The sequence below is a fragment of the Crotalus tigris genome, unplaced genomic scaffold (genome assembly GCF_016545835.1).
Source record: "Crotalus tigris isolate CLP2741 ecotype Arizona unplaced genomic scaffold, ASM1654583v1 scf7180000017833.3397121, whole genome shotgun sequence".
Lineage (NCBI taxonomy): Eukaryota > Metazoa > Chordata > Lepidosauria > Squamata > Viperidae > Crotalus > Crotalus tigris.
Window position 1 is genome coordinate 280920 of NW_024096661.1, and position 144179 is coordinate 425098.

Here is a 144179-nt window from a genome sequence, read left to right on the forward strand (position 1 = left end):
GCCCCATCTGTGAAATGCAGGCTGCACGTGAAACCATGCCCCCTCCGGTCTGCGGAAAACCCTCTCTCATTGGAACCAGTCCCTGGTGCTCCCAAAAGGTTGGCAGACCCTGATATAAGGGATGGTAGCAGGTTTTAATTTTTTATGTTCTTGACATACACCACAGGTTGGCAACATGCGGCTCCGGAGCCGCATGCGGCTCTTTGAGCCTTCCCCTGTGGCTCCCAGCCTCCTCTGCCATTTGCAGAGAGAGACAGAGACAGAGAGAGGCAATTGCGCTTCCCTGCTTCTCTCTCTTTCTCTCTCTCTCTCTCTCTCTGTGTGTGTGTGTGTGTGTGTGTAAAAGAGAGTGCACTCACAGTGTTCTCCGAGGAGCTGAAAAGCTTACTGGGCGGAGCTCCTCCCTTTGCTGCGTCTCTGCAGGAAGCAGGAAGCAGGCAGGGCAGGAGAGAGCTAGCTAGCCCAGCTAGGCTGACTCAGGAATTCTGGGAGTTGAAGTCCATGAGTCATAAAAGAGACGAGGTTGCTTATCCCTGAGCTTGTTGGACAACAGCTTGAAGCTTGCCAGGTGAGCAGCAGATAGGAGGGGGGGAGAAAGAGAGAGAGAGAGAGGGAAGGAGAGAGAGAGGGAGAGAGAAGAAAGAGAGAGAGAAAGAAAGAGAGTGGGGGGAAGAGGAGTGGCAGACCAAGGGCAGATAGAGAGGGAGGGAGGGAGAGAGACAGAGAGAGAGAGATCCTTTTGACATCTAAAATGAGATAACACTGCCTATATCCTTTTTTACCTGTAGTGTGTATGTAAATTGTTATTCTCTTAAAGCATTCTCTTGGTGTCATTGTTTTAATAGTATGGATTTCCCAAGAGTGATATTTTTACTTTTTATTTTTAATGTGTGTTGTGTTGTGTATGTATATATAGATATATATATACATGATTATAATATATTATATATATATATATATATATATCAGGTCTTTGGTTGTTCGGGTTTTCTCTCCCACGTAAAATTGTGAAGTGTCTTGCGCCGTTTTCGACGAAGTTCGCCATTCGGCAACAAAATTTATCATTTATATTATATAATATCCAATTCTTTTTCAGCAGGAGGAAGGGAGCTGTGCTTTCAGCTTCGTGCCCTCGAGCAGCATTGCTGAAAGCACCAGCACTGAAGATGACTAAGGGGACTCGTCGAAACGTCGCCAATACACTTCAATTTACGTGAGAGAAAACCCGAACAACCAAAGACCTACATACAAATACCCGCGAAAAACCTCAAAAACAACTATAGATATATATATATATATATATATATATCTAATATATATATATCTATATATTTGTTTCTGAGTTTTCCGCGGGTATTTGTATGATAAGGTCTTTTGGTATATATATATATATATATTATATAATATATAGAGTATAATATATATATATATATACACCAGCCTGAAGATACGAATGTGACTCCGTCGAAACATGCAGACACTTCCAATTTTTACGCGGGAGAAAACCCGAACAACACAAGACCTTATATATAATATATATATATATTTGTTTTTCTGAGGTTTGTCGCGGGTATTTGTATGGTAGGTCTTTGGTATATATATATATTATAATATATATAATATAAGTATATATTATAATATCACATACACACACACACACTCATAACACACACACACCACACACCTATAAGTAAAGGTAAAAAAGGATATATGCAGTGTTATCTTCATTTTAGATATCAAAAGGGTTTTGCGGCTCCCGGTGTTTTGTTTTTGGTGGGAAACGGGTCCAAGTGGCTCTTTGAGTGTTTTGGGTTGCCTACCCCTGACCTACACCAAAAATGACATACTGCTAATGATATACTGATGGTTAATAGGTAGTGGAGTCAACGAATACACGGGATGTCCAGTTATATAGGGCATAATGTAATGCACAGGAAACATCTGTTTCGGACATATGGTACAGATGAGGATATTTTGCCAGAAACATGACTAGAATAAATTGTTCTTGTTTCCAATTAACTGTTGGAATATCGCAATTAGCACCAGCTGAAGATGAGTCAAGCTATGCTCTAGGACAGGGGTAGGCAACCTTGGCTCTTTTATGACTCGTGGACTTCAACTCCCAGAATAAACCTAAATTGGGAAACCTTTCAGTGAAGTATGTAAGATCACTGAAACCACAGAGTTGCTATCAGTGGCATGATACGCTCTGACTAAAAGGGGACACGTAAATTTAGTTTAGCATTTTGATGCAGTCAGAGATTTCAGCAGTTCTGGATTCATCGATTTCAATAAGAATGATCCAGCTGACATAATTTATGAAGATACAACAATGTAAGTTATGAATCAGCCACTGTCACCAGAACACTTCTGTAAAGAAAGTGCCACTAACCCCTTCATACTATATAAGTTGCATCTCTGTCTACTTGCTGTGTTTTGATTAGTAGAAAAAAGCGCATATTTTTATTTATTTATTAAATGTATATTTTGATTGTAGAATTACCCAAGTGGGGAACTAGCTGTCCTGACAGATTTTTCTTTTCAGTTCACATACAGATTTTTTACCACCAGGTGAAGATTTTTCTGTTTCAGAAGCTGTTGATTTGCTTTCCCTTTGTCCCATGTCATCTTGGTGCAGGAGAAATATTGGGTAAAAATGAAAATTTCAATTAAACCCAAATAAGATCTTTTTGGGAAGATTTTACCCTTCAATCATCTTCTGGATGCCTCAGCTTTCTTGGAGTAGAAGGTCTTCCTTATAGCCACATTCAGATCAGTGCTGTTATTGAACAGTTATCTAAATACTTAGTGGAGTTTTGAAGTTGAACTATAATAAAATACAACAACAACAACAACAACAACAACAACAATGAAGTTGGAAGGGATCTTGGAGGTCATCTAGTCCACCCCCCTGCTCAGGCAGGAAACCCTATACCATTTTGGACGAATGGCTGTCCATAGTGTTCCAAAGTGTCAGTTCAGCAGTGGAAGCTTTTAATCCACATGTGTTGATGTGGAAAACACTGTACTTTGCTTCTGTCCCTGTATAAATCTGGAATTTATTTATAATGGTCAGGTATCATACCTTTCCCAGTCCAAAGGAATGTCAGAACTTTTTTTTAACATTATCCATTTCATAAAGGATGGGAGGTTCAGATGGTTTAGATCTAAAAATACCCTGAATCAATTCTGCATGTGTGAAATGTTTCAATTATTTCTAAAACATTTCTAACAGATTCCAGACTGAACAATCAAAGTGTTTACAGAGTAATTGGGGCATACTGTGCCTTTTAAATATTAGTATACCACATTACTACTGACACATGTTAGAATATACTTTTGAAGTAGTACCAAATTCTGTGGCAAAGGTGAGAATCATAGGACCGACAGCACAGTAGCAGCTATGCATTTCACCCATCAAATGACAGGACAGACTAGCTCCTTGCTAAGATGGGAATGCACCTCTACAACGTCCACAAATGTATTGTGTTGCAGGATGTCTATCTGTGAATGATTAATAGGTGGCACTCAGATGCCTGTTATGCATGGCTACAATCTGCATCAAAGAGGTTGTCCGTAACTACTAGTCCTCATTAATTTCCTATTATAAACTAAATATTTCTGTCCACTTCAAAGGAATTCTTGAATTTCATTTGTTCAGGGGAAAAGCTAGAACAATGCAAGTCACTGTTTGGTATGAATTCTCTTCCAAATGCTCACACAATGTTATGGTCAATGGGGAACACCATCTGGTCCTTCCACCCCCTGCCCACTCAGAGGCATTTCATACACTACTAGACCAAATAAAATTTAGATCTGTCCTCCAGTGTATATATAAGGTCCCAGAGGCAAATTACATTTTGTGGAATTGTTTATATGATACACATTTATATGATACACACATACACAAGGAAGGAAGGAAGGGAGGGAGGGAGGGAGGGAGGAAGGAAGGAAGGAAGGAAGGAAGGAAGGAAGGAAGGAAGGAAGGAAGGAAGGAGACAGAAGGAAGGAGAACAGAAGACAGAAAACAACCTAATTTATTTATCCATCAATATTTCTTAGGGAATGTACACTGACCTTATATTCTGTAGCCTTCACCTTCTTTAGATCTTTCCCCAACATAGGGACAATACTGGGAGTAGGGGCTGTTTAAGTGTCCAGCAATGAAAGTAGGCCAAGTAGCATGACCCCATCATCCCCAGCCATCCACTTGACAATGCCCTGAGGGAAAAAAACATTTGATTATATCTTATACGCTTGGGGAGGGGGGATTAAACCTTATGCATTTTGGGGGAGGGAGTCATTGCAATATTAAAGGGACAGATGCCAGAGGAAACAAATGCAATAGGAAATTTTGAGACTTCCTGCAGTAATAACAATTAACCTGCCTCTCCAGGTATAGTTGCCCCCCCACCCTGTTGCTCTTCAGGAAGTTGCTGAAAACATTGTTTTCACAGGGGAGCATGAATAGAGATGGAGCCTATCAAGTGACTGATTTGATTGTGTTATTACTGTCATGTGGGGTAGGGTAGGATTTTTTAAATCGTTTTTTATTATGTGGTGGATTTTTTAAATGTAAGCTGCCTTGAGTCACCTATGCATGAGTCAGGCAGCTATATAAATGCGTTTACTAAATAAATAAAATTATGTTAACCAAAAATATATTGTGGCAAATCAAAAAAATGAACTCCAACAGCTCTAGATGGAGAAAACCTTTTGATCTCCACTCCTTGCTTCCTCCTCTGTCCAATACAGGTAATCTTTATTTAGTGGCCATCTCATACAGTGACCAACTGCAGTTACAAAGGTCATAAAGAAGTAACTTTAAGACCAATTTTTGGGTATTGTTTTTTTTTTTTTTACTTTTGCAAGTCTGTAAAGCAAAGAAAAGCTGAAGTAGGACCATAAGCACAGTCACAGTTTTACTTAGCGACTATTTCACTGTACAACTCAGTTGCCAGCCCTAACTATGGTTGTTAAATGAGGACTGCATATATTTTGAACACAAGACTGAGTCCCTGTACTAGACCCTATTCTTGGAGCCACAGGGGCAGCTGCAACCCTGTGGGCTGACAACCCCTCCCCAGTTCCCCCTACACTGAGCATACAGCCTGTTCTCACACAAAGCTTTGCTTCCCTGGGGCTCCAGAAGAGAGAGATCAGACCAGGCTGTCAGTTATCCTCTACAATGGCTTAAATTGTTGACAGCTGCCATGCAACATCTAGTGTTTTTGTTTCTGACTTGTAAAATCTAAAACATAAAAGCAAGCTAAACTAAAATAAAAATGTCAGTAAGACATTTCTCCCTCTCCTTAGCAAAAGGCAGGCCATATTTTCATGGAGCTTTCAGACCTATTTGGAAACATGAGGAAAACATATTTTTTCTCTTATCCCTTTTATCTGTCTGGGGAATATTACGTTTTACAATTCCCCAGATGATGGAAATGAACTCATTTTCGGTCTTAGCTCATATAACTTTATCCCATTTGGAGAAACAGAGTGAAAATTCCCTGCGAAACAAAGGTTTTTCTTAATTTTTTTTTATTTTTCACAACTCCAGTCTGGCCTATCTAAACATCTGTGGGTTTTTCCTCTTATTGAAAGTCCATCCATATCAACTTTGCTTCTCATTAACACTCAATAGCTACATTTAGCTAACATTATCACATTGAGATGAGACAGCACTGTTCTTAAATGCTTTTTAAGATTCTTTTCTCCTTCTAAGATTAATTTAGAGCACACTGTTGTATGTGTAACTACATGGTGCAATGTCTTGCTCCTGGACAGGTGTCAATCTCATACTAAAAAATTACTTTTGTATCCTAACAACTGATGATAATTATGATGATAATAGTAATAGCACTTAGACTTATATACTGCTTCATAGTGCTTTACAGTCCTCTTTAGGCAGTTTTACAGAGTCAGCACATTGTGCCCAACAATCTGGGTCCTCATTTTACTGACCTTGGAAGGATGAAATGCTGAGACAACCTTGAGCCAGTAAAGGTCAAACTGCTGGCAGTTGGCAGAATTAGCCTGCAATACTGCATTCTAACCACTGTCGCACCACGGCTCTAAATAATATCTGTTTAGGCTTTTGGAAAGCCATAAAGACTTGGCTCTTCCCCTAACTCTTGGGCTAGGATGGGATATGAGTCTGGAGGCTAAATGTCTGGTTCTTCTGGCATCTAGTGAATATCTCAAGATAATCTGCTAGGGATCTGTGTTTATTTAATAGAGAGGGTATAACAAGAATGCTATGGGTTTAAACACTGTTGCTTTGGCAAATAATGATATCTAAAAGGAAATGTGAGATATGTTGTTATCAGCTCTACTATTTTCACAACAGATCCATGCCTTTCTTGTCATACTCCACAAATGAGCATTTGCAAAATGGTAAGATTTATTTCCCACTCAAGATTAAAACTATGCTGAAAGAGAAGTATATCCAATATTTGCAAATGCTTTGGGCAAACTATCTAATACATGCATACATACATACATAAATACATACATACGTGAGCCATGTTGGCACAATGGTTAGAAATGCAGTATTACAGGCTAACTCTGCCCACAGTCTGCAGGTTGATCCTAACTGGCTCAAGGTTGATTCAGCCTTCCATCCTTCCAAGTGTTATGTCCTGGGCCTGCAGAAAGGCCCGGGCAGACCACGTAGATGCCCGGGACCAGACAGGCTGTCCCCAGCCTATTGCGCATGCGCAAGGCGGGAGAAATACATTGCATTGATTGGTTGACAATGTCCCTGCAAAGGGATATAAAAGGAATCCGCGCCATTTTGTTTTGGTTCTGTTGGTGAATTGAATAAAGACAAGACTGTTTGTTACTCTGCCTCATTTCAATGCCTTTGCGATCGAAACAGAATACCAAGGTTGGTAAAATGAGGACCCACATTGTTGGGGGCAATATGCTGACATTTATAAACCACCCAGAGAGTGGTTTATAAGGCCTTGTAGAGCAATATATAAGTCTAAGTGTTATTGCTATTGCTACATACACACAGAATCAAGTGACTTTTATTCTGAAGAAAATAATGATTAGTATTTTTAAAAAGCCTGAACTCAGGACACACAAGCCATTAAATTCTCATTCATACCAAAAGCATTTTGATTAAGAAGTTTGTACAATGTGTTATTTCTTTATTTCTTGTGTGGATGTAATAGCAAACAGCTTCAAAAGTACAGGCAAAATCTAATTCCTACTTTTTATAGAGATGCTAACTGCTCGTAATATGACACATGGAGAGCTGCTGAAGGCTTTTCTGGCGACATCCAAAACCACAGAAAACAAAGAAACGTGACCCTGGGGGTTCTGATAGTGATTATAAAATAGGCAAAGCATTTGACTTTCATTGCAATAGATTCTTTAAAGAAGCAATAGCTGCTCCATTTAGAGCCGGGAGTTGGAAGGGCTGATGATGTCAAGGCAGTGGTGGGATTCGGTCAGTTTGCACCAGTTCAGCAGAACCGGTAGCTAATTTTTTGTTGCCCAGGCCCAAAATGGACTTCTGGAAGCGGCATCCACACAGAAAACCGGTTGTTCACATATTTGAATCCCACCACTGTGTCAAGGGATAAGGCTTTGAGGAGGAAACCCCATTCTAACTCCCTAATTTCCTTCCTGCTTTGTAAGCCCTTCTTTCCTACTGCATAAAGGAAGCCTGGACCAAGAACCACATCTATGGTTCTTCAACTTTCCCTATTTAAATTGCTCAGTGACTTATCTTATGTGAAAAAATGCATGTGACTAGACCTGATCTATGAACCCTGATATTTTAGTAGTTTAATGGAAACTCCTTCTATCTTTAGCTATGCCATATTTCCAAAGAGGCGACGCATGGCATGGCATGGCCACAGTCTTCCAGCTGGAGCATTACTTGGATGGCCCTCATAAATCTCTGTGCTTCATCTTTTGCTTTTGCAGAAGACATGGGAAGTTAAGACATCACCAAGTTTCCAAGCAGCTGAAAAATGGCACCGAAAAAAGCACTGGAGGAATTTCAAACGTTGGAGGAGTTTCATTAAAAATGCATTTGGGTACAAAAATTCTTATAAGTAATCTTCCAGAGAAGGCAAAAAAATAAAAAAAATAAATCACACTTTCTTTGGAAACTCTGCTTAGGAGAGACATAAGCAGAAAAAATAGTGTGCAAAAATTTTAAAAAGTTGCATACAAAATGAATGTAATAGAGGAAACCATATATAATGTTTTGGAAAATATGTGGAACTTCTATGTTTAGTATTCACCAGAACATTTGGAAGACTTTGCGTTTGGTAATGAAAGGGATGTACCCATTTACCTGCTTGTCTATGGAGACGCTTCAAAAATGAAGAAGCTTCTTGGATGAGAAGTGAAGCATTTTCAAGGGGAAAAAAACCCCAAGAAAGTCAGTTGCCTTTTGAAAAAGGACTTTTGGGACATTTCCCACTTCTTTTTCTTCCCGACCTCTCTCCAATTAATCAGAAATTTGTTTGAAATTCTCTTAATGTGATCTGGGACCCAGTTCTATAAGAATTCTAGATGATGTTCAAGCCAATATCTTGTGTTTAGACCTCCCAGCTGAACATTTGAAAACTGGGAGCAATATTGAGTAGGCTGAATGTGCAAGCCAGTTTTTTCTCCAGTTTGAAGCACAACACTCTTCAATGAACGTCTGTAACTACTCTAAAGGCAATCAATTAATGAGTGAAGGTATGACATGGCCAACCCACAAAATAACTAACTCCAGTAAGATAAAAACTGCATGGTGAGAAATTATTTTAACTGCTACACCTCAGTTGCTTGAAATCTCTTTTTAATACTAGGCATCTAACCAGGCATTACAGTCTTTGGCTAGAGTTTTTTATGTTTTTAATCTTCATGCTCAAGGTTTATAGTGTTGGATGCTGTTTGATCTCTTTACCTTAAGTGTACATGAACACCCATCTATTGATGATTGTAGCAACCATTGTGTTGCGCAATGTTTGTAATGATTCCTGAGAAAGGCTGCATGGATGTTCTTTTGCTTGCTTGCTTACAAATGTGTTTATGCCTCTTCAGTCAATGAGACACTAAGCAAATCATTCTGATTGGCTCGGTTACATTCTGTGTACTAGCAGACAATCTGTCTGAAACAAAGTATTGATGGAGGGTGGGCAAGCAGGCAGAGAAAACATTCTGCTTAGATCTGATCCAAATCACCCACAAGGAGAAACTCCTGAAGTATGAGCCAATGGGGACACAGTTGCTGTAGTTTGGAATGGAAGCTGTAAGATTCAATTGCAAAGCTACAGATGAAGCTTAGACCTGGCCTTCATTTATGAGTCCACACAGTATAGATAAGTTCTGCTTGCCAGCTGCCTTTCTCCCTAATCATTTTGTTTATTATAATGAGAGTTGGAAATGAACACTTTTTCTTTAGAATATGCATAAATATAAACCTGGATTTTTTTTTTTTTTAAAAAAAAAGATAATTGGGTGTGTGTGTGATCAGGACTGAAGGTACTATTAAAATAAAAGAACTATTTAAAACATTCTATAATAGGGACTTCCAGTTTGAGGAATACAGAATTGGTCTTCAAGGTCAAGAGGGTCCTCTTTCTGTACTTTTCAGTTAGTGATTTTATTGGGCAGACAGTAGTATTGACATTAGAAATGGTCTAAGTCAGTGTTTCCCAAACTTGACAATTTTAAGGCATGTGGACTTCAACTCCTAGAATTCCACAGCCAGCAACGCTGGCTGTGGAATTCTGGGAGTTGAAGTCCACATGCCTTAAAATTGTCAAGTTTGGGAAACACTGGTCTAAGTGAGAGCAACTACTGCTCTTTCTATTTCCCTTAGTATCTTGGACCACTGTAACATCTGTCTTCTCCAATCTGGTGGTTGGATGATAACTTCTAGGATCTACAGTACTGTACAGTCTATACAGAAATGGCTGGTTGTTGAAGATGGGGATTACAGGAGCCACAGTTCAAACTGGGGGACTGTTTCAGAGCACTGAGAAATCAAAAAGGCAACAGAATAGCAGCAGAATACCACATATTACTGCTGGCCTTGAAACTTCCTGGACTGTTCCCCCCCCTCACACTATCAAAAACATTTGCAGAAAGTTAAATAAATAATGGTGAAGTCAACATATATATTCTAGACAAATATAGAACAGCTCCTGGGGGTGGGCACAAATTGCTTGACATAAATATTTTCTCCCTTTTCAGGACAACCTACACACAGTTAATTGTTTTGCATTGGAATTCAACTTTGCAGGCATAGGTTTTTGCACCTATGAACCATTAGGGCCAACAGGTAGTTAGCAAAAGAATTTCTGCACTTAAATATTTTTCCCTGTCTAAAAGATTAACTTTGCATACCTCAAGGTAACAATCATTTCTATTATTTAGACTGATATTCTCAGAGTTTTTATCATTTCCCTATCTGTTTAGTTCTTTTTCTCCTGACTCTGACCTGTGCAGCTCTTGCTTTCTCTCTACAATGGAAGAGGCCATCAGCTTTAGACAAACTTATGTAAATAGCAGTAATCCAGTATTTGAGGGGCTGCCACAAAGAAGAGGGCATCAAACTATTCTCCAAAGCACCAGACGGCAGGACAAGAAACAATGGTTGTAAACTGCCCAAAGAGAAAAGCAACCTAGAATTAAGAAGAAACTTCCTAACAGTGAGGACAATTAACCAGTAGAACAGTTTGCCTTCAGAAATCGTGGACACGCCATTGCTGGAGGTTTTTAAGAAGAGACTGGACAGTCACTTGTCTGAAATGGTATAGGTTCTTCTGCTTGAGCAGGGGACTGGACTAGAAGACCTCCAAGGTCCCTTCCAGCTCTATTCTATTCTATTCTATTCTATTCTATTTTATTCTATTCTATTCTATTCTATTCTATTCCATTCCATTCCATTCCATTCCATTCCATTCCATTCTATTCTATTCTATTCCAAATAAGATTTCCTATCATTCTATTATTTCCTGATCTCTCATTTATTTCACACAAGCACAAGCCTCAAGAATACTTTGCTATTAAAGTTATACTCTGGATGTTTTTCTTTCTCCATGCATTGTTTCCACTGTTATAAAGCAACCCATGATCTAAGATTTTGATCTACAGCGCAGCAACCAATAGTGCTTTTCTAGTGACATAGTCACCATCATCTCTATCATGTTCAAGAAGAGATAGTGGGAATAGTGCTTCCTATGAATAAGTTAAAGGTACTCTGAACCCTATTATTCTATGTTCTATGAATGTAGAAATTAAAAGTGGATTAAAAGAAGAATATGAACACATAAATTGAATTATTTGCATATGTGTCCAATAGCTTCACAGCAGGATTTCTCTTGCTTCAAGCAGGCTGTTTCCTAAAGGAGAATGGTCATTTCCCAATCATTTAAATTTCCTATCAGGTTGCCTTTATTTACTGCCAAGAAACTGTTTGGGTAACACTTAATAATCATCTGTCTGGACTACCTCACTGTAAACATTTCAGTGCTTCATCACTTCTATTTTATTTAATCCCCCTTGTCATCAAAATTTTATGATTGGAGACTTGTCTTTTTAATTACAGTTAAAAGCTGCTTTGCTTATATTTTATACGTCATTCTCTAGAGCCACATTTAGGAATTCCCAAGCTGAGAGAAAAGCTAATTTGAAGGCAGGTCAGGATTTACTGGCAGATCTCTGGATGATATGCAGAAAGATCAGCAGGCTTTGAGACAACACAGTTGTTAAACAAAACACAAGAATAGGGCTCTCCTCCTGTCAATTGTATTGATGAAACGAGGAAAAAAAAAATGTGGAGAAATCCAAAGTGGATTTTTGTAGTTGAAGATTGTAAATCCCCTTCAATATTCAAAACAATTCCAAATTCTAATTTTAGAATACCGGTATATGTTCTATTATGTGTGTCCTAGGTTCTGGTTTTGCAGATTAGACCCATTTCACACTTTCAGGTACAGGCATACAATAATTATCCAATTGGTCATGTTAACTGCATAGGCAACAAAGCACAGGCAACCTCGTGCTGAGGTGTGGAAATATGTGTGTCCCATAAAATCCTGCTCTTTGAGGGATTGTGAAATTTATTAACAATCAAAATATGAGAGAGCTTTAAACAGAAAGAGCCCATTTCTTTCCTAATTAAAAAAACAAAACCTGCAGTGACGAAGAGACAGAGCTTAAAATGTAAAAAGCAGAAGTAAGACAGAGTGTTTCAACAGATGGGGATGTTTATACATAATTGCAGAACCAAATATGTAATTCATTTGGAAATCTTACTCTTATAAATTTTCTCAGTCCTTATGACTAGAATCAAGGTTTATTCTCATTTTGCCAGATCTGAGGACTGTCAATGTCACTTTCTGGCCTCTTGATTAAGATTAAGGATAGGGTGTGAGAGGACTGTTGATATATAAAAATAATACATGATTCTGAGCATGGAACAATCTACTATATTTCACAGGAAGCCGAGTTCTGGAGGCTGTTGCAGGGCTGCCCAGTGAACAAAATAGAAGTCAGATTCATTTTTCTGGGAAAGACTGAAATATGGAGCTCCCACAAGAGAAGGGTGTAAATCATTCGCCTTAACTTATCTAACGGAAGAGTGATGAAGTTGGCAGACTAAAATAAATTTAACTGCATTCAAGAATGCATGTCCAATTGCCTGCAAATGTATCCAACACTAACAGAGGGAGAAATACTCTACAGTCTTTTTGAGCTGGCAACTCAGAGGGCTGGCTTTAAAACTGCATGTTTTGAATAACATTCCTGCATTCCATCATCTTTCCCCCCCCCCCCCAATATATCTAGTTTCTAGAATAAACTTGCCAGCATTTGCTTTTTAAAATTATCATGAGGACTAGTAACAGAGGTACTTGCAGTTAATGGAGACTTATGAAATCTCCTGTTCTGCTACAAAATGCCTCCCCATTTTCCCATTTAATTAGAGAAAATTTTCAGAAGAAGCTCCATCATGTATACTGAGGAGTCCATATTTCGACTCTGCCTTTTAGAATCTGCATAGTTTTCTTACAATTAATATTTATACAATTATGCAAACCTGAATTCTGAATGATCTAAATTTAAATTCTTAGAGATGTGAAGGATCAACGGAAAATCTCAATCTCCAACCCCCACCAATTATGCCTCTACAGACCCTGGAAGAATGGTGGGTGAAAGTGACAGAACTTGCTGAGTTGGCCAAACTGACTTCTTTCATTACAGAAATGTCATCATTGGCATTCCTCAATGACTGGAAACCCCTTATGGACTTTTTGTGTACAAAAGAAAATGATTTTGTGACTTATGGTTCTGATTATTAAAAAGAATAGGTTATAGAAGCAAAGGAGAGAGATTTGATTGGAATTGTATGTAGAACTGGCAAAAGGAAGATTGGAAGCCCCTCCCCCCCACATTTTTCTTTTATTTTTTTCTATCTCCTCTTTTCTTTGTATTTTTTCCTTTTTCTTTCTTTTTTGCTTTTTAATATTTACTCTATTTTTTCTTTCAATGTAACCCGAATAACCAAAGACCTACATACAAACACCCGCGAAAACCTCAGAAAACACACACACACACACACACACACACACACACACACACACACACACACACATATATATATATATATATATATATATATATATATATATATATATATATATATATATATGTAAGTATGTACGTAAGTACGTATATATGTATGTATGTATATGTCTTTAAAAAAAACATTTCCTCTCAGGCAGCCCCTTCCATTACTATAATATCAAGAGATATTTCTTTAAACATTGCACAGCTTTGGTTAGGCTGCCTGAAAAGAAAGAGGGGGTGGTGGAAGTAGGGACAATTAACTACTTGAATAATACTATTTAAAGAACAAAACAATATCAGCCAGGCACAAGGTTAAAAACCTCAACAAAACAATCAAACCAACGTTAAGACTAAGCTCCACATCCATAAAGGCTAAATTTCAACCAACCAATTAAAACCAGTGTACAGAGATGTCTCTTTGAGAAATACTACTTTTGCTTTTTCAGCTTTATGTGTGTATATGTTGTGCATGTTTTAGAGATGTTTTGATGCATAGCTTTCAAAATACCTTTGAAATGGGGACTTGTGCAGGTTACCATGTCACTTGCCTTGAAAAACACATTTCTCAGAATGCTGGTTGGTGCATAAGAGACTCTGGCTTTGGCTGCGCAAAAGGAAGAATGTGTCCGCCATCTCACTTTCCTCTCAGAGTCCTTTGCATGATTGGGATACCATGAAGAATTCCATATCAGAATGGGAGCCCTGGCTGCTACTGCTCTAGGGAAGAAGCCTCTACTGCAGGGGTACCCCACCCCAGGTCCATGGACCGGCACCGGGCCGCGGCATGCCAGCAACCAGTCCGCACAAACAAGCAAAGCCCCATCCATGGAATTCCGGCAGCACACAAAACCATGCACTCTCTGGTCCGTGGAAAAACCTTTCTCCATGAAATCGGTCCCTGGTGCCCAAAAGGTTGGGGACCTCTGATCTACTGAGTACATCATCCCCTCCTTAATGCAGTCTAAATCTCCTTACCTCAACACAGGCCACTTCCACAAGCAAGAACTGACAGGCATGCATGTTGCCCCAAAGCTTTATCCAGGGCATAATGTTGGTCTGCCAAGGTTTTGTTCTCTTCAGAGTTCCATATTCTCTTGGAGTTCAAAGAAGATACTGTAAGTTCAATTAGCTCAGTATGGCTGTATCCATGCTTAAGAAGTTTGTCATGAAACCATAAGACTCTGCTCCTGAGTCAAGAAGTCACACAGTTGTGTTGCTTCACGTGTCTATATGACCACCTCTTCTTGAAGCAGCTGTTTGAGCAGCAAGTTGGTGGAAGGCAAGGACGACATATAAAAGACAAACGTGTTGAAAGCAAAAAGGACTCTATTTAACCAATGTTTGCAAGGAACTAGTAGGCAGCACAACAGCAGCATCAGATGAAGTGATACTGATTTGAGGAGAATGTTAGTTTGCTTTTCATGAATTGAGGAATATTGACCTAAAAATGAATGTAATGAGCGTGTCACAGAGCGAATGACTGCAAGTTTTAAACATTGAAAGCATGAGAGCACGTAAACGAATTTGTATACTTTGGGCAAATGTTAAAGATGTAAAAATGAGAAATGTTAAGACATGCATAGTTTAAAATGATTTTTATTGAAAGAAGTAAAAATGGCTGAGTACAGACATTACTCATAATTTAAAGGAGTTTGACACAGATATTGAGGGAGTGATAGTTTTTTTCTCTTTCTCTTTTCTTTTTTGAATTAATATTTTTACTATTAGGAATGATCACTATTTTGTAATGGAAGAAGAATAAGAAAGAAAAAAAAGAAGATATGATATTAACAAATGTTTATTGATTATGTTATGGAAAAAGGGAATGGGGAGACACCTGAAGTGTTAATTATGTATTTAGAGTAACAATATGGAAGATAGTAACTGAAATAGTAAAGCTTTATACAGGATTTGGACTTATTTAGATGAAATGTTACTGATTAAGAAAAAAAGAAGGAATGTTATTAATAAATGAACATTGATTGTGTTAATGGGGAAAAAAAGGTATGGAGAGACATTTGAAGTGTTAATTATGTATTTATATTACCAATATGGAATATAGCAATTGAAATAGTAAAGCTTAATATAGGATTTGGATTTATTTAGATGAAATCTTATTGATGACTGTTTTGACTGACTTAGTTGTACTGAAATATATTAACTTAATATAATATACTACTAGAGGGAATAGAGGGGTGCATTTTTTTAAAATGATTTAATTTGATCTTTACGAGTATGATTTTGTATTTGGACAATTGACTACCCTGCCACCACAGTGATTCTTAAGCACTGGTTTGTAAAATGAAAAAATTAATAAAACTTGTTTTTTTAAAAAAGATAGTCCTTAACTTACAACAGTTCATTTAGTTACTGTTTGAAGTTACAATGGCACTGAAAAAAGTGACTTATGACCATTTTCACACTTATAGCTGTTGCAGCATCCCCAGGGTCATGTGAACAAAGTTCAGATGCTTGGCAACTGACTCATATTTATGATGGTTGCAATGTCCCAAGGTCATGTGATCACCTTTTGTGAACTTCTGACAAGCAAAGTCAGTGGGGAAGCCAGATTCACTTAACAACCTTGTTACTAACTTAACAACTGCAGTGATTCACTAAACAACTGTGGCAAGAAAAGGCATAAAAATGGGGCAGAATTGACTTAACAAATGTCCCACTTAGCAACAGAAATTTTGAACTGAATTGTGGTTGTAAGTCAAGGACTGTCTGTATAAGAATATTTGTCTGTCTCCTGTTTTCTTATATGAAACAGATTTGATCATGCAGGAAAAACAGAAAAATAAACTGAATACATTGAGAATGGATAATTTAAGAAGTGTATGTAGGAAGGTAAGAAAAGATTCATTCAATGGTTGAAGAACAAATGTGGTTTGAATCCAAATGAGAGAGGCCAAAATAAAGAAGTATACAGGAGATTTGATACTATACAGAAAATAAATGAAGATTAAATACAAAAAATAAATATGTGAGAGATGAGTGAATGGGCTAAAAGAAAGGAGAAGACTAAGTTGAGAAAATCATAGTTGTATGGGGCTGAAGAGAAGTTTGATTAAAAAAAGGAAATGGTATATAAATGAGATGGAAGCAGGGATGTTTACAAGGATGGAAACCTATAGTGAGGTGTTATGAATGGTATTGGGGTAAATTACATTTCATCTCCTGCTTTTGATTTATTTTGTCCTCCTCTATTCGTTCCTTTTTTCTTGCATTTTGTATAATATTGCTTAATGGGGAAGAAGTTTGTTTAGCTCAGGGGTAGGCAACCATGCTGGCTCAGACAATTCTGGGAGTTGAAGTCCACGAGTCATAAAAGAGCCAAGGTTGCCTACCCCTGGTTTAGCTCATCGTACTGTTAGCCAATGATATACACTTCATGCTATATGTACAGGCAGTGCTTTTTTTGTAAAAAAAAAAAAAAAAAAAAAGGTGCCGGAACTCACAGACGTCATGCAACCCGCCTTGCCTACCCTACAAGGTTCCATCCAAAAAAGATGCCAAAAAGCCCTGTGTAAGGGATGACTAAGAGCAGGGGTCGGCAACCTGTGATCTACAGACTGGATGGAGCTCACGACCCAAAAGAAACATATTCATCCAGCTTGCAAGAGAGTAGGAAAGAGCTCAGTGCCCCTCAGCAATCTTTTTGCCAATAAATTAGTCACCTTGGCACAGACAGAACAACATTAGCTGACTGTGTTCAGCAGGTCAGCGGTTCAAATCTCACCGGCTCAAGGTTGACTCAGCCTTCCATCCTTCCGGGGTAGGTAAAATGAGGACCCAGATTGTTGGGGGCAATGTAAATATATATATATATATATATATATATATATATATATATATATATACATACATTGCTTACTGGTGTACACCACTTAGAGAGTGCTTGCACTTAAAGCGGTATATAAGTCTCATAAATAAATAAATAAATATTCCTCAGTTGCTGGTATCAGATAAAGGAAGCTTTATCTGATTTTAAATAAGTTATATCCCATCTACCACTTTTAATAGATAAAAGTCCTAAGACACTAATGGAGTACAAGGAAAGTCTTTTTATTGCAAATTTTAAAAATCAAACAATTTTTTTTTTTTTTTGCTGTTTCAGTTAAAGCAAAACAAACTCTAGTCTTGAATGGAGCTAACTCCAGGAATTACAGGCCTGTTTTGTCATTCAGAATTGAGCTACAAGACAAGAAGATACAAAACTATTGTCTCGGAAAAATATGTGTGGGCCTCTTTTCTGAAATATTAATTCTACGTATTCTATAACTCATAACAGATTACAGTTAACTTTCATCATTTTTTTCTTTACTGGATCCAAATTCAAAAGAATGGTACTTAGTCTGAGTGACTTTTTAAGATGTACTCTATGTACATTTCAGATTCATTTTTATACCAACATACTGTACATAAATCTATATAGATCTATGTTTTTGTTTGTAACCCTAACCTGCATATACACATCTACACATGCTCACACATGCCATGTCTCTGTGTGAATGGATATAAACATCCCACCACACAAATTCATTTAGACTGTCTCAGAGTCAGTATTGCTGAAGAATGGAACAGCGTTAGCTCTGGAAGGAGAAATCTAATCTGGGAAAACTCCATTTTGCCTTTGTGCCTCTGAGACCAATCTATTTTGAAACTGGAATTCCAGCATCAGAAGGAGACAATAAGAGGCATAACATAGCTGCACCTGGGAGTATAACGAGGAAAGCTTGGACCTCCCAGATTAAATTTCTTTCTGGGTCTCAAAACAGTTTGCTAATCTATGATATCTCAGGAAATTCTTTGCAGTGGGAGAATCCTTTTTTTTAAAAAAAAAAACATAGCCAGAGAAGGCAAAACCCAGTTCCATGGTGGCTGTTTGTTTCTTTTATTCTTCCACTGAATTTTTTTCAAACTGTTTCATAGTCCTCCTAAACCAGTGGTTCTCAACCTGTGGGTCGGGACCCCATTTGGGGTCGAACGACCATTTCACGAGGGTCGCCAAACAACGCAGTCCGCCATTTTTTCCCCCTTTTCCTTAGCTGTGCTACTCCCTTTTATTCTATTGGCTTTTGAAAGCCAATAGAATAGACTCTCTTGAATAGAGTCTAATTCTATTGGCTTTCAAAAGCCAATAGGAATTGTCCAGGCTGTCTCTGCCCTGCTGAGCCCGCCAAAAGTCCCATTCTGCAAACTGTGCTGCACCAGTTAGGTAGTCCTCGACTTACGACCGGTTGAGTAGTCCTCGACTTACGACCGAGGGGGTTGTGGCATTAAAAAGGTTGAGAACCACTGTCCTAAACAGATGCAGTTCTATTATTCAACAGAACTACACAACTATGGAGCATCCCACTGCAATGTTATAAGCTGACAGGCCTGTATTATTAAGAATACAGTATATATAGAGTGTATTCTTTACTGTGAGGAATATTCTGTATTGTGCGTAAAATATACCATTTGTGGTACATTTGATATCAAAATGGCTTCCCAGGTCAAAATGCTGACAGGACTTTGACACTATATAAAATCCCTAGTATTATCTCTCTGCCTTGATGAATTCATTCACAAGTACAGTAAAGGCAATAAAATTCCCCAGCTGGAAGTAAGCTCAAGTTTCTTTCAAAAAATGCTTATGGCATCATTCACGGAAAACAATACATTATTTTCTGTGGAATGATACTGTTTCAAGTAATGCCCTAGGAATATTAACGACAGCCTATCAATATATGCACATCAGGGAAAATAACGGCTTGCTTAAATACACATGAAAATTAATAGCTTTCCTGATCTGAACTCATTTTCTCATGCTCTTTGGATTACAGAAAGGTTATTCTTCTGGGGTTTGCACTCCAGGGATTAACATCTGTGTAAATGTGGTCATTTAAAAAAAAAGCTTCTAGGATGAATCCATGAATTGTTCTCATTGACATGAGCAGACACTTTCTGTTGGACAAGCCTCCTTTGCAGGTGCACCAATGACCACACACTTCTTGCAAGGGTTATTTTCTTAAGAGTGTGCAGTTTATCAGGCTTTTACTGGGGGCGGGGGGGGGGAGGCTTGCTGTTCTAAGCAGCTGCTGGGAACAGTTGCTTTTTAGCATTATTTTTTTTTTTAAAAAAATCCAACTTCTCTGTGTAGGACATTACGGAATACAAGCCCTCTTTTCCCAAGGCAAACCAGAAATACAAAGCATACATATTCTTTATTTATTTGCTTGTTCATTAGATTTTTTAAAATCTCACCTTAATTATTTTATAAATAACTCAAGGTGGTGAACATACCTAATACTCCTTCATCTCCCATTTTCCCCACAACAACAACTCGGTGAAGTGAATTGGGCTGAGAGAGAGTGACTGGCGCAAAGTGACCCAGCAGGCTTTCATGCCAAAGGTATCACCAGAACTCAAAGTCTCCTGGTTTCTACCTTTACCGCTATAACAAACGAACACATTTGTAGATGAACAACACTTTGTAATATATATATATATAAAGTGTAATATATATATATATTAAGTGTGCACCCTGTCAGCCCAAATATGGGCGAAAGAAATCTTCTTTCTTTTCTTTTCTTTTGCCTGTATCAGCTCAATCCAGAGCCATCCACAAGCAGCAGTCGCCAACTGCGACATCATTTTGCATTTTTAGGTTGCTAAAAATTATTCTTTGTTAGCAACCTATATATATATATATATATATATATATATATATATATATATATATATATGTGTGTGTGTGTGTGTGTGTGTGTGTGTGTGTGTGTGTGTGTTCTGAGGTTTTCGCGGGTGTTTGTATGTAGGTCTTTGGTTGTTCGGGTTTTCTCCCACGTAAAATTGGAAGTGTCTTGGCGACATTTCGACGAAGTCCCATTCGTCATCTTCAGACTGGTGTTTTCAGCTTCGTGCTTTCCAATATATATATATTGGAAAATTTGCACAAAAATATGACTCCTGGGCATGTCTGTGGTACAAATAAAATACGAACACCAGGAGAGTATAAATATAAAAATATACTTTACTAAAAGCTGCCAAGCTTTCGTTTGGAAACTCCAAACATCATCAGGGCTAAGGAGCCAGTAGACAATGATGACTTAAATGGGTTTTGCCGGCATCTGCAGCCGGCTCATGAGCCCAGGGAAGCTTGTAACACTGATAGAGGAGAAACAGATGCCCCCAGGGTGGAAAATGAAAACAAAAAGGGGAGGAGGGTCAGTACTATGGAAGGAAATAAGGATAAAGGGGTGGTGGAGGAGATGAATGCCAGTAATGAGATAGTGGAAGGAACGATCCGGAAGAACCATAGAAGGAAGCATAAGGAGAGTAATAAAGAAACATCTGGAACACTAATTAACCGGCCGGGACCGGTGACGCGGTCCATGAGCCGGCTGCAGATGCCGGCAAAACCCATTTAAGTCATCATTGTTTACTGGCTCCTTAGCCCTGATGATGTTTGGAGTTTCCAAACGAAAGCTTGGCAGCTTTTAGTAAAGTATATTTTTATATTTATACTCTCCTGGTGTTCGTATTTTATTTGTACCACAGACATGCCCAGGAGTCGTATTTTTATGCAAATTTTCCAGCATTATGACAGAGCAGCTTTGCTTCTAGCCAGAAAATGGGAGAAATTGACATGCGGTATTTCAGCAAGCTATCGTAAAATAGCGTTCCTACACTCCTGCATCCGAGAAAACCTGCCACTTAAATCATTGAGGAAGAAACCCATAATTGACTCCATCGAATGCCAACAAACCATCCACCAATTTCAACGCAAGACTACACGGGCCCTCATTAACGACCAACATAGGCGAGTCGGAGCATTGAAACAATGGGTCCAAGACTGCCAAAGGCAATGTGAGGCCATGTTATCGAGACATCACCTCCAAGAATTGACTCACCATATTGAGACGATGGAGAAGAAAACGAGACAAGAAACAGCAACACGTCTCAGTCACAAGATAAACGCATTACGTAAGTTAAAATATAGTAACAGCTATATGGGTGGACTGGTCTATAACCTCTCTTCTAAAATACTTACCCATTCACAACTCACCTTGCTGCAGCGTGATATAGGCCATAATCTGATGGACGCTAGTGCTTTAGATTTCATAGCGGCCCTAGAGCCAGCTATGTATAACATAGGGGGGGATGAAGATACTAAGAGTTTGATAAGACAACAGGTCACTGGGCTGCTTACAAGCCATAGATACCATCACATGCTATCTAGGGATGAAACCCAAGCCCTTCGGCAACTTAAAAGAGATGATAGCATTGTTATACTCCCAGCAGATAAAGGGAGGATGACCGTTGTCGTGGATAAGACGCTGTATACCACCAAGGCGCTCGAATTCCTCAATGATAGAACAGCCTATAGGATAGTTGAGAAGGATCCCTCAGTTACCCTTAGGAATAAAATCAACAAACTGCTTAATAATCTCAAACGCAGTAAGAAAATCGGAGATGATACCCTAAAGAAGATACACCCCCGTGACATGGCGCTCGCTAGATTTTACAGGCTCCCAAAAATCCACAAGGAAGGCACCCCACTTCGCCCTATCGTGTCATTTATAGGTACCCCTACATCGGGATTAGCGAAGTGGCTTAGCACTCGTCTGGGCCACCTTGTGGAAGGCAGCCCCACAACGGTCAATTCTGCAGAAGAATTCCTCAACAGAATTAAGACCCTTAGGGTGGAGGATGATGAGAGGATGGTATCATTCAACTTTACCTCCCTCTTCACCTCCATCCCCCAGGACTTAGCTATTTCAGCCCTGGGAGAGCGCTTGAGGAATACAGAAGGGAGCCACCACCAGGACTCCCTCCAGACAGATGACCTCCTGCGATTAGTGGAAATATGTCTTACCACCTATTTCACCTTCCAGGGTACCATCTTCGAACAAGTTAAAGGGACACCTATGGGCTCCCCCATTTCTAGCACTATAGCGGAAATAGTACTCCAACAGCTAGAACACAGGGCTATGGCCTTATATCAACCCAAATTTTGGGTTCGGTACGTGGATGACACGTTTGCGGTTGTTAAAAAACAACATAGTAATAGTAATAGTAGTAAAGTTGGAAGGGACCTTGGAGGTCATCTAGTCCAACCCCCTGCTCGGGCAGGAAACCCTACACCATTTCGGACAAGTGGCTGTCCAGTCTCTTCTTAAAAACTTCCAGTGTTGGAGCATTTACTGCTTCTGGAGGCAGGCTGTTCCACTGATTAATTGTTCTCACTGTCAGGAAGTTTCTCCTTAGTTCTAGGTTGCTTCTCTCCTTGATTAGTTTCCACCCGTTGCTTCTTGTCCTGCCTTCAGGTGCTTTGGAAAATAGCTTAATTCCCTCTTCTTTATGGCAGCCCCTGAGATATTGGAATACTGCTATCATGTCCCCCCTTGTCCTTCTCTTAAAGCTACCTTTATGAGAGTACTTAACTCGATCTGCTCCGACATCCAGTTTACAGTGGAGGAAGAAAAACAAGGTCACCTAGCCTTCCTGGACGTGTCAATATACCGTCAGTTGGATGGGACGTTACTTACAGGGGTGTTTCGTAAACCCACCCACACGGACAGAATACTCCACTATAGGAGCAACCACCCCGTATCTCATAAAGCTAGCTGCATTAAAGCATTGTTTAAGCGCGTGGACCCCCACTGCAGCACTGAGGAGTTTAAAAAGAAAGAAAGGCAATACCTTTTCCGGATTTGTCAACGTAATGGGTATCCTTTGAGGTTTATCAGACAGTACGGTCTTACACCCCAGTCCCGGAACAACCAAAAGAGAGAGGAACCATTATTACAAAGAATGCGTGTCTCTTTGCCATATATTAATAACGTCTCGGAAGCAACAGCCAGACTGCTGGCCCCCCATGGAATAGAAGTGGCCCACAGACCCAATCAGACATTACGGTCCAAAGTCGTTCGCCCCAAGGACCCACTCCCTGCCATGGATAGATCAGCAGTAATCTATAAAATCAATTGCAAGAACTGCGATGGCAATTATGTGGGTGAAACAGCTAAGCGTTTAAGATCTCGCTTGCATGAACATCAGTTAGCTATAAGAAGGGGCGAGCAGCATTCTTAATTGTGGATGCATATGGCACAACATGGCCACCAGTTTGACTTTGTGAACGTTCACGTTATGTCTGAGGATGCCACTAAGGGAGGCCGGCTATTGAAAGAGGCATGGTATTCCAACAAAGATGTGGTTAATCGTCACATTGACTTACATCCAGCGCAACAAGCATTGAGGAAATGGGATTTTAAACACCATGCCAATCGTTATAAGCGGTCTGAGCAATGCTTGTACAGCTGTAAACGTGACGAGATACCTGGCCCCCATCCTGAACAGATAGATGGAGCTTTGGCCAATCCTCCACACTCCAGGGGCACCCCCGTTTCACCCGATCAACACCAATACCGCTCTAATGAACATCTGAGGAGGCTACCTCTGTCAAACACACGTAATCATCCACCGATGGAAGACCTCCCCCTTCCCCAATATCACCACGATAGACCCCCACCCCCAGAACTTAACAACAACTGTGGAAAGTGTGGAAGATCTAGCATGAGGAGTCTGCAGCCTGATGCTGTGGGTAGGGGGGAGAAGAAGAACGAAAGCACGGCTCGATTGCCTAGGCATATGGTGAAAGGGAGAGACATGGAGTTCTGCCTGGACTCCCTGCAGACAAGGAATACCCCCAGCAACAATATAGCCCCCCCCGGGACGAATACTTTGAAGTTCCTCCAAAGACGAGCACAGGAGAGGAGAGTGAGAACGCGGGGAATCAGAATGCAGAGACCTGGAGACCTGGTGTCCGCCTGAATACCGTTCCTATCAGCAATGGGGAAGAGCATGTGATAGGGAGGAGGGGGGATGATGAATTGAGAGACGGGGTAAGCACCCGATCACGCAGCAAACAAATGGAACGGTGGAGAACTGTCGACACGAAGATTGCCAGGACGGAGGAGGAGGGCACAGACCCCCAAATATGCAACACCCGTATGAAAGTTACTCATGACAGTGGAAGAGTGAAAAGAAAGGGTGTGGAGCAGGGACTGAGAAAAGCGTGTGTGTGGGGGAGCATCGGTGAGCCCAGGGAAGCTTGTAACACTGATAGAGGAGAAACAGATGCCCCCAGGGTGGAAAATGAAAACAAAAAGGGGAGGAGGGTCAGTACTATGGAAGGAAATAAGGATAAAGGGGTGGTGGAGGAGATGAATGCCAGTAATGAGATAGTGGAAGGAACGATCCGGAAGAACCATAGAAGGAAGCATAAGGAGAGTAATAAAGAAACATCTGGAACACTAATTAACCGGCCGGGACCGGTGACGCGGTCCATGAGCCGGCTGCAGATGCCGGCAAAACCCATTTAAGTCATCATTGTTTACTGGCTCCTTAGCCCTGATGATGTTTGGAGTTTCCAAATGAAAGCTTGGCAGCTTTTAGTAAAGTATATTTTTATATTTATACTCTCCTGGTGTTCGTATTTTATTTGTACCATATATATATATATATATACCCTTTCAAATATGTTTCTTGCAATATCTTCCCCCCCTCTAATTTAACATCACCCTTAATGTGTATCTTTAAGGCAAAGCATGTTTATTCAACACATTTTAAGATAAAGGGGTCAAGTTTAAATCCATTGCCTCTGTGAGTTTTCTATTAGCACTGCATAACCTACAGAATCCTATTATATTATATATTTCTGTTTATGCTGGCAAGATTCTTCCAGTTTCATTAAGTGTATTCCTTTAGTGACAAATTTATCTGAAAAAGTTTACTAAGCACAGTCCCTAAATCATGCATAGTCATCACCTTGCATTATCAAATGGTGGGCAATGCTGGATATTCCTTGAATTATTTGAATCATGCATGTACCAATTCCAGAAGTGTGTGTTTCTTTCTACTTAGCACTGTGAGAAGAGGACATGGAAAAGTATTAGAATGTTAGTCTTTCCATATTTTGTAAAACCGTAATGGCAATCAATAAGTGCTTTATTGATTTTTGTTGTTCCACAGTGATAGAATTGCAGTTCTACGCCTTCATTTTTGGTCTAGTTCAGTATTTCTCAACCTCAGCAACTTTAAGGAATATGGACTTCAACTCCTAGAATTCCTCAGCCAGCTGACTGGGGAATTCTGGGAATTGAAGTTCAAGCCTCTTAAAAGTTACTGGTCTAGCTCCTGGTCAAATCCATGTATCTACATCTTTTCTCCTCCTTCCTGAGCTATTTCCTCAGCTTAGTGGAGTTTTCTTCCTTTGTGGGAAAATGAGAAAAGGTGAGTCTATTTCCCTTGTTCTTTATGCTATTGTTGAGACAGAGTTGGGGGTTGCTTTAACCCCAGGTCACAATGAACAGACATCACAGTATGTCTGAAACTCTCCTGCCTTTATGTTCTTTTGTTCTGATAGCCAACTCACCTCTCACTGAGGGTTCATTTTTTTGGGCCACCAACTGCAATGTTTCCTTAGCAGTCTTTGTTTCTTCTCTAGGCCTCTGCTGTGAAGTTCAAGAATCTTTGCAATGAATGGTTGACAGAGGAGTCCAGCTTTTCCTTAATTATAATACAACCCAAAATTTTGTTTGGCACAAAACACAAACAGATTGCAATGTAGCCTAGGGCGGCTCCATATGGCCCAGCTGAAAACTGCCTGTTTTTCCTGATAGATTTGTAAATATTATTCCATTTGCTATATATTTAACTTGCCTATAAAAGTTGCATTTGATTCCTGCTAACTTTGTGGACACATCCAAGCAGGTTTCTTGGCAACAGTGTGGAAGTGGTAATTGTTTTCATCCAGAGAATTTGTTTTCTCTTCGGATCCCCAGGTTTACCTTTAGTTCTGTCGTTCCCTGGTACTCGCTTAACGAAATGCTAACTAGGCCTGAGTTAGGCTTCCTAGCCTAGACTTGGCGGGCCAAATGCTGCCACTTTTTGAGGCAAATTGCCTAAATCCATCCATATATTTCTCCAAATCTTAGATACGTAACGTATTACCAACATTGTCTGCTTTGTATGATTGCAGCTCATGGATGCTGCCTCTGAATTGGAAAGAAAAGATCAATAACAATAAAGGAGAATATTTTTTAACTCAGAGTTGAAATGAGAGGTTCTTGGTGCTTTCTGAGCTTGGTTGTTTTCTTGCCAACTTTTCATTAGCCAAACTAGGCTACATCATCAGTGTTAGTATTATTATTAACATTGATAATTTTAGCTAGCTTGGGTAAGGAAATGTCTGCAAGAAAACAACCAAGCTCAGAAATCACCAAGGACCCCCTCAGAAAAAGTCAGTCTTTTGATTATTAATTGGCCATGCCAGGTTTATATATTTACAAGGAATAAGTATAATTACATTAATGAACAAGTGAAAGAAAGCAGGGAGTGGCCTCGGCTATTCTTTCTTCCATTTTCTCATATAATGAAGTGCCTGAGCAGCTATTCTAGGTTGGCCACTTCCGTTTGATGCTTATCAATGGAGGTATCCTCTGTTGAGTTAGAATGGACAGTGAGTACCATGTGGCTCCATTCCCTAAGATTTGCATCATTTGTGACCCACAAATTCCCCTGTGTCACAAATACAACTATACCACTTCATTTTCTTGGCTATAATCGCTGCCTTTCATTTCTCCCTGCTGAAGAAGTGGCATCTGTTCTTCTCTCCTGCTCTTTTTCAAGGATTATGAACTTCTCTCTGGGATACTAACTCTGGAAGGAGAAAGATGCTTTTTGAAGCCATTCAGAAGACCATGAAATCTCCGTATAATGATCGGCTAAGTGTCTGGATGGAACCAAATATTATGAGGCTGGGAGGACTGTGTTTCCTGCTTGACTGAGCGGCTTGTGGGATTTGGACTGCTTGGAGTAGAGATTCATAAAGCCTCATCTGATCTTGTCTCTGTCCCCAATTTTCACATGTACAAAACAGATTTTTCTGAAATGTTGTGAAGGCTGAGATTGCCAATCAACACGGCAATGCTTGGGATTAGGTTTTTCTGGAAACTAGACTGCACTTTGAATGTCTAACCTGGATAGTGAAGTGGATAAGAGAAAATAACTGAAACTAAAGTTTGAGGGTCTGTTAGTAAGTAAATAACTTTTATTTTCAGAATGAAGTGATGCTTTCTCTAGATGAGGTTGTATGCCCTCAAGTAAATGCAGATTTGTAGTTTGGGAGTGCTTGTTGCTTAAATGTTCCTGGATTTTGAATTGGTGGCCATGATAAGAAACTGGACATTGCTTAGGATGGAGGCTTGTGTTGTATCTTTTATCAGCTTCTCTTAGGGAAATCATTTTAAATTCAGTATTGTCTTTCTTTCAGGTAAATACAATAAACGCTGGGAGGGGAATGAAGAATATACGTAATTAATGGAAGCTGTTATACTTTAATATAAAATCATTTTGCACAGAGCTGTGACAGACCCCAAACTCTAATCTGTTAAAGCATTATCTTTTGCATTTTTGTTGGCAATGTTTTAGAACAGAATATAATATTTTTATGGATTTTACATGGATTTATGCTTCATTTCCTTTTTAAGAAATTCAAATGGAAAGAAGTACAATTTGTCAATGTCATTAATTGCTTCATAATATTTCTATTAACAGGGTTTTTTTTTCAGCAGGTTTTAGTTGAACCATTCCTGAAATATAATATTAGCCTGGGACAAAAGTTAATAAGAAAATATAATGCTGTGGAATTACAGACAGCATAGTTATAGAATTTGCCGTAAATGAAAAATGAATTAATCAAATATGGAACATTCCCAGATCTAGGATTCCCTGAAAATCATAGTCATTTATTCCTACTAGAATTAAGTTGGAATCTGTCCGTGCTATCCAGGCCCTATAGCCTCTAGATATTGGAAAAAGGACTTTGATTGCATCATTTGGACAATTAGAAGCAGAGATATACAACTGAGAAGCATTATGATATTTAATTGGGTGCCAACAAATAACTTCACCCAGTACTTCATGCAAATGTTATATACAAGTGGAGAGAGAACTAAGCCCTGAGCTCCCTGCAGTGCAGAGGTCTATAGTTCGACCTCTCTTCTTCCCCCCAACCAACACCAACTGGAACTGGTTTGGAAGAAGGTCAAACTGCTGAGCAGTGGCACTGCTACAACTGCCCCAGTGCTGCCAAAATAGAAAAAAAAAAAAAAAAACACCTGTAGGCCACGCATGCAAGCAAGTTTCATTCATCTCTTAAGAGGAATGAAAATGCAAGTTGGTTTTCCATGGGCGAGTGAGAAAAATTGAGAATTTGCAGGACCCCAGTCCTTGTTTGCATATAATATTGTGTGATTAACGAGCCAGTTTGATGTAGTGGTTAAGGCACTAGGTTAGAAACTGGGAGATGGTGAATGTCTATGAAGATTCTCAGTGATCCAGGTAAAAGGTGCTTTTTCAAAAGGCAACTGGAATGTTTTTCCTGGGAAACAGTGAATTATAGTCCTATGTTAGGCATAAAAGCTGTCTGGGTGACTTTGGGTCAGTGTCTCTCTCTCTCTCTCTCAGCCCAACTCAACTCCTAGGGTTGTTGCTGTGGGGAAAATAGGAGGAGGAAGGAATATCAGTATGCTCACTGCCTTGAGTGATTTATGAAAACAATAAAGATGGAAAAATAAGTAAGTAAGTAAATACATACATACATACATACATACATGAATACATAAACAAACAAACAAACAAATAAATACTGTGTGTGTAGTTTAAGTGGCAGGGAAAACTACTCATGGAAGAGAGTCATTAAAGTGCCAAGATTTTATCTGTTCACCTTCTACTGAACATAGTTCATACACAATGGCATTTATGACCCTCCTCTATACCCCAGCTGTGAACTCTCTCATTGCAATTACACATGAGTATTTAAATTTCTCACATCTAATTGCCACTGAGGAAGAGCTGAAGGTTAAGTTAACTCTTCCACCCCTAGCTGCAGTTCCTTCCATTTGAGGCAGGTTTGGCTATATATTCCTGTGAAGCCAGGAATTGCTCAACCCAACTGATAGGAAGAAAAAGTCTCGGTAAGAGAGGCTGTGTGTTAGATGACTGGTGGCTTCACAGTCTGCATATATTCTGTACATTTGTGATTCCTTACCAAGGGCAGCGTGTAGAATTGTGCTGTAGTGTGCATACAAAAGGATAAAACCTAGCCATTTGTTTGATGAGACCTCTGTTGCAAATAGAAGCAGCACATGTGGCCAGACCCTTCTAAATTACTTTTCTTTAGTAAGAGATTATTTTCTGTATAATGAACTTCTCGGGATGATGGATGAACTACTTTATTTAACTTGAGGTCTGTTTCACTGTAAATCAAGATCTTTCCTCTTAGCCCAGTCCGTTCTTTCACCTGCTCACTGTTTGGACTCTATACTCGACTGACAGCCTAATGTTATTGGACATTTACTAATGTTAGGGTAAAAAAAATGTGTTATAGTGTGTTCTTTATTGCTGCAAGGCATGGTTGAATTATTCACAGGCAGCAAATGAAAGAATGAGCTTGGTATTTAATGTATTTAAAATGAAGTTTTTTTTATCTAGAGTTCATAAATCTAAATGTAATAATATTGCTTATCTCCAAACACTCTTTTCAACATGTTGGTTTTAACAGACAAGTACAACACTTCAAATGGGGAAACACAGTGGGTAATATTTATGTGAAACTTCCAGCCACCATGGTATTTTCCTCATGTAGAATATCATGGCATTTTGCCTGGATCAAGTAACCAGCAGATTAACACATTAACACTTTTAAAAACATGTATGTGCAATCTACTCTGAATGTAGTTTTAGACTTCTATTAAGAATATCTATTCCCCTCAACACTGAAGTACTACTTCATAGAATTGTTCAAATGAACACATTGCTATAAATTTCAGCACATAAAACTGAGGGTACCTAAGTATCCTTTATAATAATTTGCCTTTTTTTCTTTTCTGAAAAGACTTTCGAAATAGCCAGTAGCGCAATCACTTTCAGTTCACTGATGTTTTTAATTACATTTATAACTTGCCTTTAGGTTTATGCAACACTCAGACTGACTTCTAGCAATTAAATTATAATATATAGTTTAAAATTAAAATAATTAAATGAAAATAAAGGCAAGTAAAACAAAACAAATTAGAATAGCTGAAATAAGCATTCTTTCAGCTAAGAGAAGCTTTGTGATAGGTGGCTTGCCATTTTCATGGATAGTGGGAGAATGAAAGCTGAATGCATATACTTGGAAATGCATTTTGTAGTTTGAAGGCCATGTACAATCTCCTGAATATTAGATAGATGAGCTTCTGCAGTGGGGGAATCTTTAAAAACTCTATATTGCTAGAATATAAGAACATAGTTTAACAGAATCATAAATATGGAAAGAAATGTTTTGTGGCATGAAATTCCATGAGCAAGAATTAACTTTCTCAGATGCATAAAGCTGTACAGAATGTATGTACAGTAATGGTAAATATACAGAGGCTGCAAATGTTTTCTGTGTAAGCCAAACCTAGCAAATTGTCTTGATGATGGTTTCTCGGAAAGCAGTTTCAATCCATGGTTTGTAAAGCTAGCCTTTTTTTCAACAAATAATAGTAAACTGCAACCCACAAAGGCTTCTGCTTTCATATATTTGTTAGCTTTTAAAGTGAAACAAATATTAATTCTAAAGACTTAACTGAAAATATAGAAAATATAGTTTTGATCCTAGACACAGATTATGCATGACTTTGTTGAATGAAAAGTCTTCATCAAGGTCCAGTCCAAGCTGGGAATAAACAAAATGGAGACTGCTTTAGAAAGAAGATTGTGATTTATTGAAGAGCAGAGCCATACAGAAATGTGGCTCTGAGAAAGCTGACCACATGTTGCTGGGAGTGGTGGGTTTTTATACCTACTGGGGCTCTTGAGTTTGTTTCCTGTTCCTGTTTGAGGTTTTGTATTTCCTGTGTCATGTATTTTGATCTGAGTCTGAATGTGCCCTTTTGGTATTGGTAGATTAATCCTATTATGTCCCAAAGGTCATGTCTTTTAGAGTTTGGGTGGGGTATGTAGATTTTAGAAGTATTTGTCTTCCTAATCTCATAGCTTCTAGTTCCTCGCCCCAACCTTCCTGAATGGATTGTTACATCTGCATTTCTAAAAACTGGTTTCTGCTGAGTTTTCAGGCTTGGGGGAGGGAGAGGTTTCTGCCTTTCAAAGATTTTCTCCATTATTCCTTTGGAGAAATATATTCTGCCTTTTTAATATTTCCCAAAATATTTCTTTCTCTGGATTCTTTCCACAACTTATTACAATGAAATACCATAATCCTTTATCAAAACTTGCATAAATCTCTCTCTCTCTGTGTGTGTGTGTGTGTGTTTGTGAGAGAGAATATCATTTTGTGGTCTTTCCTTTCCTTCCCTTCCCTTCTTTCCTTTCTTTATCCACCACTTCTTTTTCTTTTCGTCTTTGTTTCATTTAATGAAATAAATCCCCCCCCAAAAAATTATAGTGATCCCTTGAGGAAAAGTTTATCTTCTAAGATAATTGGAAGTTAAACTAAATTCAAGCAGGTTCAGAATTCTACAGTTCAGGATTTTTTCTTATAGTAACCATGTAGCCAGAGCGAAACCTACAGTAAAGCAGGTGAGGGTTTGGACAGAGGGAGCTATAGAAGCATTACAAGACTGCTTTGAGTTCATGGATTGGAGCATGTTTAAGGAACATACAAATGTTGAGGGATATATACCATGTAGGTCTTTGGTTATTCGGATTTTCTCCCGCGTCAAATTGGAAGTGTCTTGGCGACGTTTCGATGAAGTCTCATTCATCATCTTCAGGCTGGTGAATGTCATAAATCACATTCCCCAATTAGCTTGAAGCTTGGGCTTTCTCTCCAGCTCTCCAGCCTGCCAAATCTTTATCAACTCTGAGCACAATAACCTTGGATTCCCACGGCTGAGTTATTATTATTATCTCACCTCACTTCACTTCACTTCACTTCACCTCACCTCACCTCATCCTATCCTATCCTATCTCACCTCACCTCACCTCACCTTATCTAAAGTGGATTTTGTTAAGTAGATGAGCTTATTCGTTAAGTGGCAATCTTAAACTTTACAAACTCAGGTCTAATATGCTATTGGTTGCATCATATAAACTCCATACTGATTTCACATGAACACATACAACTCCATAGAAACAAATGCATGTACTTGTGGATCAATGCTAATACATTTTCTCCACTGGACAAAATATGTTAAGTAATATTGATCATAATGTTTTATTTTATAGATCCTATTAAATTGGCAGTAAATATGACCTGATAAGGAGTAAATAGTATATTTCATAAACAAGTAACTTAATCTACCCATTTATTGGTATGCATAATTTGCAGTCCATGTAACAAAAGATACAAGTACACGAGAGCAGCTGAAAGGTCTGTAGATAAGATTACTTGTTTATGCTAGCAGCTAAAAGCACAACATTCAGAGTCAAATTGGGATTAAAAATTCTTTTCACTTCCTATCAGAGCTAGGGTTTTTTCAAAAGGTTTACCATTATTTTTTAGGCCTATTTATTGATTAGTCTTAGGTTTATTTATTTATTTATGAGACTTATATACCGCTTTTAAGTGCAAGCACTCTCTAAGCGGTGTACACCAGTAAGCAATGTATATATATATATATATATTTACATTGCCCCCAACAATCTGGGTCCTCATTTTACCTACCCCGGAAGGATGGAAGGCTGAGTCAACCTTGAGCCCGTGAGATTTGAACCGCTGACCTGCTGAACAGTCAGCTAAAGTGGCCTGCAGTACTGCACTCTAACTGCTGCGCCACCTCGGCTCGGTTACCTCCAAAATAAAAGATTATATCACAAACGGTGTTGTGACACCAGGAAATTCATGGTAAACCCTACTTGGCCCACAATCAATCCACATTCATGCATTGGAAAATTTATTGGATTTGAGAGCCACTGATTGTAATGAGATTCCCCCCCCCCTCCATTCAATCATGTCTGATTCTCAGAAACTGCCTGAACAAGTTCCTGCAGTTTTCTTGGCCAGGTTTTTCAGAAGTGGTTCGCCATTGCCTTGTTCCTTGGGCTGAGAGAAAATGACTGGCTCGAGGTCACCCAACTGGCGTTGTGTCTATGGTGGGACTAGAATTGCCAGTCTCCATGATAGTCTCCATGATAAGAATCCCTGATAAATCTCCTTAATAAACCCGATGCTTTAACTACTGCACCAAACTGCCTCTCTTGTACAGGTAGTCATCAACTTAGAACCACAACTGAGCCCAAATTTTCTGTTGTTAAGTGCATTTTGCCCCATTTTACGACCTTTCTTGCCACAGTTATTAATCACTGCAGTTGATAAGTTAGTAATCTGGTTGTTAAGTGAATCTGGCTTCCCCATTGACGTTGCTTGACCAAAGGTTGCAAAAGGGGACCACGGGACCTTGGGACACAGCAAAGGTTATAAATATGGACCAGTTGCCAAGCATCTGAATTTTGATCACATGATCATGGGGATGTTATAAAGGTTGAAACTGTGAAAAACGGTCATAAGTCACTTCCTTCAGTGCCGTTGTAACTTTGAATGGTCACTAAATGAATGGTTGTAAGTCGAGGGCTGCAATTATTATGTCCTTCCAGATTGGGTGCAGACTGCTGGCATCCCACCTTCATCAGAGCAAGGAGCCTTTTGTACTGCTGAGGATCCCATTGGTAATGGAATGATATAAATTGGATGGAGCCACATCATGGCTACTAGATCTGGAAAGTAAGAATTTGTCTGACCTCTAGATGAGAGCAAATATTGCTATCTTAGCTATTACCTGGAAGTCATTCAGATTTGGATAATCCAAATCTGTTTGCCCCATCCATGGATTTTTTAAGAGTTTTTTTAATTTGTTTTGTGTGTGTGCCTGTGTGATAACAGAAGTTATCTCTGTGTTTGTTTCTATTAATTATGCTAATCCTATTTTAAGGCTTATACTACAATTTGCCTCAAAATGGCAAAACAGTACAGTCAGTTTTTAGCAATAGATGCTAGAGATGTGTCCCGATGTTTCTCTAAAAGATTTTGGGAGCTAATGCAACCTTGGAGTCATATTTATTTACTCCATCTCATCAATTTATGTTACTGCAGACATGTATTTTGTAGATCTTTTAAATTGTTAAAGTAAACCTTAAATAGGACTTATTTTTAAATAGCCTTTCAGTATTTTATATTAATGTTTAATAGACAAATGGATAGTCTCAGGCTATCTCCAAACAACAAAGTCCTTTCTAATGAAGTATTTCAGCTAATGAGCATATAATGTAACAATTGTTGTCTTTTCTTCTTGCTATCTAAATAGCATTTAAACCTGGCTTACTATTCTCTTATTTCGTAAGGACTGGGTTTTTTTTTCCATAATGAAGCAATCTTCCCCCTTTCTAACATCTGTAAATGCAGAGGAAGAAAAATTATCTCTCCTTAACTGATGACCCATCATTCACAGAAAAAATCTTGAGGTTGTAATGTAGCCAAGTCATAAGAACAAAACTGTATGATCATCTGTTTTTGCACAGAAGAAAATTATACAGAGATTTTAAATTTACAAAGTATAAAAATATACTACCATCTCATATACAAAGCACCATCAGTATGTATTTATACTACATATAATTACATAAGGGCAAAGATATAAGGGAATCACATACTGAGCATTAGTCTGGTTTTCAGTTCCAAAGCTTTACAAATAATTGGCAATTTCCTATAAAATGTTCAGTGCCATTTTTGCTCATCACATATGCCTGCATTTTACAAGTATTTTTTGCATATGTGATTTTTGAGGTCAGCTTCCTGCAACTTCTCAGTTTTCATTTTTTCCCTATTTGTAATGAAAGAATGCTATTGAAATATACATCTTTGCAGAGTCAGAATGATTTTCATGGGTTTCAGATGCTGTTTTTATCAAAATAAAACACACATTGAAAAGATTTCTCTTTAACAAAACAGATTTTCCTGTGCTGTTATTTTTTTACTTGTTTTTATTATCATACGCTACCCAGAGTTGTTTTCAACTGGGTGGTATTACAAATTTAATAAATTAAATATCTTGAGGAATATTTAAAATAATGATTACTTATCATCACAATAAGGTATGTTATCCCATTTAAGTATATATAAAATATAACTATATTTTTTGGGGAAAAAAGTAGTACTCCTACCAATTTCTCATTTGTAAAATCTAAGTATGTAATACCTTCAAAAGTACTAGTTCCTGATACTTTTTTAAAGCATTACTTTAAGAGCTACCTCACTTTGGGTTCACATAATTTTCTAATACATCATTAATATTGGTTTTCACAAATCTCTTTTTTACCTCCAAAGAAAAGGAACTCATGATATTGTTTGATAGCCTGAGTTGTTACCAACCATCTATGAGTATGTTGAACAATTTGTTGCTTTATACAGCTGCTTCACATATTCACCTATCTATAAAGAACGATGAGATGCTATATTCTATATGATTTGTTCAGCTGTCAAAATGCCAGTCTTATATATAAAAAAATCCGTTGGATGAAAAGGTCAGTGAAAATTTGCTCCAATTCTTGGCTCTTTGCCACGCTCCAAAATAAATTCCATCTGAAGTTTGGCTAGGCATGTCAGGCTTCATGCCGTCACAGCTGTAAAATTTGGCTTTCTGGACACTTATCCCTTTATTCAGGAACAGATGAACTAGCCAAATGTCTCCTCATCAAGACATGATAAGCGTGGGCTCTTCACTGCAGACCAGAATGAAGCCATATACACAGGTAACCTTTGACCATTGCATTATACCGAAGTCAAAGTTTTTATATAGGTCTGCTTCAGAGTTTAAATTCTAGGATTTTCAATGAATATAAGTGTAAGTCAATGAATGTTGGCTGTTCTTTGGATGACTTTGGGAGGACATTGACATAATACTTATCTGTAGAGTTTGAACTGTTGGTTCCTTCCTTGCCAGCTTCCTTACACCAATACCTTTTTCCTTTTTTCTCCTTCTCTCCCCCCTCTGAATCTGGTTGTATCAAGAATTTTTGCCCTTCTCTCCATCTGATTACTGGGTGAGGGAGATGGATAAACGGTTTGGAGACAGATGTGTTTTCCTTTCCATTTCTTTTTCAGCTGAAGCTAATGAGATCTTCCCCTTTTCAGATTTATCTCTCCTTACCTCTTCCAAAACTAGACAGCTGAAATAGGGGTATTACCAAATCTTTGATTTTTTAAAAAAATTAAAAATCCCATCTTTTATTAACTCTTCCGAAGAACAGCCTCTCTCTTTCTCACAAATGTGTTTCCAAACAAATCTTTCCTCAACAGCTTGATTGTATGATAAGGTAGTCTGGGGTTGTACTGATACTGCAAATGGCCCTAATACAGATATAGAGTATGAACATCATTTGCCAGTTCCCAAGAATGATTAGTGTCTAGGTAGCCCTTCCAAAGAATCAGTTATTTTATTCTGCCCAATCTGTGCTCTGAGCAAAAATTAAAAATTCTACTTTGATTTCTCCTCCTCCTTCCAACCCCACCCCCCCATAATACATTGCAGACGTTGATGTGGAATGAAGATTAGATTAGAGATATGTCAGGATTAGGAAGAAAAGGCAGAAGAATTGGAGGTCTTCTACATTCTACACTGAAGAAATTGCTTCAAAAGCTTACTCTGAAGAATCACTTGTATGCTCTCACATGTATGTGACTCAGTTTGCAACTATTATATACTGCATCATGCTTCCCCGACTGTCTGTACATCTGGGGAGCACAGATTGGGGAAAATTAGATTAATCTGAATAAACAGGTTGTTTTAAATGCTATAGCCTCAGCATGAAAGTAGCTAAAAGTGTTTTGGTACTTAACATTCCTCTAAAACATGAGCCAAGTGCTATGATGCAAGGACTTCACTCTCAGATATGGCAACAGCCAAAAAGCATAGCCCTTTAGTGAAGCGGTAGGATTATGCTGGACAAGATAGTTGCATGCACACAATTCATGGAGAGATGATGCTTCAGATTTCTTGATATGGTCAAATTATTAATTAATATAAAATTCAATTTGCTTTGCATTCCTAAAGATTTAAAGATATTGACTAAGCCAGTGTAATTACTCAGTCCCATGGAGTTTAGGTTCCTTCTGGACACTATCCATCAACGTTTCCTTTGATGTTAACTCCTTTCCTGACCCATAAATGCTGTCTCTCCTGTATCCAGGTGTTCTAATATAAGATTTCCCTTCTGCCAAAATCATGACTGGCAGTCCTTAATTGGGAAAAAGAAAATATTCCTCATGTGCTAGAGATTCGGCTGATAATCCACCAAGATCATAGAAGAGCCCAGAAAGGAAGTTGAACAAATTCCAGTTGAAAGTAAGATATCAAGCAATATTATTTTGGCTGCTGAGGTGCCTAAACATTCTTGTCTCAGTTCTGTATGGTTTTCCAATAAGTTTCCCATCTGATGAAAGATCAGTGTGGATAGGTTTTCACAAACAATTAAAATAAAGGTGATCACATGGGAAGGTGGTAGGCTATCATTGTTTCCAGATAAAATTTCTGGAAAAAACATGACAAAAGGAAAGATTTAACTGTGTTTTCTATGTTATTTATTAATTCATGTTACCCAAAGTAGTGTACCCAACTAAAATGAAGTATTTATTTATCTGTCTATTTATCCCTGTTCAAACATCCAGGACAATCCAATCTTGGAGGAAGGAATTCTGTGGTGACAGAGAAGAAAGTAAAGGATGGATTGAAAAGTGGAGATCATGAGGAAAAAAGCATCTGCATAATTTCTCTTGACCTCCAAGCAGTTTTTATACAAGTGTCATGAAACTACCCGTCTTTCGGGAATCAAGGCAAGAGTCCCTAAGGCAGAAAGAAATGAATTATGAGAGTACACAGTAGATGGCAGCATCTAGCTGACCCGGGCCGTTTGAAAGCTGATCAGGGTGACATTTGGATGGAGACTTTCAAAAAATTCAAAAGCTAAATTTTCAAACTTGAAGGTTGAAAAAGCATCCTAGTGAAGAAGGCAATAGAAAACCACTTCCGAACTGTAACCAAGAAAGCAACATAGATGTTTCCTTTTTGTCCTTAGAAGGCTGAGGAAAAAAAATGCATCAGGAAAGTTCAAGATGGAGGAAGACTAATATAATAGATGCAGCATATTCAAACATGTGGATGTCAGTCCACAGTGCACATCATAACACAGGCATCTGAAAGCATCCCTGAAAGGAAAGGCAAATATGTCACTCGTGCTTCCTAAAGGTGAAACTGGACATTTTCTTTACCAGTAAATTGAATGCTTAGGTTTCAAACCAAGAAAACAGGCCTGAAAAAGATAGTTGTATATCCCACCACACTCCTTTTCTTTTTTCCTTTAATGTAAAAAGAGGAGTTTATCCTCTCAGATAGACTTGAAAGTATGTGTGCTCCATGTTCCTTTATCTATGTGGTGTCAGGTGGCTGTATGTCTCATCAGGGAATTGTGTAGTTGGGGTGGCTGCTGCTTCGCCCCAAGCCTTTGAAGTTGGAAGGTAGGTGATACAGTGATATCAGCAGAATGGGCTGATATTTTAGCTCTTTTCATTTTTAATGTTTGGTTATTTACAGCAAAATAAATTTGTATAGTTTTGCAGAAATTGAATGCATCTGTTTTATAGATTAATTTTTAAAATACTGCTGATATTGGCAATTCTGTTGCTCACTTTTAATGACATAATCCCTGGGAGTTCTGGGCTTTGCAAAAATAGGAATGTAAGCTGCGCAGACCACACATTTCTGTTTTAGACCAATGCTAGCATGAAGCGAAGCTGCTATCTCATTCCTCATCTCGGGCACAACTGAGAACCCAGCCATATCTCCATTGTTGAACTAACATTCCCATGCCTATCTTGTTTAACAGGGATAATGCTTGCTTATGTTTAGACAGAAAAATGCCTTTGTCTGGCCCTATGCAGGGGAGAGATTCAAGAAACTTGCATGCATGTAGTCAGGGGTAGCAAAATATAAGAAGAATCAAAGAACTGTTCTGTTGCATGGACAATGTAGGGAAGCAAAACTGAAAAAAAAGGGAAAAGGTAGAACAGCTTTATGCCCTCTTTGCATGTTTTCTCTCAGAAGAGGGACAGAGCCTTTTATAACATGATTTGTGAAAAGGGAGGAACATAGCTCAGGACTAATACAGGTATAATAAAAAGCCATCTTGTTGTTTGCTACTTTAAGCAATGCTCCAGGATCTTGAGAATACACTGCTCTTGGCAATTATAATGAAAACACATTATTAAGTTTCTCCTTGACTAAGACCAATACAAGTCTGATAGGCCAATACAATTAACACAAACCTTGCCTGTACTTTAGGTAAGATAAAAGCTGCATTTTACTCTTAGTTAGTGGATTACACTTGGAGTATCCTCGTGTTCTGGTCCAAGTGGCACTATGCTTTAAAAGTGACCTTGAGAAATTAGAACAGATAGAGATAAGAGCTACTTGAATGCTAAAGAATCTGGAAACTAGCGTTTATGAGGCTATTAAAGTATCTAAGCTACACCTGTTGGTGCATGAGAAGGCAGACTTATTCTTCCTAAACATGAAAACAAAACAAAGAACAATTGTTTGAAAATAAAAGGAAGAAGATTCAAATGTATTAGAACAGGGATGTCAAACTGCCAGCCCATGGGTTGGATGCGTCATGGTGAAGCTGCGCCCACCCCATTGCTGGCAATGGAAAAAAAGTCACAATACGTTGCGACACATCACGTGACATTACAAGTTTGACACCCCTATATCAGAAGATTGTTCTGATGCCAAGAACTGTTCGACATTGAATAATTTTCCTAGAATAATGATTTTGCTGGAGGTGTTCAAATGGAACTGGATGGCCATTAATTGAGGATGGGTTGATTCCTGCACCGAGGCAATGTCTGAATTAGACAATCTGTGAGGTTCCTTCCAAATCATATATATTGTGTGATACTAGATTTCTAAATAACAAATCTGTGTTTCACTTCAACCTAATAACTAACTCTACACTTTATTGTCCTGTGCACTGCTTTCCCCAAAAATAAGTGCCTGAGGAAAATGAGTAAGTTTCCCCCAGGCCCTGAATTGAGGATTGTCATTTTGTTTTAACTATAGGGCAGGTTAAAATCTTTGTTTTTAAAGATATCATTATCTACCTGCTGTACCGTTCACCTCAGTCTGTCCCTTTCACAATTTTGGTGCCCAATTGATGCTAATTTTGTTAGCAGGATAACATGCCTTTAATAAAAATGGTAGGCAAAGAAACTTGCCTCCAGTGGTTGTGGGTGCTCCAACACTGGAGATTTTAAAGAAGAGATTGGACAACCATTTGTCTGAAATGGTATAGGGTTTCCTGCTTGAGTAACGAGTTGGGCTAGAAAGACCTCCAAGATTCCTACCAACTCTGTTATTGTGTTAAACATATTTTTTCCTCATTATATTCTCAGGAGCATTGCGTCAAGTAGCAAACCACAACCTGTCCAATATAGTACAAGAACTCTCCACTTACAAGAACAATTGATCCCAGAATTATGCTCATACGTCATTCAATGACCACTTGATAAAACCTTCAAAACCAGATTCATACACATTTCAACCAGATTCCTGCTAACCACATTATCCCCTTACCTTTGTCCAACAAACTTTCACTATTTAGGGAACCTGATTCCCAGCAATAAGGAGTAAAAGGAGAGACTCTTTCATGTGAGCAGATGTACTTGCAAAAATAAGTAAACGAATGAAAGAATGAATAAATAAGGCAAAGCAATAAATGAAAAAGCTACCACACTAAATAAAGCCATCCTGCCATCTCAGGTTACCATCTGTTTCTACTTCTCTTGAGGTTTTCCTTTCTATCATTTCTTCTACCATGTCTGAGGCCAGCTAGTATTTCTTTACCCCAAACATGACTGGGGCTGCACCAGGACCCCAATGCCCCTTTCTCATGACCTGGGTCCTTAGATAATCTGCAAGGAAACAAAAGCTCTTGGATGACTTGTATTTGTAATTTCTCCAACCTTTTAATCTCTCACTCAGCACTATTTTTATCTCTCTCTCTCTCTCTCTCTCTCTCTCTCTCTCTCTCTCTCTCTCTCTCTCTCTTTCTTTTCAAAGTAAATTCTTCAATCTGTTGTGATTCAAGAAAGTACACAAGCCCTAGATCTGACAATACATTTACATTTAGTTGAAGAAAGAAAACAATTATAAATGGGAAACAGATTTATTCACATTCAATGTATTAATGAAAACCTCTTTTAGAAAAAACCAACAATAATAAGACTCAAAGAGTCTTAGTATACTGTGTGGAAAAAAAATAACAGCTCAGCAGGTCCAGTTTTTATTAACAACTCATCAATAAGCAAGTTGTTATTCATAACAAAGAATTTACCCTAAGGAATGCCACAGGATTGTGAACTTTTTAGTTGCTTGAGGAAATACATATACTGTTCCACTTGATTTCCTTTCCATAAAATCCACTAGTTAGCACATTATTGTCGAGCTGTTGTGCAAATCAGGTGAAGTAGCTTGGCTACTTAAAATAGAAGCTAACTTTTCAGCTGTAGGTTTTAAGATTATTTTTAAAGTTAAAGAAATGTTCTAAATGAACATTTTCTTTTTCCACAAAAAAAAAAAAACAACTTCTGATAACAGGTGTATATTTCTATTGACTGAGTATTTTTCATCTTAAACTGTCTGTGCTTTACAGTATAACAGTATATGTATTTCTAAATAGAATTAATTAATATTTTATATAAAAGTATTTTCAGGTAGCAAGTCTGAAATGTTTAACAAATTCATGAGCTATAGAAATGAAAGCATTTATCTCATAGTAGCTCAAAGTAGTTCATAATACAGGTAATCCTCAACTCAGAATCACACTTGGTATCAGAATTTACCTTGCCAAACAAGATGGAGTTATGCCCAATTTTATGTCCTTTTTTGAATCATGTTACTCAGCAAATCTGGCTTCCCCCAATTGCTTGTTGGAAGTCGGCTGGGAAGGTGAAAGTCAGACTGGTGTAATGGTTAAGGCACCAGATTAGAAACTGGGAGACTGTGAATTCTAGTCCCACACTAGCCATGAAAGCCAGTTGGATGACTTAGGACCAGTCACACTCTCTCAGCTCAGCCCAGTTCACAAGGTTGTTGTTGTAAGGAAAATAGGAGGAGGAAGGTATGTTGAATATGTTCGCTGCCTTGAGTTATTTGTAAAATTAATAAACCAACCAGCAAATAAATAAACTAGCACTGATGATCACATGAGTCTGGGGTGCTGTAACTGTCATGAATACATGCCAGTTGACATGTGCCTGAATTTGATCATGTGACCGTAGGGATGCTGTGACAGTTGTAAATACAAGGACTGGTTTTAAATTACTTTTTTCAGTACCGTTGTAACTTTAAATGTTTGTTAAATGAATGCTTGTAAGTTAAAGACTACCTGCATTACCTCATTATTTCAAATATTCATAAGGAGTAGTGTTATTATAAACTGGGCTAAATATTTTTGTTGCTGACAAAAAAGGCATGAGGGAATATGAATAAGGCAAAAAATCAAGCTCCCCTCAACCTCCCTCCTCAAATCACTAACCCTGTACATACTGCCCTCCACTATATAAAAATGGAATTCTAGTGTGTGTGGGGGGGATGCATGACACAAATACTGTTATCCAGTCATTTCTTCCTCTCTCTCTATTCTCCCCCAACACTATTCATTGCCTCAGCTGACTGCTTCACTGTACTTAATGGTAGGATGGGCCTAAGAAATAAAGGCCATAATTGAGACCACAGATTTAATTTACATTCCAATTATCCAGAATAAAAAAATCTAGAAATTCAATGGTGAAAAAAGCAAGGTTCTACATTTAGGCAAGAAAAACCAAATGCACAAGTACAGCATAGGTGGCACCATGCTCAATAGTAGTAACTGTGAGAGGGACCTCGGAGTCCTAGTAGACAATCACTTAAATATGAGCCAGCAGTGTGCTGCAGCTGCCACAAAGGCCAACACAGTGCTAGGCTGCATTAACAGAGGGATAGAATCAAGATCACGTGAAGTATTAATACCACTCTTCAATGCCTTGGTAAGGCCACACTTGGAATACTGCATCCAGTTTTGGTCACCACGATGTAAAAAAGATGTTGAGACTCTAGACAGAGTACAGAGAAGAGCAACAAAGATGATTAGAGGACTGGAGGCTAAAACATATAAGGAACGGTTGCTAGAATTGGGTATGTCTAGTTTAACGAAGAGAAGGACAAGGGGGGACATGATAGCAGTATTCCAATATCTCAGGGGCTGCCATAAAGAAGAGGGAATTAAGCTATTTTCCAACGCACCTGAAGGCAGGACAAGAAGCAACGGGTGGAAACTCATCAAGGAGAGAAGCAACCTAGAACTAAGGAGAAACTTCCTGACAGTGAGAACAATTAATCAGTGGAACAGCTTGCCTCCAGAAGCAGTAAATGATCCAACACTGGAAGTTTTTAAGAAGAGACTGGACAGCCATTTGTCCAAAATGGTGTAGGGTTTCCTGCCCGAGCAGGGGGTTGGACTAGATGACCTCCAAGGTCCCTTCCAACTTTACTACTATTATTATTATTATGTCGTGCTGGAAAATCAAGCTACATGAACATTTTTCTACTTGGACAGTTTGGGATATGTGAACATACTTGTTAATCATTTGTTGTGATATCCTCATAGTACACAATGTTCTGATCACCATGATTGTTCTCCCTTGTTAGTACATATGACAGACTATGTTTGCCCAATCATTGCTACTGAATTTCACTTCTATTAGTTGGGCCAAGTATCAAAATTACTAATATAAAAATGAATATAGCATACAAAGTACAAAAGAATATTTAGACCATCTTCAATCTTACTAATTTTTTCTCTTCTCAGGGGTCAGAAGTTCTGTTGGTTAGCAATAATTTTATGTATTTATTTATCACATTTTGGTGTATTCATAAGATTCAACAGCTGCGTAAAAATATAGCCACCCTCATAGGTATATGAAACCATATGGGGAGCTTTTTGATCAACCTTCCATTCATAAGTTGTTCATGTAACTGCTCAAATCAACAGAGATCTTAGCTGCTTTGCTTCAAATATCGTATATGGGATCTCTGTATAGTAGAATACCCTGACTCAACCTCCAGAGGTACTGGAAAGGTTGTTCCCAGAATTTCAAACAGCTGCCAGATATCCCTATGGGTATTAGGTTCAAGAAGTTATCTAGCATGGAAATGAGGGATTAAAGCATTATCCCTTGGTATTCTGGAAGAATTAAAAGAAGTCAGTTTCCTACATTCTTAACCCTAATGTTTCATTCATTTAACAAAATGATTTGAATTTTTGAACAGTATAAATGATCTTTTGGAACTGCATTTCTGCACATATTGAACTTGTTATAGTCACCTCCAGCAGAAGCAAAATTTAAGAGCAGAGCAGTTGATCTTCCAATTCAGCATCTTAAGAAAATGGAGGAGGTAATCTTTTTCTAACAGAGAAGTCACCCAATTAACCCATGACATTTTTAGCAGGAGTCCATAGGATATATTTGCCAAACAAATTGCTACATTTGGTATTTACAAGCTTCTGAAACTAGCTTTTAAACTAGGCTTTAACAAAGAAAATGTGTGACAATAACAATAAAACTGCTCTAATAATTAAAAAAAAAGTCTACTGGCAAACCATAAACAAAGTATGTTGAAATGTGTTTAAAATGTGTGGAAATTTATTACATCTGCAATGGAAAAAAGGAGACCTGGTGTCTCGAGATATAAAATGGATAGACAGGATGGACAAACATATTTTATTTGGAAGCACATTTGCCCTATTTCTTTAGCCTAATAAAATCATACAGAGAAGCAAATGGCTAGAGTTATAACCCTGGAATGGAGACATATAATGGAAAACAGGCTATTGTCCTTCCTTGAAATGTGAATGGAATGGAGCAAATATAGGGAGACAATAAACAGTAAATAAATTAATGACCATGGTGTAAAAAGAATACATTCCCTGATATTTCCTGGCCAATGTGGCTGGCATTTTCAGAGCCAGAGTGGTCTTCTATGCTATGCACTAAACCCTGAAGCCCAATACTGCCCAACAAATACCTGCCATGATAGCCTACACCAGGAGTAGGCAACCTTGGCTCTTTTATGACTCGTGGATTTCAACTCCCAGAATTCCTGAGCCAGCCAATAAATTCTAAAGTTTATAAACCTAAGTGACGGTACTAGAAGATTAGAATTTTAATAGGTAATAGAGAGGAATGCAGGGCACTGTAATAAGGATCAATCTTTTATCAAAGGCATTCCAATACAGGGTCATGTTATGAATTACAATAGTTTCATTATAATTCCTATGTAATATAAAGCCCAAATTTATATAAACGGTAAGCTTGCATTTCTTTAGCAAGGAGCTCATGATAACTGTTATGTGTGCATGCCAATAAAAGCTGCTTTGCTGCTTCTTATGGTTAGAAGATGTGGGATTTCCAAATCAATTGTCTGTGTATTCTGAACTAATGAATATTGTTTCCAGATGTAATTTTATGATGCCATTTCCCTTATAAAACCCTTAATGGCTTGGCACCTGGGCATCTGCACACCCATTTACTCCAATTAGAATCAGACCAAATTATAAGATTAAATTGCTCATGGCGCCTCCATTTCTTGAAAGCAAAGAGAGCCAAGGATAGAAGGTGTTACTTTTCATTAACAGTACTGGGCCTCTGGAATAGTCTTCTTGTTGAAATCAGCTCGGACTCCTCCTTGAATATGGTGAGGAAGATGATGAAAACAGAGTTACAGGTAATCCTTAACAATTACAGGCATGAACTACACAGACTCATGAACCCTACATAACACAAACCTATGCCACTTTTATAAAATTTAATTTAAGCCTGACTTAAATAGCGCTCTCTCTGGGTATGTAACTGTGTAACTGACACTTGCGGGGTGAATAAACCAGGATCTAATTTAAGAGGGATAAGGCTAATATGTTTATTTATTCTTCACTTTTATGCATTGGAAATGCCTGAGAGAGGAAGTAAGTTCTCAGGCCAAGAGTCCACAATTCCTTTCTCTTAAATGTAGGAGGAACACCTGCTGACGTAGCGATTTACATCTTGGAAAATCCATGAAGCTGAAGCTCAAAGATCAAATTCTTCACATTTATGAGCCCTCTTCATGTGATTCATTGTAAAAATTAAAAATTAAGATGCATACAATTTTAGAGTAGGGACATATACAGTAGTGGGATTCAAATATGTGAACCACCGGTTGTGTGTGTGGATGCAGCTTCGGGAAGTCCATTCTGGGCCTGGGCAACAAAAAATTAGCTACCGGTTCTGCCGAAGTGGTGCAAACTGGCTGAATCCCACCACTGGACATATACTGAAGAAGCATTTAGCCATACTCATGCAATACTCTGAAATAGATACATAGATACATGCTAGTTCCATTCAGGTGAGCAATGTTCTAAAAGCACACAACAGGGTAAGAGTAAGGAAAAGGCAGGGGATTAAAAATAAATGAATACATGGAAATTTTCTGCTCCTGTGATGGTGATGATGATGATTTGTATCTACAGCTCTCTTTCATCTGAACCACGCTAAGCAACTCATCCTGGGGACCACTACCGTATACCTTTTTCCGCCCTGTCACCGCCTGCCCTGCGCTCCCAACTAGCATGCGAAGCCATCCAACCGAGCCAGGCCGCGCCAGCTCGGCAGTCCCTGAGCACCTTCGCCTACCCATTTGCCTCCCTCACCGAAAGCCAATGCCCGGGCAGAAACGGAATCCGCTTTTGTTGCTGCAGCTCCTCTAGCTCTGGGCTCCACGCTTGGCCAGCCTCTCCCCCCAGCAGCGGCCGCTGAGAAAAAGAGCTCCGGGCCTTTCAGCGTCGACCTTTCGCTCAGGCTAAAGAAAGGAACCGGAGAGGACGGAAGGAGCCAGCCGCTCTGTGTGCTCTGCGATCGGGAAGTGGGTCTGCTTACCATCTCTGAGCCTGGCTTTCCCCGCCTCCCTCTAAGGTTTTTTTAAGGTTTCGGCGTGAAGAGCGGCTGCTTCTCCGCCGTTCAGACTCGACGGCAGCATCTCTCAGGCACAGCCTTGGCGAAAAGGAATTTTATCCTCAATCCAAGATGGGGAAGACAAGAATGGAAGGATGTGCAGGAATGGAAAAAATTGACAATATCTATTCCCAGCAGAGGTTGAGCCAAAGTTGGGAGGGAAGGGTTGCCTTATATACAGCGTATCGCACAGCAAGGCAAGCACCGAATATGGGGATTGTTTAGAAAAAAGAGAAACTCTGAACACAGGGGGAACCTGTTTCATAATAATAACAACAGTTCAAATGATCCAAACAGGTATGAGTTAATAATGATCAAAGTAGAATTAAAATACGTCAATAAGAATTAGTAACGGGGGGGGGGGGATGAGGATGGAGAGAGAGTTGCTTCTATAAAACTATTATTTTTAAAAAATCCCTTTCGTTTGTTTTGCTTTTTAATACTTTTTAAAAGAACTTTAACTATGTACATACAATTCTTTTTTTGCTTGCAAAAATAATACTGTGGATTTCTTTAAAAAATAAATAACACGACGTTGGATTACAGCCTTTTCTTTGACTTTTGGACAAAGGAAATGGACTTAGAGTCTTACCAGAAAAACAAACATATGGCTCCAAACCATTCATAAAATTGATTATTATAGAACAGCTATGGAAGACTGCTATGAATTCTGGCATCAGTTTATTGAAATATGTGTCTAATTGTGCATCTTGTATGTTTTTGTTTCCTCTCTTTCTTTTTTTCCCTTTTATGATTTTTTTTTTGGTTTTGTTTTTTTTGCATTCAGTTAGTTTTTAAAAAGCTGTTCAGACTATCATTGGTCATCCAGACTTTCCTAATTTGGTATTGGTTGGGCAGGATTTTATGAGGTCTCGTCACAATGAATATGTATTAGGACAGCATATTACATATATGCTGTCCCACAAACTAGCTAATAAACACAAGTCTAGATTATTGCATAAATCTACCCTCTGTAATTAAGATTCAGTGTGTTGTATAAATTAAATAAAGCCATCATTGTGGCTCAGCTTATATGAATACAGTTAGTAATAGCCGGTAATATGAACACCAAAGTGTTTTCTTGAAATACATATTTGATATAAAATGTATGCTACAGATTTATAAGTGTCCATTTTAAGCAAGGGAGAATAGTCTGTTCAGTCAACTTGAGCCCCCACTGATGACAATGGCATCATATTTTGAAGTGCTGGACTCTATATTCCCCACAGTCCCACTGTTCCACACATGTTGCAGCTGTACCCCGATGATGAGGCAGCACCAGCCATGACCGGAGGACAACATGTGAGGGTATGTGAAGGATAGGTAAATCATGGAGGCTCCTGGTAAAACATGGCAGAAATGTGGGGTGAAGTTGAGAGCCCAGGAATGCCAGCAGTGTCTCCTTCATTTCTTGCCTGTGGTAACAACGGCTAGCAGGTCCCTGAGGATTACACTATATTTGTTAGATCTGGGAAATTTTATGCATGCACACTTGCAAATGGGCGTGACAGACTTCTTTGACGTCTTTCAGCGGAGAGCATTCAGACTGATCTCCATTGGGCCAGTGGCCATGGGGGTTGCTTGACCTAATGGACATCATGTGGTTACGCATCATGACGCAGGCCACAATTCTGTGCTGATTCATGGCATCAAAAGAGGACTTATGTCCTCCCTTTTTGAGACTATATCCTTTATTCCCTGGCAGGATTTATAATTGAGAGGAATTATTTTGTAGGGTTTTTTTTCTGAAAGAAAACCCTTTTTATAGGAGAATAGAACTTCTGATTAGTAGCATTTATTAGCCGTATTCCTTGGTTGACAAACATCCAACTAGAAAACAATCAAGGAACTACCAAAGACAAAACCACAGCCTCACCAACACTGGCAGGGTAAGCTGCTGTATATAAACAGGGAGAAACCCCCATTCCCTTCTAGCAACGAAGATTTTACTAGTCGGGTAAGGAACCATCTGTAAGCAAATAACCAAATTCAAAGAGCACCGAGGACTCCAGAGTTCAGTTTTGACAGAGAGAGAGAGAGAGAGAGAGAGAGCAAAAATAAGCAAAAAAAAAAAAAAAAAAAAGCAGGGCTCAGCTTACAATATACAGTACTGTTCTGAGATCAGAAAAGAATGGAGTAGAAAGCGAAAAGGAAAGCAAACATTCCTAACTTATTTTGGACCTTGAGTGCCATAAATTATTTTATTTACCTACTTACTTATCAAATTTATATAGCTACTTATCTCATCCAAATTGATACTAGGGAACCAAGCACAGAAATCTCTCCAATTCTGCTCACTCACCTTGGCACCATTTTTTCAGTCTAAAATTGTGCATATTTCTCCAGACATCTCCCTGCTTTCCTCAGCGGCACTAATTTTTCTATGGCATTTTTCTTGTTAGCTTATCCTCTGATTCCACCAAATGCAACAACAGGATTTTGTGCTTACATTTTTCCCAATATTGAAAAATATTGAAATATTGAAAAATAAATAAAACTCAGAGTAGCATTTATTCAGCCAATCAGTTTGCTTTGCTTTTCCTTTGTGAGGTCATGCTTCATAATAGTGCTGACAGGTAGATGAGCTCACAAAGGAGAAATATATAAAACCTTTTGGTGGGCTGAATGAAAGCTCTTCACTCAGAGTATTTTCTCTGGGTATGCTGTGTGAACCGCTCCTTACTGAGTACTAGTAGCTTAGATCTGGTTTTGTTTTTATTTAACTGCATTTACATAGCTTAGGTTTAGTTTACAGTTTTTATTTGCTTGCTTATCTGTTTATCTTATTTAATATCACACTTGTTTACTTAGCTTACACACAATATTTAGTTATCATATTTAATATATTTGTTTAGTTTAGGATTAGTTTAGTACAGTGATGGCGAACCTTTTAGAGACCAAGTGCCCAAAACCTGGCCCAACCCCCGCCCCACCCCCTGCTATGCCCCTGCCACCTCATCCCCCATCCCATCTGCCCGCAGGGCCACTCACCGCCTCCACGGTCTGCTGCAGATTGCCCAGGCAGCCCAGCAGCGCCATGCGGCCACGCCCTCTGCCCGGGCCCCACAGCATCAACTGTGTGGGATGGGGCGTGAGGGAAGAGTCTTGTCTACGCTGCCTGGCTGCCATGTCCTTGGCTGCACGTCTCTGTGTAGGCCACGCTCAGGGGCGACTCTCCTCCAGGGGGGCTACTGGTGAGGAGGGGGTCGTGGGGAGAGGTGAGGCTGGAGCAACGGCACATGTGTCCACAGAGAGGGCTCCGAGTGCCGCCTCTGGCATGTGTGCCATAGGTTCGCCACCACTGGTTTAGTACATTGAATAAAGGATGGAGACGTTCATATATTATGCAGGGAAACTCCTGTTTGAGGTAAGAGATCCTCTTTTTTATTTATTTACTTTTCAGCTTGCATGTGCAACTCTAGGATTAGTTTAGGATTCAAAGAGGTAACGTGACAGGTAACATGACATAAAATAATGAAATAAAACAGGAATCAAAAAATTCTTGAAACAAGCAAAATTGCTTTAGAATAATTTTTAGTTCAATTGACATACTAAAATGGATACTGTGTCAAGATTCATGGTTCAATTTCATGCTGAAAAATGGCATTCATCACTTCCCCAGTGATGAAAATTCAGAAAATTTATGATGCAGCCTGGTTCAGGGATGTAGGAAGCCAAGAGCTCTAAAAACTTTTCCACCTTAAAGCTAAAACATGTCCTGTGTCAAGATTAAACGTTTAATGTCATCGTTACAAATGGCGTTGGTTGCTTTTTTCAAATATTGACCCTATTTTGTCCACAGTGACAAAAATTTGTCAAATTAAAGAAGCCTGGTTCAAGGATTTAGGTCGCCAGAAAGCCAATATTTTTTTGACCTGAACTGCTGAAACAGATACTGTACTATGATTTGCGGTTTTATTTCATGATTATAAATGCAGTAGGTTGCTGGGTTTTTTTTAAATCGACCATATTTTATCCACAGCGATGAAAATTTGTAAAATTTGTAATGCCTGGTTTAGCAATTTAGGAGACTGGGAAGCCAAAATATTTTTCAACTGAACTGCTAAAAGAGATATTGTGTCAAGATTCAGGATTTTATTTCATGGTTAAAAATGGTGTTGGTTGCTTTTGTCAAAAATAGGCCCTATTTTGTTCACAGCGAGAAAAAATTGTAATATTTGTGATGCCTGGATCAGGGATGTAGGAAGCCAAGAGCTCCAAAAAAATTTCCCCCTTAAAGCTAAAACACGTCCTGTGTTGGTTACTTTTTTCAACAATAGGCCATATTTTGTCCACAGCAATGAAAATTTGTAAAATTCATGGTGCCTTGTTCAGGGATGTAGGAGGCTGGAAGGTCAAACAAAATTTTCATCTTTAATGCTAAAACAGATCCTGTGTCAAGTGTTTTATTTCATGCTTTAAAATGGCATTGGTTGCTTTTTTAAAAACAAAATTGGCCCTATTTTGTCCATAATGGCAAAAATTTGGAAAATTCGGGATGTCTACTTCAGTGATATAGGAGGCTGAGAGGCCAATTTTTTTTCAGCTTTAATACTAAAACGTATGCTGGGACAAGATTATGGGTTTTATTTCATGCTTTAAAATGCTCTTGGATGCTTCTTTCAATAATTGATCCTATTTTGTCCACAGCGATGAAAATTCGTAAAATTCATGATGCCTGATTCAGGGATTTATGAGGTCAGGAAGTCAAAGAGTTTTTGAGCCAAACTGCCAAAAAGTATTCTGTGTCTAGATTCGGGATTTTATTTCATGATGAAAAATTCAGTGGTTCCTTTTTTAAAAAAAATTGACCCTAGTTCATCCACAGCAATTTAAATTCGTAAAATTCCTGATGTAAGAAGCCTTGAGGCCAATTTTTTTTTTCAACCTTAATGTAAAACAGATCCTGTATCCCGATTTGGCATTTTATTTCATGCTTAAATATGGTGTTGGTTCCTGTTTTTCAAAGGACAGTACTTAGGTCCCTCTGAGTGCTCCATCACTGAAGGTTTTTAGGAAGAGACTGGATACCTATTTGTCCAGAATGGTATAGGGCAGGGGTGTCAAACTGCTGGCCTGTGGGCCGGATACATCATAGCGAAACTGCGCCCACCCCATTGCCGGCAATGGCAAAAAGGTTACGATACATCATGACACGTATCAAACAGTGTCTACACTTGGCCCTGACATCCATGCATAAACCAAATTAACATATAGTAATATAAGGAATGGACAAGGGTCCTAATTCTCTAATTCTCTTTCTTACTTGATTGATATTCTGAAACGGTACATTTCCTTCTGTGTATTTATCCAGTGTATGTTGTTGTTGTTAATTGCAAAGTCATGTACTAAGACAGCGGTTCTCAACCTGTGGGTCGGGACCCCATTTGGGGTCGAACAACCATTTCACGGGGGTCGCCAAACAACGCAGTCCGCCATTTTTCCCCCTTTTCCTTAGCTGTGCTACTCCTTTTTATTCTATTGGCTTTTGAAAGCCAATAGAATAGACTCTCTTGAATACAGTCTAATTCTATTGGATTTCAAAAACCAATAAAAATTGTCCAGGCTGTATCTGCCCTGCTGAGCCGCCAAAAGTCCCATTCTGCAAACGGTGCTGCAAGTTGTCTGCAGCGAAGGTGAGTTGTCTGGAAATTTCCACCCCTCCCTGCTGAGCAACTACTAAAAATGTAAGTAAAAGAGGGCCAGGGGTGGGAGGTGGGAGGCTGGCGGGCACAGGGAGGGTTGCTGGCGCTCGTGGGGCCCGGTGGTTGTCTTACCTCCCTTGGGCTGGGCCAGCTGGTGGCCCAGCCGGTGGTCAGCCTGCTCTGTCTCTGCCACTTGCCAGCTACGCCTCGGCCGGCACAGGGGGCGGCACCACGCACGCGCGGCGCTCCCGAGCAGGGAAAGTCCTCGACTTACGACCGGTTGGGTAGTCCTCGACTTATGACCGGTTGGGTAGTCCTCGATTTACGACCAGTTGGGTAGTCCTCAACTTACGACCAGTTGGGGGTCGCGGCATTAAAAAGGTTGAGAACCACTGTACTAAGAGATCAAACTCATTATGTGTATTTCCCATTACTGAGCATAGGCAATTAGGGCCATGTACTTTATGGAAAAATCTTTTGGATTTTTCAGATTCAACAGGTCCTATTTCAGCAGTATTCCCATTCATTCCAGTAGCAAGTTTTATCTTTACTTTTATTTGCACAATTTACAGGATTCAGTTTAAAGCCCTTATGGCCAAAAACATTTGTATTCATTCATGTGAAATGCAACCCAACTCAATCATGAAGTCTAACTAATAACAGGCTATGATCCCAGAAATCAAATCTCTCCCACTGAAACTGTTTGCATGGCAAGTCAAAGCAATACTTCCAGTATTCTTCTTTCCTTTTCTGGTCCCTTTCATGGATTGGAAGGGTGGTATTCTTAGACTCCCATGATTCTGCACTTCCTTCCAAGATTTTCAAAGTCTGTAATGAGATAGTTCTTTGTGGGATCATTTTTCCCCAGGTGTATTAACAGGATGGAATCATTTTCATCGGACTTAATAAGCCTTGGAAGTCTGCCTGATTTTTTTTTATCCTCACAGTTAGCACACTTCACAAGCCAGTGGATCCTGTCAGCATATGTGTGTTTCAATTCCTTGCAGATGAATTATACCATGACTCCTCTGTTTAACTTCTTACAGGATGTAGTTGTATCCTCTCTGCCCTTTAGATAATCTGTTGCTTTTTTCTCCTATTCTTCAATGTCTCATTCTGACTGTTCCAAGCAAGGGCTTGTTGAATTCCAGCAGTACATACAATCTTCTATATCTCTTTATTACAGTTGTTACTGTCATCAATTAGATTTTGTATTCTTAGGAAGAGATGTTTCCAATGGCAGTTATTGTTACAGACCTTCCTTTCTTTGTTCATTCTTTCTTATCAGATGAAGCATTCTTACCCCAAAGAGGAAGGAACAAAGCAAAGGAAACACACTGCAGAATACCCATAGGTCACCTTCCCCCCATCAGAATGACAGAACCTGCCTCAGTTAAACCTCCCAAGAAAGCAGAACTCTTGAAATTTGCATTGTTTCAATAGGAACTTTTATTGGAAGGTATTGACAGCAGGAAAGTAAAGCAGGATCTGAGGATTTCCCATGAGAAGCAGTAGATTAAAAGAAGCCATTCAATCCCCACTCCAATTATCCATCCAGCTGGTTCAAACAGAGCCAATCCATAGGTGTCAAATTGTTGTGAGAAAGAACCAATAAGGCACCATTCTCAAGGCTCCCCCTTCATTTTTAACAAGTTAGTAATGGGAAGTGCAATTTGCATGAAAGCGGGGATGAATTGCTGATAGAAGTTAGCGAAACCCAGGAAACTTTGCAACTGACTCCTGGTGGGTGGTGGTGCCCACTCCAGCACCACCCGCATTTTCTCTGATTCCATTCAACCCCCTTATGGGAAATATAGTAGCCAAAATAATCGATTTTTTAATTTGTGGAACTGGCATTTTGAGAGTTTGGTGTAGAGCCAGGCTGCGTGGAGCTTATTCAGAACTGCTCTGACTAATTTGACATGTTCCTCTTTCATTTTGGTATAGATTAAGACAGGCATGTCAAACTTGCGACGTCACGTGGTGTTGCGCAATGTATCGGGACTGGTTTTGCCATTGCTGGCAATGGGGTGGGCGCGGCTTCCACATGACACATCCAGCCCACGGGCCAGCAGTTTGACACCCCTGGATTAAGATGTCATTCAAGTATACCAAAACTCCCTTGTACAGGTGCTCAAATTGTTGTGGGAAAGAGCCGGTAAGGTGACTAGAAGACCTCCAAGGTCCCTTCCAGCTCAATTCTATTCTTATTCTAAGGTTGTCAGGTCTCTCCGCAGCTTCTTCCCTCCGCCTGGAGATAAGGCAGATGGCCAGAGGCACATTCCATTCTCACCCAAGAAAGATACTTCAAAGAGGAAGGAACAAAGCAAAGGAAACACACTGCAGAATACCCTAGGTCCCCCTCCCCCCATCAGAATGACAGAACCCAAAAATGAGGAGAAAGAATAGGAAAGAGGGGAAAGGGGGATTCTGACAAGAAGAATGGAATTGAAATGAACACTACAAATGCTAATACCCATTAAAATACGAAAAGAAAGTAACAAGTTTGTAGAAAGAACCCAAATTCCTGTTCATAGGTAGATGTCCTCTACATAAATTCTAATTATGGTTTATGTTTCATAGATTTATTTTTTTTACAGATTTGATATTTTCTCTTTTTTTCCTGGGCTCTGGACATGTAGAAGATTGAAAGAATTTGGCTCATTATTGTTTCTTAATTGACTCTTCAGCAAAAACAGAAGAAATACTATAGTTGCAAAAAGAAAGATGAATCTCAATTTATAACAACTGCATTCTCAATCAAAGGAAAAAAAATAGATTAAAGAAGTATAAATAAAGAAATAATTTCTGTGCCAAAATAGCTAAAATGAATCCTTGAGTTTGTCACTTTTCAAGATTGTCAATACTATAGTTAGAAAAAGGAAGTTGACTCTGAATATCAACCATTTGCATTTTCCACCAAAGGAAAAGTAGATTTTATATTTCTAATTATAAAAATATTCCTATGCTAAATTAGCAAAAACTAACTCTTAAGAACACAGCCCAATAAATGCGTACAAATAAGATGTATACATATACAATTATATAGACAGTGCTAAAAGGCATTCTCTTAAAAGTTAGGTCTACCTAACTGAATTGAGATGGCCACTAGATGGAAGCAAAGGGATAGTTTTCTCTATCATGTCATTGCCATCTAGTGGCATGATAGAGTTTGCAGCTTACAGTAATCCTAAAAAAATTAAGGCCAGGAAAACAAAAATTATTCCTATTAATCAGTGCTACTTAAAATGTGTAAAATAAGGAATCTTAAAAAAATACTCTCCATCTGAATATATCAATTATTTCTTCTCATACACAGAAATATATGTGTGTGAGAAATTCCCCTTGAGATTCCTAACTTTCACTGTTTCCTTATCTTAAAAATTTATCTTTCCTCCCGGGTCCTGGGCTTATTTGAATAGTGGTATCCTTTAGAGCAGTGGTTCTCAACCTTTCTAATGCCATGACCCCATAATACAGTTCCCCATGTTGTGGTGACCCCCAAGTGGGTGTGGCCACCAATAAGAGGGAGTAGGACAGCTAGGGAAAAGGGAAAAAGATGGCGGACAGCGTGGTTTGGCGACCCCCGTGAAATGGTCATTTGACCCCAAATGGGGTCCCGACCCACAGGTTGAGAACCACTGCTTTAGAGTGTTCTTGAATATGTGGAGATATTATGATTCTTTCTGTCGTTATCATGAGTATTTTTTAATTAAGAAGCCTTACAAATCTAAAAAAAGCCCTAAAACAACATTTATAATAATACATATACTATACTCCCTTCTTCTGAAAGAAACAATGAAATAGGAAGAGAGGAACAAATGAAATTGGTGAGAGGTTCTGGAAATAAGTAAATACACTTAGAAGGAAAGAAAAGAGAGAGGGGGAAAAAACATTGTTCAACATTATACATTTAGCAGGCAAACAGACCCTCTCAAATCCTCAGGCTAACCTTCAAAAGCATTTAGTTATATTACATGATTTGCCTCTTTATTCATTTATCCCTCATATTCTATTCTATTCTTTGCAGCAAATATAGGATAAGTAGGATATGTAGGATATACTGATAATGGTTTGTGAGTGTGGGGGGGGAGGCAGTGGTGTTCTTGGGTGGCCAAAACAGGCAAGATGGTGCTTGCAGCAATGTAATTGAAGCACTTTCTTTTGTACATGCATGTGACATTGATGTTTGTACGTGCAAAAGTAGGGATTAGATCATGCAGCCATAACATCATCTAGCCCAGTGGTTCTCAACCTTTTTAATGCCGCGACCCCCAACCGGTCGTAAGTTGAGGACTACTCAACTGGTGCAGCACCGTTTGCAGAATGGGACTTTTGGTGGGCTCAGCAGGGCAGAGACAGCCTGGACAATTCCTATTGGCTTTTGAAAGCCAATAGAATTAGACTCTATTCAAGAGAGTCTATTCTATTGGCTTTCAAAAGCCAATAGAACAAAAGGGAATAGCACAGCTAAGGAAAAGGGGGAAAAAATGGCGAACTGCGTTGTTTGGCGACCCCCGTGAAATGGTCGTTCGACCCCAAATGGGGTCCCTACCCACAGGTTGAAAACCACTGATCTAGCCTATTTTGATAAACACATACACACTCCGCAAGTGCCATTATTGGAGAGGAAAGCTCATATTCCTATCAAATAAATACATTATATAATAGAAAATGTAAACATGAATGGTGCACTTCTTTCCAAGGAAAGGAATCTTACATGGAGATTAAGTTAAACTCAGATTAACAGCAGCATCAATATGCACTCATTCAGTACTAAGCTCCATTGAGTTAAATGAGGTTTACTTCCATTGGATTGCAGTTCAACAATAAATATGTTTTACAAATTCATCTTGCATTCCTTGCTTCTTAAAGAAATATTAAAATGTAATATTTGTTTTCTCTTTCTCTTTCTTTCCCTCTTCCATGGCTGAGATCTACCTTTACTCCTATAACAGAATGAAAGAATGAAAGCTGTTAATATCCCAGAAAAAGAATCTGACTTAAGCTCCAAGTGTTTTGATTTATCTGAACTGTGGTTAGAATTTTCCACTTTTTAGTCAGATGAGAAATATTATACTATGCAATTCTTCAATTAGTAAGAAAGATATTTTAGAACATGGCAGTGAATTAAGGAGGAAAGGGGGCAAATTAAAAAAAATCAGTTTAAGAAACAGTTGAGTTTTGAATTCTTGAATATCTTTTCACAATCTGTAAATATCTTAATAGCAAATTAAACTGAAGCTCTTAATCAGCTTTGTTGGTCCAAAGTTAAATAAATCAGTTTCTCTAGGCCAGGGGTAGGCAACCCAAAACACTCAAAGAGCCACTTGGACCCGTTTCCCACCGAAAACAAAACACCAGGAGCCGCAAATGAAGATAACACTGCATATATCCTTTTTTACCTTTATTTTAGATGTGTGTGTGTATGTGTGTGTGTGTATGTAAAAAAGGATATATGCAGTGTTATCTTCATTTTAGATGTCAAAAGGGTCTCTCTCTCTCTCTCCCTCCCTCCCTCTCTATTTGCTCTTGGTCTACCATTCCTATTCCCCCACTCTCTGTCTTTCTTTCTCTCTATCTCTTTCCTCTCTCTCTCTCTCTCTCTTTCTCTCCCTCCCTCTCTCTTTCTCTCTCTCTCTTTCTCTCCCCTCTCTCTCCCTCTCTCCTATCTGCTGCTCACCTGGCAAGCTGGCTTCAAGCTGTTCTCCAACAAGCTCAGAGGTAGGCAACCTCCCTCTTTTATGACTCATGGACTTTAATTCCCAGAATTCCTGAGTCAGCATAGCTGGGCTAGCTAGCGCTCTCCTGCCCTTCCTGCTTCCTGCAGAGATGCAGCAAAGGGAGGAGCCACGCCCAAAAAGCTTTTCAGCTCCTCAGAGAACACTGTGAGTGCACTCTTTTACACACACACACAGAGAGAGAGAGAGAGAGAGAGAGAGAGAGAGAGAGAGAAGCAGGGAAACGCAATTGCCTCTCTCTGTCTCTGTCTCTGTCTCTCTCTACAAATGGCAGAGGAGGCTGGGAGCCACAGGGGAAGGCTCAAAGAGCCGCATGCGGCTCCGGAGCCGCAGTTTGCCGACCTGTGCTCTAGGCATTAAGCAATACATTCTTGATAGTTCAAGTAACAGTAGACTTCAAGTAGATTCTGGGGGTACTTTGTAATGAGGTGTCATAGTATTCCCCAGTTTCTGGCGTGTAAAATACTGATTTTATTTATCACACTATATGACACATCTGGTACATGGTTCAGGAAACAACTGCTTTACTTCACTTCTGTCATCACCTTCCAACAGATTTCAATGACATTCCAATTTGGATGAGAAACCTCGGACTTTGTTCCATAAGTTCTCCATTAGCAGCTTTCCAGCACTGAGTGCTCTTGGTTCCTTCTCCTCCCAAGGCAATTAGTTACTTCAAGCTGACTGTTTCAGTTTAATGGCAGAGGATACATGAAGAGTTGCTTGCATTCATTAATGTCTCTTCAGGACATCCTTAGTTTGGTTACATAATTGTCAAAGTAGCTGTAGACACCAGATCCATCCGAGTGTTGCACCCCAAGGCTTAAGAGAAGAATGCAGCCCCAACCTGCCGAAGCCTTGATCAACTGTTCTGACTTGGGTTGTTGACAGTAAGTCTTTTGTTGAGTAGCAAATGGTTCATTTTGGGCATAAACAATGGCCAACATAACAGACTCCTTGAGGTTTGACTTGGCAAGTTCTGTGTATAGTGACGCACAAATAAAGCCAAAAAAGCTTGAATTACACTGCAGCCCACAAAAAAAAATTCAAATTAAAAAGCCATATTTACAGCCCCCCTGTGAATTGTGATTTTATTTAATTTAATCCCCTCCCATGACCAATTAGGTAGGCACCATTCCATATGCCCAGGCCAAGGGAGGAATAAAGAACTATAAACCTAATTTTAAAAGAACACTATATCATTCCTCCAAAGACAGAAATCATTTTACCATCTGGTGCTGAAAATAAAATGCTTTTTGTAAAACTTTCTTTAAAAGCCATTTTGCCCTGCTTGCACCTCAATTTTCTCCTTGTTTGTGCAACACAGTAAAGTTTTATAAATATGAACTATTCCACTGACACATGCTACAATAAACATTCCAATTTTGCTTCTGGAATTAAAATACTTTGCTTAAATCTAGTAATTCAAAAAGTCAGGAGAGGTCTTGAAGATATTTTTTATGAATAATAAGTATGATGTCAACCTCCGGCTGAAAAACCCAACTAAGAAAAACACCAGAGCCATTAAGTTCTTTAATGTAATCTTTATTGAGCAGAATCATTTCAGTAGGTTCAAAGGGAAAGCTAGCTCTGAAGAAAAAGCGGGAAATAAGTAATTAAAAGAATGAATCTCCTCCTCTCCTGTCTAACAGTTCAAGTCACATTGTCCAATACATCTCCCAGTAATTGTTAGGAGAAGAAACTTTGGTTCGCCAAAAGAACTCTTCCACGCTCCGGCTTTCTCATGATGATAAGAACACCTGTGGATCCAAAGCTCTCTTGGTCTCCCTCCCTGCTCTGTTGGCAAGTTAGAAGCATGCAGTGGTCCTTCATAGTTTGACATATGAAATATATAGTGTCTACATATGTCAATACTTTACAATGTACAGTGTTGGTCATCCTCTTCTAGTACAAAAACTGATCAATTTTGAATCACTTCCACAGATACATCTTCTGTAAAAACAAATGCATTTCAGACTTATAGAACCTTGTTCTCTCCCACCCTAGTAGTATATTTATTGTGAAAATGTTGGCAATGAAATCCGGGTTAGCTCTTTTTCTGACGGCAGATGTCTATCAGGAATATACAAAAAAAAAAAAAAAGAGCCCTTAATAAAACCCATACTGGATGTTAAAAAAGCTTCAATGGTAAAAATTTCTCTCCATGTCCAATGATCCAAAATCTTGGGAAAACTGGAACAGCCAAGGTAAAGTTGGCAAGGGAAATATAGGAAGAACCCTAATGGGTATTTGCTCTATTGTGTAAATTCACCATTCCCTGTTCCTGTATCTCTTTCATGGATTTGCTTTCAAAATGATGGTTTGGTATTCAGATGTAAACCTTCTATGTTTTTTGAAGCTAGCCTGTTTTTCAAGTCTTTATTTTGTTGCCCATATTAAAAATAAAAATTCTCCATTACAGTATTGACTTACTTTGTACTAGCAAAATGATGCTCAAAATGATTTGCTCCTGGTAGCCCTTATTAAATAATGAAAAGAAGGGGGAGATCTTCGCTTTAGGGAAAGGTGGTGACAGCACAGCTACCTGCTTGGGGTGGGAATTGTTCCACTTGGGGTAATAACTGAAAACAGAACACTGGATTAGGTAGTGGGAGAATAGAAATCCTAGCTAGGGAATTTACAGGCCTGCGTTTGTGACATACATTTCTGCTACACTGTCAGGCCCAAAACCAAGAATGACACATATTGATTCGTCCAAGCTGAGTTCTTTATTGTTTTCATACCTACAGACAAAATCTTACCAGACTGAGGACTCTACTATCTGCGTGTACAATATACTCTGTAAACTATTAGGTAAGGGCTGTCTTTACTTTCTTTCTCTCACACATAACATCTGGGCTGAGTTATCTTTTACTCTTCTGGAATGCAACCCCTCCCTTCTGAGAATTCAGCTCCTCATTACATTCCATCACATGCACTATCTGTGCTGTTTAGTAGGGAAGAATACAGACTGATGACTACTACTATCTCATATAAAAGCTTTTGATTTCAAATGTTTCATAAGTGGATTACCCAGCTGTTCCATAAACACTGGCATGATACAGAATGTAGCATTTCATTAAAAGCAGAATGACCAATGAATGTTAATCTGTTCAACAATCTTAAAATGAAAATGAAATTAAAATTCTAAAGTTTGAAGTTTAATATAGGAGCTTTTTAATTTGGTTTTGATTTATGCAGCACATTTTTGTTAATTTTTTAAGTGATACAATAATCAGATTCTTCACAAAAGTCAGATTAAAATTTTGGTCCTGATACACATTTCAAAAAGGCTGCTAAGTTTGTTTGGAGGGATCACTGTTAGAGATAAAATCCAAATGAATTCTAAAACAACATCCTTAGTATAAATATACATCTATGTTTATGTCAGTTTTTGATTTACTGGATGAGAAATATCAATGGTGGTGACAGGGCACTGATTAAGGTTCTCCATCCAATTTGTCTTGGAGGCGCTTCCGGATTGAAAGGATTAGTGGGTGACATTACCTTTGCCTGGAGGGCTGCCCCTTTTAAAAAGAAAGGGAAAAGTCAAAATTAAAGCAAAAGTTTAAATAAGCAATCTTTGATCTCAATTTATTTTTGTCTTTTCAGATCATTGAATCAATCTTTCAGATGTTCCAGAATCATGGATGGGAAGATGACATACATTTGGATAGAATTTTAATGGAACTCCAAATAATTTGTGCTATTTAAACCAACATACAAACAATTAAATATGTACACAAAATTTTGAATTTATAGTGTTCACAGTATGTGAGGTCTGCCTGCAAAACATGCTCCTAGATTGGAGCGAAACGCAGAATAGACTGATTTATATTTAGTAGACCGGGTGCCTCACCCAACAGATAAGATATGTGTGTGTGTGTGTGTGTGTGTGTGTATTCTGAGGTTTTCGCGGGTGTTTTTATGTAGGTCTTTGGTTATTCGGGTTTTCTCCCGCGTAAAATTGGAAGTGTCTTGTGACGTTTCGACGAAGTCCCATTCGTCATCTTCAGGCTGGTGTTTTCAGCTTCGTGCTTCGTGAAGCACGAAGCCGAAAACACCAGCCTGAAGATGACGAATGGGACTTCGTCGAAACGTTGCCAAGACACGTGTGTGTGTGTGTGTGTATGTGTATGTATATGTATATGTATATATATGTTTTCTGAGGTTTTCGCGGGTGTTTGTATGTAGGTCTTTGTTTATTCGGGTTTTCTCCTGCATAAAATTGGAAGTGTCTTGGCGACGTTTCGACGAACTTCTATACGTCATCTTCAGGCTGATGTTTTCAGCTTCGTGCTTTGTGAAGCACGAAGCTGAAAACACCAGCCTGAAGATGACTAATGGGACTTCGTCGAAACGTTGCCAAGACACTTCCAATTTTACGCAGGAGAAAACCCGAATAACCAAAGACCTACATATATGTATGTATGTGTGTGTGTGTGTGTGTGTGTGTGTGTGTGTATATGTGTATATATATATATATATATATATATATATATATATATATATATATATATATATATATATATGTTGCTAACAAAGAATAAAGAGAGAACTGGTATAGCTATTTCGAGTTCCTTTAACTCTCTTCAGCCAGACTTACTCTTCTGAGATTCGAACCTGGGCTATCTGCATGTTAGGCAGTTGTTATAACCTCTAAGCCACAGGCTCTCCCTCACTTTGTCAGCTGTATCAGGAGAGAGACAGGGGGAGGAGATTTTACCTTGAATGTGCACCCTGTCAGCCCAAATATGGGAGAAAGAAATCTTCTTTCTTTTCTTTTCTTTTGCCTGTATCAGCTCAATCCAGAGCCATCCACAAGCAGCAGTCGCCAACTGCGACATCATTTTACATTTTTAGGTTGCTAACAAAGAATAAAGAGAGAACTGGTATAGCTATTTCGAGTTCCTTTAACTCTCTTCAGCCAGACTTACTCTTCTGAGATTCGAACCTGGGCTATCTGCATGTTAGGCAGTTGTTATAACCTCCTCCCCCTGTCTCTCTCCTGATACAGCTGACAAAGTGAGGGAGAGCCTGTGGCTTAGAGGTTATAACAACTTCAGCTTCCTCGAAGCACGAAGCTGAAAACACCAGCCTGAAGATGACGAATGGGACTTCGTCGAAACGTCGCCAAGACACTTCCAATTTTATACGGGAGAAAACCCGAACAACCAAAGACCTACATACAAACACCCGCGAAAACCTCAGAAAACATATATATATGTATATATATGTATATGTGTGTGTGTACGTATGTATATGTATGTATATATTTGTGTGTGTGTATTCCAAATGTGTTACAGTTCCCAATTTAAAATACACATATACAAATGTTTACACAATTAAAATTAATGTAGAAGAACACATACGTTTATAAGTATGCTTTTAACTGCTTAAATTAAGCAAAACTCCATGTTGAAATGTGTACCTTTGAAAACTATGATAGGAGGTGCTTTTTAAATTATAAAATAAAGGTTGGGAAAAAATTTAACACCTACCCAGAATGCAGCAGATACCTTGATTTAGACAATAGTACTGATCATTTTGGTGATAAGAAATCTTGTAGTCTTGTATGCCAATTGCTGAAACTTTTTAACCACTGTGATCAAATTAGAAGTTTTATTACTAATAGAATTTGCAGTCATCATAATCATCAATCACTACTTAAAGCTATTGTAATGTTTTAGTTGTTTTTTGGAATCTATTTTTCTACCATCTGAAATAAAATATTTCTTTGATATCATTTGGGAGTTTATTTCCTCCCCGGTTCTTTCTTTCCTTTCTCTGCACTAGTTAGGGAAAGGTGACTTGCTTCATGTTGGAGAAAAAAATGTTTCTGTTAAAAAGTTTTGGTTTAAACAATTACCAAGACAACACAGAGACAAGCAAAAGCTCCCATGTAAGACGAAACCAGAGATGAACTGCCTGATGCTAAACACTGGAGGATAAGATTACCAGCAGCTATGTCATCAGTCATGATTGCTATATCCCAAAACCAAGATAGAAAGCGTGCTTGTGAATACCAGTTTTGGAAAAATATGATTGAAAAGACGTCAGTTACCCTATTCTAATCTCTGAAGAGTAATAGAATCATATGTGTAAAGAGATGTTGAATCAGAATCTGCTCTATGTAGAAATCAAAGTATCTCAACAGATGGCTGAGCAAAATTCCTTGAACACATAGCCAGAAAAAGAGCTCACCACTAGTAACTGCTTCCATTCTTGAATCACTCTCAACAAATAGGAACTTTTTTTTTTTTTAATATTCATCTCTGCCTTCCTGTAGTTTAAGGCCATTATTTCATTTCCTGCATAATGGGGCAACAGAGACTGGATCATAATCGTCTTTTTGTAAAATCCTTCCAAGCACTTGAAAAATGTCATTGTATCCTCCTTCCATCTTCTTTTCTCAGTGATAAACTAAACATATCCAGTTCCCTTAATCTTTCATCTGTCTTGCCTCTGTCGTGATGCTGAAGGATTAGCCTTCATGCCAGGCTCAGGCAAAAACAGGTCCTATTCTGTATTTTTTGCCCAAGGAAGCTCAGCCATTGAGCTAGAGTCTGAACCCAGATGACTGTCATAATTATAGGGCTGGCTGCTCTTCATGGGAAGAAGTTGGTGCCAGAGGATCTGCTTGAGTACAGACTAGGAACTTCCAATATTTAAGATTCTGCCCCAAACATTCAAATCCCAGAACAATTGCAGCAGATCCCAAACTTCTCTCCTTCTCTCTAAAGACACCTTGATTGCTTCCTAATCCAAACAAAAGGTCTTCTTGTCTTCTGAACCTCAGCCACCTGTACTAAAATTGGCTTCTCTTGATCCAATAGGATGGTGCCTCTGTGCCTCTGATATCCGTCTGATTGGAACATAGTCTTGTTATACATTTGAGGGCCTGGATATCTGTGAGATAGGGGTAAACAATATTTGAAAGATTGGGAAGCCCAACTGAATCTTTGAACCTTTGGGGAAGCTGCAGGATTTCCTGATAATAGGGTGGCTTTATCAGAAGGAGTGAGGAGGATATTGCTCACATTTTAAGGGTGAGAATATGAGCAGGAAGCTTGTCTTGCTCTCCCATATATCTATCCTGTGTGGACTTGCACCTTGTCCACCCACCCTGTTCTGGTTTTCTTTGCTCCTTGAAAAACCTCAATAAGACAAACTTATTTTTCAGATCTTTATAAATATTTTCTTTTTTCTTTTTACAAAAAAAAAAATAGCCTGGAATACTGCCTTACTAACATGGATAGCAAAAACAGATCAGATTCCTATCGACTAAAACAAAACAAAACAAAACTATAGAACATTTTGTAAAGCAGTTACTCCTGGCATTCTAAGACTTCATAAAACTATGAGTCACTTAAACGTTAAATGAACTTCTGCAAAAAACAGCAACAACAACAACCCTCCTCCATCTCCATGAATAAAACTAATGATTTCACCAAGGTTAGGATTGGGCAAGAATTAAATGTACCACTGTTTAATAATTTAATTTACATGTCATGAGGTGTTCTCAAACATTATGATAATTGCCCCACTGTGGGGTTACATAGACAAAAAGGCCAGCAAAGTCCAGAGCAAGTTTCCTGGTGCTTCACCTTGCTGTTTTCTTTCTTTTTCTTTTTTATATTCAATCAATAAAATGTGTGCACGCACACACACACACACACACACACACACACACACACGAGAAATATCACAAAACAAGAATAAAATCAAAATGTTAATTTTACCTTTTATTCGATGACTTACTCATTTTACAGGTTTGGGGAATTTGATGATGTAATTCGTTTCATTTCCAGCAAAGCATTTGGTGGTTCCCTTTGACATTTTGGTTATTTTCCAATTGTTTTAAGAATCAATTACCATCTGAAACTTGGAAAGTAATGGAAGTTTTTAAAAACCCCTGCCTGTGCATGGGAATTTAAAAGAGGGTTGAAAAAAGGATTAGTCTTTTTATTCTCCAAGTGTGGCCATCCTGATATGGATCATCCTCTATGCATTTAGAGTAAAAAAATGCAGGCAATGGTGCTGTGTGGTACAATTTTTTATTTGATTGTTTGATTTGACTATTATTTATTAACTTTATTGAACACAGGCTTCTTTTGTTAAATGAGTCAGTAAGAGGCACTTGAGATAAGAAATAGGGGTTTTGATAATTTTAAAAACATTTTTTAAAAATTTAGCTTCATATATATATGTATATATATGGTATATGTATATACCAAATTGGAGCTTAGATTTCAGAGCGTGTGAAAGAGAGATGAAGAAAGAATAAGCTAGACACGTGTGATAGAATACCTTTCTCTCTAAATTTACCTTGGATTCTGCCTAGAGCCATCTGTCCTACCTAGAGTGGCTGTTAAATTTTCCTAGGAAAAGAAGATGAGAGAAGCAAAGAAGGGTGATAATGGGGAGTGTTTGCAAATTGTGTTTGTGTACGTGTGTATTTAACAAACAGAGGTAACGCCAACTAAGTCTATCTTGTGCCTGCTTCACATCACTGCCCCCCCAAGTCTCACTTGTTCAGATGTTGGGAGAATCGTTCTAATATGGATGGAATGCAAAGATCCAGACGTCAGCTAGATGGTAGCAAAATATTAGAGAAATTATTAACTTCTTGCTGCCATGAATTTTTTTGCCCAAATATGATAACCTTAGTAGAGATCAGACAGAAGCACAGCATGTGAAAATTTGTTTTCTCCAGAGGGGGGAGGTAGAGAGCAAATGTTTTAAAACAACACAACCCCTTTTATCTTTTCCCTATCTTCCCATTGACTGCCACTGCCATTGTTTGGCAATTATTGCACAGAAGTAACACTTAGGGATCTTTTGGAATTGTAATATGCACAGTGCTCAATTCTGTAAATCATTCTGGAGGATTAAGTTTTGTCTTTCTCACTGATCTACTCTTCTCCCATCCAAATTTTAGCTTCAGTGGCTGCTTTGCATAAAAGGTACACACACACACACACACACACACACACACACACACACCATGAGTACTGGTACATGTTAGCCATTGAGCTTGTGGGGTTATTAATCATTTTGAAAAGTCATGATTTGACAAAAGCACAGCCCTTTGCCTCAAAAAGTGAGATTTTTTAAAAAAATGTGTGTGGAGCAGAGAAATGACAACAAGACAAAAGCAGACTCTCCAGGCAGGAAGAATATGTTGATTTCATATTAATATTTAGAATCAAGATAGCACATTCAGCTGGATATCATGTGTCAATCAAATGCTTTTCATGCCAGGGCAGAAACCCAGAAGAATTTGCCATCTTTTGCAGATGCACATTTGCTACTTGCGTTTGATGCGTTACAGAATTTATTGATCCACAGAGGAAAGCGAGTTCAAGAGTTGGCAAAACAGAGACTGGAGAGAACAGATGGCTATCCAGAATTCTGTCTACAGAATGGCAGAACATCAAAGAAAGAGGGAGAAGAGAGCGAACAAAGTCCAGTCAAACCTCAGAAGACCTTTCCTTCATATCTGACACTGAACATTTAAAACATTCTTACACACACACACACACACACACACACACGTGCAGTCAGAGAATCTACCGGTAAACCTGCCCACTGTTTTTTAAAATATTTTTTTAATGTGATTTTTAAGAAATCTGGATTTGATTATGGCAGGATATAAAAAAATACCAAACCCTTTAAAACACGTGAATGTGCCTCACAATCTCAAGAAAATATTTTGTTAAGGGGTTGCCAACAGGTATGATATTACGTCATATCATATTGCCAAGAGCTATGATATTGCCCTTGCATCACTCCCAAATATCCTTTCCCCTTCAAATCCAGAGTCCTGTCCAGCCAATCTGCAGTAATCATTTTTTGTAATCCTGACAGGGAATGAGTCGAAACCATTTTTACAATATCAATGGAAATCTGATTTCATGTTCGGCTGACTTTTTATTGTCAACTTTTTATTAATTAAGTCACTTCAAACAAAACAGGAGCAGTGTGAATGGTTGTAGTACAGATCCTTCAAGTGGAGTGTCGTGTGTGTCATTATAATTAATTGTTTTAAAAAAAACTGTCAAGAATCTGTGGCACACTAAGACAAGAGAGTTAGCAAAATGAAGCAGGAAATGCTGTTTTGTTCACACACAAAAAACACAAATCACAGAAAGCACAGATCAGAAAAAAGCAAGCATATTTTAGCAAACGTTTTTCTCCATTGGCAAGAAAAATAACATGCAAACAATGCGTGTCACAGTTCAGAGATGATAAATGCATTAAGTCAATCAGCACATAGGTGACTTTCCTGCCAAATTGGCAGATCCACTTTTTCCTTCTTTAATTTTGGGAATCACTGATTTTTACACAATGTTTCCATGGCTTTTATGCAGAAGAAATATATGTCTTTTGAGTGAACTACACCCCATGATTCCTCAACTATTTTTGTTTGCCTACAAATCCTTAGATCCCATTATAAAACTAACATGTTCCCTGTGCTGGGAAAAAAAAATATTTCTGCTTTTGTTAGTCCTATATCCTGCCTTTTTTTTTCAGGAGATCAAAGAAATAGACAAATGTGCTCTATAGCAACCTCAATAAATTAATAGTTAACTAAGGACTACCTCTATCAATAATAATTAATATGAAGAATGGCTGCAGGACTTGGGTTTGGCTAGTCTAAAGAAAAGAAGAAATAGGGGAGACGTGATAGCAACGTTCCAGTATTTGAGAGCTGCCACAAAGAAGAGGGGGTCATGTTATTCTCCAAAGCAGCAGAGGGCAGGACAAGAAACAATGGTTGGAAACTGATCAAAGAGAGAAGCATTAAGGAGAAATTTCCTGATAGTGAGGACAATTAACCAGTGAACAGCTTGCCTCCAGAAATCGTGGGCGCTCCATCACTGGAGATTTTTAAGAAAAGATTAGATAGTCACTTGTCTGAGATGGTATAGGTTCTCCTGCTTGAGCAGAGGGCTGGACTAGAACACCTCCAAGGTCCCTTCCAGCTTCTGTTCTGTTCTGTTCTATTCTATTCTATTCCTCTCAAAGAGGCTGGGTTGGCTAACTCTTGTTTTGAATGGAGATACTTAGTTTGCTGCCATAGGGCCAGTATCAATGTTGCTTATCACAGGAGGCCCCAGTTCCTTTTTTGTGAAGCATCTTGTAGAATGCTTGTACTCTCTTCTCCATGCCCTTGAACTGGGTGGAAGTGGCACCTCATCTTTGGAGACCAATGGCAACTGCTCCTGATGGTTGCTAGACAGCCCCACCTAGGCTGACTGCAGATCTTCAAGCAGTGGTTCATCAGGTAACTCCAGAGCAGGCTGCTCACTGTTTGTCTCCTCATTCAAGCTCACCATGACACAACTCAATGAACCAACATTTTTCCCTTTCCCTGATCCCAGAGAAGACTAAAGTCAATGTACAATTCTCACTTTGTGCAAGATGAAACTGTACTCCAGCCCAAAGAATTTGGAAGGAATCTGAGAACACAAGTTGAAGTAAGTCATTTGGAACATGCTTGCCACCACTTTCTGTGTAAATAAACCTCTGGATTAACCTGAGCTGCAGTGATGCCATTACATAGTAAACATTGTGGCTGTTGTCCCTGAAAATACAGGAGGAAAAGAGCCGTAGTCTAATTTAGTTGATTGGTGTTTAGCTAATGTTGGCCTCTGTAAATGGGAGTGGTTTATTTCATGAAATTATTATGTGACATTGGAGCTGTCAGTTCTGGGGCATTAATTGACATCTTGTATCAGGTTAAGTTAATTATCTCCAACTTGGTTCTGCTTGAGTGGACCTCCATGCCTGCAGGTAGAGATCAGTAATGAAAACATAGCCTCCAGGGGAGCACAATTAAATTCTGTATGACCAATAGATTTGTAGGGCTGTTTCACCATAAGCAGAACTGGAAGATCTTGTGTCTTCTGACTGAACTGTCTTTGGCAGGTTGTGTTGCTGGGAAGCAGGGCTGTAAACCCAATCCAACCTTTTGAAGATGCCTGCAGCAATCAAAGAGACTCCAGATGACAGCATCATCAATCCTGCAAATAAAAAAAAAGTTTTATCAGGTGTGGAGAAAAACTATAAAGAACTACAGATACCTGATTGTTTCAGGAAACTCTCTCAAGAAGAACCTAGGAAGATTTTCCCACACACTAAACAAGTCGGAAATTACCTAGTGGGCAAAGTGATCAACAAGGGTTCTTTTGCCAAAGTGATGGAGGGACTGCACATTCTCACTGAGGAGAAGGTAATCCGAGCATGGTTACATGAGCCTAATTGGCAATTGCATTCATCTCACAATAGCATGTGATAATTCATGAATTCTCTTCTCTTTTCTTGTTTGTTCATAGCTTTACTCAATTACGGTAACAATGCTCAAGTGGCAAGTATACTGTAAAAGTGTTGCACTGACTTACTTTTCTCAAGTTCTTAAATAGTTTTGGAAGATAAGGATATATTTCATACAATATATGCTCTGTAGGTTTGACTCCACTGTGAGTGTCCCCCAACTGGGTGATTCTGCTGATATCTGAGTATATCTAGAGCATTTCAAGGGACTTTAGGTCATCTGTGAGTGCAGTAATAGCAGACTTGTTCAGTCCCCCATGGAAATGTCTGCACTTAAGTTATCTATAAGAAATGTACAAAATGTTATCTGAACGTGAACCTAGAAAGATATTTGCTAAAACAGTTACATATGCCTCAAACATTACCACAGAACTGCATATAAGTGCAAACAATGGCCTGATTACCTTGCTGGTCTTAAGCATTATGCATTTTTCTTTTAGTAGTCTGGATTTGACATCTGAATGCCATCCGTAGCAATAATCAACTGTTGCTGAGCTTGTTTATTTATATTTGTGAAATGGGATGGCTATTGCCAAATTACAGTGGGAATTACCTACATCATGAAGGATTCATTCATTTCTGTGATTTAGGTAGCCATAAAAGTTATTGACAAGAAAAAGGCAAAGCAAGACTCATATGTTTTAAAAAATATGAAGCGGGAGTCTCGGCTACATCAGATGATTATGCATCCTAACATAGTTCAGCTGTATGAAACGTTGGAGACAGAGAACTCGTATTACATGGTGATGGAGCTGTGCCTTGGGGGGGATCTCATGGACAGAATATGTGAGAAAAAGAGGCTAGATGAAGAAGAAGTAAAGGAATATATGAGGCACATCATGGCTGCTGTAGACCATCTGCATCATCACGGCATTGTCCACAGGTAGACAGTACTGTTTCTTTTTACAGTATGGGTGGGATGATAACATATTTTATAAATTGGTGGTTTCAGGTGCAGGTAGTCCTCAACTTATGGCCACAATTGAGCCCAAAATTTCTGTTGCTAACAGGAACATTTGTTAAGTGAATTTTGCCCCATTTTACGACCTTTCCTGCCACTGTTGTTAAGTGAATCACTGCAATTGTTAAATTAGTAACACGGTTGTTAAGTGAATCTGGCTTCCCCCATTGACTTTGCTTGTTAGAAGGTCACAAAAGGACATGCCGTGACCTGATTGCATGACCCAGGACACGGCAACTGTCATAAATATGAACCAGTTGCCAAGCATCCAAATTTTGATCACGTGATTGTGGGGGGGATGCTGCAACGGTTGCAAATGTGAAAAATGGTCATAAGTCTTTTTTCCCCAGTGCCATTGTAACTTTGAATGGTCACTAAATGAACTGATGTAAGTTGAGGACTACGTGTACATTGCTGGCAAACATGCACATTGCCACATTGTCTTATGAAAAGCAGCATCCAATCAGTAAGATCGTCAGAAGGAAAAATATATATGCTTGAACTATCACATTTAAATACATTTGAAATATTATAAAGAATAACGAATATTATACATACTTTTGAAGCAGAATTTTTGGCTCATATTAAAATATTAAATAAATCAGAGGGGGAAACTGAAATAATTTTTCCAGATTAAGAAAGAGAGTAGTAAAGTAGATTGTGCCTCCAAGATCCTTGTCCATAAAGCTCTTTTCTTTAACAATAGAGTTCAGCAGAGCACTTTGGACCAATTGTTATTTTTTTAGCTGAACGTGTTTTCTGGTTGCTGTTGTGAGATCCATGAGAAGAGATATTTGCTTCCAGAACTCAAGCAGATATAAAGGCCATATGTGTGATATAAGTCTCCTACCAGGGCTTTTTTTGTAAGAAAAAAGGTGCCGGCACTCACATCTTGTTAATCTTTTATTTTAAAAAATTATATATTCAGTTCTTAAGATAAATTTAATTTATTGTATTTAAGGCGTATGTTTATAGAAAATTTTACACTAAACTTTTAAAAAAAGATTTTCAATTCATCAATGGCTTTTTAAAATAAAGAAATTATTTACCTTTCGCACGTAGTCAATCACTTTCACACACCCACACACGTCAGTTGTGTAATGAAACATAATGGTCACCGCTTGTAGTAAGCACTCAGCGCACGACCACATAACTAATCACAAGACGAGCAGTGCCACAAGCCGAGGAGCGCCATCACAACCAGCGCGGACAAAGTACACATGCATCGGACTCGACACACAAGCAGCCCGCATGCACCATTTTAATGATTTTGCCACCGACCAGCTATGCTCAACAGGGCAATTCAAGTCCACGTGGACCAAACATCAAATTTTCAAAAGTTACTTTTAAAACTTGGAAAATCCATCGAAAAAAAGTGTTGGAACTCTGTTCCGGTGCATTCTATGACAAAAAAAGCATTGGTTCCTACTAATAACATTAAGCAGGTGTGAAAAGACTCAGTTATTAATATATGCAATGCTAAGCTTACATTTCAAGACAGTATATTTACTTTCAGTTTTTTCTTCTTTAGAGATCTGAAGATAGAAAATTTTCTTCTGGATGAAAACAATAGCATTAAAATTGTTGGTAGGTAGATATGAAGCTCTTGTTAATCATTCTTCAGCAGTAGGTCCTGCAAAATATTTGTAATATATAGATTTATGTCATCAGTTAATCGGAGCATTTGGAAGGTTTTGTGGACTCCTGAGTGGGTTTTTTTTTAAATCAGGGGTCTTCAAATGCCGCCCTTTTATGACTCATGGACTTCAACTCCCAGAATTCCTCAGCCAGTGTGCCTGGCTGAGGAATTCTGGGAGTTGAAGTCCATGAGTCATAAAAGGCCCAAATTTGAAGACCCCTGTTTTAAGCCCTAACCCTTGGTGCAAGTTGATGCACTGCCTCATACCGTTGTTGCCTGTGAAAGAGCACTCCATGGCTTTTCCACCATTCCTTGATTCCTTCCTACCTCTTAATTATTATACACATCACTCCTGACAGAGAAGATCTGCCATAGAGGCTCATTCATATTAATTGAGGAGTTTGGGCTGCAAGGTAAAATATTTCCCTCAAATATGACAAACAACATCTGCAGAAATTCTCTATATGCTGTGCTAAAACTTCTTTTTCGAAATGTTGGATGTGCTGGAAAGATAAAAGTACATAAGGGCCATACCGCTTTTTCTTTTTTTCTTTGCCATTTTTCTCTTCTTCCTGCCACACTTTTGTTAGGAAGAAAAAAAAGGTTTATTGCTTTATATATCACAGTACTTTCTCTCATTTTTGCATGTGTTTTGAAGAGTGAAATGCTGACATAAGTTTCCTTTTAAAGTGTCATCACCAGCACGATCTGAGAAAGCTCACACTGATGATGTGTGATGCCTTGGGGCCATTGTTCTTCACTTGAACATTTACATAGGCATTGATGCAGGAAAAATACTGCTGTAATGTCTTTAAGCCCTTCCCTGGACTATAACAGCTGCAGTTAAAATCATGAATTCCCTGAAATTGGTGCAGGTTTTTTTTACCTTCACTTTTTTAAATTGCGCCTAATGAGAATGCCTAAAATCAAGCAACCACAAAAATAAATTAAGATAACACAAAGCCACAAAGCTTCTATGTTCATGCACCTGGTTAAGCACACATAATATACTAAATGGGCTAAAAAAAACAAACTTGGGGAACTTGCAATTCAATACATAGTGCGAACCCAGCTATTGCCCAAGCATCTTGCATGAATCAGGCCATCACGTTAACGCATCATATGAGTTATTCTGAATGCATATTCTATGCAGCCTCCAACTGAGTGTTGTGTAAGCCTCCATAGGGTACTATTGATGATTGAAATCTTACAAAACAAGAGAGATCTCAGGGCCACATATCTATTTCCACCAGTGGTGGGATTCAGCTGGTTCACACCACTTCGGCAGAACCGGTAGCTAATTTTTTGTTGCCCAGGCCCAGAACGGACTTCCGGAAGCGGCATCCACACAGAGAACTGACTGTTCACATATTTGAATCCCACCACTGATTTCCACCAATGGTTTAGTAGCAGGCACAAAGGGCCTAATGAGCAAATCGGGAAATCATTAAATATCTGAGGGTCCAGAAACATTTTGGAGTGTGTACCCCTCAATCTTCCATCAAAGTCAAGTGTTGCTGTTATCCCAAACAAGTTGTACGGCACTGTTTTAGAGGAAGAATCATAAATGAAAGACAGAACATGTTTCCATACAAAAGGGTCAGGTACAATTCAGTCCAATAATTTAGATAGATAATACAATGGTCTGACATTGTATAAATCTGTTCCGTAAATAATTCCTTAGATATCTTGTGATTACATAGGATTGTTTTTTTTTTCTTGAAATGATAGTTTTAAATGTTCTGGTTAGAGTAGGACTGAGAAGATTCTGGTTCAAATGCCCACTTAGTATGCCTAGATTGAATGGCACTGGATTCAAATTAACGCCCCTTGTAGCGGTATTGTAGGGACAACACAAAGAAGCAGAAATGACACATGATGTGTAAATCTTAATGGAAGAGCGTTGGAAGGGAAGTGTAGCACTTAAGAGTTATGTGGTGTGATGAGATATATTACCATAGAATAATTTGACCCCAACATTCAGTATTCACTATTCATAACATTATCTATAATGCATTTTGGTTGTAATAATCTATTAACCTCTTCTTAAAGTTAGGTGCCAGTCATAATAAATTGGCTCAGATTTATCTCCATGTTGATGTTATCATTAGGAAGAAACACCAGCACCCCAATGGCTGCTTTCAAATTATATAATTCTGTTGTATTTAAAAAAAACAAAACAAAAGAAGGAATGTACTAGTATGAGTTGTGAATTTCAGATCTATCTGTCTGAAGTCTTTATTTGAATGCTTTACTATGAGTATTGTAGGGATGTTTTCTTGCTTTTCTACAGACTCGAATAGACATTAAATAAAACGAATATGTGAGCTGGGCTATAGTAAGGTTTGTTGACATGAGAATTTAAGCAATGTACAGGCATAGACTGATCAGACCCTAGCATTCATTTTTTAAAAAAATATTAAATTTATATAGCTGTTCATCTGACAAAAAGTATAGTAGTACGTTAAAAAAATTGCTTACACATTAATGTAGCATATTCTTTTAAAACAGGGGTTGCTAAACCTTTTGCCATCAAACCTCCCTTTAGTGTAATCTTAATATCCATACCTCTCTAAAAATTTAAACACTCAAAGGAACACAAAATGAATGAATGAATGAATGAATGAGGACAATACAATGAAACTTTGGGAAAGGGGGATTTATTGTAACAATGTGACCAAAATGTTTTTCACACTTCCTCTGGATTCTGTCTGCATCTTCCCAAGCGAGATACTGCTCACAATTTGGTAAACCCTGTTTTAGGACATTGTTTAAATCAATTTTCTGTACGATTAAAGCTGCTAGAGTGTGTCATGCAGACTCTTAAAAATGAAATGATTTTTTGCCTGTTTGTTTCTTCAGATTTTGGACTGAGCAATATCATAAAGTTTCAGGGTCTTTCCCAAGAATTATTAACAACTCAGTGTGGGAGTCCAGCTTATGCAGCCCCAGAACTCTTAGCTCATAAGCAATATGGGCCAAAAGTGGATGCCTGGTCCATGTAAGTAATTATGAATATTTCTATATCTCCTGCAGAACTTTTAGGAAGACAAAGTACTCTATAGTGTCAGTGGATAACTATACATAATGGGAACAGTTTTCTCACCTAAAAGTCTTATTTACCCAGTGTGAGATGATGAGCTAGGATATGAAATATGAGGAAAATAAGCATGCTACTCCAATATCTTGTTATAAAATAGGCCAAACTCTGACTACACAAACACCTTTCCTACCAGTTGTTTTTTTATTAAAAGAGAAGGGTTAATCAGTAAGATGTCAGTGTCTTTTCCTTGGGGATCTAAACAGCTCTTGACAATCCTTGCCAACAATGAGATCATGAATTCATTTCAAAAATTTATAGAGACCTCAAATACTACATAGAAATAAGATTGTAAGAAATACTAAATAATGTTATGAAAACTGAAGTTGATAAAATCTATAATTTATCCAGAACTTCTACAAGATTATGCTACAGACACTGAATCAAAAAAGAAGAATATCCTGGAAAGGTTAATACCATCATACCTAACATCATAAACAAGGTTTTATTTTTTTCATGAAAGAATGGAGAAGAGAGAAAACTATCTTTTCTAGATTTGCGTTTGGCTTTTCCTGTTCTATTGTGTAATAAATAGTTACAGTGTATAAAAACAGGAATATACATTATTGTTTTTTTCTAGGAAATAACTCACCCATTTTTGCTTGGTATAGCACATCCCGGTGATAAACAAATTTGATACACAAAGGGAGGGGGCAATGAATTGAGTCATCTTTATAGCTGTTATTGTGTTGTCTTCTCCCTGGACAGAGGAATCAGCACATTTGCCATGCTAACTGGTACTCTGCCTTTCACTGTGGAGCCATTTAACATCAAGCAACTTCATCTTAAGATGGTTAATGGAGAAATGAATCCTATCTCTCCCAACATTTCCTCTGGTAAGGGATAGTTTGTTTTATATTTAATATAAAACATGACAAATATAAAGTCTGCTGTTTTAGATTATAGTCAGCATGGCTATTGGCCAGGCTGGTTGGGAATTCTGGAAGTTGTAATCCAAACGCATCTGGAAGACACCAAGTTAAAACAGATTTACAGCATATTGCTGCAATTTCTGTGTAACAGAACAAGAACAACCATTTATGACTGATTGACTTTCTATCCTGTCCTTTCTCTGAGAACTCTGAATAACCTACACAGATGATTTTTTTATCCACACAACAACAATTCAACCTGGCTGACAAAGAGTGATGAACTCAAAGTCACCAGTGAATTGTGTGATTTGAACATGGCTTCTGTTGGTCTTTGTAGTGCAAGGACAATATAGGAAGCACTAGATGACCCTGATAATCCAGTTTCTCCAGCTGAAATAGCTGATGAATTTCTTCTGGATTGGCTTATATTCACCATAATCCTAAATTCATCCTATACATTACAAATCAATAAATGACAAAATAATCAAATGGTTTAAATGGAAGTGGCCCAAAGTCTAGGAAAATATATTTGAATGCAGTACATTCTTTTTCTTTCCTTTTCTAAAATATTAACTATTTAAAGTAGTGTTGGCTTTTTGCCTAGGTTTAAGGGAAGAATAAAATGCTATAACTCCTCAGCATTTGAACTGGATCATTTCTCCATGCTAATCTTGAAGATTGGCCTGGGATTTCTGGAAAGATGAGTAGATAAAAGGATAATAATAAGAAAGTACATTTTTGTATGTGTATGTAAGCCAATTACAAAAATAGGCCTATTAAAAGAATATCATTGCTGAAAGTGAATAGCTTGTCCCTCAGAAATTTAAATTCAGCAGTGATTTCTCCAGTGTCAGAAATGTTGACTTTGATAACTTTTTCTTCCATGATGATGTTGTCAGGAGTAGTGCTTCTTTAATTCTCCCTATTGCTGTTTGTGGACTCTGCAGGGTGTTTCAAAAAAGCAATGCCACCCAATTAATTTGTTATAATAACATTATTATTTTTTTAATTCCTCCACAGGAGCTGTTCATTTTATGCACACTTTGCTTGAACCTGATCCCTCAAAGCGGTCTACTGTTAAAGAAGCAATGAAAGACAAATGGTTAAGTGATAATATTAGCAAACCACCAAATGCGTTCGTATATAAAAATAGGTAATTCATGGCAAGTTTATCATCCTTTATTTCTTCCTTTTCAACAGTAACGAATTTGCTTGGAAGGGCTCTTTGGCCATGTGGTGAGAATGGCTTTGACCCTTCTGACTATGCGTTTCAAGTCCCCTCATCCCACCATGCTTGAAGTATTCTATTTACGGGCTGTGTAGTATTTGCCATTGCCATCATCCTTTTTCCTGAAGGAAAGCGATGCCATGCCCTGATTCCTCCCTTTTAAGGACAACTTGTGAAAGAGATGAGCCTTTTACAGCCCTGGGCATAATTTTATTTATTCATTTATTTAGATTGAAAAGAATATCTAATTTCAAATAACTCCAAGCACTGTACATAATAAAAACCAGAATCATAAGAGAAGCAAATCATAAGCATCCAAAAAACCCATTACCCCAGTTCTAGTTGCTTTGGGGGGTACAGCCAAAGAACAGCAATTATGTCTCCTTTTGAAGAAACAAAGCAGAAATACAATCTATGATTTAAAAAAAATCAATTTAAGAGGGAATGAGACTTCTCCAGAATAATTACAACTAGGTGAAATAAGACATTTGGCTCTCATAAGATCATAAACAGTTCTTCAAAAATCATTCTCCCCTCTTACAACATTACATGGAGACTGGGACACAATTATAAATAGATGAGAACTGAGACTCAAAAAACTTGGGATGATGGAAAACTTTAAACTCTGCACAAAGATACAAACATTACTAGGAACAATTGCCAGAATCAAGCAAATTCAGCCCCCAGAAAGTAAAGCAGAGCATCCTGATGAAAAGATCTAACTTACTGATCAGTGATTTAACACATACTCTAAACTCTAATAAAGAGTTAAACTCTGTTTTTTTTTCAGATTTCCAGTTATTTATTAGAGACTTAGGAGCATTTCAAGCATAGATTTGGATCACCCTTGGGCTGACATGTCCCCATTTGAGTTCTTTCTCATCTCTATTGTCAAGACCAGGGGTGTCAAACTGCCGGCCCACAGGCCAGTTGTGTCATGCGGAGGCCGTGTCCACCCCAGCTCTGGCAATGCAAAAAAAGTTGCTATATGTCGCAACACATCACGTGACATGGCCAGTTTGACACCCATGGTCTAGACAAACTAGCTGGGAAACCTTGGGTTCCCCATTCTTGAATTAATAGAACATAGACCCACTATCCAGAATTTTACTTTCCTTTATCTGAGAAGACCAATATCCTTGGGTGCTGTTTTAAGCCATCTCCTTCTGGCACTGCTGTCTCTTCTGAGAAACAATTAGAAAAGTGGTCCTCCCTTCTCACATCTTAAAGCCCTGTTGGTGCAGTGGTTAAAGTGCAGTATTGCAGGCAAACTCTGCCCACAGCCAGCAATTCAATCCTGATGGAGGTCAAGGTTGCCTCAGCCTTCCATCCTTCCAAGGTCACTAAAGTGAGGACGCAGACTGTTGTCAGCAATATGCAAACAATGTTTCTACATTGCAAATTGTCCGAATAGTGCTGTAAAGTGCTATAGGGCAATATATAAGCCTAAATGCTATTGCTGTTGCTCTCCTCCTCAGTTCTTCCCCTCACATCTGCCTTAATCTGTCTCTCTCCAAATCTCAAGACAAAATGGATCTGGAAAATGTCTTCCTGTTTTTGCTCAAATCATATAGCTCTTCTTATCCCTTCTATTTGGAGGCTAGAATTCTAAAAAGCCAACATTTTTGTTCTTTTTAGCGGCAAAGGAATAGCCTATGGGTCATTTCCCATAGATGTGTTTGCATTTGAAGTCAATGTGAAATTTCCTGCCTATTCTGTAGCATCATATATTGGAGATACCTGAGGGATTAAATGATGTGTACAAAGGCAGGAGTACTCTGCTTTAATAGCAGTAATACAAAATATAGTCTAAATCTGATTAAAAAACCCTTTCTTAGAAAGAAAAATAGAAACTATTTGGGATTTCATTTGAGAATAAGGAAGATGACCTTGATAAAAAAAATATACAAGAACTGCTTCCTAGGTGAAATGGGATGAAATATTTTTAAAGTCCAAAATAATGAGAGATCATTCAGAAGCAGCTCAGTCAGATACTTCCCTAATTCACTGAAGAATAAAAAGAAGGGAAGGGATAGCAGAATGAAATTTGCAAGTCTCTGTTATTCTAACCGATCTCAATAAAAATAGTTTTAGTCTTCATGTGGAATTAATTTCCTGGCCTTGTCTATCTACCGGGACTGACATTAACAGCTCATTTAGCAGACTCTGTTATGACAATAAGTCATGAAAAATATTTCCACAGTGCTAAACATCCACTGTAGGCATTCAGAAGCTCATATCAAAATGTTCTAAGTTCTAGAGCAGTGGTTCTCAACCTTTTTAATGCTGCGACCCCCCCAACCGGTCGTAAGTTGAGGACTAGTCAACCAGTCATAAGTCGAGGACTACTCAACTGGTGCAGCACCGTTTGCAGAATGACACTTTTGGCGGGCTCAGCAGGGCAGAGACAGCCTGGACAATTCCTATTGGCTTTTGAAAGCCAGTAGAATTAGACTCTATTCAAGAGAGTCTATTCTATTGGCTTTCAAAAGCCAATTGAATAAAAGGAAGTAGCACAGCTAAGGAAAAGGGGAAAAAATGGCGGACTGCGTTGTTTGGCGACCCCCGTGAAATGGTCATTCGACCCCAAATGGAGTTCCGACCCACAGGTTGAGAACCACTGTGCTAGAGACTGAGGGAGATTTCATCCCAAATCTTTGTGTTATTGTTGTGAGAGTTTGCCCCAGGATATCAGATAAATTTAGAACAAATTGTGTATCTGGGGGGGGGGGAACAGGTCGGAAAAGCTGGTGAACTCAGGGAACATTTTTCAAACTGAATTTTGAACAGAATCACGAAATAGCACATTTGTCTCTGGTATAGAAGAATATAGCTCAGTTTATTGTGGCAATCAGAGCCAAACAGGTTTGCCTATCACTTAGCCTCTTCTTTCCAGGCTTCACCCCAGCGAACTGAATCCTGTTGTTTTGAGTTATATGACAGAAATAATGGAGTTCAACCTTTCAGATGTTGTGACTGTCTTGATTAAAAACAAGCCATCTTCCATCTTGGCTACGTATTACTTATTGCTGAAGAAATTAATTAGGTATCAGAGTGAACCCAGGACTGAACAGGTAAGATATGACTTTATGGCATCTTTAAGTGAATTAAGGAGCACATTTTGCTTATATCTTGGCTACAACCTGTTTAATTATTTATATAATATAATTTGTATTACATATTGTTATATTATAATATGAAAGCACATATCATAGTATATATCATATCTTACCTAATTAATTATTTACATAAATAATTAAACTGTTATTAAATGTAGGGCTAGCGTGGCTGATCATCTGGAGAACCTGTAATTCTAACAAGTGATGCAGGTCAATCTGTTGTTAAGGTGATATCTGAAAAGGAATTTGCTTCTTTTCATATACACATGCGTAAGGTCAAGCCATGTGGTTAATGTACAAACTTGTCCAGATTATCTGTGAGGTAGACATGGCTCAAAAGTTCTTTTTCCTAAGGGAAAATAGAGTGATACAGTCTTTGGAAATGAAAGGCCACTACATGGCTACATAACCATAATTACAGACATGCAGGTATTTTGGCAACAAAGGGAGTCATCTTCCAGGGTGATTTAGTCTATAGCCTTGGTATATTTTAATAGCCTTACATCCAGTGACTGAGCTTCCAAACAAGCTTGGCTAGTTATAACGTCCCTAGTATTTGGAGAATGGCATTTCTAGATTATGGGAAATAGGGTCCTAATATCACTAAAAAACAGAAGTTTGAAGAAGGTTCAAATAGATTATTCTTGGGTCTTTTCTTTAAGCTAATTATTCTACTCTCTCCCCATCCTCAGAAAGATCCACTGTTAGTAAAACAAGAGCAAAACAGGCCTATTTGTACAAACGTGAATTTAAAATGTTTTTTCTGTGGCAGCATTTATAATAAAATATTGATAGATCTCCATTTTGTTTTTACAAAAAATCCAAAAATACTGCCTCATGATAAGCAGAATAGCTACCATATTTATACATATGAAGCTTAAGCACTTGTTACTTATGGGTAATGAAATAAATGCCAAAGACTCCTTCAAGTCATATTCAATACTTAGAAGTTTTACGGATGTGTTTACACAATTTACTTGGTAGCATTATGGATATCATTGCTATTACTTTCGTCTATTATGTTTTTCAAATTCCTAACCTTAACATATGACTTAAATCCCCAACAACATAGGGTAAATTTTATAACCACTACACAACTGAGAAACTATTGTATGACAGTTGTAACAGACACGAGCTCACCACCACCAAGTCACTTTTACCAAGTCACCACTGCGAAGTCACCGCAAGACAATTCAACACATTTAATTTTCTGCAGAGACAATTCACTGCAGGTGGCTGGAGGGAGAGCTGGACAGGTGAGTTAGCGGATGGGCAGAGCTTAGAGCAGCGGTGGCAGCTGCCAAGACTTCATATTTTCATATCCCGCCCCCCCCATTTCCAGTGCTGTGGTCACTGCACTGAGCTCTGAGCCATTCAGAGTTCAGCATGTTCAGCAGTGGTGGTGGGAGCTCATCAGGAGTGTAGCATAGTGGCAGTGGTGGGGGTGTGAAAATGGGACATGCCTGGCTGTCACCAGTTCCCTGCCATATGCCCGGCCTATTACCACCACTGAATGGCCTGAACATCATCACCACCACCGAATGGCCTGAATTCCAAATGGCCTGGAGCTCAGCATGGGGGCAGCAGTAAGGGTGTGTGAAAATGAGATGCCATCTGGCTGCAGCTGCCTCCCTATCCACCACCCTGCCCACCACTGTTACCACCGAATGGCCCAAACTCTGAACAGCCTGGAGTTTGGGGTGGAGACAGCGGCGGCAAGTGCAAAGTGTAAAAATGGGAAGCCCCCGGCAGTCGCTGTTGCTCTGTGCTCTGTGCACACCTGTTTCCTTGCCTACTCATCCAACTCTCCCTCCAGTGGGAAGCCCCCGGGCACTGCCCTGCTTTGTGCTCTGCCCAATCATTTGTTTGCCCACCTGGCTCTCCCTCTGATCGCCCATGGCAAGTTGTCCCCATGGTGAATTGGCTATGTTGAGTTGTCCTGCAGCAATTAGATGGTGATTTGGCAGAGATGACTTGGCATTGGTGAGCTGTCCATGCCTGGTCCTAGACCCCCCACTCAAGTCCTGCTATGCTATTTTGTCATGATAAAGGGGTGTTCTTGGGAAGATTGAGTGAAGAATGTTGAGAATGCATGACAAGAGTAAATATTCCCAGAAGGATCTCCCAAGATGTGAAGGTCATCCCAACTGTCCATCTGAAGCAAGCAGGCACCTAGAGTAGGTAGCAGTAATATAGGAAAATGCTAGAGACAGATAATCTCTTTAGTAATAATGGCAAAGGCATCAGTTAATAGTGTGTGACAGCAGGCTATGCTGAACTACTCCTGAATTTGTATCAAGAAAATCACATGAATAGAAATTGACATCTAATGTACTTCCTCATCCCTCATCCTCTTGTCCTTTCCCATACTTACTGAACATATTCATAGCATTTATTTTCTGGCATGGATAGGAGATCCACAAAGTCCTGTTGGGGTTGTAAAATAAAATATGATATGAAGCACATTTAATGTTCCAGTAGGGATGATATAGAGCAATTTAAGAATCCCTGACAGCATTAGAGGCAGATATGAATGTGGAAACTTAGATGTGCAGGACTGAAATCTTCTATATCTTTCCATTGTCCATAACATTACCATTACTGATCTGTTCCCTATAGTCCATTTGGCAAGAACTGACATATAAGATATATGAGTGATTTCATCTCCATTATTGGACTATCAATTCAAGGCCTCTCCATTTTATAACTCCTCTCAATATTAACTGTAGATATTTCCCTTGTGGATCTATTGCAACTTGTACTTTTTTTACATTGTCATAAGTATTTTGTTACTTGAATTTTAAGCCTTTTGTGAAAGTTGTAATTGAATTTATTTTCTCCCTGACATTTGTTCCTGCTATATGTGTTAGCAGTTAATTCACATTATCAAGTTGTCAGAAAAGAAATACCCTTATACATTCATCTTCATTGTTCAAGGAACTGCATTCATGAAATGGTTATCACTGAAAAATAATACCCTAGACTGATCTTTCATAGCCCTTTGTATCAGACAGAATAATTTTCATCAGTGGACAGTCCACTCTTCAGACAGTTAAAAGTATCTAAGTTCTATAGCATATAAACTTATTTCAATATACTAATGTTGGTGATAGCTCTTGGTTTCAGATGTTCAAAAATACTTTTCATCGAAGCATAGAATTGAAAGAAGTCATAATGGCTATTGAATTCAACTTTCTTCTGATTATAAAATAAATGTGAACATTCGTGATAGGTGACTATTCACTTTGTGCTTAAAACATCTCCACCCTCACTGTGGACAATTGGCTCCACTTACTCTGAGTAGAATCTATCTTCCTGTTGACCAGAATTTTACCACCTGCACTTTGGGATGATGAAGAATAGGACATGGATTTCCTTTTCTTTTCATGTACTTGAAGAATGCTATTATACTCCTCCTTAGTCCTCCCTTCTCAAAGTATAACCTATGTAGTGCCACCAAACTATTTCTAGGTCTTAGTCTCCAGCCGCAACTCACTCCCCATCAACCTCATTTTCTTGAATTTGCTCTGGTTTCTCTGAATCTTTTAAAAACATGTTATTCAAATCTGGTTGTAGTACCAATCTGGTTCTGACCAATGCAGAGTAATGGCTTCAGTGAATATATTCTGTCTATTGGAATTGAACCTCCATCAGTGGAACATACTTGTTTAGTCACCCTAAGTGGCTCTCAAGTCCACTCCAGAATGTGGTGACACCTTTTATCATAGAAGAGGGTTCAGGAGGAAGAACAGTTTAATCAAAACTCTGTGTCTGTAAGGCCAGCTGTTTACACAAGACTATCATCTCTAACAGATGTGGTAGTTTGAGCCTGTGCATATGAATTATGCATATCACCTTTTTTTTCTTAGTTCCAAAGAACTGTAGTATGAGTGTTGAGAAGGTGTGATTTCTCACACTAGATTTGGGGAATGATAACTGATTCTCCTTCATCATCTAATTGTTGTGCTATGTTCTGCTTGTCCAATAAAACTCTCCTCTGGAAAAACCCTTAGGGTTTAATTTACTAAAGTTTAACATCTCACTCCTTATAATCTTGACTGCAAACAGCTGGTCACAAAATTGTCTATGGAGATTCTCAGTCATCCAGCTCATGCAGTTCTAAAGCACCTTTGGAATTGGTCTCAAAAGATTTTGCTTTAGGCATGAGAGTCACTTTGTTTGATGAGAAAAATCTACTGAAAATTTGGCTCTGAAAAGACTATAAGCAACCCAGAGGTTTTTGTTTTCCATGACCAAGTTTGAACCATTAAATATACATATAAAACAGGGCCTGTTCTATTACACTCTGCAACTTGCATTTTATATCATTTGTTGTAGAAAGGACAACCTAATGCCATCCAAAACCATCGAGTTCAGCTTTGCAGAAATAGTCTGCAAATAGACATAGCCAAAGAACATCCTGTCCAGGTGCTTAACCAATTAGTTCTTACAAATCCAGACCATGGAAAGTTTTCTGGTGGACAATAAATAAAGTGACTGGTTTGTAAAATCTTAAGATGAAACTTTGATTTCTTAGCTAGAAGTGTATAAAATTCTGAGATAGTCTTTGATTGAGTTGGCTAGGATGCTTATGTTATCTCATATTCACCCCGACCCCCTATGCATTTTTGGAACAATGCATTTTTTTCAAATGTTACAAAAATTGTTGAAGCAATTGTTGGGGGAAAAAATAGTTTTAACAATATCTGATACAGAGGGACTCATCAGAAACGTTTCTAATTCTAGGTATCTCTCTTCTTTCCTGAAGTCACAAAATGCACTCAAAAGTGCATATACTATACATATTATATATAATGCATAAATTATATATGCAAGTGCATACAAGTGCATACAGTATACTATATATTTTACTAGTTGTAGTCAGATTGTTGAAGTGTTACTATAAAAGCAATGGGCATTGAAGTTTACTACTACAATAGCCAGCTGTCATGTCAAAATATCTATTTAAATATGCCTAAATTATAAATCAGCCTTAGTCTCTGGATATAGAACTATCTTATCAAGTATGCCTGGAAAAGAGAGTCTATTCTCAACCTTTAGAAACTTAAGATGTATGTCTTTGGAGATTCTCAATCATCCAGGTCATGGTTACCACAAAGGTGATTTTTCAAGAGGCAACAGGACTTTGTTTTTCCTTGAAGATGTTTTGCTTCTCATCCAAGAAGCTTCTTCACTTAAATCCTTCCATTCTCCATTATTCAGTCAGAACTGAAGAAGCTTTTTGAATGAGAAGTGAAAACAAGAAAAAACAAGGAAAAACAAAGAAAGTCCAGTTGCCTCTTGAAGAAGCACATTTTGGGTTTAAGATGCACGGACATCAACTTCCAGAATTCCCCAGCATGCTGGGAGTCAAAGTCCACATATTGTACTGTTGCTAAAGTTGAGAAATACTGCTCTATAGTATAAGCCAGTCCCAACTTTTCCAATTCTGGGAAAAGAGATTGTGAAGTGCCTGGGCAATATAATCTAAATCTATTGGGTTGGGAAGGGTCAGCCGAGAAACGGTATTGAGATTATTTTAGCTGCCTTGATGGCTTATGAAGGAAATTGTATGGGGAGAGTGGAGCCAATATCACAGATTGATGTATTATTTGAGATATAGCCTGTGTGGGTTCTGAAAGAAGATCCTCAGCTGTATTATTTTTCAGTCTGTTCTTCTCTTTGGGTGATGCACGATTTGGCTTTTTTCTTCTTCTTTGTGGATTGCACATCCAAGGTATGCAGTTATAATTGCAGTTGTGCTCTACATTAGTTGATATGTTTCTTTATATTAATTGGTGCTTATATTTGATATTACAGTACTGGCATCTTTTAATATGTGTGCTAGATGTTTCCTTGAAAAAAGCTTAATGCAGGCAACCTCATTCTGTTGTTTCGGTACTGTTTTAGATGCTCAGTTATTCTTTGTTTCAATCTGTTTCTTTTTTTTCTTTTTTAGTTAGTGGGCTTTGTTCTTTCTGAGGAAAAGGGGGAGGAGAGAGTGCCTGGTTTGGGAATGAAAATGATTCAGTACCTGTGCTGGCTTCCTCTACTGCCAGCTCTCTCTGGATTGCCTCTACAGTCTGAACTACTTCTGGCAAGTCTTCAATTTCTCTGCAGCTCTACTCAGGGCAAGGAAACCAGAGGGAGTCAGCAGTAGAGGAAGCTAGCATAATATGCTGTCCTGACTTCCAGTGACTCTAGGCAGTTAATTTACCTGGTTATACAGACAGATCTATTTAACTTTGTAACTTTTTTGTGCACCAATGTAAACTATAATCTACCTTGTGAGGAAACAGAAAGGTAGTCTAGTCCAGGGTCCCCAACCCACGGCCCGTGGACCAGTACTGGGCCATGGCATGCCAGCAACTGGTCTGCACAAACAAGCAAAGCCCCATCCGCAGGATGCAGGCAGCACACAAAGCCATGCACTCTCTGGTCCACAGAAAAAGTTCTCTCCACAGAACTGGTCCCTGATGTCCAAAAGGTTGGGAACCTCCGGCCTATTTGGTTAGAAATAACAATCAGCAACATCTATTACTTTCAATACTAGTTTTCATAGAATTAAAAATAGATGCCTGAATTAATTTATCACTTTCCATCTCCTTTTTTTAACTTCTCTTTATATTGAGAATCAATTTGGTGTAATGGTTAAAGCATCAGGTTAGAAACTTAGGAGACTGTGAATTCTAGACCTGCTTTGGACACAAAGCCAGTCGGGTGACCTTGGGCTAGTCCCTTTCTCTCAGCCCTAGGAAAGAAGCATTGGCAAATCACTTCTGAAAAAGTCTTGCCAAAAAGAAACTGTCCAGGCAGTCTCCAAAAATCAGGCATGATTGAATGAAAGAAAACAAAAATAATGTTACTGTGCCTGATGTTTCTGCAGAAAGAACATGAACCAGAAAAGCCTTGTTGTGAACATCCTGGAAGCATAAGTCAAGATGCAGATGTTCCAGTTTTACAGAAGACAAAAATGACTATAGCAGAAAAATGGAAAAGTGGCAACAACAAAGCATTTCATTCCACAGTCCACTCAAAAATACCATATGTCACCAAGGAGGATGACATTGCAGTTATTCTTGAAAATCAAGAAACCCTACCAGAAGGTAATGCCTACTGCTCTTTTTGATAATCTGAGCTATGATAAATGTATAATAGTGGCAAAGGCAAAAAAAAAATAATTATACATGTTTTATTTGACAACAAAGGGCAAAAAAAATAATTATACATGTTTTATTTGACAACATATTTACTGATTGGAGTGATGAAAAATAAAAAATAATAAATGATAAATATATTACTGCCTGGAATTCATATTTTGATATGTCTAATCAGGTTTATAATGCATGGGACCCTGATAAAATGTGTAAGGGACTTGCATATAGAAGGTAATGACAAGGATCCTTGCAAAAATAAAAGTAAGACCCAAGAACGAACTCTACAAGACTTCAGTTGATATGTGTGGCTTCATTCATGCCTTCATGGAGCCCATTATTTCATTCATTACTATCTTGTACTGATAACAATAAAGGGCCATTGTTTTTTGTCTAAAGGTAAAGCTAAAGTTTTTCATAAGAGATAAAAGCAAAGAAAAATAATGGAAACAAATATTATTGGGATATAATAGCATTATTCTGAAATTTGTTGTTGTTGCTATTGTTTTTGCAATCATGAATTGATTGACACGTCTCCATGACTCTCTGACTCTTGCCAGCTTTGTAATATGAAAAGGTCATTAGAAACATTGGGTTGGACCCAGATCTTTATTCCACTGATGGGAACTTCTGGAATATTTACATTTCTTCAGCAATCTACATTGTTTTGTTTTCATTTATGAAATTGGATCAGTGTTTGAAGTGACTTATACAATTTTAGCAATGGGTTATATTATTCTCTACTTTCTCAGTGAAAAACATTTTTTTCCAGTGGATCAAATGCTTTCAACTATTAGAAAGAGACATCTTTGAGCTAGTCAGAATCAAACTGCTGGCTGTGGGTAGAGTTAGCCTGCAATGCTGCATTCTAACCACTGTGCCACTATGGCTATGATCAACAGAAGCAAAGCAGTTACCTTACTTTGATGTTTATAGACTTTAAATTTGCATTATCTGATTTCACGTGTTCTGTGTTTTCTTTAGCTTCCATGTTCGCGGGCAGAGAATTGATTTATTTTGATCTCCCTAAATCTCCACGTAATTCATGTGGGCAATTCACTGAGACCACAGGAAATGAACCACGGGAAAATGAAGAAGATGTTAAAGATTGGCCAGAAGTAAGAAAGTTGTATTTATGGGAAAAGCCACCTTCTGCTCTGAGCAATAACCCAAGATATGCTATGAATTATGAGACGGAGAAGTCTTCCGTGTCATATATATGCAGACTAACACCAAGATCAGCAAATGAAAACAGAACTGTAGATCAAGATCATTTGTTTTTTCCTAACACAAAAGTCAAAGATCTCTTGAAAGCAATGAACGAGAACCTTCTAGCTCCAAAGTGGCAACCTCAAGAAAGAAAGAGTTCTGCTTTTCTGGTTATGGAAACACCACAACTCTCACCTTTACCAAGGCTGAAACAAAGTGCCACAAAGGATCACATTATAAAAAAGATCTCATGGTTGGGATCATCACAGCAGGAGTCCACTGGCTCACCTTTTTTTGTTAATATTTCAAGACCACCAGTTTTCCCAGTAACACACAAGCATACTTTTATGGTAAAAGGTTTGAGGCAATCTAAAGAGAAGTCCAATGACTTTTTGAAAAATGATAAAATAAAAAGAAACGTTCAACTCAAGTATACAACTAAGGATGCAGAGTTGAATCTTCCCACATTATCTCCGTCATATCAAACATCAGGGAAAAAGTCTGAGGTTTTAAGGTTAGATTTTGCATAAACAAAATGATTACAAAAAAGCACACTGATTGGAACACTATGTTCAAGCCACTAAAGAAAGCAAGAACTTGTTGTTTGGGAAAAAGGAGGCATGGGAAATAATTAGTTCAAGATTGTACAATAGATGCATCTCAGGTAATGAAGAAAAAGGTTTGCACTTTATAACAAGGAAAAAAAGAAATCACAAATTCATCCTTTGAGGAAGGTCAATGATGAAAAAGAATAATATATTTAGTCTGGTCGTTTCTGTTTCTGTCCTTTTATTCACACAGAGAATGTGCCAAATAACTGATGTTTGATTATTTTTACGTTAAAAAATGTTCTATGGTTGTACGTAACTGCAACTGATTTATGAAATTTACTGCTATAAGAATTTATATTTATAATGATATAGTGTATTCTAAAGGCTAAATATTGGCCAATACATTGTAAACTTGAATATGTGACAGATTTTCATAAAACTAGAATGCATTATAGTTCAACTTGTTTCGCATTCATGCCACCCAAAATCTATACATAGAGTATCTCCGTATATCAGTAAGGCTTCCAGCTTCAAATCAGTGTAAAATCTTAGGTAGAATTCAGTTAACACCACCCAGTGAATTACATTTAAAACAAATTTGTTACCATCAAAGTCTCCTCAATCAAGTTTAATAACACAATTAAAGATTAATACAGTTTAGTATAGTTTAATGTAGGTTTGATAATAGGTTATAATTAAAGTCAAATGTCATCTACAAGTTTTAGAGTGCAACTATTAATCAGGAATCCATACTGTCAAGATCGCTCAACCTCAAATTCACATTGTAGAACAGAATTCACAGTAGCATCCTCCCTTGAGGTGTAGAAAGGATTCCTGCAGGTTTCTCAAGGAACTTAAAAATACACAAGCACGCTTCTCAATGAGGCTGCTGGAGTTTCAGCTCCTGTCGTGCAACCTCAGCTCCTCTTAGGCAAACTAGAATGGCCACAAAAGAGAAGAAGAGAGAAATGACCAAGGACCTTCTAGCTAAGAGTGATTTGTTGCCATTTGTAGCACATGCCTAACCATTCCATCCTTTTTGTCATAAAAATGCACCTTAGTTAATAATTTAACAGCCAAGGAAATTTTGTTTAGCTTCTAAATAGCCTCTGAATAATTGAGAAGACATTTGACACTGGATAACTTTTTCATTGCCTTGACATCCACCTTGTGTGAAATGGTGATGAAGATTGACATAAGTGAACTCTCTCCTGAAGGTCTCATTTTACAGTCTACGGGTAGACTGGCCAAATCAGAAACCAACCAACCATGGCTTCAAAGAGAACCAACTTAGGAGTTCTTTAGAAACAGCTTAAGAATATGGGATACTATAAAAGCATGGAAGGAGATATTAGTATAGCTGACTGAATCTTAAGATTCAAACATACAAGAAATAGAGCAAAGTAGTTAGGAATAAAGTGGAGTCCTAATTATACAAGATCTCAGAATATAGTTCTTTTTATTTGTGAAATCTATTTTCTTACTTTGCATTTTCTATCTATGAGGTGTTTATACTTGTACAAACAAGTCTGGACATGCATACACCAACAAAGGGATAGAAGAGAAATTTCTGAGTGTAGTTTATTTCTGAATGCAGAGTTACATGCCTAACTTTGAATTTTTGACCAGTATTTATTTATTTAGCCTATGGTGAAGTTACTGTTGGAAGTCAGCACCCACCCACCCTCCTAGAAAAGGAAATATTTTGAGGAAATATTAATAAGGACAGAATATTATATTTCCCTAAAGGAATAATGAAAATCTTAGGCAAAGACAGCCCCAAGTCTCCCTCCCCCAAGCAGAAACCAAGCAGGCCAGCTTTTAGAAATGCAGATTTGATAATCCTTTCAGAAAGACTGGCACCAGGAAGCTTAGAGCTGACAAGATCCCTAGAACCAACAACCCCTCACCCCCCAAAAAATCCAACACAGGACATAGCCATCAGCCACAGCCCCAGGGAAGCAGGATATGACCTTTAGGACATAATAGGATTAACCCAGCACCATCAGAATACCAAAAGGACATGCTCAAAAGCTCAAGTCAACAGGAACAGGAAACAACCTCAAACACAAAAGCCCAAGAAGATATAAAAACTCACCACTTCCAGCTCCATGTGGTCAGCTTTCCCAGAGCCACATTTCTGTCTGGCTCTGCTCTTCAATAAACTACAACCTTCTTTTTAAAGCAGTCTCCATTTTGTTTATTCCCAACTTGGACTGGACCCTGATGAAGATTTTCTTTCAACATTACATTAGCCAGGGGACTACAATGCTAATACAAAGTGGTTATTTTGCTGTCTAAAACAGCTAACCTGTTCAGTTCACACTCACATAGTATCCATTGTGCACTATAAGAGCTGAGCTAGCTTTGCAACAGATTTGACCAGTGTATATATATATATATATATATATATATATATATATTAGAATATTCTTTTGGTGTACCATATATGTACACATATATCCAGACCCATAGGCAATCATAATATAGTTTGTTAATTTTTGTACAGAAAATGTACTTAGGAATGTTCAAAGACCATGCATTGAATGAATAAGATACTGATTAGAAGAAAATGACAACTAATTCAAATATTTAATATAATTTATATTGCAATTGGAGAAATTATTTGCTAAATCTTATTTGCTGTGCACATTAGGCAAAACTGCAACAGAAGCCCATGTCTGAAGAAATATGCACCAAGAAACATAAAAATGATTTCTAAAAAATCTCAGATTCAATGAACTGATTTTTGGTTTATAAAAATTAAATCATGCAGAAAAACTGGCCTTGAAAAACTGAGAAAGTAAGAAAAAGCACAATTAACAGATTTGCTGATCTGCAGCATCAACGTTGCTGAGAAAAGGGGAAAAAATCTTTCACACTTTCCAAATATTTGGGTACACTGCTTAATGGTTCCAATGGCTTGGTGCAGTGATCAGATTTACAGCTTTTCAATCATCGCTGTGGTTTTCCTATATTTTCATTTATTGATTTAAATGTTTGCATGGCAGAATGTGTGCTTCATCTTCTAACAGTGCAGAAGGGACAAAGAAGACACGTGTACCATTTCCCACATCTTCATATGAAGTGCCCTCAGGGATTAATGCCGCTATCACAGCTTTTATGTTATGCTGCAAGGCCTTTTGAGTTCTGCTATTCTTCCCAAGTTCAACTCAACCAAAGTGGTGACATCCACTGCAAGTCAAAACTCTCCTTTGTATCAGTACCATCACATATGGTTCAAGAGGAGAGAGAAAAAGCAGCAGCGTCTGGCCCAGAAGAGATTGTGAAAATACTCTTCAGCATTCTTGGTGGGTGGCTTCACAATGGATGTCATTGCATTCTTCATGCTCTCTTGGTTGCACAGTGTCACAGATTCAGAAAGATGACCGTGAAGACTGTGTTACATTTCAACTTAATTATCTACTTTCCAGTTACACAAATGGAAAATTCTGACCCCTTTGCAGGACTATTTAAACTTTTGTTGTTGTGTGTGTGTGTGTGTGTGTGTGTGTGTGTGTTGTAACAATAAAAGGGCAATTTTTTTTATTTTCATAGCAAAAGCACTGGTGGATAGCAATTTACATGAAAGGCAACTAATGAGTTAGTTATAAAGGTGTATAAAATGGAGATTTCAGTATAAGTAACGGTTTTTTCCTGTTGATGCACATTTTCACTCAGGCTTCTTCAGCTATGACCAATTTGTTCACTCAGTAACACAAATCTGAAAAATTTTATTAAGAAATACATTTACATACTGATATTAATGGAGTTTCTAGCTTAGATTGAGATAGCAGCCTTCATTAACTTTGGCATATTTCTACTTATCTATGCGAACTCTACAATCCATGACTTATTTTTTGTGTGAGAAATATGAGAAAGCTAGTTTCAGGGCAAGCTACATTGCCTGTTTAACACATATGGTTCACATATGTGTGTGGATGTCAGTCATTTTGTCTACTTGCTGTATAGATACATGACTTAATAAGAGTCTTTACTTTTATCACATTTCAAAAGAACCATTCCAGATATCAAAGAGGTAATTTTAACTCTTTGTTGGAGTTATTCATATAGTCCACCTAGTTCCTTTGGTGCTGCGATTTTTCTGTCTACTCCGATAATTAATCAAATATGTCTTTGGTTAGGGTTTGAGTTATTAAGTTTCCACCAGTCTTAGACTGCGAATATGCTTGTTAATTTATAATAAGTACAATTATGGCAAAAGACAGCAAAGTGATAGTGATAGGAGACAGGGGGACAATCCCAAAACATCTAGAACATCACTTGAAAACCGTCGGCACTGACAAAATCACGATCAGCCAATTGCTAAAGGCAGCTCTACTTGGAACAGCTTACTTCTCGTGGTGATACCCTTAACACCATCAAAAACATTTGAGTATCGTAGGTCCTTGAGAAGAGCTCAATAGGTGGATAAAAATGTCAAATCCAACCTAAACATCTGGCTAACTAGGAGACAAAAATTTGCTAAAATTGTGACACAAATATGACTGGATTTTGGAGGATTGCTTTTCACAGTTTGATATGGTTTTAAGATTGGAACTGGAAATGACTTGTCTATATGAGGCCTCGTCCTCCCACTCTCATCTGTAACCACCATGGGACAAAATATGTTGGTTCTTTCAAGTGACCTCACCAAATGATGACCTTCTTTGACCATTCAGATTTGAGGTTCAACCAAAGCCTGTCATTTATCAAATGTTACTTATCCCTCCTTTAGAGTTTCTATTTCATAATGGATCCAAGTGAGCAAAATTGTGAAGGAATTTTCCAATCTTCTCTAATGCCTCAGGCAATCAATCACATGTTCCATGAAACAAGTTCATTCAAATTTGTGGTTGATACTACCCACCAACCAGATATTCAGCACAACAATCTGCTTTTTTTTTAAAAAAACCTAAAATGACTTTTTTCCTTCCTCTCCCTTTGTGAAAGATAATTCACACTTACCACATCTGTGTTTTCATCCCACTGTGCCTATTGCTGAACTAGAACTCGGGGGAAAAAATCTTAGTGATTTTTTTGAAGGAAATTTCCTTCAAATGTTTTAGCATGTTGGAAATTTCTTTTAAAATGTTCAGCTGGCTTCTTTTTAATGATGTGTTTAAAATAAACATTCCCAGATGGGATATATCATGGACAAACCATGTCCATCCATTCAAGTACCTTGTTTACTTTAAAATTTAAAACTTGCTATAAATGTAGAACCGATTTTATTTTAAGCCACCTGGAAAAGGTTATAAAATTTTTAGGTGTGTATTCTAATGAGATCAAAAATAGTGAATTCTTAAGCTGCTATGTCTATTGTTAAACTGATTCCCAAATAAGCTTTTGATTTTAATTTAATGAGATTTTTAACTTCATTTCAAAACACCTACACACACACACATACACACACATGATGATTAGAGACACATTTCAGTTTGTAAACATACCATTTCTTCAATAATGTCTCAGATTCATTTTGGCATTTCCTAAATATGTTAATTTATTATTCATTTTTACAAGAAACACACTACTGAGGAATTAACTATTTCACTGGAGACACAGATCTTTGCAATTGCTGATCTATTTTTGAAACTTCTTGGCTGTTAAGCTGCACACAATTAGCCATTTAAGTTCCATTAATTAAATCAGATTTATACAGCCTGTATGTGCAGGATTGCAGTCCTAAAAAATTTAAAGTTACAGTGATTTGGGACGTACTATTTTTACAGTGCAAACATTTAATAGAACTTAATCCAACACATATGTCAATAGGATTGCAGTTTATTGTACCTAAAATTAAATAAGTTTAAAAGGTTTCTATTTCCTAATAGGAAATTATTATTAGGCATAACATTAGGCATAAAGATATTAGATAATTGCTCTGTGTAGTCCCCTTCCATCCCATGGAGATTAGTAATATAGATATATTACATTTTTTATCGTATTCATAAACCTCTTGGATAAAAAATGTCCAACAGATTTAGAAAGATAAACAAAATGGATTCCAAATAAAACGTGTGAATCGCAATTTTTTTCTCCCATGGTTTTGTTAGGATTATCATTGAAGATTATCCCTTTAGGGAGCCCAGGACCTTAACTTTAAGCCCATGATCCAAAGGTGCACTGTTATTTTTTTTAAAAAAAAGCCACAGGAAAAGTAGATAGCTCGAAGGAAGATAGGATTAAGGTTGAAATATATTAAAGAATCATATTAATAATCCAAAATCCATGAAGTAAAGAGGGTTAACCTGAAGAAAAGGCCCAGTTTGGGGAAACTCTGGAGTTTGGATCAAAAGTCCTGGAGTATCATATTTAGTGAGCTTTTCTTCTTCTTCTCATACTAGGTCTAGTACAGTTTTGTTAACAGAGGAATCCTGAGTTACAAGATGGACTGATTCTGTCCAGCAGTAAAGGGCAATGAGGCAGAGAGATTTCCAGAGAATGAAAGCATACTGTTAAAGCCAGTGATGTTCAGATCACTGATGCCACTAGCTAATAATTATACTCTTCACATGCAAGTCCGAACATGACAAGGCTAAACGCATCAAGGACCCTGCCAGCTAGTGGTGTCTCTGATTCTTCTGAAATATGATTGAATAAGGCACATCTTAAACGATTTATTTATTTATTTTAAATCTAAATGGCCTTTTCAATTTTTCCTGGTTTTTGTGAATGTGATACCAGAGCATATTTTCTATTGCAGGGTATTTTAGCAAACCATAAATCAACAAAAGATGTATGTTTTGAAAACTGAATTATAGGGGGTTTTACTTTTAAGGCAAAAAGCCAAATAACCTTCAGAAAATGCCAGTGATGTAAAAGAAACACACACAAAAAAAGAGGGAGACTTATACAAAAGCAGAAATAGTGTGTCCTGGGAGGCTCAATGGACAGGAAGCAAAACAAAGTTTATTGTACATATGACATGGAGAAGCCAGAGGAAATCCTTTCTTCCCTCCCCACCAAACAAATCAGTCTAGCACTACCTAGTGGTAGAGTCTTAGTATGTCAGGACCCACCTGAAGGATGTTTCCAAAGGCTTTCCAATCCAAAAGCCATTGCCAATTTTGGACCTTGATAAAAAAAATAATTAAGTAAATAATTTTGCACTAATTAATTAATTAGTTAATTAATGCAAGCAAATAGCCCAGATATTACTCAGATACTAGAGGTTAGCTTTTAATCCCTAAAATGTAGACATTTAGTTCAGCAAGTACGTTTCTCCAGAACTAAATGAGTATGTCTTGAAATTAGGAAATATGTATTCCCTTGCCAAACTATCTCAATGGTCTGAATCAAATGCATTGCTAAGAAGCAACACTTTTTCCATGGAGTCTTCTATTTATATTTATATATTCGATTTATATTTTCTTATTTGATAGTCTCAGGCTTTTCTACTCTGCTTATGTTCTAAATGATATGTATACCGCGTTGAATTCAGAGACTCAATCATACAGGTCTGCTCTGAACCTCATTGCAACAGGAGATATCTGATGGGTATCTTATTTTAGGGGCACAGGGCTACAGTGGTGAGGAGGAACAGGAAAATCTTGGTGTACCAGAGCAGTCTATTTTTTTAAAAATTGCTGAATATTGCAGAAATTACCTTGTAAATGCCTTTGAATTTTAACATGTGATCTGTTTCGATTATGTATATTAAGTTGCTATTGACTCTTACTGACCACATAGACAGGCCTCTGCTATACTCATTCTGTACCTTTCTGAGCATCAATTCAGTTCACTCAGATAGATTCATGTATGCCACCTTTAGCATTCTTCATCCATATTTTAATATTCTCCAGAACATTTTTCAAGCAGCGAGTTAGTTGAAAAATTAGTGGTAGACCTATTGAGCTAGTCATGACCTTTAAGCACAGAAGCATGTATTTTCAATTGTTTTCTTGTTGGGTCAATCTAATCAAGGACCATTTTATAGGAGCCTCCAAGGTATTGCTTGCAATGAGTTGCCAAATTACTCATAGCTAATGTATTGGAGTAACGTGTTGCGTGACGTGACATGTTGCAACATATCACAACTTTTTTTGCCATTGCTGGCAATGGGGTGGGCGCAGTTTTGCTATGATGCATCCAGCCCATGGGCCGGCAGTTTGACACCCCTGTTCTAACCGAACTCCCTGCTCAAGCAAAAGACCCCATACCATTTCAGACAAGTGACTGTCCAGTCTTCTCTTAAAAACCACCAGTGATGAAGCAACATCTGAAGGCAAGTTGTTCCTCTGGTTAATTGTCCTTACTGTTAAGAAGTTTCTTCTTAATTCCAGGCTGCTTCTCTCTTTGATTAGTTTTCATCCATTGTTTCCTGAACGTTGAATCCATTGTTTCTTGAACTTTTTGAATATGTTAATATCAATCAGTTCTTTCCCAGGAAAGCTAAATATTCTAAAAACTCACCCCTTGGATCCATCTGTTACTGTGCAGGTCATATTTACAATAGCAAGTAGTTTTTTTTCAAGCACTACTAGCTTCAAGTGTTTACTTACAAGTTGAACACAGTTAAAGTGTTCTCTCCCCACAGAACACTCTAGTTTGGTCTTCAAATAGCCCAGGTCAAGTTGGCTATCAACAAGAACTTGAAGGATAACAGCAGCATCAAATCTTCAAGCTTGAAACAACAAATGGTAGACAAGAAGAGGAAACCAATCTTCAAGGATGAATATTTGAAGCCTCATTTCCCACAAGTTTTCGTATTGTCAAATATGTTGTCACTGAGTATACACCTTGTTGTCATCTAATGCTAATCAGGCCAGGAAAATCTTACTTGACATTATTCAAGGTGGATGGACCAAGTTACAGTGGCAATGGGTGTCCTGCTGGAAGACCTGAATAACCAGGTTGGAGCAGAAAATCTATCTATGTGATTACTAAGAGTTACAAGTGACTTCATGGCACATCATCAATCAGTCACTCACTCAGTCAGTTACTGTCACTGATATGAATCAGATTCATTACATGTTCAAAAGCGCCAAGTGCTTCATAACAGATAAAATGAGAGTTAGTGTGTACTGACAAATTCCTTTACTAGCATTATGTTTAATTTTTTTTTCCATTATATCAGATTTTTCAGACATGAGGAAGTAGAGAATGCAGCTGGCTTTGGAGGGACAGACAGCACTATGATTTTGACCATGGTTTGTCATCTCTGTTTTTAGAGAGTCACAACTTCAGACATTTATCCTGTATAGGCCTACCACTATAGAGACAATATTTCTGACAAAGCCCTTTTTCCTCTCCTTCAATTACTCTGAAATTATGAGAGTCTGGTTCAAGAATGTTTAATTACTGATGTCCTGCCAATACGTTCCTTTTTAGGAAAACACAATATCTATAGACAGTATAATTTTCATAAAATGTTCTTATCTCTGTTTGCTTTCATCCTTTTTTAACTGAACAATTTTGTAATATTTTTGTAAGTGGATTTAACATTATTTGTTCGTGTTTGTGTGTGTGTGTGTGTGTGTGTGTGTTAAACATTCAGCTGTGTTTATTTTAAATGTTGCAAGCTGCCCTGAATAAAACATATATCTTAGAACTGTGGGGTGGAGAATTTTATATTAATAGCACATCTTATCAAAGTAGCAGGACTGGTGGGGTTGACTCAGGAGAGTGGGGTTTACTGTATATAGAATACATCTGCACATCATGTAGAGGAAGCTTAAACAAATAGTTGATTGCATAGTTATTGAAGGCATTGCACCTATTTGCATTTTGCTTGTTCATTTCAATTATTTCATCTGGCGGGGATGGGTCTTGCATAAAATAGGGCACTAGGCCCAATGGCCTAGGACTAAGTTGCTCCTTTCACCATTGGGATTCCAACCTATGAAAAAGGACAGCTTGAAAACTTTGACCCGCATCATTATTTCCTATTATTTTTACATAAAAATAAATATCTCCATCTCTCCTTTGACCCCATAGCAAAAGCCAGTATTGTGCTGCCTTCCCCCCCCCCCCCGCCCCATTGCCACCAACCATTTCAAAACATTTTCACAACAAAGACAGTATAGGACAGTGGTGGTGAACCTATGGCACCCGTGCCAGAGGAAGGCTCAGGGGCCTCTCTGTGGGCACGTGTGCTGTTGCCCCAGCCCTGCTACCCCCTCCTCATCAGCAGCCCCCCTGGAGGACAGTCGCCCCCAGGCACAGAGCAGAGCAGTCAAGCACATTGCAGCTGGGCAGTAGGGACAAGACTCCACCCTCACGCACCGTCGCGCACAGATGATGCTGTGGGGCGTGGATGGAGGGCATGTCCACTATGGTGCTGCAGGGCTGCCTGAGCAATCTGCGGTAGGCTGTGGAGGCGATGGGTGGCCCAACCGGTGGGGTGGGGTGGAGCGGGCGTGGCAGAGCAATGGGGCGGAGGGGCAGGGCGGTTTTGGGGCACTCGGTCTCTAAAAAGGTTCGCCATCACTGGTATACAATGTTCAGGTGAATTATAATGATGAAATTATAAGGGTAGAGATTTTAATCTGTTAAAGAGCTATGCTTAAAGAATTCACTAATGGCTGTTCAGTTATCAACTTAGTTATAAGACAATGCTGTTCTAGTTGCTGAGAAAGAGAAGTGCTATGCTCTAAATCGGAATGATTTATATCAGTGGTTTTCAACCTGTGGGTCGGGACCCCATTTGGGGTCAAACGACCATTTCATGGGGGTCGCCAAACAACACAGTCCGCCATTTTTTTCCCCTTTTCCTTAGCTGTGCTACTCCCTTTTATTCTATTGGTTTTTGAAAGCCAATAGAATAGACTCTCTTGAATAGAGTCTAATTCTATTGGCTTTCAAAAGCCAATAGGAATTGTCCAGGCTATCTCTGCCCTGCTGAGCCAGCCAAAAGTCCCATTCTGCAAACGGTGCTGCACCAGTTGAGTAGTCCTCGACTTAATGACCGGTTGAATAGTCCTCAACTTACGACCGGTTGGGGGTCGCGGCATTAAAAAGGTTGAGAACCATTGATTTATATCCATCTCCCAACTAAGGGGAGGAATAAATACTACAAAAACCAATTTGAATTAAACCATCTGCAGTTTCTTGCCATTGACTAGATTATTTCAGAAAATTGCACAGAATAATGTGAAGTTACCTTCCCTAGCGAACTGCTCAATTTCTCTTCCAGGCATAATTCTTTACAACTCAGTGAAACTCAGAGGGAAACTTCAGACCATAGATTCTTGGCAATTTTCTTTCTGAAGCAGGGATTGCACATCAGTCACATAAATATGTGACATGTGCTGGTGCCTAGACTGATCCTTCTCCCTTTCTGACTCTCGGGTTCTAGCAAAGTGCATAGTGTGTGTGGGGGGGGGGGGATTGAATGAAGTGACCTTCAAAAGGAGGAGGTCAGTTCTGCCTTCTTGAATGAAATATTAGTTCTGCTGACTTTGGCTAAGGCTTTATTGTTGCTCACTGTCATGAAGAAAAGCTAAAGGCGGTGACAATTTGTTCAAGCAATTTAGAATCTATTATTGAGTATTCAGCTGCAGTGAGAGTTTATATATATATATATATATATATATATATATATATATATATATATATATATATATATATATATATATATACATATAATGATCAGCAGATGTGCTGCTGCCTGAATTTATTTTCTTTGGAGAAGAACACAGCTCAGTCCACTCCTTAACTCTCCCCATGTCTGAAGCCCCACTGCTAATTTGGACTTTGCTGCCTGGTGAACAAGACTGTTTGTTTTGATCTGGTGAACAAGACTGTTTGTTTTGATCTGGCATCACCCAGAAGCAACTGTGGTTCCGCTCATCCTTTCATTTGTCTTCAGAACATCAAATGCCCATGACTAATAACAGTGACATCTATTAATCGTTGGCTCATTTAACCTGAAAATTAAGATAAAACTTTGATTGTCCCAGCACTTCTGACCTGTTTTTGTGGCATTCAAAGTCTGGAAGGAAAGCAGATATTCATACACTGTGGGTTACATTTTGGGAGATCCTTGTTCAGGAGGTAGTGAAGAAATGGAAAGACACGATAATTTCAGGGTAAGTCTTTTTCCTAAACTCATTGCTTTCTTTCTGGATTGCCAATGGGTGATGGAGGTTTGAACAAATGCTGTCTGCTGCTGAATAGTGCTCTAAATGGCTCCAACTTACTATATATTAAAGTTTTAAGATGATATATTTTCAGATGTACAAGCAGCCACATAATGTTGCTGGAATAAGGACGTAGCTATAACTTTCTCCATCGGTTATCTAATGGGACTGAGATCAAATAGGGCCGATATGAGAGAAATGGGAAGTTTGCCAGGGTCACTTGTCCTCAGATATATATATATATATTTATTTATTTATAAAATTTATTGGCAGCCTATCTCATATCCAATGACTCTGGGTGGCTTACAATATATAAGGGGCCTAATAAGTTCATCGTCTAAATCAGATCCTAGGATTCAATTATTCCTCTTCAAACAATGGAGGCAGATTCCCTATTTCATAATCAGGCATTTCTCAATCAACAATGCCCCCCCCACCGAAAGACCAAGTTTAATCCCAAAGCTACCACAGCTCAGATCCAGAAGACACTCCTTCCCCTCTACACACACAAACACACTTCAAAAACCCACAGCTATAGTGCCTGTCTACAGGCCTTGGACAAACCTCAGGATAATAGCTTCAAAGGGCTTCTTAGCAACAAAGTTGCACCATGAAACTGAAGATTCAGTCTCAAGAATCAAGCCTGGTGATAACTAGATCTCCACAAACTATCTCAGATCTTAATCAGTTCTCCTTCAACATCAGAAATGTGCACTTCTCATCCGCCAATGTTCTATAGTGTCATTTCTTATCTGCATCTCCATCTTTTTTGCCTGGGATAAACAGGACTACTGCAGGTATTCAAAACCAATGGAGTGATACTTCCACTTATTTGTTTATTAAATTTATATGCCACCCATCTCACTGTCAAGAGACTCAGAGCACCTTACAACAATATAATGCAAAATAATAAGAACATGTTAACATTTACCAACAACTAGATAAAAAGGAACCACTGCATAAATGAGTGGAGGTAAAATATATTAATCTCCAAAATGGGATGCCCCCAACAGGGTTCCCATTAGGGTCCCAGAGCCAGATCTTCAGGCCTTTTTGGAAGACCAAGAGGGTAGGGGACAGATTTCACCTCAAGGACACAATGTTTCAGAGGTTGGAACCACAGCAGCTCTTCTCCTGGACCTGCCAGCCAGAATTCTTTGGCTAAAGGGATCTGCAGCAAGGCCTTCTGTTAGAGTAAGTAGAGAAGTCAGTCCCAGCCATTTCAGTCATTGACTTTAGCCAATTATTAATGGTGAGGGACGGAGGGAAGAAGAATAGTAACAGATTTCAAATGAAAGAGTAGTCCTAGAGCAGAGGTGGCGAACCTATGGCACAGGTGCCAGAGGCAGCTCTCGGAGCCCTCTCTGTGGGCACACATGCCATTGCCCCAGCATTGCTTCCCCCCGTGACCCCCTCCTCTCCAGCAGCCCCCTGAAGGAGAGTCGCCCTCGAGCGTGGCCCACATGGAGCAGCGCAGCCAAGGACATGGCAGCCAGGAGCATAGACAAGACTTTGCCCTCACACCCCATCAGGCAGTTGATGCTGCAGGATGCGGACAGAGGGTGTGACCACCATAGCGCTGCTGGGCTGCCTGGGTGATTTGTGGCAGGCCCTGGAGGTGGTGAGTGGTCCTGTGGGCAGGCAGGGTGGGGGATGGGGGGCAGAGTGGGGCGGAGCAGGGAGGTGGAGCTGGGGCGGGGCCAGTTTTTGGGCACTTGGACTCTAAAAGGTTCGCCATCATTGTCCTAGAGGTTCAGTTTTATCTCATATGGCTTAAAAATGAAACATCCATTGTGGATAACCACAGTTGACTTAAATACTTATAATCTCTTTTCTCCCCCTGAATTTCATTTCCCTCACAGTTTATCCCCCATTTCTCTTCTTTTTTTTAAAAAAAAAAACTTTATTGATTTGATTTTTATCTTGCCTTTATTTCTGGTCCACTAAAGGTGGTGTACTTATCTAATATTCCTCCCTCTGGGTAGAGAGTAATAGATTTAGGCTCAATCCAAGCAAGCCCAGATGTCTAGGTTTTAGGGTTCTATAATTCTGGATGTTTCCATCATTGGTATTGAGAGGGTTGGTATTTGAACTGTTGGATCTTGCTCAAAGAACATGTACAAACCACGACTAGGGAGTTCTTTGCACAACTATATTTGGTGTACCAGTCGTGTCTATTCTGGACTAGGAGACCCTTTCCAAAGTCACTCACACTTTAATAACATCCTTTTTCAATTACTTTATTTTACTAAACATGGGGCTGTCCTTGAAGACTATCTGGAAAGTGTAATGTCAACGCTGCAAATATTGTATATTCTTGCTTTTGACAATATGCCGAATTGTCTGGTAAATATGGGGTTAATAAAGAGCAGAATGGGCGTTGGGGGTAAAGCCCGGGAAAGAAAGAGGAAGAAAACATTTGACCTTCACACTAATTGGATAGTGTGAGATATGACGGCTAATTTAGGGAGGGAACATGCTGATAATTTAATTGCTCAGAGGAAGAGAACTTAGATCCTAGCATCCCTCCGTTGTTCCTGTGCCGACATTTTGTAACAATAAAAGACTTTTAGGAAAATAAATGTCTGGAAGTTCTTTGGAATGTTTCATTAGCCGGAACCACAACATGTAAGGCATAATAGTTATGAGAATACCTCAGTATTCCAATGTGACACTGCTACTCTATGATCTGGAGAGCCTGTCTGCAGACTTCTGGGTGCTATAAAATTCTTTATGCTGCTGGGCTGGGTTATCTATGAAATGGCCTGTTTCCAGCATTTCTGTCAATCAAATGAGGTCTAAAAGGGCGGGCAAACTCAAGATCCCTTCAATGTCATCTCATGTAATTTTGGAAACATGTTATCTCTAGCATTGCAGTGGTCTTGTGGAGCAGCATACTCATCTAGAACCCAAGTCCAATTCATAGCCTTTTGTAAACCATTATAAATTTGGCTTTCCCCTTGGACATTGGGCTAGGATATTTAATGCATCTGTTTTTAGGACATTGTAGTTGTGGATATACATGTTACACCAGGCATGATGTGTTTTCAACAGATGATGTAGTGATAATATGCTTGTTATTCATTTTAATTGTTTATCTTCAAGGGTCATATGTCACATGAGTGTCAATGTACAATTATTGGAAATGTTTCAGAATTGGGCCTGGCAATCTGTAAGATTATATGCAGAATCTGTTAAAGAAAAAGTAAGTTGGAGTGAACAAAAACTCCATGATCTTGATTTCTGAATCAAGCTTTGGGTACCTTTGAAGTTTGAATAAATGAATTTTCATTTATTTTTCAGCCTGATAAGCTGAAGAGAAATAAAGTACTTGACTGCCTACTTATACTTGACAATAGGTGTATTCAGAAGAGATCACCTGATTAGGAAGTAGTTCCATAAAGTTTCCCCATTTCTTTAGACAATGACCTGTAAAAGAGAACTAGCAACTAAATTTCATTTTTAATGTGTGTCATTGTGCCCACAGGAAAAAAAATGACAATAAAGGTTATCTAATCTAGCTCAAAAGATTTTTTTTTTTAATTTCTCAGCATAAATGGCAGAAGCTTTGCCAATCAGCTTATGTACCTAATGAGGGCAGGAACCTGTGAAGCAAGAATCTTATTTTGTTCTGAAGAGTTTAAGAGAACATTGGAACATCATGTACTCATAACAAGTAAAAAGTGCACTAAAATTAACAGACTCCAAATGTTTTCTTAACCACAGATTTGTTTCCAATTAGATGTTTTTAATCTTTAAAAATTGCTTTCACAACTTTAAAGAATGGTGTGACATGTATGTTCATGCACTTTTAACGATTTGTTGATGCTGGTTGTCAGCACATACAAAAGCCCGCCATATTGCTAACTAGAAATCTTCCAAAGCCAGTGGACCCCGAAATGCTTCCTCATCCCCCCCATCACCCTTTGGTGAGCCCTTATCCAGAATGGTGCTTAAGGGCAATCCTAAAGGGCCTTCCCCTGACTAGCTACCCCTGGTTTCTCTTATTTACCTCCTGCTCCTGCTGCTAGAGATGTGGAAGAAATTCAATAACACATTTGAATGAGATCATATTTCCCATTTTCAAATAAGCAGGACACAATTCAGTGATGCTTCAAAATCTGCATTTCTCTGAATGCTGCAGTGCTAGTCATCAGAGCAGCAGGAGAATAATAGAGAAATGAAAATGCAGGAGTACACAACAGTGTACATATATACAGTATGTAAAAGAATGTGTGGATAAGCATTTAAATATGAGAAGGTTGTTTGGAAAATTATGGATGGTAGGCAAAATTACAAGCAAAACTATGTTTGGACATTATGTACATAAGCATTCTAGTTCAAATTTTAAAAACCCACTCAAATTGATGGAGGAACTTATAACCAAAATGAAAAAAAATTGAGAAAAACTGAAGATAAGAGACTTACAAAATAGAATTTTTAGAGAAACTTTAGAGAAACTTGAGCTGACATAATTATCCATCCTTACCTGCTGTACCCTAACCTCATATTCTAAGTATTTTGTATATATCCTCCAGCTTTGAGTAGAGGTCTGGAAAGAAAGCACAAGGCACAGCAGCGAGAAGAGAATCATAATACTCATTATACACCCGAATTTAGAACAGAATAGAATAGAGTAGAGTAGAGTAGAGTAGAGTAGAGTAGAGTAGAGTAGAGTAGAGTAGAGTAGAGTAGAGTAGAGTAGAGTAGAGTAGAATAGAATAGAACTGGAAGGGACATTGGAGGTCTTCTAGTCCAGCCCTCTGCTCAAGCAGGAGAACCTAACCCTAAGTGGAATTTTCCCAAATAGGATTTTCCCATGTATTTTGCCAGGAAAAATAGATAGGGCAGCCTAGAAAGGTAAGCGCCCTCCTAACCATTCCCAAGCATCCCATGTTTTAGGGCAATGTCCATTTTGCTCTCCAAGTTCATGGTGACCTAACCCCAACTATAATTTGAATTTTCCCAAATAGAATTTTCGCATGTACTTTATTAGGAAACATAGATAGGACACTGTAGAAAATCCAGTGTCCTCCTATCCATTCCCAAGCACTCCGAATTTGTTGGCAATGTCCATTTTCCTCTCCAAGTTCATGCTGACCTACCTCTAACCCTAAATGGAATTTTCCCAAATAGGATTTTCCCATGTATTTTATCAGGAAACATAGGCAGGGCAGCCTACAAAAGCCAGTGCCCTCCTAACCATTCCCAAGCACTCTGAGTTTCTTGGCACAGTCCATTTTGCAATCCGATTTCATGGTGACCTAACCCTAACCCTGATTAGAATTTTCCTGAATAGGATTTTCCAAATAGGATTTTCTTATTTATTTTATCAGGAAACACAGATAGGACACTGTAGAAAACTAAGTGCCCTCCTAATCATTCCCAAGTAGTCTGAATATGTTGTTGATGTCCATTTTGCTCTATGAGTTCATGATGACCTAATCCTAACCCTAAGTGGAATTTTCCCAAATAGGATTTTTCCATGTATTTTACCAGGAAACATAGATAGGGCAGCCTAGAAATGTCAGTGCCATTCTAACATTTCCCAACCACTCCAAGTTTCCCAAGTAGGATTTTCCTATGTATTTTAGCAGAAAGGAAGACAGGACATCCTAGAAAGGTCAGTGCTCTCCTGCCCATTCCCAAGTATCCCAGGTTTTTTGGCAATCTCCATTTTGCTGTCCAAGGTCACACTAACCTAACCCTAATCCTAAATAGAATATTCCCAAATAGGATTTTCCTTTGTATTTTACCAGGAAATATAGATGGGGCAGTCTAGAAAAGTCGGTGCCTTCCTAACCATTCTCAAGCACTCCGAGTTTATTGGCGATGTCCATTTTCCTTTCTGAGTTCATGGTGAGCTAACACTAACCCTAATTGGAATTTTCCCAAATAGGATTTTCCCATGCATTTTAACATGAAACATAGACAGGACAGCGAAGAAAAGTCAGTGCCCTCCTAACCATTTCCAAGCACTCTGAGTTTCTTGGAAATGTCCATTTTGCAATCAGATTTCACGGTGACCTAAACCTAACACTGTGGAATTTTCCCAAAAAGGATTTTCCCATATATTTTATCAGGAAACATAGATAGGACAGCCTAGAAAAGTCAATGCCCTCTTAACCTTTCCCAAGCACTCCGAGTTTCTTAGCAATGTCCATTTTCCTCTCCCAGTTCATGGTGAGCTAACCCTAACCCTAAGTGGAATTTTCCCAAAAAGGATTTTCCCATGCATTTTACCAGGAAACATAGATAGGGCAGCCTAGAAAAGTCAGTGTCCTCCTAACCATTCTGAAGCACTCCAAGTTTCTTGGCGATGTCCATTTTGCAATCCGATTTCATGGTGACCTAACCCTAACCCTAAGTGGATTTTTCCTGAATAGGATTTTGCCATATATTTTACAAGGAAATATAGATAGGACACAGGAGAAAGGTCAGTGCCCTCCTAACCATTTCCAAGCACTCTAATTTTCTTGGCAATGTCCATTTTCCTCTCCGAGTTCATGGTAACCTAACCCTAACCCTAATTAGAATTTTCCTGAATCGGATTTTCCCATATATTTTGCCAGGAAACATAGATAGGACAGTCTAGAAAAGTCAGTGCCCTCCTAACCATTCCCAAGCACTCCGGGTTTATTGGTGATATCCAATTTGCAATCTGATTTCATGGTGACTTGACCCTAACCCTAAGTGGAATATTCCCAAATAGGATTTTCCCATGTATTTTACCAGGAAACATAGATGGGGCAGTCTAAAAAAGGCAGTACCCTCCTAACCATTTCCAAGCACTCTGAGTTTGTTGGAGATCTCCATTTTCCTCTCCGATTTTGTGCTGACCTAACCCTAACCCTAAGTGGAATTTTCTCAAATACGATTTTCCCTTGTATTTTACCAGGAAACATAGATAGGGCAGCCAATTAGGGATATGTGACAATGAAATCGGATTGCAAAATGGACATTGCCAATAAACCCAGAGTGCTTGGGAATGGTTAGGAGGGCAATGATTTTTCTAGGCTGGCCTATCTATGTTTCCTGGTAAAATATATGGAAAAATCTTATTCAGGGAAATTTCCACTTAGGGTAAGGGTTAGGTCACCCTGAACTCGGAGAGGAAAATGGACATCGTCAATAAACCCAGACTGCTTGGGAACAGTTAGGAGGGCATTGACTTTTCTAAGCTGCCCTATCTATGTTTCCTGGTAAAATATATAGGAAAATCCTATTTGGGAAAATTCCAGTTAGGTTTAGGGTTAGGTCAGCATGAACTCGGAGAGGAAAATGGACATCGCCAATAATCCCGGAGTGCTTGGGAATGGTAGGTGGGCAATGATATTTCTAGACTTCCCTATCTATGTTTCCTGGTAAAATATATGGGAAAATCCTATTCAAGAAAATTCCTGTTAGGGTTAGAGATATGTGACAATGCAATCGGATTGCAAAATGGACATCTCCAATAAGCTCGGAGTGCTTGGGAATGGTAGGAAGGGAACTGACCTTTCTAGGCTGCCTTATCTATGTTTCCTGGTAAATTATATGGGAAAATCCTATTTGGGAAAATTACAATTAGGGTTAGGGTTAGGTCAGCATGAACTTGGAGAGGAAAATGGACATCACCAATAATCACAGAGTGTTTGGGAACAGTTAGGAGGCCACTGACTTTTATGGGCTGCCCCATCTATGTTTCCTGGTAAAATATATGGAAAAATCCTGTTTGGGAAAATTCCACTTAGGGTTAGGGATAGGTCAGCATAAACTCAGAGAGGAAAACGGACATCGCCAATAAACTCAGAGTTTTGGGGAATGGTTAGGAGGGCAATCACTTTTCTAGGCTGGCCTATCTATATTTCCTGGTAAAATATATGGAAAAATCCTATTAGGGAAAATTCCACTTAGGGTTAGGGTTAGGTCAGCATGAACTCAGAGAGGAAAATGGACATTGCCAATAAACCCAGAGTGCTTGGGAACGGTTAGGAGGGCAATGATATTTCTAAATTGTCCTATCTATGTTTCCTGGTAAAATATATGGAAAAATCCTATTTGGGAAAATTCCACTTAGGGTTAGGGTTAGGTCAGCATGAACTCGGAGAGGAAAATGGACATTGCCAATAAACCTGGAGTGCTTGGGAACGGTTAGGAGGGCAATGATATTTCTAAATTGTCCTATCTATGTTTCCTGGTAAAATATATGGGAAAATCCTATTTGGGAAAATTCCACTTAGAGTAAGGGTTAGGTCAGCATGACCTGGAGAGGAAAATGGACATCGCTAAGAAACCCAGATTGCTTGGGAATGGTTAGGAGGGCAATGACATTTCTAGGCTGCCCTATCTATGTTTCCTGATAAAATATATGAGAAAATCGTATTTCAGAAAATTCCACTTAGGGTTAGGTCAACATGAACTCGGAGAGGAAAGTGGACATCACCAAGAAATTCAAAGGGCTTGGGAATAGTAGGGAGGGCATTGACTTTTCTAGCCTGCCCTATCTATGTTTCCTGGTAAACTACTATTCGGGAAAATTCCAATTAGGGTTAGAGTTAGGTCACCATGAAGTCAGGGAGGAAAATGGACATTGGCAACAAACTCGGAGTGCTTGGAAATGGTTACCATCGCAAACAAATCACTATCTAGATTCTTCTTGAAAATCTCCAGTGATGGAACACCCACAGTTTTTGGAGGCAAGGTTTTCGAGTGGTTAATTTTCGTCACTGTCATGTAGTTTCTCATTAATTCCAGATTGCTTCTCTCTTTGATCAGTTTACAATCATTTTTTCTTGTCTTGCCCTCTGCTGCTTTGCAGAATCACATGCCCCCCTCTTGTTTGTGGTAGTCCCTCAAATACTAGAATACTGCAATCATGTCTCCCCTATTTCTTCTTTTCTTTAGACTAGTCAAACCCAAGTTCTGTAGCCGTTCTTCCTATATTTTAGTCTCCAGGCCTTTGATCATCTTAGTTGCTCTTCTCTGAATTTTTTCAAGACTCTCAACATATTTTTTATGATATGGTGACCAAAGTCAGTTGCAGTATCCCAGGTGTGGTCTTACTAGGGTTTTATAAAGCGGTACTAATACTTCGCGTGTTCTTGATTCTATGCCTCTGTTTATACAACCTAGGATTGTATCAGCTTTTTTGGCTGCTGCTGCACATTGCTAGCTCATAGTCAAGTAATCGTTCACTAGGACTCCAATGTCCCTCTCACAGTTATTGTTTTTAAGCCAGGTCTCGCCTAATCTGTACTTGTACTTTTGATTTTTTTTCCTGCCTAAATGTAAGACTTTGCTTTTCTCCACATTGAAACTCATTTTGTTGAATAGTGCCCATTGTTTAAGTTTGTCAAGATCTTTTTGGATCCTGAGTTTGTCTTCTGGGGTGTTGGCTACTCCTGCCAGTTTGGTGTCATCTGCAGATTTGATGAGTTCCCCTTCAATTCTCTCATTTAAGTTATTTATGAAGATATTGAAGAGTACTGGGCCTAAGATGGAACCTTCTGGTGCCCCACTGCTCACTTCTCTCCATGTGAATGTAGTGTCATTGAGGACTACTCGTTGAGCACAGTTTGCCAGCCAGCTACAGATCCATCTTGTGGTGATGTTGTCTATTCCATCTTTTTCTAGCTTACCAAGAAGTAGGTTGTGGCCTACTTTATCAAATGCTTTACTGAAGTCTACTACATCCACAGCATTTCTCTGGTCTATTAGTTTAGTCACTTTATCAAAGAATGAAATAAGATTGGTTTGGCATGATCTATTTTTAACAAACCCATGCTGGCTACTAGTTATAACTTTGTTTGCTTCTATTTGTTCGCAGATCTGTTTTTTGATTATCTTTTCTAGGATCTGCCCAGGTATTGATGTTAAACTGATTGGTCTGTTGTTTCCTGGGTCAGTTTTGTTTTCCCTTTCTTGAAGATGGGAACCACATCGACCTTTTCTGATTTGTAAGTACTTTTTTTTTTTTACAAAAACTAGGGGGAGACGGTAATAGAGATATTACTGCAGATATCTACATGTAGTTATATATTCCATGCAGTTCAGGGGGAATGACAACGATACGTAAAATCTGAATGTCCCATCAGATACACAGAATTATTGGGAATTCTATTGAATTGGCCAAGCCATTGGTCCCAGTGTAATGGAATGTGTGGATCATCTTGGGGGAGAAATGCTGTCCAGGAAACAATCAGACAAGTCGGGCGGGAGTGCCTATCCCCCCTTAACAGTCAGAGAAAGAAGCTCAGGAAGGACCCTCCCTAACTGATCAAGCAGTTAAAAGAGGGAAATATCTTCAGACTTGCAAGATTCTGCTAATGTAGCCTTCTCCAATCAAGTTTCCTGCAGATTACTCAGGAGGGCTGACCCAAGCCATTGGCCCCACTGACTCTTTTTCTGGCTGCCTGGTTTATGGAATACAATTCCATTCATATACATTCAGAGGCCAAGGGTGTCTTGACTCTGCAAACAGTGTACTCTGACTCAGGTATGAGGCAGTTCTTATGTTCCTAGTGGGGAAAGAAACACAGGAAGTGAGAATTCATTATATTACAGATGAATTCATGGAAGGAATTAAAACATTGGATGGGAACTGAAAGGTTATTTTTCTCTGGCATTCTGTCAGATAACTGTACTTTTGATGAGCCTTACTAAAATACGAAATAAACATATGATGTGATCCAGGAATGATTCAGCACATACAACTACTGAATTGAAACTGGTCTTCAGCACAGTCTCTGATAAATTGAATTGCTGTGAACACCACATTGTTAGAATTAAGTGTACCACATTGTGTCCCTAATTATAGTTGATCCAATTAAAATTAGGAAAATTAAGACCTTCAGATGTTAGATTCCAGCTCACACCAGCCTCAGTCAGCATAACCAATAGATATAGATAATGCAAACTGTACTCATCCATCAGCTTCATATTTTTCCCCAACAAAGTAATTTTTCAATGGTTCTAAGTTAAGAATAGACCTCTCCAATCAAAATAAATAAAAAAGATAAATGGATTTGTTTTCTATCCAGACAGACTTTGTCCTTGGGCAGAACAAAGGGAGGTTATTTAGTCCAGCATTTCTTAAAATTTTCAAGATTATGAACCACCAAAAATCAATATATAATTGTTTTTTAAGGATGGGAGTGACAGTAATAAGGCAGTGAAAACATATTATTATTTATTTTTCCTTTACATTTAATACATAAACCTTAAAGGAGTGAATGATTTACATATGGTAGTACATTTCATCGATATATGAAAAAAGATTGTTAAAGAAAGTCTTCGTGTTGACTAATACTCAAACTATTTCAGTATTTAGTCTTGACTGTAATTAAGTGCTGAAAATCCATTTTCACAAAGATGTGTTAAAGAAAAAGCTGTTCTACCTCCGATGTTTTTTCACTTAAAAGCTCATAATCTCTGTGAACCTATATATAAATATAAATATTCAGTTGCATCAATATGATTTCTGGGAAGAGATCTGCCAACATCTCGTCTTCATTTATTGATTTAGTATTTTTTGGCAAGTGAAATTGAATTGAATCCAAATCTATAATAAATCTCTGGAATCTTGGGACCAACTCACAGAACATTTGAGGTTGTTTGGGAGAACATTTGCATTTTGCAAAATGTAATTTAAGACAAATTGTTCTTCTCAATGTTTAGTCAGAGTATATATATATATATATATATATATATATATATATATATATATATATATATATATATTCAAGAATATTGGTAAAAATACGACTCCCGGGCATAATTATAAATAAAAGAATAAAACACGATCACCGGGAGAGTTGAAGTAAAAATACTTTACTAAAAATATATTAATACTAAAAAGTTGCCAAGCTTTCGCTGGGGGAACTCCCCAGCATCGTCAGGGCTAAAAGGCCATTGCAGTAAAGGTGGTTTAAGTAGGTTCAAGTAACGTTTGCGCACGGCTCTTAGACCGTGTTACTGGCCCTGATTGGCCAGCTGAAAGCCAAGATGTGTCTATAACGTTATGTTCTTTTCTTCGGATGCCCTTCCCTATCCCTCCACTATTGGTCTTTAGAGGCGTTAGTAACCTTACATCCCCTCCTCTTCCGATAATACCAACGTCTGCCGTGTCGGGGGGAGGACTTGATCTGATGTTTTCTTGTGTTTTACAATGGGGATAGGGCTCCACTAACTGTGGGTTAATATCCCTTCCCAATTGTGTATCTCTCTCCTCCTTTGTCATGTTAACAGCTCCTATCTGGGTATGGTATGCCTCAACAATCAAGTCTTTATTCCCCACCTCAGTCTTCCTTACATACGTTCCCTCCCATTGTTTGGCATTCAAACCGCTCTCATTACTCCTCCCCTTGCTAATCGAGCAGGTTGTCATTCTATGCTTTCTCTCCCCTCTCCACATGGGACGCTCCTCTTCATTGCTATGGGCAACCGCACACCCCGAGATTTTAGCATTAAGTCTTTTAGGTGTTCCGGCTCCATTAATATCGCTCCCTCCTTCCTGGGGGTGTGTGAGGCTCACATGGGGTTGTTGGGCGGTGCATGGATCGTCCATATCGGGCACCCCCTCCCTTTCTTTCTCTGTGCGCGGGGAGTCCATAGCCTCTATTCCAGCGTCCACATGTTGGGGTGGGAGACTCTCTCACCGCATGATCCAGCACCGGTCACCTGGCAAGGGGGTGTTGATGGTATAGTTATTTACGTCCATATGCAGGCGTTTCCAACGGCGGGGGGATGCGGGTTCCTGTCCATAATGCTGCAGGTGTTGGTATGATTGCTTGCGATGTAATGAGTGATGATTTGTGTCCCATTTCCGCAGCGCTTGTTGCGCTGGATGCAAGTCAATGCGACGATTAATTGAGCTGTCATTCGAGAACCAGGCCTCTTTCAGTAGCCGGCTTCCCTTCGTGGCATCACTAGCTATGATACAGGTATTAGCAAAGTCAAATTGATGGCCCTCCTGTGCCATATGCATCCAAAGTTGTGAACGCTGCTCGCCCCGTTTTATAGCCAACTGGTGTTCATGGAGACGAGTCTTCAGGTGTTTGGCTGTTTCCCCTACATAGTTGCTTTGGCAATTCTTACAATCGATCTTATAGACAACAGATGATTTCTCCATGGGGGGTAGGGGGTCCTTTGGGCGCATGACTTTAGACCGTAAAGTTTGATTTGGCTTGTGAGCCACCTCTATCCCATGGGGGGCCAGCAATCTGGCCGTAGCCTCTGAGATATTGTTAATATATGGGAGGGAGATGCGTGTTCTCTGTAAGGGGGGTTCTTCTCTATGTTGGTTAACCCGAAGATGGGTTGTTACGCTATGCCGTCTGATGAATCTTAATGGATAACCATTATAACGGCATATGCGAAAGAGGTGTCTCCTCTCCTCATTCTTATACTCATCCGTACTGAAGTGGGAGTCAACGCGCTTAAATAACGTTTTAATGCAGCTGATTTTATGGGAAACTGGATGATTACTCTGATAATGGAGGATCCTGTCCGTGTGAGTTGGCTTACGGAACACTTTTGTATGTAAGGATCCATCCAATTGGCGATGGATGGATACATCCAAGAAGGCAAGGGTGTTATGTTTTTCCTCCTCCACTGTAAATTTTATATCAGAGTAGATGGAATTCAATATTCCCATAAATGCAGCCACATGTTGTCTTTTGACAACAGCGAACGTGTCGTCCACGTACCTCACTCAAAAGTTGGGTTGGTATAAAGCCATAGCCTTATGTTCAAGTTGCTGGAGGACCACCTAAGCCACAATACTGGAGATGGAGCCCTGAAATGTAAAATGGGTTTGGAGGCATATTTCTATAAGTTTCACGAGGTCCCTTCCTTTCTAGCCCATTGGTCTACATGCTGTTCCTGCCTTCCGTCATCCATTCCTGTCAGTCTTTTTTTCTCCGATTTCCCTCCACCCCTGGGTGTGCGCACACTCCATCGTGCCTCATCCTTCTGCTCCATCTGCCCACAACCGGTGGGGATGCCTATCGGCTTGCTCTTAGGCTCAGCCCTTCTCGTCCTTGTTAGCCTTATCTCCCCCAATTTCCTTTCACACCTGGCTGTGCATGTGCACAATCGTGTCCCGTCTCTCTGCTCCATTTGCCTACGATCAGTTGGACTATCCGCCAGCTCCTCTTTGAGTCCAACTTCCCCCCCTTTTTCACCTCTTTCCCCCTCCTTCCCCCTCTTGGCTAATCCTATCTTTTTTGGTGTCCCTGTCCTATGTATTTTGGGTTGTTCGGCCAGGTCCGGCATTCCTACTGCCCCCTCATTGTCACCTTCCCTCTGCTGACACTGATCCGAATGCACCTCCAGCTTTTCACAGCTAATTTCAATATTCACACAATAGATCTGGCTCTTGGAATGCTTTAACAATGTCTTTATGGTAAATTTGCATAGCAAGGTAATTAATAGCTACAAAGAAAGATGATGGACAGATGCTGCTGACTGAACTTCTCCCTGGGGTTGCCAGTCCTCTAATAGTACTGCCATGTCCAGCATTTATAGTTTCAGTTGATAAGAGTTAAAAAGAACTTCCAGGGGATTTTTTAAAAGATTTGTTTTATACTGCTTTTATTATTTTTTTATAAATAAAACAGTGAACATACCTAACATTCCTTCCTCTTCCCATTTTCCCCATAACAACATCCCTGTGAGATGAGTGGTCTAAGAGAGTGATCCAAAATCAGCCAGCCAGCCTTAATGCTTAAAGCAGAACTAGAACTCACAATCTCCTGGTTTCTAGTCTAGTGCTTTAACCCCTAGACCAGGGGTCTTCAAACTTGGCCCCTTTATGACTTGTGGACTTCAACTCCCAGAATTCTTCAGCCAGGCATGCTGGCTGAGGAATTCTGGGAGTTGAAGTCCACAAGTCATAAAAAGGCCAAGTTTGAAGACCCCTGCCCTAGACAAAGCTAACTTTTGATGTGATGTTGATGGAACATCCTGAGCTCCATGAAATATAAAGGAAGATCTATAGCAGTGATGACAAACCTTTTAGAGACCGAGTGCCCAAAAACTGTCCCCCCGTCCCGCCCCACCTCCCAATCTGCCTGCTCCGCCCCACCCGCCCCCTGCCCCACCCACCCTCAGGGACATGCACCGCCTCCATAGCACGCAGATCACCAAGGCAGCCATGCAGCACCATGGCAGCCACACTCTCTGCCTGCAGCATCATCTGCACGCTATCGGGTGCGAGGGCAGAGTCGTGTCCCTACTGCCCGGCTATGTCCTTGGCTGCGCTGCTCTGTATGGGCTGCACTTGGGGGCGATTCTCCTCCAGGGAGGCTGCTGGTGAGGAGGGGGCCACAGGGGGAGGCGGGGCTGGGGCGACGGCATGCGTGCCCACAGAGAGAGCTCCAAGTGCCGCCTCTGGCACCCGTGCCATAGGTTTGCCACCACTGATCTATAGGAATACAAGAGATTGCTGTCCCTGCCAGATAGGTTTGAGATGGTCACAGTTTTGTTTACTGAAGCTGTGATGACCATTTTTGCAAATGTAAAATTCCCATTTGCAAGCAGTGAATGTTGCAGCAAAAGCAACTGAGTTTTCCTTTGATCTCAGTGATTGGTCAATAGCTGAGCAGAAACTGGCTGAGATGTATCTGCTTACCAATTAACCAGGAAAGGTACATTCTCACCAGCTTTAAGGTCTCTGCATAGAGGTACCATAATGTCTTGATAGCTTTAATAGCCCAAATAATTCACTAAGGATCTACTCTGTTTCAACTGTAAAATTAAAAGAATTGGGTAATGAAAAGCCTCTGGAAATGAAATCTTTGACAAAGAGAAATGATTATGTGGGTGGGGATTGAAGTCTTTGAAATACATTTTATACATTTGAAAATTTGGATTCAATATCTTTGGCTCAACAAAAACAAAATGTTCACATATTCCCCAGGGATATTATCAGTTGATTATGAGTGCCTCATTTAAATAACAGTAAATAAATAATAGGATCACACTTATTACAAAATCTAGGAACAGAATTTGATCGCCAAATTTAACATATTTTTGAACCTTGTTTCTTCCCAATGTAATATTTTGGGGTTGAGAGATGTAGACTATAGCCATTCCTATTGTACATTTTAGAAAATCTAACACAACACCAATGATTTGGTGATGAAAACAGGAAGGCACTAAATGCGTTTGCCTTTACAATACTTCGAACTATTTCTTGATTGCTGAAAATGAGACAAACACCTTGAAGTGAGCTTCAGTTTTTCTCTTCAATCGGTTATTCATGTTTAATGCTAATTATCTGAAATGTCAGAATTAGAATAAAATATATCCAAGATGTTACGAATTTTAGACTCAGTTGTTTCAGAATTGATGTTTTGTTTTTATACTGTACTTTTTCATTTTTTTTTCAAATGGCCCACATATCAAAATAGGTTTTATGTATCATTTCAAATTACATATGGAACTAATTTTGAACCATTCATCTTATTTTTTTAATAAAATACATATTAGACCACAGTGGAAAGATATATCTGAGAAAATATATGTGTATGTTCCTCCCAGAGCCTTGATAGGGTTGGACGCCCCTTAATGAAAAACTTGAGATGTTTGTGAAGTATAAAGATATTTATATTCCAACAAAAGCTGGACTAGGTACACAATGGTGATCAAGTTTAACTCTAGAGTTCAAAACTTTAATTGTCATTATGACCAGAAAGTCATTACCCTTCCTTTGTGTGACCCTTCCTTTTTTTTCAGAAACCGCGAAGAAGCTTACAAATTTTTTTAGCAAAAGCAATTAAAAAACACCTGGTTCCTTCCTCACTTTATTAGTTGTTAGCTGCTAATGGTTTTAGGATTTTCTCACAATTTTCAGAATTCCTTTTTATAGTTATTTTATGGAGTTGCTGATCTTTTTATTGCATTTGGTATTAGACTATAAGTAAATTTTGACTGAATATATGGATGCACACTGGGACATTGAGAAAAAGTAGGATAAGGAAGACAGGTCTTTGAATTATAGATCTGGAAATGGTCAGTAACAACAGTACCGATTGCAGGAAAAAAACCAGTCCATCTTTGACCAGGACTACCCACTTGAGGTGATGATGAGCAAGCAGAAATGCATGTACTTTGGCTGTGTGATGTGAGAGGATGACGGGCCAGAATATATAACTCTGCTGTGCAAGATTTGACAAATAAGAGAGAAAAACCAAACATCTAGATCAGGGGTCTTCAAACTTGGCCCTTTTATGACTTGTGGACTTCAACTCCCAGAATTCCTCAGCCAGTGTGCCTGGCTGAGGAATTCTGGGAGTTGAAATCCACAAGTCAAAAAAGGGCCAAGTTTGAAGACCCCTGATGTAGATGGAAAATGACAAGTGATCCCAGGTTTATCCTTGGAAAATAAACAGGTTCCTATAAGTTGTGATTTCTAGTGAATATTTGTACAAATGTTGAGCACAATTAAGTATACCAAACTAATGGTGAGGGGGTGTTGTTGAGAGATGAATACAAGATAGAGAGCCTATTTGGTCTAGTGATTAAGGCACCAGGCTAGAAAGCAGGAGACTTTGAGTTCTAGTCTTACCTTAACCATGAAAGTCAGCTGAGTAACTATGGGTCAGTTACTCTTTCTCAGTCCAATTCACCTCATAGGGCTGTTGTTATGGGGAAAATAGGAGGAAAAGGTTATATTGGAGATTATTTGTATATATATGACCTGTATATACACATACACATACACATACACATACCTTACATTATTATTCAACTATTTAAATCAGTTCAATATTGTTCTTTTTTTTTTGCTATATCTCCATTTATTTTTGACTTGTTTGCCTGTCAAACTTCCTTGATGTACATCTTCAGGCAATATTGTCAATTCAGGGACTACATTCATGCACTCCTCCCAAAGGACAGAAAAGGCACTCATTTGTGTGAGAGTTCATCATCCAACTATGATTCCACATCTGTTTTAAGTATGTATTTAGCTGGATCTGTGGTAAATTCCTTGGTATCATTTGATAGAATGATGAACAATCAAGCTTCCCTGGTGCTCCTTTATGCATCACTAAGTATGCAAATAATAAAGAGGCCAAGAAACTATTTATTTCAACTTTAACTGTAGAAGCAGCCAGGAATGAAAAGGAAAACAACTTACTTAATTTGAAAATATGAATTCTGTTGCATTCTCCAACAAAAGCCACTAAGTGGTTAAAGGAATGGGAATAAGAAGAGAAGAAAAGTCAGTCTGGACCAGGGGTGTCAAACTGCTGGCCCGTGGGCCTGTTTCATCATACTGGAGCCGTGCCCACCCCACTGCAGGCAATGGCGAAAAAGCTCCAATACGTTGCACGACGTCACGTGATGTCGCAAGTTTGACATGTCTGGTCCAGACAAAATCAACTTTGGCAAAAGGACTTCACTCCAGAGCTGAATCAGAACTGAAAGAGCATGCATAATGCCAAAGTGTATGGACAGATGAATGAATGGATGGATTAATCTATTTTTAGCCCAAATTATAAGTGGTAGCTTTTTTGCATATGTGAAAGGACAGGTTTTAAGTGCCTGTTTCTGCGACATGCTGAAAATCACACCAAGTTTTAAATATCATAAAACCAAACTTGCTTCACAATGTGGTAAAGACCATGTTGTATTCCAGTAACTGCATTTTGGTCTGGTAAGACCAATACATGTAGCATTCCTTGAAGAAGCATTGGGAAATGTTAGTGAATTGGTAGTAAAAATAAATTTAACATGGGACAGATTCTTAGCTGTGACATACTATGTCTTGCTATAATTGACCACATTTCATCTGAAAAGGGAAAGAAAACATGCAGAGAGCTTCAAAGCAGGCACAATAAAAGTATCTGCAATGATTAATGAATTAATATTGTCAGAATAACGAGCTATTCTGATGCACAGGCACTGTTATGGGAGAGATTCCAGATCCCACTGTCGTTTGGTCTGGAGCTGATTGACTGAAAGGACTCCATAGCTGAAGAATTGTTTTAGTACTTCAGGACTGTCAACTTTACAACAGATTTTTCTCCCAAAGTGTTATTTATTGATTTCAGATGGGGAATCCATTCTTAGCAGTCAGGAACTGCCACATGCTTGCTATGTTTCTTTCTTTCTTTCTTTCTTTCTTTCTTTCTTTCTTTCTTTCTTTCTTTCTTTCTTTCTTTTCTTTTCTTTTCTTTTCTTTTCTTTTCTTTTCTTTCTTTGATGGAATCTGGTATTTGTGTTGCAAACCAGAAAAACATCAAGGAAATATGGGTCCTTGCTCACAGATCCTTTAAATTCAAAATTTGCTTCTTTTATCTTCCAATGTGAGTAACATTTAACACTACATATCAGCAATTGGGAGAAACATCTTGGTAATATAATGTGCTTGGAAGGTACTGTGGTTAATAGCATAAGGGAAAGGCGGTTTAGGACTAACTGTGGTGGGATATTTGCTTGCAAATCAAATAGAATATGATCTGGTGAGATCATATTGATTATGCCTATAGATATTTATTTATTTACATTTTTTGTAAAATATAATCTAAAACTAGAAGGATATAGATAATAAAGTCACACCAGAGATACTTCTTGTTATCCATAATTTAAGGCAACATCTACATTGCAAAATAGATGAAATAGAAAGTTCTGCATTTGCTAGATTGTTATCTGAAGTTTGTTCCAGTGTCTTAGGGTCTGTCCTGAAGTCTGAAGTCATGCCTTGAGTAAACCTGAGCTTGCTTTTCACCATCTCATTTGGCTGTTACTATCTTGCAATGATGGAGTTTTCTACAGATTAAGGCAATTACATTCTCTACTGGATTATTGCTATTTCAGAAACTCTGGGGATTGTGAAGGAAGGAATTTATCTTTTATATCCTTGCCATTTTCTTTATCTCTCCAACCCCTGATTGTGTTCAAGATGCTTAAGGCAATCAATCAATCAATCAATCAATCAATCAATCAATCAGAATAGAGCTGGAAGGGACCTTGGAGGTCTTCTAGTCCAACCCCCTGCTCAAGCAGGAGACCATATATCATTTCAGGCAAGTGGCTATCCAGTGGTGGGGGACTCACAATTTCCGCAGGCAAGCTATTCCACTGGTTAATTGTTCTCACTGTTAGGAAGTTTCCCCTTAATTCCAGGTTGCTTCTCTCTTGATTAGTTTCCATTCATTGTTTCTTTTCTTGCCTTCTGTTTCTTTGGAAAATAAGTTGACCCCTTCTGCTTTGTGGCAGCCTCTCAAATACTGGAATACTGCCATTATGTTACCCCTTATGTTATAAGGATTTATAAAGACCACCTTTGGAATACTGCATCCAGTTTTGGTCACCATATTACAAAAAAGATGTTGAGACTTTGGAAAAAGTGCAGAGAAGGGCAACTAAGATGATTAAAGGCCTGGAAACGAAAACATATTTTAGCAAATTTTATCTTTCAACATTTGTTTCAAGCAGTGGTAACATATGAGGGAATTAGTCAAAAAATGAAAAATATTGGAATGATCCTTCAAGAAATAATAATAATGGACCTGGCAGTATCTGGAAACAGCAGAACAGAAGAGAAAGGATAGGAGAAGGTAACAAAATACAAAGACCTGCAAAAAGAAATAGATTATGGCCAAAAAAGCAACCGTAGTATCCATAGTAAAAGCTGCCTTCCCAAACTGGAGCACATTTGAACACCATTGGCATTGACAAATTCAACATCAGTCAATTGCAAGAGGCAGCTTTACTCAGAAGAATTTACATCCTGCAACAATAACTCTTAACACCATGAAATATTAATATCTGTGTATTTTGGGTCCTCAGGAAGGATTGAATAAAAATGTTAAAACCAGTCTGAACATCTGGCTGATTGTGCGAATCATCATCATCATCATCTAGTTTTTAGAGTTGGCATTTCTGTAACAAACAGAAGCCAAGGAGGTAAATATTTTGGGTACTGGAGGAAAATTCTGCCCGATCACCAGCAGTTATTCTAGTGTTCTGGGTGCAATTCAAGGTGCTGATTGTCACCTTTAAAGATGGGGATGGCAAAGGGCCATATTACTTGGCAGCCTGCCCATTTCCATGCCTGTTCCACCAGATCTGACAAGGAATGTGTGCTCCAAGTCCCTCTATTAAATAATGTTTGTCTTATGGGACATAGAGATCATGCTTTCTCTGCTCTGCTATGAAAATTTTCTCAGCCTTCCAGAAGGCTGTAAAAACCTGGCTTTTCTTCTGGCTCTCAGCCTATCTATTAGAGGAACTCAACACTGGTGTGGTATGTATAATGAATCTGTTATATGGTACCTCAGTTATGGCATTATGGTTATTTTAATTCTTTTTGTTTCCTTCTTAGCTTTTTAATTGTCTCTTTTGAATGATGTGTAAATATGATTTATTTCTATGTGGCTGACTTGTCTGAATGCTAAGCTTCCAGGAATTGCATAGCATTTTTGGATTTAGTTTGGTCTGGGACGCTCACATTTTCCCATTTGTAACTATGGTTAAGTCTTTCCATGTGTTGTGAAATTAAGGAGTTGTCATCATGTTTCCTGACAGCTAGTTGGTGTTCATGGATGTTCTCTCTAGTCTTCTGACTGATTGTCCTACACCAGGCATATCAAACTTGTGATGTCATGTGACATTGCGCGACATATCGTGACTTTTCCCACATTGCTATCAATGGGGTAGGCACGGTTTCATCGTGATGCATCTGGCTCGCGGGCTGGCAGTCCTACACAGTGGTTGTTACAATCCTTACATTGTATGTTGTAGATAGGAATGCCATTTTTTCCCCTCTTGGGCTCCTGGGTTTTTTGTGTGTGTGTGTGTTGTTGTTTACTTAAGATGTTTTGGAGAGCTTTAGTTGGTTTGTGTGCTACTGCAGTGCTATGTGGTTGTGATAGTCTATTGCAGGGGTGTCAAATTCAATTTCACTGAGGGCTGCATCAGCATTGCGGTTACCCTGAGGGGGCTGGGTGGGTGTGGCCAGAGGGTGCAGCCTACTGGGTGGGCGTGAATGGAGTGGATGTGGCCTACTGGGTGGGCTTGGCCAGTTCTACATCATTCGTTTCAAGGGTGCCTATGGGGGCCTGGAGTGGGACAGATCTGAGGGTCTCTGGCAGAAGGGGGTGGGACCGGGGCAAGTGCCAAGTTGGCCACCACAAAATTGTACATTGGCTCCCGGCTGCCCTGGGCCAGGGCCAAGGCAGCGGGGGCCATTCCCTCACTGTTTCCAGGATGGCTTCGTGGGCCACATGAAACCACTTTGTGGGCCACATCTGGCCCCCGGGCCTTGTGTTTGAATGTCTGGTCTATTGGTTGTTTCTGATATATATTTTTATGTAAGTACAGCTATCCTTTTTATAGCATGTATTAGTTTTGCTGTAGTGGGTTGAGTGGTCAAGAACATTTTGATAAAGTTGTATGGTTGGAAGATGTTGAATGTTGAATTACTTCCATTTTCTAGTGTTCTGGGTTGTTTCAATGCTTTTGTGTTCAACTGAATAATGTTCTTACATGACTCCTGTTGTGGAAGGTTGGGTTGATACTTTGGCAATGGAGTACCTGGTTAGCATGGGTTGTTTTTCAATAGACTTGTGTTTCTAATTTGCTGCCTTTTCCTCTGCTGATGAGGATATTCAGGAATGACAGTGTGTTGTTTTCTTTTTTCATTGTGAATTTAATTCTCTGGTTGTCCCTTTTTTTATCACCACAAAGGATCACCCAAGTAACAAATCCATTATTTTGATCGTAGGTGTGAGAATATTATATTTTCTAGATGCTTCATTACAGCCTCTGTTATGACTCCTGTGAATGGTGATTCCATGGGTGTCTCTTTGATTTGTTGTATTTATCCATCAAACTGAAAGTAGGCAGTGGGGCCAAGGTTGATGAATTCCACGACTCTGGGAATTTTGATCTTAGTATATTTGGCTAGGTTGGGTGTTCTGTGTAATACTGCTGCCATGTAATCTTTGCAATTCTGTTTTTAAGTCTATTTTAATTCTACTTTTTGCTTGACTTATTGGGGTTTTTTTAAATTGTTTGTGGTTGATTGTTATTAGCCACCCAGAGTTCATATGTAAGATGTGCACCCATATAAATTTTGTAAGGAAATAAATACATCCTTGCTATGCAGCATATATTATTTATACCTTCTCTGAAACTACTCATGCTCAAAAGATGTTGTAGAAGTCCAAAAGGATGGATGAAGTGAAGACTCTTGGCTGTCTTACTCTTGAATGTCTAGCATTGGGTACTACAACTTTTCCTACATAAATAATTTCTGCACTAGGTCATGGTAAGAGAGGGCTTCAAGTCCATTTGAAGAATGCCAAACAAGGAAGCTGTTAATACGCTATTATCCTCCAAATGCTTTCAAATTGGTCAATTGTAAGTCTTTCTTCTTCAAGATGTGTGCAAGTGGGTTTCACATGCTTTGGTTCAGTGTCTTGCGAAGTGGCTTTGGTGAAATGAAAATAAAGGAGGAAGAAATTTGCAGGGTAGCTGGTAGCATTCCCATATTTTGTTTGCCATATTTATGGACTTAGTTACTGTTTTCATCTCTTGCACAAAGAAAAACTGAACCATTTGGGTGCTGAGAATAATCTTGCATTGAAAAAATGTTCACAAGTCTACATCCATCCATAGCCAACTGGGAAAGTCTGGGTTTCTTCTGAAGGCCAAATTTAACAAACAGCTGTTGTGTGAAGAGACAAGCAAGTTTGCTCATTTTGGCAGTCTGGACCACCTGCCGCTAACTAATCCATTTTTCATCTCTTTATGCTCATATAAATTGGTCTGGCACTGATTTAATAAAGAACTCTTGGGAAGACTTTAAAGAACGGGCTTCCTGCTGTGATGAAAGGCTATCATTCAGGGGCAGGAAAAGTATAGATGATGTGCAAAAGGCAGCTACAGAAATAATAACAATAAAAATAACAATAACTTTTGCCAGAAAAGACAAGAAAGTCACAGAAGGAACATATTTTAAGTAGGGGCACACCCGGCATTATTGTGTTTTGGAGTTTGACGGAATGTAAAGAAGGCATTGGCGCTGCAAGAACATGATCCACCCTTACCATATCTCCTTCTTTCTCAAAGGCTTTTGAGCACAAAGGTACTGCTAATAAAAAAATGTAAAGGTAAAGTTTCCCCTGTCTAGTCATGCTTGACTCTAGGGCAGGGGTCCCCAACCCCCGGTCTGTGGACCGGTACTGGGCGGCGGCATGCCAGCATTCGGTCTGCACAAACAAGCAAAGCCTCATCTGTGGCATGCAGGCAGCACACAAAATCACGCACTCTTTGATCTGTGGAAAAACCTTTCTCTGCGGAACCGGTCCCTGGTGCCCAAAAGATTGGGGGGGGGGTCTGCTCTAGGGGATGGTGCCGTTTTTTTAGCCAAGGGAGCCAGTGTTGTCCAAAGACACTTCCTGATCATCTGGCCAGCATGATTATATGCTGAGACATAAGGAACACTGTTACCTTCCCACCAAAGTGGTACCTATTTATCTACTTGCATTTGCATGCTTTTGAACTGCTAAGTAGGCGGGAGCTAATAGATAACATATATTTAATAATAACAATAATACTAATACTAATACTAATAATTGGAAGGGACTTTGGAGGTCATCTAGTCCAACCCCCTGTTCAGGCAGGAAACCCTATACCATTTCAGACAAATGGCTGTCCAGTTTCTTCTTAAAAAACTTCCGGTGTTGGAGCATTCACTGCTTCTGGAGGCAGGTTGTTCCACTGGTTAATTGTTCTAACTGTCAGGAAGTTTCTCCTTAGTTCTAGATTGCTTCTCTACTTGGTTAGTTTCCACCCGTTGCTTCTTGTCCTTCCTTCAGGCGCTTTGGAGAATAGTTTGACTCCTTCTTCTCTGTGGCAGCCCCTGAGATATTGGAACACTGCTATCATGTCCCCCCTCATCCTTCTCTTCATTAAACTAGACATATCCAATTCCAGCAGCTATTCCTTATATATTTTAGCCTCCAGTCCCCTAATCATCTTTGTTGCTCTTCTCTGTACTCTTTCTAGAGTCTCAACATCTTTTTTACATCGTGGTGATCAAAACTGGATGCAGTATTCCAAGTGTGGCCTTACCAAGGCATTGTAAAGTGGTATTAATACTTCACATGCTCTTGATTCTATCCCTCTGTTAATGCAGTCTAGCACTGTGTTGGCTTTTTGGCTGCTGTCACATACGGCTGGCTCATATTTAAGTGATTGTCCACTAGGAGTCCGAGATCCCTCTCACAGTTACTAGTATTGAGCAAGGTACCACCTATACCATAGATGTCAAACTCGTCACATCACATGACATGTCACGATGTATCACGACTTTTTTTGCATTGCCAGAGCTGGGCTGGGTGCAGCCTCCATATGATGCAACTGGCCCACGGGCCAGCAGTTTTACACCCCTGATCTATACTATATCTGTGCATTTGTTTTTTCACTTATTCCTGTCACAGTTCATATACATTTTTCACTTTTCACAAAAGAACTCAGCTGTCACCGTAATTTAATATGCCCCTCCAAACAAAAAACATGCTTTTTGCTATTATTAGTAATAATAATAATTATGACCTTGGTAAGGGATATGGCCAGTGATTCCATCAGGAAGAATCTAATTCTAACATGTCTAGTAAAGGGAAGAAAAATAACAACATTGGAAATCAGCTATTTGTCCATCACATTCCAGCTGTGACAAAACGGGGACTGGGGCAGATGCAGCCCTTGGCTTTCCCATTTCTAGCCTCTTGCTCATCATCTCCCATTGGTGGTTCAGGGTCATACACAGCACCTAGTTGCCCTTTGTCCTGGGCTAAATATTTTAGGGGAGAGTTTCTTACATAAACCCAGGGCTTTTTTTTGTCATAGAATGCCCAGAACGGAGTTCCGGCACCTTTCTTGGATGGAACCTTGTAGGGTAGGCAAGGTAGGTTGTATAACGTGTGTGAGTTCCGGCACCTTTTTTATATATATATATATAAAAAGCACTGCATAAACCACAATTTGTTTGAGTCACGTAAGTTGCCAAAATATTTTTTAAAAATGTTTGTAACTGTAGCTGCTACACCCTCCAATCAATCCCCCTTTTGGCTTTAGTGCAGTGGGTGAGCCAGTCAAGATGGTACCGAAGTGAGAAGCAGATAGCAGTAACATGGCTGTCTGTGGAAGGAACAACCCCATCCTCATTTCCAGCTACCCGCCCAGGCTACCACCGGAAAACCCATGTTCCCTGAGAAGGACTCAAGGGCTCCCAAGAGGCATCAAGCATCCCAGCTATGCCCCTCTCACCTCTCCCTCTCTTTTATAATGTGTCAGTAAAGTGTGTGTGTGTGTGTGTGTGTGTGTGTGTGAGAGAGAGAGAGAGAGAGAGAGAGAGAGAGAGAGAGAGAGAGAGAGAGAGAGAGAGAGAGAGAGAAGGCTGGGGAATGACCTGGTAGGGAATGAAGAAAGCAATGATTGATGGAAAGATAGGATGAAGTGCAGATGTGACAAGGCAGGACAGAGAAGAGCAGAATAGCCAGATTAGGGCACAATTAATTCAACTCTGGCAATAAATTAAGAGGTAGACTGCTCAGAAAGAATGCCCTGGTGAGCAGGATGTTGGATAAAGAGCACTTGAGATTTATCAATTTAAGGGCATTCTGTAGAAAGGAGAACCAAAAGGCCTGGTTTTGTGTATGAGAGTGTGTGTGCAATTAGATGTAGAAAGAAAATATGTTTCAACAATACACCGTAGTTACTTCTACGGTTTGTCATTTCAAAATAAAAACCTGTACAATAGGATGCCCAGCTTCCAAAATGGGAGAAGTCATTGTAGATTTTTTACAGTAGCATAGGCATTAGGGGAGAAGTGAATTGTGTGACTTATTGCTTACCAGTGTCAAAGGATTTTCCCCAAATAAACAGCATATTACCTGACTATGGTAATAAGGCTCAACTAGAGCTCGTGAACCTCTGGGGACAGTGGATACCTTTGAAAGTACATTATGGACAGTCTAAGAAAATGGCTGTAAAGGGTGTGAAGCTTGTGTATGCAAAAAAATATTGCTGTTTTTGACACAGCCAAACAGAAAATATTAACTTAGTTGTGGAAGACAATCGAATGTCTGCCACACTTTTCATTCCTGGAATTACAAAGTATTGGTCTGTGGTCATTTACTAATTTTATTTACTAAGAAACCCTAAAAGAGTTATATAGAATCGCAGAAATATTTTTGGAACTAAATCTTTGTAGAATGCTAATTTCTTTTTTAAATATTGTTTAAAAACAAAACAAGTGTAATTGAAAAGCAAAGTGGAGCAATTTGAAAAATCACTCATCCAAGGAGAGTCATATAGGATATCCCACTAGGAGTGCAAAGACAAACAATATTTTGGAACAGAGAAATACTGGAAAAAATCTGCATGGATTTTGTTCAATTGCCATCTCACAGATCTGCAGATACATAGCTTTTGGGTCTGTAGTTTACAGTTTGGCTTTCTGAGTAGAAGTTCTTCCCTTCTTTCAAAACAATTCCTATGCATAACAAACAAATACTATTTACTGAACACTATCAAACAGCAAAAGAAAAAAGAAAAGAAAATCATGATGATGTGCGAACAAGTTAGGATTGACTCTTGGCCACCATATAGATAGATGTTCTCCAGAAGGATTTCACAATGATGCTAAAACATGAGAAATAACTGCAGGAACTGGGTATATCTAGTCTAAGGAAGAGAAAGATTGGGGTCAGATGACAGCAGTCTTCCAATATTTGAGGAGTTGTCACAGAGAAGGAGTCGACCTATTCTCCAAAGCACCAAAGGTCAGGACAAAAAGTAATGGATGGAAATTTATCAAGGAGACATCCAACCTAGAACTTAAGAGAAATTTTCTGCCAATGAGAACAATCGGTGGAACAGCTTGCCTCAAGAAATTTTGGGTGGAGGTTTTTAAGAAGAGATTGGACAACCATTTGTCTGGAATGGTACAGGGTCTCCTACCTCAGCAGGGGGTTGGACTAGAAGGCCTCCAAGGTCCCTTCCAACTATGTTATTCTGTCTTCTGTATGTTCTGTTGCAACATGCACATGAAGGGGTACCATCCATATCCACTACTAGATGGGGTATGTTCTCTTTTAGCTTTACACAGAGAGTGATGGAAACATCTGGACAGTGACAAGTTAACCATAAAAAGTATGCAAGGAAAGGTGAGGTATTCTGAATATCACTGTAAAAAAGTGATGTATTTCAATTAATTAAAGGCAATATAAAAAATGTGGCATTGTAAAAACAGGTTCTCTGTCCCAAAAGGAGCTTCTATTGTCTACAGATTTCTTGTCAGTGGACTCCATCACTGCATTAAAGAAGATGTTAACCAGCCAGGAACTGGGTCTTGTAATGTGATGTAATGAAATGGTGTAAAGAAGTGCTAATGTTGAATGACAATGGGGACCTGCAGTAGATCTCACAAAATTTTTAAGATGCAAGCAAGAAAAACCCAACAGATGGTGCCATATACAAAGGAGAGACTTTTTTTCCCCTTTCAACAACCAAGAATACAAGACATGAGGGAGGAGAAATAAACATTTAAGGAAATAACAAGTTTTGTTCAGTCAATTAGTTAATGTCCTGACTTTATTTTTTTACTAATACCTCAAGGCATCAAACATATCCAACACACTTTCCTCATCTTATTTTCCCCACAGCAACAACCCAATGCACAGGTATAGTATAGGTGGTACCTTGCTCAATAGTAGTAACTGTGAACATCATCATCGTCGTCATCATTATCGTTATTGTTATTGTTATTAATCTATGAGGTGGCTTGGGCTGAGAGAGAGTGACTAGCCCCAAATCACCCAGCTGGCTTTTGGTGCTAAGGTGGGACTAGAACTCACAACTTCCTGCTTTATTAGAACTATAGTACAGGAGAGCAGATGTATAATTTTAATAAATATAATATTTCTCTTATTTAAATCTTCTACTCCCAAATTAAGTTGCTGTTATCTCTACAGTGTATAAAATTGGAGTCTATATTTTTTAACTCGAGGATGCTAATAGTTTTTTAACTCAAGGATGCTAATAATTTTAAATAAAATCATTTAAAACAGAAAAGTGGCACTTGGTATTTGTCTACGCTATGCTGGAGAGAGTGTATTTAAAAACAGCAACCATTTGTTTCAGGTAAAAATTAAAGGCTGCTCCTTTACATGTAAATATAAAACAAAATATAGAAATTTTATGGAAACTTTTAAACAAGAAGATAAACAGTAATACAAACTAACATCAAGTAAGAAAGAAAAGAACAACAAAGAAAACACAAACAGTGCAAGAAAAAAGTTGCAAAAAGATTACAAAAAATAGAAAAGAAAAAAAGATATAAATAAGTGGTTTCTAATATATTCACATCAGTTATAAGTTATTTCAACCCCTCCCTAAAGTTAGCTCTTCCTTCTATAATTTTTCCTATCTAAACATCAAAACCATAAATCGGAAGTTCATTTTTTCCATTTTTTACTCAAAAACCTCCTAAGAGGCTTCCATCACTAATAAACGTAGCTTATGTCTTTAATCAAAGAAGTCAGTTTATCCGTTTCATCAAAATCTGTCAACTTCATCAACCAATGCTCAACAGTGGGATATTTCCATTTCAGAACATATAGTAAACAAGGTTCTGCTTTAAAAAGAAAAATAAAACTTATTAGAGACTTGATCATAACCTTCTATTTGTTGTTGTTAGTTGCGAAGTCGTGTCCGACCTATCGCGACCCCACGGACAACGTTCCTCCAGGCCTTCCTGTCCTCTACTATCTTCTGGAGTCCATTTAAGCTCACACCTTCTGCTTCAGCGACTCCATCCAGCCACCTCATTCTCTGTTGTCCCATTCTTCTATTGCCCTCCATCTTTCCCAGCATTAGGCTTTTCTCCAGTGAGTCCTTCCTTCTCATTAGGTGGCCAAAGTACTTGAGTTTCAACTTCAGGATCTGGCCTTCTAAAGAGCAGTCAGGGTTGATTTCCTCTAGGACTGACCAGTTTGATCTTCTATATTGATCAGTAATTTTTGATGTTATAGCCTTCTATATCATTACATATATATACATATACACACACACACACACAAACTCCTTCAGGTCAAAAACAATGAACCAGGTTTTTAAAATATCATGAGACAGCCATTTCATTTAGAGCAGAAATGGTTAAGCCTAAAGGTTTATATTATGAAAAAAAACCTGGCAATTTTACAAAAATATGACTAAATTGCATGTGAGAAAAATGATATTTTTTGAATATGGATGTTTAAAATATCCAATTGAATTTAATGAGGTGTACGCATGGTTTAGTAGTTATAACAGAACAATATAAAATTTGGCTAGGTTTAGACTGGATTTAGACTGGAATAAGATTGTTATATCTCAAGAGACATGGATTTAACTCATGCTATATATGATTTCTGCTTGCACATTATAGAATTGATCATTTTGTTAGAGTACTGGGCATATCTGAGAATGCTGAGAGCACATCCTGGGTTCACTCAAAAACTGGTTGCTGCAAAGAGGTGGTGAGTAACTTGCCCATTTCCCCAAATGGCTGTCACTGAGCACTGCTAGTCACAAAATAGCCATTTACTAGAAGAATTCTTATTATATATTATTAAGAAAATATCTCACAATCTTTTCTATCCCTCCAAGATTTCACTTGCCTGTTTTCTCTCCCTCTAGCCTTCCAAAACATTGGTCCGAGTCAGCTGGCACTGCTATTTCTTAAAGTGCCCAAAAGTATCCTTGGACATAAAGAAAGCTGTTGTGCTAATTTATTTATTTCATTAAGGTCCCATTTAAAAAAAAAAAAAACTTCAGGTGAAGCATATTAGGAATTCTGTAATATCCTGTTGCCTGAAACAAATTGTGAAGTTTAGCATTCAGAGACCCCTGTATGCATGTGGTAGTAGTATGCAGCAAGATGGAGGTATCTGGTTTAGCCTCAATTGCTTATTTTAATTCTATACAATGAGATGTTTTTGTTATCCATTTCCTTATCATATGATCAATACTGTATGCCTCAATGGCCTGTACTTTGCCAGACCAAACTAAGTGTAACACATATCCCGCCAGGTGTATGGGATTAGAAATCTCTGGTGCTTAAAAGAACAACTACCTATTAGTCACCATTATTCTTCAAAACTGTAAAGCGAGAATCAAATGATATTAACAGCATAGCACAATTCATCAAACAATTTTGTGTTTAAGTAACAGGAAACTATGAAATGAGAATGAAGTGTTTGGGGCTTTCTCATTGAATCTCCTGGAGGAGAAGACCTGTGACAATGATAACAGATGAGTAAAACCTCAGTGATTTCTTAGCACAGCTTACTCTGTTCCAATTAAATTAGACCCAGGGATCTTTAAAATAATATAAATAAAATTGAATCCTTCAATGTACAAAGTTATTAAAGAGGAAATGAAAAAATAAAATCAAAAACAAAACCCTAAAGTACTGTAGTGCCAACTTCATCTTACAATAGGAAGCTTTTGTCTAAAAAAGAGATTATTTTAAAAGCACAGCAATACTGAATTCTCCCACTAAACTTGTATTATCCTTTAAAGCAGGGGTCTTCAAACTTGGCCCTTTTATGACTTGTGGACTTCAACTCCCAGAATTCCTCAGCCAGGCACCCTTTTATGACTTGTGGACTTCAACTCCCAGAATTCCTCAGCCAGGCACGCCTGGCTGAGGAATTCTGGGAGTTGAAGTCCACAAGTCATAAAAGGGCCAAGTCTGAAGACCCCTGCTTTAAAATAAAGAAATTAAAGATCAAGTTGTGGTTGCAAATATACTTAATGATTGTTTTTAAAAAAATGGGGATAGTCTAACACAGCTGACTTTTGCCCTCAGAGATGACAGCTATGCTCCTGATGCACCTATATTTCAAGATGACAAGATAGAGGGCTGTTCTTAGGTTCTGCCTTTTTGCTAATTATGAAGGAACATTTTTTTCTCCTCCTTCCACTCGTATAGCCATGATCGCTCTCTCATAGTTAATTGAATGACACATAACACTAGTCTTCTTCAAAACACAAAACAGGTCCTTGCAGAATCAGAAACATTACTTTGCACATCCCACCACTGACCACAACACAGCTCTGGTTTGCTTGTGACATGTGGAAAGGGAAGGAGTGGAGAGAAAGAGGCAAGAAATATACTGTATGGTATTTCTTCATTCTTGTCCTTCCCTGTCTCTTTTGGTAAGAAAACCAATCCCAGACCTATTATATGTCATTATAAGGTGAGAGCTGAAATGTAGCAGGTTGCTGAGAAAGGGGGGGGGGGAAGTCTTCATTTGTTCTGGAGTTATTCTATACGGTAAGGCTGTTTCTAATCAACCTCACTGCTCTTTCTGAGAAGATGAAGAAATAACTTTTATTTGCATATAGTATCATAAAATGTTTGAGACCCTTTCCATAGAATTTGATAGATGTGGAGAGACCTGGCCTATAGAACTGCCAAGAGGCAGACTTGACTGAAGGGATAATATCATCATAAAATAGAAGGTACTCCTTATCAACCACTCCTCAGGGTAGGTTCCACTACAGCAGAGGTGGGGAACGATGTCCCTTGTATGACTTGTTGACTTCTGGGAGTTGACATCCACAAGTCATAAAAGGGACATCGTCCCCAACCTCTGAACTACAGCATCGCAAACCAATGACTATCCAGTCTTTGTTTAAAGGTCTTTAGCAAAGGGAAGAAGCCACTTTATGTGGCAACTTGGTCCATTGACTGACAGCTCACATGGACGAGAATTTTTTCACGAAGACTTAATCTGCTTCCATGTAGTTTTAGCTCTTCAGTTCTTATTCTGCTGACAACCTTTATCAGTGAGTCAAAATACCATCATCAAATTGTGACTGTGAGGCCAAAAAACAAACTATCCAATACATAGTGACAGAGTGTCAAAACAGAGCCTATAATGCAGTGGTTCTCAACCTTTTTAATGCCGCGACCCCCAACCGGTCGTAAGTCGAGGACTACTCAACTGGTGCAGCACCGTTTGCAGAATGGGACTTTTGGCGGGCTCAGCAGGGCAGAGACAGCCTGGACAATTCCTATTGGCTTTTGAAAGCCAATAGAATTAGACTCTATTCAAGAGAGTCTATTCTATTGGCTTTCAAAAGCCAATAGAATAAAAGGGAGTAGCACAGCTAAGGAAAAGGGGGAAAAAATGGCGGACTGTGTTGTTTGGCGACCCCCGTGAAATGGTCGTTCGACCCCAAATGGGGTCCCGACCCACAGGTTGAGAACCACTGCTATAATGGAATTTTTGCTGGTTTCCTGGCTGTGACAAATGAAGTAAAAATTGTATTTGCAACTTAGATATACATTTGTAACCTTCCTGTTAAGATTTTAGATTTTATATTCTATGTTTTGTATTTTACCCCTTTCTAACTGAAATATGAAGTGAATGGGCCATATGATAGATAAATATGATTTCTGGGGCAATAGTTTAGTTTCCCTGATCATCCTTTCTTCCCCATATTTTTTCCATTTTCCCCTCATTGCACAGTTATAATTCTTGCTACTGTTGATGCAAACAAAGTTAAATATAAACATCCTCATCATGTTTTACTAATATTATACAAATAACAATAATATCAATTCATAAATCAATATCCTGTTTTTCATGCTTTTGTTAAAGTTTGATTTCCCATCAATATTTAAAATATCTTTGTCAGTTATGATTTTCTCAATATTAATTACATTTATGTAGTTAAAAGTTTTATTCATATCAATCCTCCTCTTATTTTCATATTTCCCATATTTAAAAAAAATGCTATCTTAGTTCTAAATCATATATTTTATTATAAAAGTCTAATTATATCTAAGGGTCATCCATTCTTTTAATCTTATTCAAACAAGTATTTAAAATATAATGCCTCTTCTAAAAGGTCAAATCTTCTGTTTTTTAAATCTGACTCTTGCTTTCTTTCTTTGCCAAGTAGCTTTCCAAGCCAGGGCAATTAAATTGCCCAGGAATTTTCTTTCTATTTTTGTAAAAATTGCTTGGCATGAGGAAGACAACTTAGGTCAGTGGTTCTCAACCTTTTTAATACCGCGACCCCATTCGAGGACTACCCAACCGGTCATAAGTCGAGGACTACCTAACCGGTCATAAGTTGAGGACTACCCAACCAGTCGTAAGTCAAGGACTTTCCCTGCCTGGGAGTGCTATGCATGCATGGTGCCGCCCCCTGCACCAGCTGAGACGTAGTTGGCAAGGGGCAGCGATGGCGCAGGGCGACCACCAGCTGGGTCACCAGCTGGCCTAGCCCAAGGGAGGTAAGGCACCCGCTGGGCCCCACACATGCCAGCAACCCTCCCTGCGCCCGCCGGCCTCCCACCTCCCACTCTTTTACTTATATTTTTAGTAGTTGCTCAGCAGGGAAGGGTGGAAGCTTCCAGACAGCTCACCTTCGCTGCAGACAACTTGCAGCACCGTTTGCAGAATGGGACTTTTGGCGGGCTCAGCAGGGCAGAGACAGCCTGCACAATTCCTATTGGCTTTTGAAAGCCAATAGAATTAGACTCTATTCAAGAGAGTCTATTCTATTGGCTTTCAAAAGCCAATAGAATAAAAGGGAATAGCACAGCTAAGGAAAAGGGGAAAAATGGCGGACTGTGTTGTTTGGCAACCCCCGTGAAATGGTCGTTCGACCCCAAATGGGGTCCCGACCCACAGGTTGAGAACCGCTGACTTAGGTAGGGTATTTTTGGGAGGGGAGTTCCACTCATTTGTATTCTTTAAACAACTCCCAGTTCCTTTCTCCTTCCATTTCTTTTTTCATTCCCTATCTCCCAAGTTGTGACATTTCCCCTAACAGCTCTATATTCCATTTTTTAAAATCTTCTTCCTTGCCATCATATATATTTTGCAGATCTAAGGAGTAAAAGGTCTTTTGCATTTTCATTGTTATAGCTAAGTCTTGTTTGTATATAGTTATTTATAATTTCCCTTCTTTTATCTTTTCCATCTCTAAACCTATTTCCTCTGTTTCATCTTCTGATTTCTGGTTTATTTGTTCATACTTTGTAATTGTTATCTGGGAACTTTCTAATTGTAGATTTAATTTGGAGATTTGCTTGTTTATATTGTGTAAATTGTTTTAGTCTCATTATGATTTCTTTTTATGTCCTCTTTGCATTCAACAATTGTTTGGTCAATTAGTCGTAGCATAGAATATATTTCTTTCTGAAAGGTGTTTATTTTATCTTGAGGCATCATTCCTCTACCACCAGTCTCAATAAGAGTATATCAACATTTCCTCTAGTTTTCTGGTCTTTATATGTATCCTTTATAATCCATTAGATTCCAAAGTATAGTTTCAGTCCTGAAAGCAATATTTTAAAGTGATTCTTTGTCTCAAGTATCCAAAAATTGTCAATCAGGCAAGGTTTAATCCACCTTAGTATCACCCAGTTCCAAACATGCTGTTTACAATCTGCTAATTGGTGCTTTTCTTCTTCAGTTGTTAGTGGCTAATGTCTGGCCACAGGAATGTAGCCAGTCTTTCCCCTGACAGTATGGAGGACTTTCCTCAGATTAAACAGAAAGACCTCTGTCTCTCCGTGATCAACGCGGCACCCCTTCTCTTCATTGCCTCTCCGGGGGGGACCCCTGCATCCTGTCTCACCGCAACACCAAACCGAAAGTCCTCGGTGCCCAGGTTTCTTCTACAACGTTCCATGGGAAGGTGCTTCCTGATTCTCTTGGTTTTTTTGTGTGTTTGCTTTTGCCAAAGGAGTTCTTTTTGTTCTTTGGTGTTGTCTTCATTTCTCCACCAATTCTGGAGATCTTCAGCTATTCCATTCAAGAACCTCTCTCCTTCTCTGATATATTTCATGGTAGAAATCTTCTTCTCAAGCTCCTCCCCCTTTTCTTCCAATAAAGAACCAAACTTGCACTTGCAGCAGGTATAGTTTGAGTCTGACAAATGTTTCATACACTTTGTAGGGCACAGGGATACTTCCCTTCTGTCAATGTTGCTTGTAGCCTAGCTTGTTACTGTAACTCCCCTTGTAAAATCTCTCTACAAATCTTTTCTGTTTGACAGTTCCAAGCACCCAGACGCTTCTTCTCTGGACAAAGACTAGCCTCCACTAAAAGTGAAGAGGGGAGAGGGGAACAAAACCAAGAGAAAATAGAGGGGGGAAATTAATAACATACAAAGCTGGTCTAGGTACCAGCAGGGGCTTGTCCTTAATGCAGGCAGAGCCCCTTATCTCCATGATCACTTTAAAAACTATTTTAAACCTTTTATTTCTCAGTATAATAGCTCATGTCACCAGATAATTTCATCAGTTAAAATTATTATTTATGGAAGGTAAGTTCAGTGGCAGCATTGCGGTAGCCCATATAATGCTCCATTTATCCTGACTACAAGTAATATCAGTGTGGAGGAGCATATATTTTATTAAGAGAAGAAAGTGAGAATGAAAACAAAATGTTTTGGAACAAAAAGAGAAAAAGTTCCAAAGAACCAGAAATAAAGGCAATATGGGAGCTATATAGTCGCACAAACAGAACAGGGAATCTGATTCGCTCTCTTGCTCTCTCTGACAGGAATACAGAATCAACAAACACCTGGAAGAGTCTGTGCAGTTTACTGTTCTCTGTCTTCTACTTAAGTAGTGAGGACTTTTTTTCAATGAAGGGCTTCATTCTCTCAAAAGAAATGTGCCACTTGTGAAGAAAGTCTGACTTTGATTTTTCAGACTTGAAGATACATCAGCGGAACTGAGAATAAATCATTCCTTTGAGTGAGCTTCCCCTCCTTGAAGTAAATTATTGCTGGTGATTTTTAGAACAACTTATCTGATATTTAGCACTGTACTGTTAGGGGTGGGAAACGGTGGTGTCATAAATATCTAAATTTATCAACTGTTGCTGAGTCATAATCCAGATACCAGGGGGCTATAAATCCTCTTTTGCAAACTTCCGGCCAAGTTGCCTTAAGGATCTCTTTCTTCTCATAAGACCAGCAGTGCCCTCTACTGGAAAAAAAAATACAATAATAAATATAATTGAAGGAAGTCCCCATCAGGAGGAATTCTCAATACGTATTGCTTGAATTCATTTCTGCAGTTACCCTGAAACATTTAGAATCTATTTTTATTATGTCAAACTTAGTATAATTGTCTTTGTATAATTGTCTTGCTTAACTACAATAATAATTATCAGTAACATTATGTGTAGGTAATGAAAAATACTTTTTTTCACTCTGTCGACCATAGAAAGTGAAAACAAAATGTTATTTGTAATTTAAAAAATATAAGTTATCTCTAAGATATTGGAGATTGTAATATTTTGCTCGCTGATAAGAAGAGTACCACACTGTTGCTTATCTGTATATTATGTTGCTATGTTAACTGCGCTATGTTTCTATGGAAAATATAGGATGGCAATTCAATTCCTAACTGAAGTATTTTCCCCATCCCTCCAATCCTGCAGTGTCTTCCTGGCATCACCAAAACATAATGATATAATATGCTATCAAAATTGGATTTTTGAATTTTATGTTATTTTTAAAGTTTTTGCAAAACTGTAACATTTTGAAAATGTTAAATTTAGCTGAGATACAATGGAAAATAGGACAGTATTTCTAATTTTATTTATTTAAATTTATTGGCTGCCCAACTTCAATGGATCCTGGGCTGTACACTGAACTCAAAAAGACATAAAAATTGCTAAAAATTTTAATGACTTTTCCCCTTTTTCCCTCTAAAATCAAGAGTTTCTGGCTGATTGGAGTGAAGATGCATTGAACTTATGTGGAAACTTTCTCAGTGAAAAGTCTTTTCAGATTTGAAGTGATTGCCTGTCCAGCATACCATTAGACCGTGTAACACAATATATCACAAATGTATTCCTGGCCCAAAACAAAACAGGAATCTGGTGGCACCTTTTCCAACTAACTTGCATCTTGCAGTTTATTTTTTATACTGCTCTGCATTAGTGCTGATTCCTGCTTTGTTCTTTAACTCTGCTTATCAATTTGTCCTGCAATCCGGACACATTATTTCATTCCTACTACAGGCTCGTACTACCTTATCTTTGGTATCTGACTCAATTGCCAAGCCACGTAATGAACAAATAAGTGTGTGCAGCAATGATTTAAGCATCTTCTCAGGGAGAAGAAAGAGCTGGGTTCAAATTTCTGCTCTCAAATCATTGGCGATTTCAGGTTTGTTTGTCTTTGAATACACACATTTTTTTCTTATCTGTGGTTCATGTCATCTCTTATCCAAATCTATCTCAGGATAGTTAAGATAAAAAATAGAAAGGGAAAATCATGAAAACCGAATTTTGAGAAGAAGCGTAGAGGAAAATGGGATAAGTGTAGGCAATACTCCTGGAGATTTCAAATCTCTGAGATGCTGTGATTTTTCTCCTCAGTATTTCAACAGAGAGGATTGTCAGTGTGAATGTTGTTCTTGCCATAAATGGACCCCTCTATAAAAAGAGCTTGTCCTCAGTGCTAGAGACGGCATGCTATATTCTGTCTATTGAGTAAAATTGGGATTAATATCTATCCAAATGGTCTTTGGATCAGGAAAAAAAGAGTAAAGATTGGAATTCACCCTTGCTACCAACCCCTGCCTGATTATGAATCCAGTTAGTTGTTTTGAGGAATTGCTTGTACAAGCAGCCTGAAAATCAAGAGATTCTGAACCAACAGTAAAATCTGAGAATTGTCGATTCAAAAAAATCTTGCTGACTATTTGGAATGTTCAAAACTTCAGATGTCCTCACAGCTTACTCATTGGATTTCAGTGGAATGAAGATGAATGAATTTCCATGGCCTTTTCCAGGTTTTTTTCCCCTCTGCATCATAGTAAGCCACAAAGCACAAACAATAAAAAATTAATCAACTTTGAATGGGGCTGTCCCTGGCAGCAGTGAGAAAGAATTGAAGGGTTTTACAGTTGTCTTGATTGAGAAAAGCATTATTGGGCCATTCAGAAGAAACAGAGCACCATCTTATGGACACTAAGGTATTGAGAGCTTTGACAACAATATTCTAATGCAGTGTTTCTCAACCTCAGCAACTTTAAGATGTGTGGACTTCAACGCCCAGAATTCCCCAACTCCCATGAATTGAAGTCCACACAGCTTAAAGTTGCTGAGGTTGAGAAACACTGTTCTAATGTAATTGTTACAGAATTCATTCATTCCATTAATATGAAATAAGGAAATCTCATTCTACAGAAGGGAACACTAAATTTTGAATACTGAACTTGAAAAACTAGTGCAGAAGTGGCCCAAGTGCAAAAAAAAGGGCAAACAATATGATGAACCCTAATAAGTTTCAATGCATGGGACTTTTTAATTTAGGGAGAAAATAATAACAAAAAGCACTATTTTCCCCTTTCTCCAACAATGAAACTGAATGGTAAAAATGTAGGGTAGCAAAAGAATGTATTTCTTAAAACAGATGTAATTTTTAAAAGAGGATTTATTACATAAGACAGTAATAGCTATACAATGGAGTTCATCAAATTCAGAGAAAAAAAGAAATTGTCATGATGGCTATCTACTATTTACTATTATGCTGCTAAGAGCTAGTTGCTAGGGTGAATGAGCAATTGTGTGCTACATGAGAGTTCCTCAACCTTGGCCACTTTAAAATCAATGGACTTCAACTCCCAGAATTCCTCAGTCAGTTGTGCTGGTTAGGGAATTCTGGGAGTTGAAGTCCACCCTATCTTAAAGTGGCCAAAGTTGAGAAACGCTGTTCTACATCCTTTGTCTTCTCATGAGCAGTACACATGGATCTTTTTGGCCATAGAGTACTGCTAGATACCGTACATGGCTCATCTGATCTGGCCCATCTTTTCTTATAGTTTAGTTATCACAGTTGCTTTGCAATTTCTATGATCAGCACTAATATTCTTTGCTATACCAGAGAATCCAAACATTGTATCTTACTTTCTGAATTCCCACTGGGAACTGCTAGCTACCAGTAGTAATGTTTTTTTTTAAAAAAGTAAGGGAGAATGAGACAGAAAAGGAATGGAGATCAAAAGGAAAAAGAAAAAAAGAAAAAAGGAAATAACATTTATAATACACATATACATTAAAAATCAGTGCAATTTTTAAACACCATTAAAAACAAAACAGTATTGATCAATCTTTATATTACATTAATAGACAACCAGTGTTATTTTTATCAACACAATTTGAGATAAATCTTGTTTCAATCCAACATAGAATAGAATCGCTTGTTGCTCCTCAGGATCCATTAATCCATAATTCCATTAATACATAATTTCTTACACATGAAAGCTCCATGTTTTGGGGTATATAATTCCAGAGTCCATCTTCATCAGAGGTCTTCAAACTTGGCCCTTTTATGACCTGTGGACTTCAACTCCCAGAATTCCTCAGCCAGCGTGCCTTGCTGAGGAATTCTGGAATTGAAGTCCACAAGTCATAAAAGGGCCAAGTTTGAAGACCCCTGATCTATATCTTTAAACTACAATGATTTTTGTAGCCCCATATTAGCAAATTGATGGCTATCAGAGCAAAATGAGTCAACAAGTTTTCTCATTTGAATAAAAGCCCCCTCATCCATTTTAACCTTCCAGTAAAGCACAGCCAATTCTTTATAGACATTCTGTGCGGAATCTAATAAATGTGAAAAAATGTTGAATTAGTTTCCTGTAGATCTAAGATCACACATATAATGTTCTAATACTCTTAGTTTACTAGCATTAACGATCACAGGAGATTGAAAGACAATGAATGTTTGCTGTGACAGGAATGAGGGAAGCTTCTTCATTACATTTTTTTTCATATTAATTAGCCATCAA

General features: G+C 38.7%; 1 protein-coding gene and 1 long non-coding RNA gene across 4 annotated transcripts; one reads left to right on the top strand and one right to left on the bottom strand.

Annotated features, from left to right (window-relative positions):
* Nucleotides 1-2458: 2458 nt before the first annotated feature.
* On the bottom strand, nt 2459-50130 carry LOC120307863. Of its 3 annotated transcripts, none has more exons than XR_005556673.1 (3): nt 50010-50130; nt 4078-4221; nt 2459-2827 (listed from the first exon to the last, which is right to left on the bottom strand). It is a non-coding gene; the product is annotated as an uncharacterized LOC120307863 (long non-coding RNA). The 3 variants fall into 3 exon arrangements; XR_005556674.1 differs by lacking the exon at nt 50010-50130 and adding an exon at nt 47633-48032 and having other exon boundaries at nt 2459-2628; XR_005556672.1 differs by lacking the exon at nt 50010-50130 and adding an exon at nt 47633-48032.
* A 20946-nt stretch (nt 50131-71076) lies between these two features.
* On the top strand, nt 71077-91244 carry LOC120307860 (5'-AMP-activated protein kinase catalytic subunit alpha-2-like). The gene is made up of 10 exons (XM_039343056.1): nt 71077-71331; nt 71435-71449; nt 72023-72315; nt 73925-73980; nt 76895-77033; nt 77841-77968; nt 79025-79157; nt 82129-82306; nt 89238-89457; nt 90490-91244. Exons 1-10 carry the CDS (start codon nt 71077-71079, stop codon nt 91242-91244), a joined length of 2172 nt encoding a protein of 723 aa, XP_039198990.1.
* The last annotated feature ends 52935 nt before the right edge of the window (nt 91245-144179 follow it).

What these genes read in the sequence shown, in the direction of transcription:
- LOC120307860 (XM_039343056.1), top strand. Translation starts at nt 71,077, where the DNA reads ATGCCTGCAGCAATCAAAGAGACTCCAGATGACAGCATCATCAATCCT. An exon ending in CATCACGGCATTGTCCACAG is followed by an intron (nt 72,316 to 73,924) that starts GTAGACAGTACT and finishes TTTCTTCTTTAG; the next exon opens with AGATCTGAAGATAGAAAATT. An exon ending in GTGAACCCAGGACTGAACAG is followed by an intron (nt 82,307 to 89,237) that starts GTAAGATATGAC and finishes ATGTTTCTGCAG; the next exon opens with AAAGAACATGAACCAGAAAA.